A 137,269-nucleotide genomic window follows, 5' to 3' on the forward strand; every position below is an offset into this window, starting at 1 on the left:
GATTTTTTATGATATCCTTAAAAAATGTATGGTATTTACAGGCTCCATGCCTACTGTAAATTTAACAAGTCAGCAGGTGTCACTGTTAACTGAATGACCCCCATTCACGTGGATCCACCAAAATGGCCAAAAATGCTCTATTATGCATGCTAGGCCAGTAGTTAGCAATGGCATATTGTAAAGAAACACTATGCACCTGTGCACATAGACTGAACACATGATTTAAACTGTGTTGATCCTCACCATGTTTGAGAATCGTGTGCTGAGGTACTGTATATTTGCATCTCATTGCAATCTGTTTAATACATGTGTTTATTAGCATGAATAGGTGTCTTTAGTTTTAAAAGGCAAATACTATCCATGTTGTGTGGAAAACTTTGAAAATAAGCAAGAATCTAAAAGAAAGAGAATAATTAAAGAAATATCTTATTGAGTATTAACTAAGGTTTAGATGTTGATTTAGTTTCTTTTGTAGTAACCATGCTAGAAATTAGTGTCTGCTTTAGTTGGGCTCTTGACATTTGTGTTACTTTGTTTTTTCTCTCTCTGGCTGTTGTAACCATGTGTTCCTCAAACATATTTGCTGCAACTCAAAAGCCCAGAGAAAATGATCAGTGGTTGGTTGGTTGTTTTATTTATATTTATATACATATATATGTATAAAATGGCAGTTTTCTATTACTCAACTGATCTCGTTGAGAGTGTGAGATCTGCAATGCACCCAGATTGCATTGCAGCATGAATAATGCCATCGTTGTTGAGATTCATACACTGATTCTGTGTCTGTTTATGGGTGGAATAAACATATGGCAAGACTTTTACTTTCTGACCTCTGGACTTTACACTTCTGTCTGTAATCAGAGTTGGAAAGTCCAGGGACCAAAGAGTAAAAGTCCTGGCATATGCTTGTTGTTAGTCACATTTAATGTTGACTTTTTACTTCATGGGACAATTGCAAAAGTTTACACATGCAAAAATCCATTCAGCACGCCTATGTTAACTTCAAATGAGTGCATTACTGTGGTTAACGTTAGTCATATTAAGCATAATGCTTATAAATGAGAGAAAGACCACGTGATCTCTTCATATCTTTTCACCACAGAAACACAAAAATATCATTCAACATGCCAAAATTAGCTAAAATTCATTATAGTAACACAGCTTTTGACATTTAGTGTTTTATTGATTAAAGGGATACTCCACCCCAAAATGAAAATGTTGTCAATATTCACTTTACCCCCATGTCGTTCCAAACCCGTAAAATCTCCGCTCGTCCTCGGAACACAATTTAAGATATTTTGGATGAAAACCGGGAGGAAAACTATATGCTTATTTTACAATAAATATGAAAACAATATATATATGATTAAAAAAAATTAAATGAATTATATTAGAGTAGTAATGTAAACAACAGCAGAATTTAAACGATATACAGAAAATTGAGCTACTTTTCTGAAACATTAAAAAGTGCTGTAGTTTGTTTGCTCTTTGACTTTGAATAGAAACTTCTGTACTTGTACTTATGTATTTCGCTAGTCAGCTTACAACGCAATGTCGATGTCAATGTCTGCACAAATTCAGTGTGTCTGATGGTCTCCATGCATGAACTGGGCTGCGTTCAGCCCCGAAAAAACAGTGCAAAACGTTTATTAAACCGAAACGGTGATGCGTTGATGACGCAAGTGTTGCAACTAGCAGCTGAGAAGATAACTCTTTGTGTTCTTTTTGAAGAATTTTCAGAGCCTGATAAAATTGGTATAAATACATTTTTAATACTGCAAAATACACTCGATGTTACAGTCACTGCCTTTGCCGTCCAGAATAAAAGAGAGCATCCCAATCGAGTGAAGCAGTTTATTGTGATCCAACATTTGCCTCGCATTTCAGGATGAAAAGACATTTCAGGTGAAGGGTAAATCCACTTCTTACCTCCGAAACTGTGTTATGATCGATATGACCTTATTATTTTTATTGTGAGTATTATGCTTATCATTATTGCTGATCACTGCTGTTGTGCTATGATATTGTAATATTTACCATTATAGAATCAGAGGAGCATAGAAAAGTTTATGAAAGTGTCACTCCACAATACAATAGCAAAATATATAAATATGTATAGTATTTTTATGTTACATTAATCACAGTCTAGCACACCTTCTTAAGGAAAGGATATGGACCAGAAGACATTGCAATTACTACATGAAATTTAGACAGACTTAAAGCAGTTCCAGATCTATACTTGTGCTCTTATTATTTCATTTCAAACATGTCATGTCTGCCTTCACAGCAGAGAATAAATATAAATTTGCATCAATCAGTTGTGTGCTTTAATGGTAGCACTTTTGTTAAGAGGTTCAGGGTTCTAATCCACCCTCGTATATATATATTTTTTTTTATAAAAAATTAAAACCAAAGTGGTGCTCATCAGTGATTATATATAAAGAGCAAGGACATGTTTGTGTACATTCTGTTTTGTGCTTTTACCAGAACGAAGTGTTCGATTGTCTGTGTGAAGATGCACACAAACGCCAAGAGAGAACTGTTAACAGCTCCAACGAGCGCTCGCCATAACACATTTCAGCGACAGACCGCCTGTTATTTAACACAGACCAACACATTTCTTATCGAATGGAGATATTTATTTATTTTAGGTACATTCGACCGTGTGTGCTACGAGATGCTCTCATGCCTCTCGGAGAGTAATGGGGTTGCCCTGATTCCTGCGTGTGTACGTGTGTTGGAGATAGACGCACGCAAAGAGAACTGTGTAGTTTAATATAAGAAACAGATAAGATACAGATTTTTGTTGGTCTAAATTAAGTAGGTTAGGCACAAATTCTCTTCTAGCCAGAGCGATGTGTTTTTATACTTCATAACCATGCATCTCAGGGGGCCCATCGTTATAGCCTGCACTGGGGCCCATCATTAGTTACACCACTGTGTGTTACCTTTGATTTGTTTTGTAATGTAAAACAAGGATCATAACTATTAAGCAGTGATAAGATAAGATCTTTAGGCAGTAGCAACACAGAATAAGGCATACAGGCATACCCAGCAGTGCAGGGTATGTATTATTTATTGTTGTCTTTACAGCCTGTTCAATTGCAGGCCAAAGTCGAGCATAAAGGTCCTCAGATTTAATTATTGAGGAAGGAATCATGTTCATGCAAAATAAAACCTAACAGGAAGGTCACATCCCGGACACAAACTTTGATCGCCCTAAAGGGTTTTTTTTCAAGCCAAAGTCCATTTTATTGTCAATTCTGCCACATGTACAGCACACCCATGGTGCATACAGATAACACTAAGCACTAACAGTAGAACGTAAAAATACACATAAATACAGATTATATAAAAATTAAATAAATAAAATACAGCTATACAAATATACAAACAAGGACATGTAAAAAAGTGCAGATGTAGTGCTAAAAGAGCTTATCAGTGAAAAATAAGCTCAGGGAGCAGTCATTATTTAAACTGTCATGTGAGGTAGTTTGGAGTCCAATGCTGCACAAAGTGACTGGTCAAGTCAAGTCACCTTTATTTATATAGCGCTTTTTAACAATACAGATGTGTCAAAGCACTTAACAGTATCAAATTGGAGGATAGAGTGTCAGTAATGTATAATAATTAGATTAAACACTCAATTTTCAGTTAAAGGCATTTCATTATTGAATTCAGAGATGTCATTGTCTAGCTCAGTTTAGTTTAAATAGTATCTGTGCAATCAAATTCACTTATTACCCTGCCAGTTTACCAAATGCATACATAAATTGATGTGAAATACTGAACTGACTTGAAATTATTCAGTTATGTGACAAGAAAGAGAGCGCAGAGTAATACGAAAGACATAAATCACCGCATATGAGAACGGTTGCTGGACAGTACACAGCAAAATCCCAGTCAATCAAATAATGGTCAATCATCACTCACTGAATCTCTTAATTACCTCATTAACTTTAACACTCTGTAGTGTGGACATATATAGACACCCAGCAGTGTTAATTTGACACCGGGGGTTTTGCTGTGTAGCCAAATATAAACCTCATTGATTATTTGACATTAGAATGTTGCGACTGTCCAATAAGAATGAATATTACAGAGTAATAATGAACAGGAATAGACCTAAATGATTGAAACCGTTGCATGAGTAACAGAACAAGATTAAGTAAAGTTCAGTTACAAAGGTTTAAAATGTCAAATGTCCTCAAATAAACTTGTGACTCCTTCCCATCAAACTTGAATTATTAGCCTCAATGGTGCACCTTTGATACCTGCTTACAGCAGAGGCCGTAACAGTTTATGACAGTGATACTCAAATCTAGCTCGCGAGATCCACTTTCCTGCAGAGTTTAGCTCCAACCCTAATCAAACTCACCTACCTGTGATTTTATAATGACCCTGTAGACACTGATTAGCATGCTCGGGTCACGTGTGTTTGATTAGGGTTAGAGCTAAACTCTGCAGGAAAGTGGATCTCGCGAGCTAGATTTGAGTATCACTGGTTTATGGCATACAGTAAATATCTGCTCAGATAGAGAGACGTATATAAAAGTATAGTCATTCTCTTCCCTGCCAGACTTCACAATACAAGCAGTACTGACAGGGAATTATGGAAAAGATGGCTTTATTCGCTGTTTTAGTTATTTTAGCTTGTCTGTATGTTGACTGTGTAAGGAGTGCTATTGGTAAGTTCAGTTTATTTCAATTCATATCTATCTATCTATCTATCTATCTATCTATCTATCTATCTATCTATAGAAAAATCCCGGTGTCAAATTAAACTGCTGGGTGTCTATATGTGTCCACACTACAGAGTCCTTGCTGCAGCCTGTAGCACGATGACATGCTGTATTATATCCACTACGTAGTGGATGTTTTACGTACAGGTCTAGAATAAACTCATATTTTTATTTACATTTAATCATTTTGCAGACGCTTTTATCCAAAGCGACTTAGTATAATGACTTCCATTGAAGAAAAGTGAAGCCGCCATTGTCCCAATGGGGAGCGGCCATATTGCGCTGATTTGGGACCAGAGTCTGCGCTGTAGCGAGCGAAGTGGAGCCCACACTCCCGCCGAGTCGATCGCAAGCACACACCCCTGACCCTCTTTAAATTAGCCAATAAATTCAATTACTGCTCCAATTTTTGTCTGCTGATTGCCGTGTGAGAGGCTTGTGTTAAAATAAGGTAAATACAACTGCAATCTCTTCCTGAAAATCCCGAAAAAGTCCGTTGTCGCCGCAGTTCACTCAGAGAAGCTGTCAGTCTCAGCTCCAGTCACACTCCCGTTTTATAGCATCGCTTAACTAACTAAAACCAAACTTATTTAAAAAACGAACACTTGAACTTACATCGGCGTGATGGAATCTACATAAAATGACAAAAACCATCTTTGAAAACAAAATATTTGAAGTGAAATTTAATTATTTAGTTTGTCTCGCGTCCAATTAGATTACATGAAGAGGGCGGGGTTTATGCCCTATACTGTATATATATATATATATTAGTGCTGTCAAATGATTAATCGCATTCAAAATACAAGTTTTTGTTTACATGATATGCGTGTATACTGTGTGTATTAATTATGTATTTATAAATACAAACACATGCATGTATATATTTAAGAAAAATGTTGTGCATATTAAATATACTCTTATATGAATATTTAATAATAATAATAATATGAATATTTTAATTAAAAACGTGTCTCCACATACTATTCAAGAAATTTCTAGTGCATTTAATCTATTAAATAACAGCAGAGTGAGTGAGTTTTTGGATATGTTAAGATCACACTTAGTTTAGTGAACAAAATCCCACATTTCAGCTCTCATTTTGTTAGGGTGGGTACACAAAATGTTATTTTATCCTTGCTTCCACAATCTATATGCTTTCAATCAGCTTCATGTGGCCGTAAACATTTAATTTTAATGTGGCTTTAAGTACTATGCATCATCAAAGTTTCACTTTCACCACGTAAAGCCGGCAAATGTGGTGTTTACATGTAATAATCGTAATATTAGTTTACCTTACGGTGTGAACGAGAGTCTCTGCATCAGTGAGCACTAAAACGAGCATCTTCCCTCCAACTAATTTTCAGGAGAAGTTACTAAATGAAGTTCAATTTGTTGCTAAAAGTTGGTAAATAACGTTATGATGTCATTGCGCGATGACATCATTATGGAATTATGACGCAAAAATGTGTCACTACATCAAATCTCAGCAAAACAATATATTTTATATATGTTACTTTAGATTTGTTTGTAAAATAATATAAATGCCTAATATTAAAATATAAATAACTGTATTTATAAACACAACACTGAATTATTGAACACTTACACAGTTTTGAACCATTATTTTTTTATTATTTACCATTATTTACCATTATTTAAGCAGTGTATTAGTAGTAAGTTAGTGTGCTACAATATAAGAACAGTCTGTAAAAATAGTGCACAATCTACAATGTTAATATTAAGGATTTTCTTTTTTTTTCCTGCATTTTTAATTATGCATTGTATTTTGTGTTTTCGGGTTACAGGGTTACAACGGATAATGGATAACACATCATGTCCTGAAAAATTACTAGTACCTTTTCCATTTTTCTAGATATCTTACAGTCTTCTAATTGATCAACAGTCGCAGGTACAAGCTAAAGTGTATCATAAATGAACAATTATTCAATTATTATTATCAGATTGAACAATTGCAAATAGCAGCTAATTCATGTGATGTGTGTACTGCTATGCTTTACTTATTTTGTGTAATTTAGATGGAAATTGTGTTTCCTTTTTATTGTTTGAGTCATTTATTAAAAGTTGCAAAAAATTGCCAAATAAATGTTAAAAATAGCAAAATTGTTGCTAGGTGCTTTTGGAAGAAAAAGTTGCTAGGGTAGTGTGAAAAGTTGCTAAATTTAGCAACAAAATTGCTAAGTTGGCAACAATGGATGTGTCGCATTTCGGGAAAAAAAAACAAAAACATTGTCGAACAACAATATAAAATGCGGGAAACTATTTGTTGGTTATTCTACAATTAATTGTATTACAAATTATACTATAACTGGAAAATATTGTAAATTGATAAACTGTTCAGCGTGATGATGTTGAATGTCTCCGACAGCGCCTGTAGTCCCATTTAGCAACTTGTTAGCAACCGTAATTTTTAAGAAACATAGCGGTTTTAAAAAATCACGAGTTGGGTGTAACTGGTGTGTTTTATGTCGTAGAATAAAACGTGAAAGTATCTTGAGCCTGTGTGAACCTTGGACTTTATTTAAGGGATTTAACCAAAATCCCATTCAAAAAACCCATTGATGTTAACTCAATTCCGGGTTCTCGCCTCCACTCTATAATGCGCGCTTTTGTGCAATCAGAACAGCATTTTTTTACGGTGTCCTGTGACAAGCCAAATTACGTTAAAAGCGGTGCTTTTTACAAACACTAAAACGTCATTAAATACAGCGGGTTTTTTTGCGGTTTAAGCACATATTTAAGCACATATATATATATATATATATGTGTGATGAAACACCACACATTCCAGTAACAGCGACACATTCCTGTAGCTCAAATAGTAGAGCATGGCGCTATCAACGCCAAGATCATGGTTCAATTCCCAGGGAAAAATAAAATGTAGAAACTGTAACTTGAATGCAATGTATGTCACTTTGGATAAAGCGTCGGCTAAATGCAAAAATGTAAACATGAAATTGTCAGAAATTTAGCTAAATTTAAGAAAATGAATGAGAAAGAATGTACTCCCCATGCACCCCTCAGATCAGCCAGCACCTGCAGTGACCTTTACACCCAGGAAGTAGTCCAAATAGATTTACCCCTTTTCTTATAGGGGCAAAATCCTTTGTGGTAACACCACGGACATGAATTTGGGGGACACAACTTTTTTCTTAAATATAACAAAATATGTATTTTTAAAAAACAATTTAATAAAATTGTACATGTTAAATAAAAACTATATTCACATTATAACCACTTTATTAGTGTTAAAAATGTTATATTGTTGCAATTACATTCCATGATACCTCTCTAAGGGTTGGTGGGAACATGCATATTTTGTTACAAATGCAATCTCTCAAACTCAATTAAACATGTATTTTAAAACAAAAATGTATTAATAGTGCACAAATTGTGTTTACCCTACAGAATACAAACATGCAAACATTTATAAATGATTGATATATTATGCAAACATTATAATTTATTGGTATTTAAAGTTTATTTCAACTTTTGCAAAGTAGAGAAACACCACTTGCCACCGCAATTGAAGAATAACCCATATATATTTATTTTCCTTCAGAGCACATAAACAATATAAACTATGGAAGTGCCAGATATGTGATGTTCATTTATAAATAGACACCCAGCAGTGTTAATTTAACACCAGGGATGTTGCTGTGTGGAGTGTGTGCTACTGAATTGAGTCTTGAAACCAATGACTTGTTGTTTAAGGTTCTACGGAGGTAGACTGTGTAAGTGGAAGCTATGTCACCCTAAGGACGGTCGATGAGGGATATGAAGGTGAGATATGCCCACATAAAATAAAATGAACCATAATATAATATATGTTTTATTATAATATTTAATGTGAAATAAACTTTTTATTAATTTCGATTTGTTATTAATATTTAGATAAATATTCTGGTTATTAAAGAGTGTCACAAGAGTAATATTGCTGGCATTATCTAGTGTGTATGATTTAGATTGTGTGTTAGAATATGTATTTAAATTTGTATTTGATCTGGCTTACAGGAGATATAGAGATTATCACTAATATCAGCCCGAATGCTGGTCTGGTTCTGCAGCCACATCTCGGTACTATTGTTATGCAATATGTGGAGCTGGTTTACTCTGCTGGAGACTCAACCGCTACTGTACGGACCATCAAACCGCTGGATCTTGAAGAAATAAAGAATGTTTGTTCCACCTTCACTGACCCAGTGCCAGCAGACACACAGACAAACAGATAGATGATTGTATTGCATTATATTTTTAATAAGGAACACGTATTCACTATTAACTACGACTCTTCCCTCAATAAATTCCTTACTTGCTGCTTATTAATAGTTAGTAAGGTAGTTGTTAAGTTTAGGTATTGGGTAGGATTAGGGATGTAGAATAAGGTCATGTAAAATAATGCATTAATATGTGCTTAAATGCTACTAATAAATAGCTAATATTCTAGTAATATGCATGCTAGTTAAGAGACCCTAAAATAAAGTGTTACCATATATATATATATATTTATATGGCATGTCTCCTTGTATGTTTTATTTCTTTTAGTATGCAGATGCTTTGTATTATTCGCTCACCTGCTCAAGAGGGGTATGTTTATTTAAAAAATAACATCATAAAATCATTAAATAAGACAATGTATTATATTAATAAAAATTCAGTAAATAAAGCTTGACTATAAAGTCTTCATTTTCCATTTCAGCCGAAAAACATCCGGCAACTGTATCTTTATGATTTAAATGACAACCCTCCGATCTTCCAGAGCAAATCATACGGCGCCACAGTATCAGAGGTGTGTGTACTCTCACATCTTTATAATGTGTTTGGTCACTTAGGACCCTCGCACCTCTTAAGCCGGGTGCACACTGTGCGATTTCTAATAGTCCTTTATGATTGTTACTTGTCAGACTGTACGAACATGATGATCATATCACACTGTGGAATCGCAGTTGTCATTAATATCAGTCAAGTGTACGATAGTCAAGATGCGTTAAAAATGGGTGCGTACAAGAAAACTTGTCCAGAGTTTTACATTATCAACCCACACATGATCAGTGACTGGGAGCTGCATTACACACGATGCTGAAATGTTGGCTATCATAAAAAGTATATGAATAGTGGCAATAGTAGCGTATTTAAGAAGAATAGTGTAAGCAGCTCTACACACCCACATGAAAACTGTGGCACAACCGGCGTTTATCATAGCAAAGGCAACATATCAGATGAATTCCGTGAGCGGAGGTTTATGGCAGTTAAAAAAAATCTCTAGCATTAATTCTGATCATAGCTTGTCTTGAAAAATGAAGACAGTTTGACGTTCGTCGTAGGAGAAGTCACACTGCAGGACAGTGCGCCAAATCTTCTGAATTTCGTCGGAGGTAAAATCTGATCGGAACAGCCATTAATCGGCTGTGATCATGTCAAACCAGTGATCAAAGTCTAAGGATTTTAGCATATAATCTTTTAGGATTTTCTAAATTTGTCTCGCAAAAAATCGCACAGTGTGAGCTGGGCTTTAGTAAGCCTTGTCTTTCGTTATTTCACTCTTTCATTCTTTCATTCTTCCCAGGCGACGGCTGTGGGTTCAAATGTGCTCAGTGTGACAGCTACTGATAAAGATGCAACTATGGAAAACAAAAGAATTACATATTCTATACTGGTGAGTCATGAATGATTCTTACATATTTGATATACACAATAGGCTTCCACAAAACTGCATTAATGGTGAATGCGTTTGATCTGAGTGTCCAAAGCTCAACTGTTGTGTTGTACTTTACAGAAAATATGGGGCTCTTGACTTGGGAACGCTGCAGTTTGATAAAAAAAAAAAAACCTAAAGTTTATTTAACAAAAAGCACTTTTATGTTACAATCCTTGACCTGTTACAAGGATCTCATATCCTGATCCCTCTCTGATTTTTAATCCATTAGACCAGATTTAATACCAATAAGGCTGTCAATCTAATAAAACACTGAATATGTCTAATCTCATGTTTTCTAGTTATATAACTGATGCATGCAAATCATTTAAGAAATAAAAGGAAATGCAATAATATTGTGTACACTCATGAATTTATGTATGTTCCCATTTTAATGAATCACTTTAACTCTGTTAACAGATTCCAGTACCAGACGCATTTGAACTGAGCTATTACCCAGAGATGAATTCATGTAACATCAGGTTGACTAAACCTCTGAACTACAACAATGTTCAACAGTACACTTTCACCGTGGCAGCTAAAGTAAAGACAAACTCCTACATACATTTCACTTTGATTACTAAATGTCAAAATACTGCTCTAGTCTTTAAAGCAAAGCTCATCCAAAACTGAAAAATCTGTCATCATGTGCGTATCCTTGGGACACAAAAAGAGATGTTTAACAGAATGCCCAAGCTGATTTTTACCATACAAGTGTTTAAGGTCCAGGGACAGATGTCTTGGTGAAAGGATTTTGCGTTTTGGACTGAAAAATCATTTTAAGGGTGGTAATGAATGAATGAATGAATGAATGAATGAATGATGGATTTATATAGTGCTTTTATTGTGTATTGCTGCACACCCAAAGCACTTTACAATCATGTGGAGATTCTATCCTCAACCACAAAAAAAAGGTCCTTTTATTTTACAAAATAAACTTTAATGTCATGAAGAGATTATAATAATAGTAAACTTAGTGGCTGGGTAAAGCTTAATCCAACTATTGGGTTAAATCAAATCATAGTTGGGAAGGTGCTCTACTAATCCAATAGTTAGGTTATTGGGGTTATTTTTAACCCAACATTTTTAAGTGAGTTTGTTTTCTTGCAGGATATAGGAGGACTCAATGACACAGCAACAGTTAAAATAACGGTTAAGGATTTTGACAATCTAAACCCTTATTTTGACCACTGTCTCTACAAGGCATCCATTGAGGAAAATCAGGTGAATTATCTCAGAGGATGAGATGGATGTTTAAACACGTGTGAACACACAAATAAAACCCTCTTTTCTGTCCATGCACAGGTCGGACTCTTCTCAGACGTCACTCCTAAGGCCATAAAAGCTGAAGATGGCGACACAGGCATCAACGAGCCTGTAGTTTACAGCATAACGACAGGTATACACTTAATAGATGATTTGCGACACACTTCCATGACATGTCCTAATCTAAACAATAAATATTCTGAATTAAGGTTCTGATAATAACAAAGCATATATTGACGTTTTTGTTCCAGTCATTCCAAATAAATACCAGAACAACTTTGAAATTGATCGAAACAGTGGAGTCATCTCTGTGACAACGGCACTAGATAGAGAGGAAACAGAGGAGATTGCTGTTTTGATACAGGTATTCACAAGATTCACATGAATCTAAGGCAAATCTGAGTGCATTTTTTGTATATATTTTCTAAACGGTGTTTCCTTGTAAAAACAGGCAGCTCAGCAGGATGATGCCAGAAAGACGGCTGATGCTGTGGTTCTCGTCACTATTGTGGATGTGAATGTCAACACACTGAAATTTGACCAGGGGGCCAATTCTTTGCTCCTCGCTTAATAGATCTGAAATGATTTGACAGATGTTTAATGGCTAATTTGGTTCTTCAAACAAAATGATTTGATTAAAATAGCTGTTGTCTGAGATTACTGCGTGTTGACATGTTCGTAAGAAGAGGGCAGATATATCGACACTCAAAACCATGATTAGCAATGCAGTGAAGACAACGTAATGACATCAGATAAGAGCAAAATGACATAGAAAGTATAATAGATAAATAAAATGTGTAACCATTTTTAATGATTTTTCACCATTTCTAGTATTCGTATAGGTTTTGCATTTTTCAGTGTGGGGACAGCTCCAGTCGGAGACAGAACACCAAAAAGTGAAATTGTCCTCAGATGTCTAGTCACCCTAGCACAAACACTTGTGACAGAGAAGACAATGGACACCCATATTGATGAGGCTTGGGTAGGCGATAAATAAGTACAGCTCAAGTTTTAAAAAGTACAAAGACAATGTATGGACCATAACTTCTGGAAGTAAAAAGAATCATCTGTGCCAAGCTATTCTAGTCTGTATCAACCACCTTTGTTTGCATAGTCAAATGGAGCAGTATACTTTCCAAGGAAAAAACAAACATCTGTATAAATACGTTAGAGAATGTGTAAAACCCAGAGCATTGTTTGAGCTTAACAGGCCATTATCATAGAATGCGTTCATGCATTTAAAATATCAGACGTCTTTGTAAAAGTAAATAAAATTCTTAAAAATCAGTGTCCAAAGACATTTGTTTAAAACAATTGCATTTATTTATTGTGTGTTGCATTTATCCATCATGATTGACAGGATTACATTTACCTGCTCAACCCATAGAGGTTTGCTGGATTCATTCTGGACCAGGGCCGGAATAACATAACATAGTTAGACAGGGCTGAAACCCCAGGACCCACAGTTGGAGGGCACCCCTGAATGGTTGTTTAGGGAAGGAAATGTAGACCTAGATTGATTGGCCATCCAAAGCACCCAAATTTTTACCAGTGGGCCAGTAACCGAAACCCCACAATGACCCCCACATATTAAGTGCTTGGATTTCAAAGTTGTGTTGTGAAGATGAACAAAGGTCTTTCAGGTTTGGAACAACATGAGAGTGAGTAATAAATGACAGAATTTCATTTTTGGGTGACAAGAACACATTTAAGTGCACAGAGCGAGTGTTTTCAGAAAAGAAAGAAGTAAATATATCATAAACTCAGACTTTTTCATGACCCAGAAAATGATAAAAATGTTTGTTCTCATCTTGTGCAGCAGAAGTAGAGGTGGTTCAGTCAAAACATTGCATCTTTAACTGCATAAGAGGATAATTACATGTTGACATGTTGCAGGCTTTATTTAGCCTCATAACTGACAACATACTGAATATTCTGAGTCAAATATACGCAAATGTTTATGTTTTAACGTCACTGCAGGGAAATAACCTGATTTATTGATAAAGTCATTGTGCATTGTCAAGTTACTGATGTGCATGCAAATGGGGAAAACTGGTTATTTAATAAGCTGATATTTGTGAGCTCTGAGCATGCAACTGAAGTGTAAAGGTAAACCGTAATGGTAAATACACTGATATATAAGCAACCATTGAATCAATGTTAAAAATTGTTGATTTGTCAATGTTAGTTGCACCGAATCAACATAGCTTTTGCACCCGCAATTAATGCTGAAAACATTTCAACAAATGACCATTATTTTGATCAGTGTTTGCTTTAGTTGGGTTCTTGACTCTTTGTACTTTAATGTTAGGTTTTCACTGTCTCTTGTAACAATGTTGCTAAAATACATTTGTTGAGGCATTGAAAACTAAGATCCATTAGAGTCATGTGATGGTGACTAATCATTATGAGGTTATTTAAATAATTGTTCTCAAATATGTAGTTTTTTTATGTGTGTATAATGTGTGATACTACAGTGTGAGATTGAAGCAGTGGTTCGGCTATCAGTTTTGTGTGTAACGGAGACAGCTAGTAGGAGCTACACAGATAAATTTCACCCCCGTGATCTAAAGTGACACACATGCGACTGATGTTAGAAGCAGCGATTAGAGCCCTGCGCGGGACTGTTTTCTTCATCCCGCTCCCGCCCGCGCCCGCCGAATTTCTGACCGTTACCGCCCGTTCCCGCAACGTGTGTGTTACACTCCCACCCGCTCCCGCAATATGTATGTCCACTCCCGCCCGCACCCGCAAAACTCTGAGAATTTATTCCCGCACGATAATAGAGATGCATTGATTTTGTGTCTTCTCCCGTCCCGCAGGAAAAAAAACGTATTGTATTGCTATTATTAAAGAGATTCATGTTTGTTCCTTTCCCTGACCTGCATGTATTCTGACGCACTGGTAGGGAAGATGAATATAGCCTGGGCTATCGGGGACATCTAAAATGCTTAGGCTACCGCGCGTTTCTTTAGACTTCAAGTACTTTGATTTTGTTGACAATGACATCATGTCTCTAGGCTACCTCCCAATCCCGCAGTGTTTTTTTTTAGCCGCCCATTCCCGCCCGCAGCAAAATTCAAACTGCCCGCTCCCGCGAGATTTGCGTTGGGTCCCGCGGGACCCGGCGGGTCCCAATCCCAATGCAGCCCTCTAGCTGCGATCTTCAGCCTCTTTGTCAGCGCGCACACCTCCCACGCCGGAAAACTGGGTTCGAGACCTACTCAGAGCAGGCAAGTGGCACCTGCTGCATATGAATAAACAGAAAAACTAACTCATTAAATTGCTGGGTTTTAGGCACTCTGCTTCATGCCGTGCCTAAAAACGACCCTTAGCTGTGATAAATTCACTGTAAACTACGGCTTCTTGGGGCTTATTGCTTTATTAATTCAATGCATTTAACACTGACTAATCAACTATTTTTAACATTTATCAGGTTTTCACCTGCTCTCTTGCTAACTCTAACAGTCACTAACTGAAATATGGAATTATGGAATTTATAATTAATTCACTGTTATTATTGGCTAGTTACAGAGGTGGATAATCCAGGGGTCAGAAAATAAAAGTCCTGCCATATGTTTATTCCACCCATGAACTCAGCAGCTGATTTCACCAGAAGAGGAACCAAGACATTCCTTTCAAGTCACAAGAAAGTCTCAAGTCAAAACCCTCAAAGAGTTACAGTTAATGCGATAATTAAGTGACTAATTAAATGATGATTGAGCATTAGTGATGAACACCTGCTGTTATTGAGAATTACAGAGGATCAGATGTTGATGTTTTATTGGTTGAAATAACTCCACCATCATGGAGATCAGTGTTTGCTTTAGTTGGGCTCTTGACCCTTGACTTCTTTGTTAGATCTCTCTCGTAATGCACGTGGTGCTGTGAAGCAAAGAGGCTAGAGCTCTACAGTGATCGGATAATCACCATGAGCTGGTTTGATTATATCAAAATTAACTCTTGTTTCGTTGTTTCATTTATATGATTACATTTTGCATAATCAGCCCTATGAAACTACAGAATGCAAGCAAAGTGTGTCTCTACTAATTTTTTCAATTAATTTTGAATCTATGTAATGCATATAAAAATCTGACCTCCAGTGATTTTTAGACACACACATACACCAAGAACCAGCATATGAATCTCAACAATGGTGCCGATCAACAAAATGCTTCATGCTGCGAAGCATGAAAAACTCCCATCATGCAATGCAGTATGTAAAATTATGGTCACCACTGTTGAAGATCATATGATAAATATTCATGTCTAAAATCTTTGAGGACTTGGGATTTGATTTGAAGACTTGCTTGTGACTTGAAAGGAATGTCTTGATTCCTCCTCTGGTGAAATCAGCTGCAGAGTTCATGGGTGGAATAAATATATGGCAGGACTTTTACTTTCTGACCCCTGGACTATCCACCTCTGGCTAGTTATATATACAGTATCTCACAGAAGTGAGTATATTCCTCACATATTTGTAAACATTTTATTATATCTTTTCATGTTACAACACTGAAGAAATTACACTTTGCTACAATGTAAAGTAGCGAGTGTACAGCTTGTATAACAGTGTAAATTTGATGTCGCCTCAAAATAACTCAACACACAGCCATTAATGTGTAAACCGCTGGCCACAAAAGTGAGTACACCCCTAAATGAAAATGTTGAAAATGAAAACACTGACTCGGTACTTCCGCCTACATCAAGCGTGACCTTTTCAACGTAATTGCGTATTACGTGATGTCATGAACGTGCATCACAGAACAGAGCAAGGCGAGCATTTGTGCTTATAAAACTTAAACTTTTTTATTTATTTTTGAAATGACCGATCGTTTCGCTAGATAACACCCTTATTCATCGTCTGGTATCGTTTAAAGCCCTTTGAAGCTGCACTGAAACTGTCATTTGGACCTTGAACCGTTTGGGTCCCAATGAAGTCCATTATATGGAGAAATGTTTTCATCAAAAACCTTAATTTCTTTTCGACTGAAGAAAGAAAGACATGGACATCTTGGATGACATGGGGGTGAGTAAATTATCAGCAAAAGTTTTTTTAAAAGTGAACTAATCCTTTAATTTTGTCCAATTACCCCAACCCCAATAAAACATTAATGGAGTATTGTGTTGCTGGATGGGCTGAGTTTTAGCTCTAGTCCAGACCTCACCCAGAGAGCAACATAATGTCAGCCCAGATCCGGCCCACATCTGGAACATGTGGAATGATGATCTGGCCCACATGTGGCGTGGAATGATGGCACTGGGGCGGACCGCTCCTCTTTGCCAGATCTGGGCCAAAAGTCAAGAAATAAAAGTCAAGAGCAAATAAATCAATCATACTGGATCTTATCTGAGCCACACAATCTTCATATATTATTTATAGAGTTCTCTCAGCTTGACTAAGCTTGTTAACAAGATAAATCACTGAAAGAAATAAGAGAACAGAAAAAAAGAGATTAGCAGAAACTCAAGAACTGACTTCAGCCACAGCCTTAGATGAATTCAACTGAAGATAAAATCTCTGAAGATCTTAGCAGAGGAGGATTAAACAACTCCACAAACAGCATCACCAGCTTCACTTATTACTAACCAGACTGACTTTATATCTGTTAGAGGTCTACAGAAGTTCTTGTTGAGAATTAAATTAAATGTTTAATCTAATGTTTGTTTCATTTGACGTCACCATAATGGTGACTGGTGTTTCCATTAGTTGAGCTCTTATTACCAACTCTTATCGCCATTAGTTTGTTGTCACTTGCTACTGTGCTTATGAAACACATTTGCATTAGCAAATAAAAACAATTTGCGGTGTCGTAATGATAGTCAGCTGTTAATGGTTTGTCATCATTATGACACCTGCTTCACTGGTGTCATTAGATACAAACGTTTGTGTTGTTACAGTAATGTATTTGCCGTATAAAACCGCATTGCAAGACCAACAGTATTGTAGAACCATTTGAAGCTTTAAAAAAAAAGCATTAAAAGTTGACCACCACTAATACTCAAAGTAAACATAAATTAACACATGAACCTCAACAATGGTGACAATAAAGTCTAATGCTGCAATGCATGTTGGGTACCATAGTACATAACTCCTAGCATGCATCACAGCATGAATAAATGATGCACCTCACAGCGACCCTCAGCAACTGCCTCCACTTCCGCGACAAGAAGAGCTGCCTGCCCCAGACGAGTCTCCGTGGACAAGACAAGACTAGGTAAATTAAAATGTTCCTGTGGGGATGACAAGATTTAAAAAAATCCATGACTCTGGGGACATGGCACGGCACTCCTGGCCGTGATGTGGACTGGATCCACAGGCTTGGTAGAGCCGCGGACGGCGGGTTGGCTTTCCCCGCGGACGGCAGCGTGATCTGCTGCGAACTTCTTCTTATCTTCTGTCGGATCTGGGCCAACAATATGTTGCTATCTGGGGATGATTCTTCTCTTCTAGGGCCCGAAATAATACCTTCTAATAATAAAACTATTTAAAGTAAATTAAAGAGGCATATGCTCAAATTTTTTTTTTGCTGTTCCTGGATACCCATTTGCTTTGACCTCATATCTGGCGTTAATGCATTTATGCTTTTAATGTGTTGTATCCTGGAATATTTAGTATACATACTCGTATCTCTGTGTTGAAAAAAAAAAAAAAAACATGCATCCATACACACTTACTTACTTATGTACTTATTTACATACTCACTTAAAGCATAACTACATGTTAACTATATGTGGTGGAAAACGTGGCACCAAGATAGGCATTTGTTTTGTTTTTTTATAGCCCCAGGGCTCTACAGGTCTGTTCATAGGAACCGGATAGGTATTGTTAGGTATACATTTGCATTTGAATTTGAGAAGGAAACAGTGGACTGAATGATGACCACATAACATATCAATAAACATCTCAGCACACACAAACGTTTTCTTCAGTCGTTTGTGTCGGTGAGGAACTCTATACATCAGGTAAGATTTTCTTTGTGCTCATTATCCTTATTTTTCTCTGTAAATCAAATACTGCAGCATGTGCTGACTGTGGACTGTGGGTAATTTGGGTTTTGACCAGCTTACACATGTAAAAAAATAAATATACTTAAGTTTTACTAATGCCAATACACTTATTATATTTTATTACACCATACAGAGTGCATAATTACGATGGCGTTTTAGTGGCACATAAAAAAATAAAATAAAAACAATTCTAAGACTTCGAGAATAAAGTCAAAAGGTTTTAACAATAAAGTCAAAATTATGAGATTAATGTTCTAATGTTTTGAGAGTGTATTCTAGCCTATTGTGCATGCAAATAGCCCATATTGGGAGCAACGGGAGATGTTCCAAAGTCTCAGTTTTCACAATCTGTCAGTTTTATAGCGAAATACACTGTAAAACGTGAATCATCATCATCTGACTAGATTTTCTCTAGCAATTTCAGCTGCAACGAACGTGCTTTAGAAATTCACAGATACAACAACCAGAGAAAAACTAATGCTAAAAAGTCAAGGATCAGGATACCAACTGGCTTCTGGGTTTCTGTTGTCTGAGTTTTGGGGTTTACCACTGTGCTGAAGAGTAGAGTCTGTGCTTCAGTCCAGGAAAAAATATTATGTTGCATGTGGTTTGAATTACCACTGTGTATGAAATGTGCTATATAAATAAACTTGCCTTGCCTTTATATAAAGTGCCCTTACTATGGGTTATGAAAGGTTCATAACTTAGTTTTGGGAGTCCCCAACAACAGGTTGACATGCATACAAGGTAAAAAACACTTTCATTGTCTTATAATATGCATTTTTATTTTTACCTTATCTTATGCAAAAATTCATTTTTCCAAACCCTTCCTTTATTCTGCGGTGATTGTTCCAATTGGTCGATTTCATTTCCATTTAATCTTGCCTGTAATGCCTGATAAAGCATTGTTTGTGAGCTCAGTGCTGCTTTGTGTACAGAGTTACCAGGGAAACATCTATTTTACTGCTCCAAAAGCAGCACCTAGTGGCAAAGAATGAATTTCCATTTTCATTTAGACCAACACAATAATCGACTGATGGTCAAGTTTTAATTTCAACAAAACCAGTTATTGTAGATGTTACCACATTATGTACATTTTAAGTTGAACAGACTAATTTTTTTTTTTTTTTTTCAGTGTACTAACAATATGTCTATAACAATAACTTATTTTTGATTATGTTTTTGCGGAGTAGGTGGAATTTTCACAAATAAAACAATATCATTTATTCAAATATATTTCAAAATGGCCAAAAAATATATTTGTTAAAATATATTAGTTAAAATATATTTCGAAATATATTTACGCACATATATTTTCTACTAATATATTTTTGGCCATTTTTTGTATACACACAAAAAAAAATGGTAAAAAAGTTAAATATCATAAATTAAATAATATGCAAAAACTCTTACAGAAAATTTTCATTAAATATTTTACAAAGCAGATATTGCTTGAGTTTGCACTAAGTGCAAATAGCAATGAATGTTATTTACACTAAGTGAAAATAGCAGTATTTTTTAAGTATATGCTATTTAGACTAAGTGCAAATAGCTATAGATTTTATTTACACTATGTTAAAATAGCACAATTTTCTGCTATTTATACTACTTAGTTCTACTCTGGAATTACAATTGTGATTATACAAAATTATATTTATGGATAGTCAAAAAAAAGTTTTAAATGTTAAAATGGCTTGCCATAGTCATTAGGTATTTAGAGATATCTCTAATCTGATTTCCTACAGTTGCAGATATCTCTAATTGTCATTGTGACTAGTCAAATTATAATTATGTCTCTCCGAATTACATTTGTGACTATCCAAAATTACATTTATGGATAGTCATAACAAAGTTTTAAATGTTAAATCGGCTTGCCATATACTTTCAGATATATAATGATGCATTTTGGATATCTTTAAAAATGATGAATTAAAGATATCTTAAATTTATTTCTGATTATAGTCAAACACCAGTTAGAGATATTTTTAATTATATTTTTTACTAGTGGTAATTCAGTTAGAGATATATCTCCCACATGTGACAGTGACGTGGCGTCAGTGCCATCTCAAGTTGGACAAACTTTGTCTTGTATAATACATTATAAGTTATAGCTATAATTGATTTATGTGTAAGTCAATTAATGCACAGTAATTCAATTCAAATGTTAAAAATATTTTTTCCAAGATATCTCCCTTTTGAAAAGCAGACAGAAGAACTTGTTTATTACAAAAATATTTAAAATATATTGCAGTAGATCTACATATGGTTTATAAATAAGAGACACTTTAAACCCATTAAAAGCTGTATAATTTTACTATGTTCTTTACACAAAGTAAGCATAAAATATACTTTAAGTAAGAGTAAAATAAATATGATTTCCATAAATACACTAAAATTTCACAAACATATGCTTTGTGTTTTAGCATATTTCTTAAAAGTGTATCTAAGCATATTTGTTACCAAAGTACTTCAAGTATACTTAAAAAAAAAAAATTAAATGCAATAAATTTATATTTATTTTTAATGCACTTAATGTAAGCATGTTAGAAGTACAATTATACTATAAATATCTGAATTTAAAGTACATTTTTAATTAATTTAGGAGTATTTCTTTAAACCAGGACTCTTACTGTAAGTGCTATAACATATTTAAGGATGTATACATCTTTATTAATTATCATAATCATTTGTAAGTTGCTTTGGATAAAAGTGTCTGCTAAATGACTAAATGTAAAAGTAATTATGGAGCGTTTGTTGATCTACACCAATTTTTATCTGTGATGTTTTTGGGAAACCATGATGATTCATATACGATTGCTTCTGTCACCTATGATTTCTAAGAGAATCCTTTCATCCTTTAATTATGCTTTGACAATAAATGATTCATACTCTCCACATCTGTTATTCTCATATTAACATTTAAATTCAGAAATGCAGTGAAAATATGGAATGCTTGACAAAAAGAGGAAAACAAATACACTGTATCATCACAATTGACTATGGCTTCCTTTCATATACATGAGTATTTATTTATTTGTTTGTTTGGTTGGTTGGTTGGTTGGTTGGTTTAAAGGTGTATTCTCTGACCCAAACACTTTATGGAGAAAAGCTGGTCAGATGATAAATAGTTCTCATATCAATTCAAAATATTTTTATTTTCTTTTACAGATTTTTCTTCATATATCATGACAAGTTTCATAAGAGCACCGATCTCTGTTATGCTGTGTAAGTATGAAAATAAATATACTGTATAAATATAATGTGCCTTGATCAATTAAATAGCAATTAATTCATTCAGTGACAGCTGCATAGATCCAGATCTATATGTTGATTTGTTTAGCATATGTCATTCCTTTGCATTCTTCACTGATAATAGTGACATATCACAAATGTTCAGGAAACATATTCTTTTCAAAGCACAAGGCTTAGTTTTTTAGGGATTATTCCTATTTATGTTGTTTTTTTTTAACACATAATATGGAATTAATTTAAATCCATTACTCCTCAAGATGGGTCGATGGTTAATTGATTTACAGGGCTAATTAACATCATTTTTATCTTTGACCCTCAATCATCCTTCGTGACAAATTTGGGCAAAATCATTTTTTTTTTTTTTTTTCTTTTTTTTTTAATAGTTTCTTTAATCTGAGCGGTTCAAGATTTGGGTACTTTTCCTAAGTTTGTCACTTGAACGCACACACACAAAAAAAGAGTGGTTGGAAAAAAATAATAATAATTTGACCTTCGTGCCCAAAAATGGGCACCCATAGGAAATGAATGCGAAATACCAAAATTCAAAGCAAAATGTTTTATTTTTTTTTGTCCAATAAAAATCAATAAATCCAACACAATGCAGATCAAACATACATGTAAATGAAGGCTTGAGCCTATACAACATTCTCAATGTGTCACACACACACACACACACACACAAAAGGCATAGAGTACTACAGCCAAATAGTGGCATTGAAATGTTAGATATTTTGATATTTTTTTTACTATCATATGTGACCAGATGGCACCAAATTGTTAGGTTTTGTCCGTCTGTACTTACTGCAATGATATATATATATATATATATATATATATACACAACTTTTTATTTTTTATTTTTTTTTACTGAATTAAAATAAATATTAAATATAACATAGAAAATAAGCATATTGGGATTTTTTTTTTTTTTTTAGGTTTCAAAATTAGGGTGGTTCAAGGCTTGACTACTTTTTGTAAGTTTCTCACCTGAATGCACACACACACACAAAAAAAATATATATATATATATATTTTTTTTGTTTTTTTTTTTTTTTTTTATTATTATTCGTCCAATTAATCCAACACAATTCAGATCAAACACACATAAATGAAGGGGTGAGCATATACAACATTCTCACTTTCACACGTACACACACACACACACACACACACACACCGACAAAAAAAAAAGCTTTGAAAACTACTGCCTAAGGGGCTATTGATATTTTGGTAGTTTGATGTTTTTATACCATCATCAGCCACCAGATGCCACCAGAGTCACCAAATATTTTAGGTTTTGGCTGTCTGAACTTACTGGAATTATTATTATTATTAAAATTATTATTTATACTGAAGTAAAATAAATATTAAATATAACATAAAATACGCATATTTTACATAAAAATATGGTACTTTTAGAGGTAAATAAATAAAAAAAAAACCCACCAAAAATCACAAAGATTTGGATAAATTGATAGATTTTATTTTATCAAAGATGGTAATATGACATTTATTAAAGGGGTCATCGCATGCTAAATTCACTTTTACATGTTGTTTGAATATAAATGTGTTTTGGCAGTGTGTACACTTCCACCCCATAATGATAAAAATCCACCCAGTGTGTTTTTATTTAATCCCTAAAAATAAAATCCCCTTTTCAAATCAGGTAGTTCTCAGCTTCTTGTCTGTGTGATGTCACATGGACGAAGGCCGTCTTACCTTATACCCGCCCTGTAATAATGAACATAGCAGTTGTCATTTACTCCTGACATCTGAGCCATATCATTGACCTAACCTAACTCTAACAACTGAGAAATTTGAACCAAAGTATGTTACAGACTTTTCATTAAGACCCTAAAGAATCATATTAACTTGTGGAAAATGGGCATCTGATGACCCCTTAAAAAAATAAAATAAAAATTGGATCACACCTGAGAGCTTCATGCTCAAATTGGTCTGGACTCAAAACATGAAATTCATAGAGTTCAGTGGGTATGAAGCCATGTTTAACTAACTTTACCGTGATCATGTAGCTGCTGCTCTTAGCTCAGGGTACTGTTGGAGTAGCTGGAGCGCTGATACTAATTCATTTGTTTGGAGTATGCTAAACGAATTAGATCCAACAAATGTACTTTTATGAGTGTTTAGAGCTTTCAATATTTTTGTCTAAGTTCATGAAACTGACACATTTTAAGTAATCTGAATTGTTTCATTGTTTTGAGTTTAATGTCCTTGTTTCTTTTAATTCAGAGCAACTTAAATTAAATTGAAAATAGGGATTCCTATTTCCCAGCATGCTTTACCATGGTACTCAAAATGGAGAGAAAATGCTGAAAATAGAGTTTCTTTCTTTCTTTCTTTTTGCAGGATTAATGTTAAATGGGAGTTTTAGTACAGTGTAATTTAGGACAGGTATGTTAAATGCTATGTATTGTCTTCCTCGGGTTTCAGACGGTTCAGTCAGATTCTGTGAATTGGTTCTTCGAGCATCACTAGTCATCACTAAGTTAATTAACCCTTTGTTATGTTGTTAATTAATTTGTCTTAATTATCATTTATTTCAGATGTCTTGGCCTGTGTAACTGCCACACAAGAGACAACCACAGATGGTAATGTATTGTTCTGTGGTGTTTTAACTGTATATGAGCAGATCTATAGATCGGTGTGTTCAGCTTCTGTGTGTTTGGACTAGGGCTGTCAAGATATCAGATTTTTCTCTAAAAGATTATCACGGCCATAAGAAGATTATAAAATGGATAGTTCCGGTCCTTGTTTCTGATTGGTTAAGCCAAGTTTGAAGCTGTTGTAAATTACTCTACAAACATACACCTTTGTTTACGTCTGTGTGTTGCTCGGCAACCACTTTGTTGCAACCACAACTGTTTCTGAGGAACTACATTGTTTGGCGGAAGAATAATGTGTTTATTAATATAATTACATTTTATTTGCTCTGTTTTATTTTGTGAAACCTTACTACACTGAATATCCGTTTTATAAAAGCACTGTAAACCATAGCTTATGGGGGCTTATGGCTTTAGTAGAATATTTCACAACATCTATAGGAAAAAAATAGTGCCATCAAATTAATATTTATTTATTTGTTTGTTTGTTTGCTAATTAATCACACCACTGCATATAAAAGGAACAATTATACTTAACTTATTTTAGTAAATAACTTATTTTAGCTAAACTGATTTGAGCTTATTGATGGGTGCTTTTGAAGCAGTGCTTTGTGAAGCTTTGAAATCATTTGTTTCAAACCAGTGGTTCAGAGCACATATCAAACGACTCAAACCTGAGACTCGATAGACGAACTAATCAATTCTCTTTCCGGCTCAGGCTGCATTGGTTAAGCGTATGGGGCTGTCACGTGATGAACGAACGACTCAAACCCGAGAATGTTGTGCAATGCGCATGCGCGACTGAACGAATCACTCCCCGAGACGACTCGTTCTTCCCGAGTCTTATTAAAGATTCGTTCAAAACGAACGAATCGTTCAAGAACAACCCATCACTACTGTCTAGCTCCGCCTTGCCCGCATTCTCCACCACTGTGGCGGGAGGAGCAAGTGACAGACACAGTGGGTGTGGCGTCAGGCCTCGGAGAGGTTTTTATTAAACAAAATAATCAAATATAGTGTCCAAAGGGGGGTAAAAGTGTCCAAAATAAACAGGGGGCCTGGTGTCCTCGTCGTGCTGCGGGGTTTGTGAAGGAGGGCAGCGTTCGGAAAGGAAGGGTCCAGGGAAGGGGTGGAGTCCGGTGGCCGCACGCGCTCCCCTCTCGGATCCGGGAGCAAGTGGCGGCGGCTTCTTTCCAGCGGCTTCGTCCTACTCCTTGGCCCCCGTCGGGAGCCTGGTGAAGGGTGGCGAATACGGGACGGGGTGGTGATGATGATAAGGGGGGAGGCAGCCGACTCGTCACAATATTTTGGTGAAGTAACTCAAAAGTAATACAGGAGTCATGTAACGCATTACAATTCTGAGACAGTAATATTGTAAGGTAAGGAATTACTTTTAAATAACAGTAATCTGTAACAGTAATCTGTAATGTATTACAGTTTGGAAGTAACTTGCACAACACTGCTAATAATTATGCTATTTTGAGATCATGCACTCCAGACAAATTTATTTTATCCATTATTTATCAAAATTTATTCTGCATCTTAATTAAAAATACATTGCTTATGAACTCATAATCAGACCATCACATTTAACAACATATTTAACACCATAAAAAAAAACAATTAGGGGGGATGGTGAGGTCAATTTCTTTTCTTTTCTTTTTTTGGTGGTGTAGGGGTGGGGTGGGTGGTGTATCCTGTAGCTAATTTTACATAATGATTACAAAATGTGTCTACATTTAAAAAAGCCTTATTAAATAAATTATTATTTGTATGCATTTTTTCCCTTCTGTCTGTATATACTATTATTATTATTATTATTATTTATTTATTTTTCTTCCCATAACAGCTAATCTTTCTGACCCCTGCTATAACTACACTGTGCTGGACAATCCATGGAGAACCGACAGCAGTAGCATATCAAACCCCTCCTCCATGTGTGACCGGTCTGTCATCTGGAGCGGCTGGTATCGTCTCTTCATTAATGGCCTGAGCACTCACATCTCAGACACATGTGTTGCTCAGTCCAGCTGTGGTACTGATGTTGCACTGTGGATTCATGGTGGACACCCAACAGTACAGGATGGAGTCGTCACTCGAGATATCTGCGGTTACTGTATCAATTACTGCTGCTATTACGGGTCTTACCCCATTAAAGTCAAAGCCTGTCCAGGAAACTATTATATCTATGAGCTGGTTAGACCAACTTTCTGCATTTCAGTATACTTTGCAGGTGAATATATTCACATGAGCTCTTTCTACACATTCATGCTATTTGTGCCTCTGTTCAATAATCACTATTCATCCAAACTTTCAGATCTTGGCAGCATTAACACCAGCTCTACAGCAGCCATCTCAACTGGTAATGTAACACACTGTGTCTCTACTGGCTTATTTACTGGACTGATTTATCTGCAGATCTGTACTGTAGAAAAGATCTGTAAGGAAGAGTGCTTTTCTAGTGAAGTCAACCGTATACAATAGAGATGCATCTTAAACAAAAATGTCTGTTTTTGTATTATTATTTTTTATTAATATATATATATATATATATATATTTGTTTTCTTCATTTGATAATTCAATCAGCAGGTAAAGATGTTAGAAATGCATTTAAGGGACTACTTCTATTGTTTCTACTTCTATCCACTAGCTAGCTGTTTGATTGACAACAGAAAATAACACATCTGCCACCAAACAGTGAAAATGAACTATTTTCCTCTGTCCTCATTATAAGTCAAACATGTTCCATTCCCTATCATATGCAGAGTGAGTCGAAGTCGCTTTCACACTCGTCTCAATCACCCTTGGAGGAAAACCCAGAACACTTAAGTTTAACCTCTCACGGGACAGGCCCAAAGAGCCCCTTTTCTGCTTATGAGAGGAGATCCTTATTAAAATGCTGTATGTTGCTATATTTAGAAGTCAGTAACTGTGTAGCTGCTGATGCTGTGATGAACTCAGAAAGGTCTGAGTTAAATTTGAGTTTTTAGGTTTATTTCACTTAATTTTCAGTTGAATTTCAGATACACAAAGTAGAGCGCTGTTTAGTTTCATTTCATGTCAGCAAAATAGTCTTTGTTTAGTTGACTCAAATGAAGTAAGTTCACAGTTATAATGTAATCACCTTATTAACACAGCATAAATATAAGTTGTTGTTTTCAATTAAAGTTTTATTTTAAGGCAATTTACTTTACATTTAATTCAATTGTACTTTTAATGGCAGAAAAGTACTTTTTTATGTGATTTATTTATTTATTTTTATTAATTAATTAATCTTTACTCCCCCCCCAGTGTATCCTTCTGTTGACCCCTGCTACAACTACACTGTGCTGGACAATCCATGGAGAGCCAACAGCAGTCGCCCATCAAACCCCTCCTTCATGTGTGACCAGTCTGTCACCTGGAGGGGCTGGTATCGTCTCTTCATTAATGGTCTGAGCGCTCACATCCCAGACACATGTGTTGCTCAGTCCAGCTGTGGTACTGATACTGCACTGTGGATTCGTGGTGGACACCCAACAGTACAGGATGGAGTCGTCACTCGAGATATCTGCGGTTACGCTATCAGTTACTGCTGTTATTACATGTCTTACCCCATTAAAGTCAAAGCCTGTCCAGGAAACTATTATGTCTATGAGCTGGTTAGACCAGCTTTATGTAATTCAGCATACTGTGCAGGTGATTATATCCACAAGAGCCTTTTGTGTTATTTGTGTTTATTGATGTATTGATATTAATGAGGCATTATTTTTTCAGTTGTTAACATCAGCAGCACTGTTACAGCAGTCGCACCAGAGATGAGCTCAGCTGGTAATGTAGCCTGATGTTTCTTTGTTTATTGTTATTTTGGCTGAATGTTTGTGGATCTGTAGAATTGAACAGGCGTGTGTGTGTGTGTGTGTGTGTGTGAGTGTGTGAGTGTGAGTGAGTGAGTGAGTGAGTGAGTGAGTGAGTGAGTGAGGGAATGAATGTGTGTGAAATGTGCAGGTGCAGATCATTGTAGACATTTTATGTGTCCTTTGTAATATTTGCATCTTTGTTAATTGTTATTATCAGTCATTTTTCTTTTTTTTTCAGCTGTTACTATCAGCAGCACTTTCACAGCATTCACTCCAGAGACGACCACAGCTGGTAATGTAGTTTTTGCTCATCTGCAGCCCTGAACCACAATGTGAAAAAAACAAAACAACATTTCTGAGCCTCTAAGTTTTAAATTGTTCTCTCTTCAAAACCATAATTTTTCTTCTCCACAAGAGGTAACACAAAATAAAAAAAATAAACTAGCATTAGCATGCTGTATCAACCTCAGCCAACTGGTGCCACCACTATCAATAAGAATAACATATAGTGTTTACACTGCTTTCTCTGTTTATTTATCCTTGAATTATACATGGCATCATAAGACAAAATCAGTTTTGTTTTGTTTGTTTGTTTGTTTTTGTCATGTGTAATAACTAGAGTACTTTTTTTACACTACATGCTCTAGACAAGGAACCTTTTTGACCAAAGAGACTTTTAAACAAGATTATGGTTAATATTTCCAAAAAAGCCAGTGCTAAATCATACAGTCAATCAATCAATAAATAGTATCTTGTAATAGTCTGATTAGTTCCATCAACTACAGACAAAGAAATGTGTGACAAACAATATGGTGAATTCAGGTAAAGTGGGCCACTTTGTGTGAAACGTGTAGGCTAATCTAGATACCTAGAGGTGTTTTTTGTTTGTTTGTTCTTTTTATTTTCTTTATTATTTTGTTAACTTTAAGGCCCAGCTATAATATTTAAATTTGAATAAAGACAATATAAAGTGTTATTTACAAAGTATGTACTAATAATTAGGCTATTTTGAGATCATGCACTCCAGACAAATTTATTTTCACGTAAAGTGAGCCATCCTTTATCAATTTCTTTTTTTTTGTGTGAAAAAATATGAATTATATAGAATCCAATACGGGTATATTTGACCCAGACGATACAGGAAGTCACCTGTTATTGAACAGTACATGAGGGTTAAATGTGATTTTATACAACAGTTTAGTAAATAAGAAGTTGATATTGTGTTATATTTTAAACACAATATTATGTGTTTTTGCTCAGTTTTTCAGAGATCAATTTTGCGTCTCCGAGCAACACAGCGGTGTTTAGTTTCTGAATGAATCTGCGTTTCTGAAATTCTTCTATTATGCTCTAAAGTTTGTAGCCTAAATGTTTGCGTAATTAATTTTATGTTGAATCAAATAAAATACTAATTTGTAAAGATACAATTTGTAATATCTACCTGATATTTTCTAATTTAACTTGATATTTTCTAATATCCTGTAATTATATATATATATATATATATATATATATATATACAAAAAATCCAGAGTGAGATTAACTCTCCTGGGAGTACATGTGAGACCACACTCAAGAGTGTGAAAGTGTTAAAATAAGAGTGTTAAATTAACACTGAAGCAGAGTTAAAGTTAATGAGATAATTAAGTGATTAATTGGAGTGAGGACTGGCCATTATTGAAGACACCTGATGTTAACGAGTAGAATTGCCAAAGATGAAAATCACAATTTTTATGTCACCATTATAGTGATCAGTGTTTGCTTTAGTTGTGCTCTTGACTCTTACATTTTTAAATGTAGGTTTTGTTTGGCTGTTGTAACTGAGCTATAAAAGACAAGCAAGCAAAAAAAAAAGAAAAAAGAAATTGGGTCCCGATGTTTTCAACTGAGGACATAACGTAACTCATGAATTAAATATATTGGGTCTTAAAGGGCACCTATTATGGAATTTTGAAAATTACCTTTCATGTAGTGTGTAACATAGATCTAAGTGAACAAAAACATCCTGCAAAATTTTATATATGAAAGGTCACCGTAAAAAAGTTATTGTCTCTCAAAACTAGGAGTCAACTCTGAGTCAGTTTAATGAATCGTTTTTCAAATGAGTCATTTTCCTTTTCGTTGTGACGTCAAGACGAAAAATTATCAAATTGGCCGCGCCCACTTATTGCGCGCGCAAACACCAGGGAATTAGGGAAAACATCATGTCGACAACAAGACGCTGTGTTCTAAAGTGCGAAGCAAAAGCAACCTTTTTTTCACTGCCCAGGGACGAGAATGTGAACGGGAACGGGCGCTCCGTTTCCGACCATCTCTGCACAGAGTATACCAATCACAACTGACTGGGTCATCTGACCAATCACCGCAGATTAGTGTCACGCAAAGGAGGGGTTTGGAAAAATTAGTCGTTGAACGAATCATTTTTCCAAATGATTCGACTAATGAATCACCTTCTATGACATTTTAAATGTCATAATAGGTGCCCTTTAAGAGGTTAAAGTACTATTTCCATGGTAACGTAATGTTTGATTTAAAAATGGTTTTCACAGGATAAATTATGAGGTTTTCAAATCATATATCATTTATGATAATTACTGAAACATGTGATAAGGAAAAAAGGCAACAAAAAAGAGCGCCATTTGGCCCACCTGTGGGCTGGTGACACTTAAGGGGTTTTAACTGATGGCTCACTTTATCTGAATTCAGCACTAAATAAGTAAACAACTAACTCCAGGAGAGAGAAAACAATCAGGACAGGATAAAACGCTTTATAGCTAAAAATCAACGAGTACTCATGGTCAAATTCATCACTTTTTTTTTTTTTTTTTTTTTTTTAAAGTCGTGACATATTGTCAAGTATGGTGACCCATACTCGAAATTGGTGCTCTGCGTTTAACCCATCCAAGTACACACACACACACACACACACACACACACACACACACACACACACACACGTTGGGTTTCCATGTTTTATGGGGACATCCCATAGGCGTAATGGTTTTTATACTGTACAATCTGTATGTGCTATTGCCCTACACCAACCCTACACCTAAACTTAGCCCTCACAGGAAACATGCTGCATTTTTAGATTTTCAAAAAACTTTATGCTGTATGATTTATAAGCTTGTTTCCTCATGGGGACCAAAAAATGTCCCCACAAGATTAAGATTTACTGGTATTACTATCCTTGTGGGGACATTTGGTCCCCAGGACGTGATAAATACCAGGTGCGCACACACACACACACACACACACACACACACACACACACACACACACACACACACACACACACACACACACACACACACACACACACACACACAGACACACACACACACACACACACACACACACCGACAAAAAAAAAAGCATTGAAAACTACTGCCTAAGGGGCTATTGATATTTTGGTAGTTTGATGTTTTTATACCATCATCAGCCACCAGATGCCACCAGAGTCACCAAATATTTTAGGTTTTGGCTGTCTGAACTTACTGGAATTATTATTATTATTAAAATTATTATTTATACTGAAGTAAAATAAATATTAAATATAACATAAAATACGCATATTTTACATAAAAATATGGTACTTTTAGAGGTAAATAAATAAAAAAAACCCACCAAAAATCACAAAGATTTGGATAAATTGATAGATTTTATTTTATCAAAGATGGTAATATGACATTTATTAAAGGGGTCATCAGATGCTAAATTCACTTTTACATGTTGTTTGAATATAAATGTGTTTTGGCAGTGTGTACACTTCCACCCCATAATGATAAAAATCCACCCAGTGGTTTTTATTTAATCCCTAAAAATAAAATCCCCTTTTCAAATCAGGTAGTTCTCAGCTTCTTGTCTGTGTGATGTCACATGGACGAAGGCCGTCTTACCTTAGACCCATCCTGTAATAATGAACATAGCAGTTGTCATTTACTCCTGACATCTGAGCCATATCATTGACCTAACCTAACTCTAACAACTGAGAAATTTGAACCAAAGTATGTTACAGACTTTTCATTAAGACCCTAAAGAATCATATTAACTTGTGGAAAATGGGCATCTGATGACCCCTTAAAAAAATAAAATAAAAATTGGATCACACCTGAGAGCTTCATGCCCAAATTTGTCCACGATGAGTGAAATAGAGTTTCTTTCTTTCTTTCTTTTTGCAGGATTAATGTTAAATGGGAGTTTTAGTACAGTGTAATTTAGGACAGGTATGTTAAATGCTATGTATTGTCTTCCTCGGGTTTCAGACGGTTCAGTCAGATTCTGTGAATTGGTTCTTCGAGCATCACTAGTCATCACTAAGTTAATTAACCCTTTGTTATGTTGTTAATTAATTTGTCTTAATTATCATTTATTTCAGATGTCTTGGCCTGTGTAACTGCCACACAAGAGACAACCACAGATGGTAATGTATTGTTCTGTGGTGTTTTAACTGTATATGAGCAGATCTATAGATCGGTGTGTTCAGCTTCTGTGTGTTTGGACTAGGGCTGTCAAGATATCAGATTTTTCTCTAAAAGATTATCACGGCCATAAGAAGATTATAAAATGGATAGTTCCGGTCCTTGTTTCTGATTGGTTAAGCCAAGTTCGAAGCTGTTGTAAATTACTCTACAAACATACACCTTTGTTTACGTCTGTGTGTTGCTCGGCAACCACTTTGTTGCAACCACAACTGTTTCTGAGGAACTACATTGTTTGGCGGAAGAATAATGTGTTTATTAATATAATTACATTTTATTTGCTCTGTTTTATTTTGTGAAACCTTACTACACTGAATATCCGTTTTATAAAAGCACTGTAAACCACGGCTTATTGCTTTATTAGAATATTTCACAACATCTATAGGAAAAAAATAGTGCCATCAAATTAATATTTATTTATTTGTTTGTTTGTTTGCTAATTAATCACACCACTGCATATAAAAGGAACAATTACACTTAACTTATTTTAGTAAATAACTTATTTTAGCTAAACTGATTTGAGCTTATTGATGGGTGCTTTTGAAGCAGTGCTTTGTGAAGCTTTGAAATCATTTGTTTCAAACCAGTGGTTCAGAGCACATATCAAACGACTCAAACCTGAGACTCGATAGACGAACTAATCAATTCTCTTTCCAGCTCAGGCTGCATTGGTTAAGCGTATGGGGCTGTCACGTGATGAACGAACGACTCAAACCCGAGAATGTTGTGCAATGCGCATGCGCGACTGAACGAATCACTCCCCGAGACGACTCGTTCTTCCCGAGTCACATTAAAGATTCGTTCAAAACGAACGAATCGTTCAAGAACAACCCATCACTACTGTCTAGCTCCGCCTTGCCCGCATTCTCCACCACTGTGGCGGGAGGAGCAAGTGACAGACACAGTGGGTGTGGCGTCAGGCCTCGGAGAGGTTTTTATTAAACAAAATAATCAAATATAGTGTCCAAAGGGGGGTAAAAGTGTCCAAAATAAACAGGGGGCCTGGTGTCCTCGTCGTGCTGCGGGGTTTGTGAAGGAGGGCAGCGTTCGGAAAGGAAGGGTCCAGGGAAGGGGTGGAGTCCGGTGGCCGCACGCGCTCCCCTCTCGGATCCGGGAGCAAGTGGCGGCGGCTTCTTTCCAGCGGCTTCGTCCTACTCCTTGGCCCCCGTCGGGAGCCTGGTGAAGGGTGGCGAATACGGGACGGGGTGGTGATGATGATAAGGGGGGAGGCAGCCGACTCGTCACAATATTTTGGTGAAGTAACTCAAAAGTAATACAGGAGTCATGTAACGCATTACAATTCTGAGACAGTAATATTGTATGGTAAGGAATTACTTTTAAATAACAGTAATCTGTAACAGTAATCTGTAATGTATTACAGTTTGGAAGTAACTTGCACAACACTGCTAATAATTAGGCTATTTTGAGATCATGCACTCCAGACAAATTTATTTTATCCATTATTTATCAAAATTTATTCTCCATCTTAATTAAAAATACATTGCTTATGAACTCATAATCAGACCATCACATTTAACAACATATTTAACACCATAAAAAAAAACAATTAGGGGGGATGGTGAGGTCAATTTCTTTTCTTTTCTTTTTTTGGTGGTGTAGGGGTGGGGTGGGTGGTGTATCCTGTAGCTAATTTTACATAATGATTACAAAATTTGTCTACATTTAAAAAAGCCTTATTAAATAAATTATTATTTGTATGAATTTTTTCCCTTCTGTCTGTATATACTATTATTATTATTATTATTATTTATTTATTTTTCTTCCCATAACAGCTAATCTTTCTGACCCCTGCTATAACTACACTGTGCTGGACAATCCATGGAGAACCGACAGCAGTAGCATATCAAACCCCTCCTCCATGTGTGACCGGTCTGTCACCTGGAGCGGCTGGTATCGTCTCTTCATTAATGGCCTGAGCGCTCACATCCCAGACACATGTGTTGCTCAGTCCAGCTGTGGTACTGATGTTGCACTGTGGATTCATGGTGGACACCCAACAGTACAGGATGGAGTCGTCACTCGAGATATCTGCGGTTACTGTATCAATTACTGCTGCTATTACGGGTCTTACCCCATTAAAGTCAGAGCCTGTCCAGGAAACTATTATATCTATGAGCTGGTTAGACCAACTTTCTGCATTTCAGTATACTTTGCAGGTGAATATATTCACATGAGCTCTTTCTACACATTCATGCTATTTGTGCCTCTGTTCAATAATCACTATTCATCCAAACTTTCAGATCTTGGCAGCATTAACACCAGCTCTACAGCAGCCATCTCAACTGGTAATGTAACACACTGTGTCTCTACTGGCTTATTTACTGGACTGATTTATCTGCAGATCTGTACTGTAGAAAAGATCTGTAAGGAAGAGTGCTTTTCTAGTGAAGTCAACCGTATACAATAGAGATGCATCTTAAACAAAAATGTCTGTTTTTGTATTATTATTTTTTATTAATATATATATATATATATATATATTTGTTTTCTTCATTTGATAATTCAATCAGCAGGTAAAGATGTTAGAAATGCATTTAAGGGACTACTTCTATTGTTTCTACTTCTATCCACTAGCTAGCTGTTTGATTGACAACAGAAAATAACACATCTGCCACCAAACAGTGAAAATGAACTATTTTCCTCTGTCCTCATTATAAGTCAAACCTGTTCCATTCCCTATCATATACAGAGTGAGTCGAAGTCGCTTTCACACTCGTCTCAATCACCCTTGGAGGAAAACCCAGAACACTTAAGTTTAACCTCTCGGGACAGGCCCAAAGAGCCCCTTTTCTGCTTATGAGAGGAGATCCTTATTAAAATGCTGTATGTTGCTATATTTAGAAGTCAGTAACTGTGTAGCTGCTGATGCTGTGATGAACTCAGAAAGGTCTGAGTTAAATTTGAGTTTTTAGGTTTATTTCACTTAATTTTCAGTTGAATTTCAGATACACAAAGTAGAGCGCTGTTTAGTTTCATTTCATGTCAGCAAAATAGTTTTTGTTTAGTTGACTCAAATGAAGTAAGTTCACAGTTATAATGTAATCACCTTATTAACACAGCATAAATATAAGTTGTTGTTTTCAATTAAAGTTTTATTTTAAGGCAATTTACTTTACATTTAATTCAATTGTACTTTTAATGGCAGAAAAGTACTTTTTTATGTGATTTATTTATTTATTTTTATTAATTAATTAATCTTTACTCCCCCCCCAGTGTATCCTTCTGTTGACCCCTGCTACAACTACACTGTGCTGGACAATCCATGGAGAGCCAACAGCAGTCGCCCATCAAACCCCTCCTTCATGTGTGACCAGTCTGTCACCTGGAGGGGTTGGTATCGTCTCTTCATTAATGGTCTGAGCGCTCACATCCCAGACACATGTGTTGCTCAGTCCAGCTGTGGCACTAATATTGCACTGTGGATTCGTGGTGGACACCCAACAGTACAGGATGGAGTCGTCACTCGAGATATCTGCGGTTACGCTATCAGTTACTGCTGTTATTACATGTCTTACCCCATTAAAGTCAAAGCCTGTCCAGGAAACTATTATGTCTATGAGCTGGTTAGACCAGCTTTATGTAATTCAGCATACTGTGCAGGTGATTATATCCACAAGAGCCTTTTGTGTTATTTGTGTTTATTGATGTATTGATATTAATGAGGCATTATTTTTTCAGTTGTTAACATCAGCAGCACTGTTACAGCAGTCGCACCAGAGATGAGCTCAGCTGGTAATGTAGCCTGATGTTTCTTTGTTTATTGTTATTTTGGCTGAATGTTTGTGGATCTGTAGAATTGAACAGGCGTGTGTGAGTGTGTGAGTGTGTGTGTGTGTGTGTGTGTGAGTGTGTGAGTGAGTGAGTGAGTGAGTGAGTGAGTGAGTGAGTGAGTGAGTGAGGGAATGAATGTGTGTGAAATGTGCAGGTGCAGATCATTGTAGACATTTTATGTGTCCTTTGTAATATTTGCATCTTTGTTAATTGTTATTATCAGTCATTTTTCTTTTTTTTCAGCTGTTACTATCAGCAGCACTTTTACAGCATTCACTCCAGAGACGACCACAGCTGGTAATGTAGTTTTTGCTCATCTGCAGCCCTGAACCACAAAGTAAAAAAAACAAAACAACATTTCTGAGCCTCTAAGTTTTAAATTGTTCTCTCTTCAAAACCATAATTTTTCTTCTCCACAAGAGGTAACACAAAATAAAAAAAATAAACTAGCATTAGCATGCTGTATCAACCTCAGCCAACTGGTGCCACCACTATCAATAAGAATAACATCTAGTGTTTACACTGCTTTCTCTGTTTATTTATCCTTGAATTATACATGGCATCATAAGACAAAATCAGTTTTGTTTTGTTTGTTTGTTTTTGTCATGTGTAATAACTAGAGTACTTTTTTACACTACATGCTCTAGACAAGGAACCTTTTTGACCAAAGAGACTTTTAAACAAGATTATGGTTAATATTTCCAAAAAAGCCAGTGCTAAATCATACAGTCAATCAATCAATAAATAGTATCTTGTAATAGTTTGATTAGTTCCATCAACTACAGACAAAGAAATGTGTGACAAACAATATGGTGAATTCAGGTAAAGTGGGCCACTTTGTGTGAAACGTGTAGGCTAATCTAGATACCTAGAGGTGTTTTTGTTTGTTTGTTCTTTTTATTTTCTTTATTATTTTGTTAACTTTAAGGCCCAGCTATAATATTTAAATTTGAATAAAGATAATATAAAGTGTTATTTACAAAGTATGTACTAATAATTAGGCTATTTTGAGATCATGCACTCCAGACAAATTTATTTTCACGTAAAGTGAGCCATCCTTTATCAATTTCTTTTTTTTTTTTTTGTGTGAAAAAATATGAATTATATAGAATCCAATACGGGTATATTTGACCCAGACGATACAGGAAGTCACCTGTTATTGAACAGTACATGAGGGTTAAATGTGATTTTATACAACAGTTTAGTAAATAAGAAGTTGATATTGTGTTATATTTTAAACACAATATTATGTGTTTTTGCTCAGTTTTTCAGAGATCAATTTTGCGTCTCCGAGCAACACAGCGGTGTTTAGTTTCTGAATGAATCTGCGTTTCTGAAATTCTTCTTTTATGCTCTAAAGTTTGTAGCCTAAATGTTTGCGTAATTAATTTTATGTTGAATCAAATAAAATACTAATTTGTAAAGATACAATTTGTAATATCTACCTGATATTTTCTAATTTAACTTGATATTTTCTAATATCCTGTAATTATATATATATATATACAAAAAATCCAGAGTGAGATTAACTCTCCTGGGAGTACATGTGAGACCACACTCAAGAGTGTGAAAGTGTTAAAATAAGAGTGTTAAATTAACACTGAAGCAGAGTTAAAGTTAATGAGATAATTAAGTGATTAATTGGAGTGAGGACTGGCCATTATTGAAGACACCTGATGTTAACGAGCAGAATTGCCAAAGATGAAAATCACAATTTTTATGTCACCATTATAGTGATCAGTGTTTGCTTTAGCTGTGCTCTTGACTCTTACATTTTTAAATGTAGGTTTTGTTTGGCTGTTGTAACTGAGCTATAAAAGACAAGCAAGCAAAAAAAAAAAGAAAAAAGAAATTGGGTCCCGATGTTTTCAACTGAGGACATAACATAACTCATGAATTAAATATATTGGGTCTTAAAGGGCACCTATTATGGAATTTTGAAAATTACCTTTCATGTAGTGTGTAACATAGATCTAAGTGAACAAAAACATCCTGCAAAATGTTATATATGAAAGGTCACCGTAAAAAAGTTATTGTCTCTCAAAACTAGGAGTCGACTCTGAGTCAGTTTAATGAATCGTTTTTCAAATGAGTCATTTTCCTTTTCGTTGTGACGTCAAGACGAAAAATTATCAAATTGGCCGCGCCCACTTATTGCGCGCGGAGACACCAGGGAATTAGGGAAAACATCATGTCGACAACAAGACGCTGTGTTCTAAAGTGCGAAGCAAAAGCAACCTTTTTTTCACTGCCCAGGGACGAGAATGTGAACGGGAACGGGCGCTCCGTTTCCGACCATCTCTGCGCAGAGTATACCAATCACAACTGACTGGGTCATCTGACCAATCACCGCAGATTAGTGTCACGCAAAGGAGGGGTTTGGAAAAATGAGTCGTTGAACGAATCATTTTTCCAAATGATTCGACTAATGAATCACCTTCTATGACATTTTAAATGTCATAATAGGTGCCCTTTAAGAGGTTAAAGTACTATTTCCATGGTAACGTAATGTCTGATTTAAAAATGGTTTTCACAGGATAAATTATGAGGTTTTCAAATCATATATCATTTATGATAATTACTGAAACATGTGATAAGGAAAAAAGGCAACAAAAAAGAGCGCCATTTGGCCCACCTGTGACACTTAAGGGGTTTTAACTGATGGCTCACTTTATCTGAATTCAGCACTAAATAAGTAAACAACTAACTCCAGGAGAGAGAAAACAATCAGGACAGGATAAAACGCTTTATAGCTAAAAATCAACGAGTACTCATGGTCAAATTCATCACTTTTTTTTTTTTTTTTAAAAGTCGTGACATATTGTCAAGTATGGTGACCCATACTCAAAATTGGTGCTCTGCGTTTAACCCATCCAAGTACACACACACACACACACACACACACACATGTTGGTTTTTGTGGTTTATGGGGACTCTCCATAGGCGTAATGGTTTTTATACTGAACAAACTGTGTGTGCTATTGCCCTACACCAACCCTACACCTAAACTTAGCCCTCACAGGAGACTTTGTGCATTTTTAGATTTTCAAAAAAACACCATTTAGTATGTTTTTTAAGCCTTTTGAATTACGGGGACATAGGCAGTGTCCTCATAAACCACCTTCATATTGTAATACCTCTGTCATACCCATGTCATTATACACATTTGTGTCCTCATAAACCACATAAACATGCACACACACACACACACACACACACACACACACACACACACACACACACACACACACACACACACACACACACACACACACACACACACACACACACACACACACACACACACACACACAGAGCAGTGGGCAGCCATGCTGCGGCGCCCGGGGAGCAATTGGGGGTTCGGTGCCTTGCTCAAGGGCACCTCAGTCGTGGTATTGAGGGTGGAGAGAGCGCTGGACATTCACTCCCCCCACCTACAATCCCTGCCGGCCGGGGACTCAAACCCGCAACCTTTCAATTACGAGTCCGACTCTCTAACCATTAGGCCACGACTTCCCACATCACTTATTTTAGATCTATGCTTTTATAATATTGCACAAATGACATCTAATTTTCTGTTTTGTTTTAATATTGTCTTCATGCTGATTTCTTTCATTGCAGTTATAAATATATCTTCGCTAGAAGCATGCACCGTAAGTCTTGTTTCTGAAATTGAAGTTTTAAGAGTTGGACTCACAGCTTCTATCAAATATAGTCAGGAGAACAGTGCAATAAGATGTGAATTGCCATATATTTGAAATTTGAATGTGCTTTTCTATTTATTGATGATGGTTACATGCAGCAGACTTTTGTTTGCTATTAATATTGCAAAACATGATTAAACATGATTTTATTTACTATATAAAGCTCAATTGTGATTTCAGAGTCAGAACTCTGGAGGATGTTTTCAAAAACTTCTTGATCAGATAGAGAACATTACAGCTCAAGTGCTTCCTTTGAATGTAAGTGTCTGATCAAGGATTTTCAAGAAAAAATCATCAAATCGTTAAATCTAACTTAGATAATATATGACTGACATAGCAGTGCTCGCTGGCTTTCTTAACAGTTACATGTACAGTAACTCTTTTGAACTGCATTTTTCTGATCATTAAATTAGACTGTGACAAACATTTTGACTGCGGCCTTCAACGCTTCAGAGAAGATTTTAGAGTCATCCTCATCAGCAAGCCCAACTGAACTAGTCTCCAGTGGAAACCGTATGTTAAAAACCAGTGAGAAACTCATCTCTACATTAGTGAAGCCGACAGACACGAGTGACAATGTCAGTTTTACTCTTGCTGCTGTAGGTAAGTAAAGACACAGTTATCATTGATGATGAAATACAGACTGTAAGTGATATCAGAGACTGTATTTAGTCTAGACAGCAGCGGTGGGCTCCAGTACAGCTACAGTAACTGTTTAATTGTGCAGTGTTATAAACTTTTATAAGAGAGAAGGAAACTACGCCTGTATCTTTGGTTACTGACGTCAAAGGTCAGTGTTTATGCTAATTCATCATTCATTTGGCATAAGCAAATGGGAACAACCAGCAGAGTGTTACAAGAAACCCTAAAGCAGTGTTGAAGTTAATGGGGTAATTAAGTGATCAATGAAGTGTTGATTGGGCAATAGTGATGAATAGAGGTCGTCTCTAGGAGCTGATCCACCATCTGGACTGGTTCAGCGGTGGCGATTATAAGTTGACCTTTAATTGAGTAGCATACTTACAGCAATACCTCGCCTGGAAAAACTGTGCAGCACTTTGTCTGGAGGTAAAAAAGTCCTTTAAATTGGACCTGTGTCACGCCTACCAGCAGGTGGTGGTTGACGAGGAGTCTCAAAAGTATTTGACAATAAATACTCAACAAGGTCTGTTTAAATTTCATAGGTTACTTTTTGGAGTGGTGTCAGCTCCTGCCATTTTCCAAAAGATTGGTGCAGGGAATTCTCAAAGTAGCCATTTATCTGGACGATATCTTGATAAAAGGCATGGATAGTGCAGACCAATTAGAGAACCTGGGGGCAGTGCTGCAAAGGCTGGAAGGATTAAAAGAGAAATGTGTGTTCTTGCAAGATGATATTGAGTATCTAGGACACAGAGTGAACTCGCACAGTGTTCAACCTGTGGGAAGGAAAGTGAAGGCTATAGTAGAGGCCCCATCTCCATCTAATGTGTCAAAACTAAAGGCCAACTTAGCGTTATTAAACTATGATGGAAAATTTCTTCAGAATTTAGCAACCTGTCAGGCCACATCAGTCGCTAGTGCGTCTCTTGAGATCAGGGGAGTGAGGTTTTACCTGCACAGCACCTACTAGCTGGTCTCTGTTACACACAGATAGTTATTAGTAAAAACGACCATACTTCAGTCCTTCCTTCAGTGGGACTTTTCATGCCAAGTTACCAAGAAAGAAAAGTTAAAAGCAAACATGATCAGGTGATGCGGATTATATATTGATGAAGACATAATCATCTGATTCACTGATCTTGTTCAGACTCTCATCTCTGATTATATGGGGGACACTATTAACTTTTTGGTCATCTGCAGGTCAAAGGTCAGATCTTACAGTGCACAGTGCTCCAGTTCCTAACTTGAGGTCCAAATGTCCCTAAAATCAAAACATCTAAGCACTTTTTTTACAAATACATTTATTCAGATAGCAGATTAAAGACCTGAAGAGTTCAAACTTAATTAGAGATTAAAAACCCAACAATAGTAAATTACAATTTTATTTATTTATTACTATTATATTATTATTATTATTATTATTCAAAGTAAATTCTTGAATTCAATATTACATAACTGTTTGTTTGTGTTTAAACAGAGGGTCAAGTCTTCATGGTTGGACCAAATGTCACCTTAAATAAAATCCCTCAGCTTGACACGACAAATTCTTCTGTGGACATCGATCTCATTGGGATCGCCAAGAACAACAGTGAAAGTATGCCAAATGTTTCAATTTAAAGAAAGATACACCATACATTTGCCTCTAAACCAAATTTACTTACTTTTTTATTACTGTTGTTGTTATTGTAACATAAACCATTTAATGTAAGTTTCTTTTTCTGTTTCTGTCTCACAGGATCAGCTGCTGTGGCTTTCATGAGCTACAACACGATGGAGAATCTACTGAAGCCAGACTTCTTCAACACATCAAACAACACGATTAAAACCATGATGTCCACTGTGATCTCAGCTACTCTTCCCAAAACCAACAACACTAAACTCACCAAACCAGTCAACTTCACCTTCAGACACATCAGAGTGAGAGACTGAAATCTGTTTTTGTCCAACCTGAGCACTGATTAACATCTGAAAACATCTTATATTCAGTGTTCTGATATTTTCTTCATTTTTCAGGAGTTTGTTCCCAGTGGTTCTCTGTCCTGTGTGTACTGGAATATCAGCGAGTGGATTGTAGATGGTTGTTCTGTTTTAAAGACCAACAGCAGCTACACTGTGTGTTCCTGTGTTCATCTGTCAACATTCGCTCTCATCATGCAAACCAGCCGCCCACCAGAGGTACAGAACATTTCTAGTGAACACTGAAGAACAGCACAGATTTGACACTCATGTACTCTGACATGTTTTCTCAGAGCGACTCACTGATGGAGCTGGTGAATTTGGTGTGTGTGATCGTGGGGCTGGTGTTCTTCAGTTTGGCCCTGTTGACCTTTGCCCTTTGTCAGTGGAGTCCTGGAGTGAATAATGTAGCTCGAATCAACATCTGCATCAGTCTTCTGCTGGCTCACCTTCTGTTCCTGCTCACACAGCAGTTCCTGAGCCTCATACGGCCTCAGAAGGTGAGAATGATGAAGGAGCCCTACAGCTCAGCACAGCCTCACTGAGAATCATCATAACCGTCTCTCATGGTCTCCAGGTGTTGTGTGCCGTGATCTCAGGCCTTCTGCACTTCCTCTTTCTCTCCGGCTTTGTGTGGATGTTCATTGAAGCTGTGCTGCTCTTCATCTGTGTGAAGAACCTATCACAGATCAGCTCCAAACAGAGAGATGTGCTTAGCAGTGGATTCCTGTGTGTGATTGGATATGTGGTTGCTCTGGTTGTGGTGTGTGTGTCTGTAGGTCTGGTTCCTGAAGGCTACGGCAGCGAACAGTGAGTCGTTGTTGTTTTTAAGAGAATTTGATTAGAAGGAAATAAAGCAACTCTAGACTTTTGTGACTTTTCTGTTCTCTGATAAAATATGCACACAGGCATCACACACAAGATTAAAATATACAAGATTAAAATGTAATATTTCACCAGTCAACACCTGGAATGTCTTTCTGACAAATTCATTCAGTTTTTATATTGATTTTTCTCTAAACAGCTGCTGGATTAAAATGGATAACGGCTTCATCTGGAGTTTTCTGGGTCCTGTTTGCATCATACTAGCAGTAAACACATTTATCATGACATTTATTCATATTAAAAGGAAAACAAGTTGATTAATTACTCTTTTACTTTGCAGTCAAACACACTTCTCTTCATCAAGATCTTCATCAGTCTGAACTCAGCTCTCAAAAGTCTCAATGCTGAAGTTTCACAGATGAAACAAACCAAGTAACATTATTATTTTTATCACTCTATAGAAAAACGCATAGTCAATAAATACACATTCACTTTTTCTTTGTCTGCAGGATAATGGTGTTTAAAACACTGGCTCAGTTTGTGGTTCTTGGTTGCCCCTGGATTCTGGGTTTCTTCACTAAAGACAGTAAGGTGCTGGAGATCCTCTTCCTGATCTTGAACTCCCAGCAGGGCACCTTCATCTTCCTCATCTACTGTGTCCTCAATCATGAGGTCAGACATTACATGTGTAATCTGGATGTTTTCACTGAGGTCCTGGTCTTAGTTTGGTAATTCATGACTTTTAGAAAAGAATGTCAGATCAGTTTGTTTAAACAAACTCTTCCATTTCCTTCTTATGATGGAATGTTCAAACAACTATTCAAACTCCAACTGTTAAAAATTCAAATTCAAACCAACAGAGAATGCCTTTGATCTCCAAGCTTTTAAAACTATTTCAAGATTTTAGGCTCTGTTTTCTCAAGATAACATCAGATTTTCTTTTTCTTTCGTTCTTTATTTTGTCCTAATAAGGCATTCTAACATTCCAGCTTTTATGGAAGCAAAGGAAAGCATGAATATTTATTTGTAAAAATGCAGATCTAGTATCTAAAAGACACTTTTTCTTACCTGTTTATTGTGAACAAATTTTGTGGTTCTTGAGTTTCAGAGATTAAACTAATCTCATGAAGTCACTCAGCTTCTCTCGTCTCATTCTTGCTCAGGTCAGGCAGCAGTACAGGAAGTTCTTCAGATGTTTTGCTGTGTCAAACAACACTGAGGACTACAGCGTCATGTCAAGGAAGTAATAAATACTGCTCAAGTGCCATTAATATACAACTGATTTTATATAACAGAATCTATGTTTTTGTATGATAAATGTTGTGGTATGTCTCAGATCCTTTCAAATGAAAGAAAAATATGTTATCCGAGTGTCTTATTTTATAGCTGTTAATATTATTGATGCAAAGCTGTTTCACTGCTGAACTGTATTATTTAGTCTTCTTTAAACTTTATTATTGTTATTATTATTATTATTAGTAGTAGTAGTAGTAGTAGTATTGGTGGAGGGTGAAAAGCACATTTGTACAATTCTCAAAATAATCAAATTTGAAAACTCCAGAAAACTATTTCATGTGTGCAATATGGGAAAGGGAAATAAATGGCTTGTATGGAAACATACAGTTGTGTGGGAGTAACAATTTATTACTTTACAATTACGTCTTTGTTTGTTGAGCTCAGAAAGCTCCAAATGAATGACTGTTTCTTCTGTAAAGGCCCATTTTACAGTATATTATTTTAATATTACAGTTTTATATATAAATAGCAAACATGAATTTTCAGGAATGAGGGACACATGTTTATTAATATTGTGAATTTACATATAAAACTAAACTATAAAAACAATAAAATGAACAGCTAATGTCTTCAGTGTAAATTGAATCTGTTACGTAGCTTGATTGATTTTGTATTGAAATGTGAATTGGCATTTTGCTTTTGTTCGGGTAACATTTAGGTTTTTTCTGTATTATTTGAATGCATTTCTGTTAGTAAATGTGTTAATAAACAAAATAATAAACAATGCTGAAGACCGGGCTGGACTGGGATGCAATTGACTCTATGCACGATCACTTCCGCGTTTGGTCTCAGTCCGCTCAGTTACATCCGGTGCAGCACCGGAAGCCGTTTTCCCTATTGGCGATAACTGTGTGAAGATGGCGCAGGAGAGGATGACACACTACACTCGCTGTTTACAGGAGCTTCCCCGGATAACGGTTAATGATGTTAATCGTATTGTGAGGCAATCAGCTGTTACACCCAACAGTAAGAAAGAGAAGGGCTTCAAATTATATATTTCGAGTTATATCGACAATTTTGAGGGTGAGTATTCTCATGCTATAATGTTATCCGAATATCGATTCTAGCTGTCTCCGTTTCTCACAGTTCATATATGTCTTTGCATTATTTGTGTTTATTTGTTTATATATCTATCTAGTTACATTTTATGTACATTGTTTGCATCTTATGTGATATTTTTGAATTAATATACATTTTGGATTTTACTTTATTAACGTTACTAACTGTAAGTAATATCTCAGTTTCTAGTAAGGATAAGGTGACAGGAGAGATCTGCGTGAGGGCGACATGTTTCAGGTCGATGAGGAAGTCAGAGAAGCCGCATAGTTTGAGAGTAGGAGGACACGATCAAGACTTTAGCTAAGCAAAGTTAACGTTTTAAATAGAGATGCACCAATCGACCTGTGTTGTGCCAGATATTGCTTGTGCAGCCTGCCTTGCCACAGCAGAACTGTTTTGTGTCTCCGAGCAACACAGGGGTTTTTTTAGTTACTGAATGAATCCACGATTTTTAACAAATCAAGTGAGTCAATGATTCAGTAATCCATTCATAAACACAGTTGCTTGCCTCGTTTCTGAATGAATCAGCTGTTTGAACAAATCTGTTGAACTCACTTATTCAAACAGCCATTTGCTGCCACCTACTGGTTTGGTTTCACTTTATTTTATTTTCATTTAAAATTATCATTGCATTTTTTTCAATATTTCCTATTTGTATGTTTAAAAATATTTTATCTATAAAATATTTGTAAAATAAAATGTATCTTATAACATTATTTATGCATTTTAAATTTTGCAGTGTAAATTAATTTATGCCACCTCAGCTTCATCAAGCAGTTTGAGCAAATACATTTAATGCCACTTAAGATGCAGCTTTGCAGCTGCAGTGGAAAGATGGAGTTTGTTGATACTGATTTCATTTGAATGGTAACAGCTCCATAGCTCAATTTCAGAAAAAAAAACAGAATCCGAAGAAAATTGTAATCGGTGCATCTCTAATTAAAATAATAATAATAATAATAATTGTTGGTTCTACATCTGTCAAAAGATAGGCATAGGTAAAATGTAATGGAATGTATGGATGATAGTAATTACAGTATATGGCTATATTTAAAGTCTATTTATAAATAATATTAATTGCTAATTCTTGCCATCTTGTTTAATTCAATTATCTTCACAGATTGTATTAAAGGACTCTCGTCCTGTAATACTCTCTCAAAGCAGTTGTTCCTGTGTTGCTGGCACAGCAGTGTGCAACCACATTGTTGCACTACTCTACCAGGCAGCACACTACTCACAGCTTGGCCTTAGTGCAGTTCCTCCAGTTCGCAGCTGCACTGAAGCTGAGCAAAGCTGGCACAAACCAAGGACAATGGTGAGTTTAAATCGATTGCTTATAAAAATGATATATTTAAAGGTAAGTTATGGATAATGCAGTAAATTAATTATTAAATACAATAAACATGTTTTGAATTTAAAATTGTATTTACTAAGTTGTAAAGAGTATTATTAAAAGATAATACAAACACTGCTCTTAGGGTACATAATTTTTCTTGATAATTTCTTGGTAATTTCTGTGAACAGTGGCCATTATTCAGAAATATTTGACTGCTGAATTGACCTACTATAGTAAGAATATAAGAATATTAGTATTGTAAAATATTTTTTGTAATAATCATATTATTATTATTATTTTTATTATTAACATGTCTCTTGTGTATCCCTAGGGAATCAAGCCTGGTCCTGTCAATAAAATGGTGCTTCTGTCTGCAAGACCCAAAGAAAGGAAACTTGCTGAGGGATTAAGGTGAGACACTTCAATTCTTCATTGTAGTTTTTTCAAATTCATACAACAACAACAAAAAAAGATGAATATGTATGAAATAAAAAATATGAACGATTAGACAACAGATTATGAACTAAGGAATTTACCTTTTGATGAACATTTTTATTCCATTTTAGGAGTACCCTTTACAAGGGTGTCACCAGTGAGCTGCCTGACCTGTCAGTCCTGCAGTCCTGCAAGTGGCAGAGGTTTACAAGGACTTCGCCAGTGCTACAGCCCCTTTGATCACCACAATTGGGATTTCCAGTGAGGATTCTTTGGTGGATTCTGCCTTTGGCAAAGTTCAAGCTGGAAGCGTGCTATCATACCAACAGCCACCAGCAACAACTCGCAACATTAGTACACATCCTGATGCCCCAGCACCACCACCTTTGCCACTTCATGGTTACAGCCTTGACACATCTGTCTGCTTGTTTGTCCACAGCAAACATGAACAATTACACATGAGGTCATTGGAGGTGACTTTGGAAATGGCTCACAATATCGAGACAGCCACCAAAGACCAAAGTGCATCCCTTGATTGGCATTCTGTCAGAAAACCAAGGGTAACATCATCTCGTTTTAGGGAGGTTTGTCATGTGCGTGGCCAGAGCTCAGCTGAACACCTGGCTGAAAGAGTGTACAAAGGAACTCGCCAGACAGCACACATGAAAAGAGGACTGCAAATGGAATCTGCTGCAGTTGAGGAATACTGTCTCCTGCAAGAAGTAAACTATTATCCTTGTGGATTTATGATTCATCCCGATGCACCTTGGCTGGGGGCTTCTCCTGACGGGATTATTTTTGACCCTAAAGAGCATCATGTTTTTGGCCTTTTGGAGATCAAATGTCCAAATGTACAAAGTTACGTAGACTGTCCTTACCTTAAATTTCACAATGGCACACCAGAACTGAAAGAACAGCATGCCTACTATTGGCAGGTTCAGGGACAAATGCTGATCTCAGGATTGGACTGGTGTGATTTTGTCATTTATGCACAGGATGACATGATGGTCCAGCGCATCTACAAAGACATCAAAGTATTTCAGACCATTCGAGAGAAAGCTGACCATTTCTTTTTTTACTTTTACCTGCCAAGATGCCTACAGGTATAGAAAACACACAAACAAACAAACAAAAAAAACACAGAATACAAATAATCATTTAATATTGTATTTACACAACATCACTGTACAGGAAATGTTTAACACTGTATCAAAGTTATTTATATTTACATATTTACATTACTGCAGTGCAAATGTATAAAGTTATATATATTTACATGTTTACATTACTGCAGTGCAAATGTATAAAGTTATATATATTTACATGTTTACAGTACTGCAGTGCAGCCAACATTGTATAAAATAATTTATATACATGTTTATATTATTTATTACAAAAATAAATCTAAAATCAGTCTCCAACAAATGTTTTCTTGTCTTTAATCCTTTGCCCAAGCTTTCACTAATGGGCCATTCTGGTAATTTACAAGGAGGCAAGCAACAGTGTATAGCTGGTTGATGCTCCCTGTAATAGAAAGAGGGATGACTGTGTCAAACAGCTTGTGTTGCTTCACCCTGCGGATGAGACGCTCAACGTGGACCCTCAGCCGAGCAATGGACTGTGTCTCCCTCACCTCATCAGCCGATATCTGTTCCCTCTTCGACAGGTAAGCAGGTCTGTAGACTTTGCATGGCACACAGTCATCAACAAGAAACCCTTTGTCAACCATTATTGCCATACCAGGTTTCAACAGAGACACAATCCCAGACTGCTTAAAAAGTTCCTTATCACTGACAGAACCTGCATACAGGGATGAGACAAAGGTGACTGCGCCATGTGGTGCCATGCCGATTAATCCCTTGAAGGTGCAGTGGGACTTGTAAGTGGAAAAGACTTCACTTTGAAGCAGAAGTGAGGATGGAGTTTGGCAACGCAATTCTGTGCAGTCAATCACCACTTGTGTGTCTGGGTAGTCCTGGAACTCATTGGGTAGATGAGCCTTGATTGCCTCCTCAGACATCCAGATGCGGACAGACCCAAGAACAGTGTACAAAAAATTGGCCCAGGTTGTAATAATTCGGCTAACTGTGGACTGATGGATGTTGAATCTGTGGGCAAGATCCCTCTGTGTTAGGCCAACTGAGAGTTGGACCATGAAGAGGAAGAACTCATCAATGGGCTGCAGGGACTGACCCTGTAAAAACAACAAGGTTTCCAATTATGTGCATATAATGTGCGGGCTAGGCTTCCACTGAAAATATAGAATTAAGTTTTGTTCTTCTATTTCTTTATTTACCCATCCACTGCTTGTTGTTCCAACGTCACGCCTCATTGTAGTTGCTCTTACTCTGGACACACGAATCATGTTGTGGGATGCAGGTTCAATGAGTTTCCAGAAAGCCATTAAATGGCTGTAAGTTCCGAACCTAAAGTAGATGTAGGACATGTTATAAATGTACATAAATTACAAACTGAAATGAATTACCTACAACAATTCTAAATATTAAATTTAAAAATATAATCAAATAATATATATATATATATATATATATATATATATATATATATATATATATATATATATGTATATGTGTGTGTGTGTTATATATATATATATATATATATATATATATATATATATATTATCAGTACTCAAAAACAATGCCAGCAAGAATGCAAGCTGCTATCGAGGAGAAAGGAGACCATACAAAATAAAAATAAAATCTATGTTTTTTTTTTTGGCTACTATGTGTGAATCAAGACTAGTTGTTTCAGTTTGCCTAATAAATGAAAATAGACAATAACATTTTTAGTTTAAAACACGTTTTTGACAGATTCCTAAAATATTTGTGTTTACTCTTCATTATGACAAGTGGTCTATAATAAATTCGTTAAGCATACACACACACACACACAGTATCTTATATTGTGCAGTACGTAAGGGTTTTAAATCGTACCTTGTGTAGAACCTTATATCATCGTCAGAAGCCGCAAATCGTCCCAAACAAAATCTTTGACTGACCGACAACTCCTCCACCTGTCTCCTTAGTCGCTCCACCTCCTTACGGAGATCTTCAGTCTGATCCAGTGCCTTATCAACTGCCGCGGGTTCTGGAACTGAACAATAATCATGTTCCAGATGCTGGGCACCAATCGGCACGGGATCCTCATCCACTTGAGAGTCAACCTCCCTTTTTTGCCATACCCCGGTGCGCCTTGGTTCAGCAACGGAGTAGCCGTTCCACTGGAATAAGGTGGGTACTGCCCCTTTCCTCAGCAAGCGACGCGCTTTAGGGGTCAATGGCTCGATCAAATCATCACTAATAAAGTGGCGACTGCAGACCCTTGTATGAGATGTGATGTTAAATCTCTCACGTCGAATGTTGTGAATCCACTTTCTACGTGTTTCTTCGTCCACGGGAAAAGTGTGGAAACTCAGTACAGAGTTGAACTTTGAGGAGGCTTCACATAACGGGACACAACAATGTTCAGCCGAACTACTGTCTTCCCGCCGTTGATATTTAAACTTTCTGCAAGCCATTACTATAATATATAACTATATAATACTATATTTAATACTTAAATTATAAATCGCTGTCAAATGAATGTTATGAAATAGTTTTGCCGGTATCCTTCGCTATAGAATGCGCTATGCGGAAGTAAATAGGCTGACTGAGATTCTACCGGAAATACGTCAGCAGCGTTCGTGCATAGAGTCTATTGCAGGCTGGGAATTCTCACACTCATCCAGGCCACACAGAAGAAAATAGAGGCCAAAATGGTATATTTTGGGGCACAACAGCTTGTCTCTGGAGCAGTATTTGTCCATATTTTAAAGCTTTATATTCTGCATCTGCATTTTGCTTCTCTCATCCTTTCTTCACTCCACAGATTGAATTGCATGCCTCATCTTTCTTTCTATTCTCTCTTTCCTTTCTTCCAACTCAGACTTGTATTTCCAGACTGCAGTCTCATTTCTGTTTTCTAAAAAAGTTATAAATTTATATTTAATTTAAAAAGTTTAAATTATATGTCAACTACAAAATAACCCGTGAATGTTAATTTATTTAATGAATTTGAGTATAATTACTGAACGTTAAAGGTTGGCCCACTTTACCTGAATTCCACTGGCCCACTTTATCTAACACATTCAGCCAAAGTGGGCCAGTGATATTTAAACACCTTACAATATTTTTTTGTTCTTTGCATTCCCTTAACTGTGTTAACTATGGAAACAAAAGCAGCAGGAACTGTCCCAATAATATTTGTTTCCATTTAGTGAGCAACCTTATAATTTAGAAATGAAAATCTTATGTCGAAAAATCTACTTTTCACCATGACGCAGTCCTCCTCTGAGGTGTGGCCACACCCCCCAGTGTCACATTGCATCAACCAAAACTATTTTATCATTTATAGAAACAGTGTCCCTCTAAGTAAGAACCATTATGCTCCGAAAGTGCAAACCCATTGAGCACAGTACAATCAAACTTAAACGTTTACCTGATGGCACACTTTACCTGAATTCAACTATTAATATACATTTTCTTACTTTTTTAAATTAAAAATAAATTAACCTAAATTTACTATATTCTATCATCAAAGATCTTGTATATTAAATATCACAAAACAGCACCCATTGGCTGTTTATTATATACAGTACCAGCGAGTAAAACACATGCAGCAGTTTCTGGCTGTGGCACCCAGAGGAATGTAATGAGGCATTTCTCTGTAAACAGAAGCAGAGCGTAATCAGTAAAGATAAAATGACCTCCGTAAAAATGTGCTCAAACAAATAAACAAATGTCAAGAAAACAGATGTGGAGTTTCATTTAACCTTTTTATTTATTTATTTATTTATTATATATATAATTATTTGTCTAGGGTTGGATATGTGATCGACACATATCGTTGGATATGTGATTGATAGGCGTTTGAATGGATGGTTAATTGTTTTGTGAAAGTTGACCTTAGTTTGAAGAAATTGTTAATAAGGCATCCAAAATATTTAAGCTTAATTCTGCATTTGAAGCACTGTAATTACATAGTTAATTAAAAGAGAGCGGTGAAAAGCAATGTTACTGTGTCAGGGTTTGAGAAAACCCACCTTCAAGATTGTCATCTAGTGCAGTGTAGCGCCATAAAGTGTTCATACTTAAAAATACACTGACTCTAAATGGTGTTCTTTACATAAGTCACTGTTGTAGTCGTTGTTTCTCTTTTCTTTTTGCGTCTTCTTTTCTTTCTCCCCACTATTCACCTCAGTGTCTTCCTCATCCATTCCTCTATTTGTCCCTCCTGTATTTCTGTTTCTTTGCCCAAACAACAGTGACATTCCCATCTGAAACAGAAGACCACTGGCTGCTGTACGGATCATGAGGGTGATGAAGTCGTCGACAGCTGTGTCCATGCTGTTAATGCGGCTAGAATCGCTGACTGTAAAAAAAATCCAAATCGTTAGGTGATGAGCATGGCGGACGCTGCGAAACGAGGGTTGGCTGCATTTGCGTCTGTGCTTAAATGATCTCATCTGAAACCTGAGATATTTAACACTGTTGACGGCAGTTATTGTTGAGGACGAATTTCTTAATTTTCTTGCTGCTAAAACTAAAACTCTAAGCCAGGATGAAATTGTCCTGTTGGCCGCAAAGACGTTTGATTCTCATTGGATTGAGGCCTCAAACTGTTTGAATTATATGCTACAACTCAACTGAATGTTTCTCATAAAGGGTCACAGAAAGACGTTAATAACATAAAAAGCTCTCTTAAAGTGATGAACGAATGCGGTATCCCCAGATTTGTTTCACATTATTTGGATGAGCTGCCGCCAGTGTCATTTGATCGTATCGATGTTTCATGTTTGCTTAGAAGAATGGAGCAGCTGAGTGCTGAGCTTTATTCTATGAAACATGCACTGCAACTACATGTTAATGTGGGTGAAGATCTACGATCTACGGTGGATATTAATCGAAGAGTGTGTGCTCTGGAGCAATCGACGGATTCGACACAAGGCGGTGGTTCGGAGGTGTCGGCAGCAATGGTCAGAGCTACACGGATCGAGGGTACGGCATTCAGGGCCGCATCGGCGGAAACTTTGGGGACGGGCATTGGCGAAGGAGCTGCGGTGGCGAGGTCCTTATCTTTGAATGCTCAGAGAGTGGAAAGTGCTGTGACAATGGAGGGAGCTACAGGATTAACATCTTCCTCAGATTGTCCGAAGTGGAGTCGCGTGGTGAAAAAGGGTAGTCGACAAGGTTTTGAGAATGCTGGTGTCACTAAATCAAGGACGCTTCCTGTTATTCTCAGGCAGAAAAAGAAGTCAGGTAATGTCATGTCTGTTGTTGGTACTGGAGCTGTGGGCAACATCAGAATGGTTAAGACAAAAACTGAGTGTTTTTGTCTCCAAGTTTACACCTGACTTAGATGCCTTGATTTTGTCTGAGAATCTGAAAGAAAAAATTGGTCGCAATGTTGCTTGTCAGAAGATTGAAACTTTGCAAAGCAGATACAGGTCATTTAAAGTATCTGCTGAATGCAATGAAGTCAATGAAATGTATGACCCGCAGCTCTGGCCTGAAGGGGCTTTTGTTAGACTCTAGTATGAGCCGCGTAGAGTGAGAGTCATTGGGTGCTAATTCTGCACCAGTCGCTGGGGAAAGTGTTCGCCTTCGGGTAGAATAAACAAGTTTTGGTGCCACCATGGACATTCGGGTTATGTCATACACAGGGCTTATGGAACAAGCCGGATCCGGATCCACAAGCTGATTCTTGATGGCTGTGTGATAACTGCTACCATAGATTAAAACTTTTTTTTTTTTCGTGGACATACTGTTTGGAAAATCCTTTATATTAACTGACTGTCACAGAGCCACTGGCTCTTAGAATCACTTTCACTATAATCAATATAACATCCATTTAATCAGAGATTAGACACACAAGGAGTCTATGTTGACTCTCAATGACATCAGTTCACTAATAGATGATTGTCATTATAAATATATAACAACCAACTACTAATCATTTTCTCTGGGCTTTTGAGTCGTAACAAATATGTTCGAAGAACACATGGCTACAACAGCCAGAGGAGAAAAAAAAACACACATGTCAATGGTGATGCTGTTTGTGGGGTTGTATAGATCTTTAATGTATCTGTAATGTATCTTTAATGTATTTTACTTCAGTTCATTTCAGTTAGTTGTTCTTGTGTTTCTGTTTTCTGTCAGTGATTCTGGTTGTTAACAGCAGGTGTTCATCATTAATGCTCAATCAGCACTTAATTAATCACTTAATTACTTAGTGAACTCAGCTGAAATAAGTTCAGAGCACTCATAATTGTTAGTTTTAAAAAACTTAAATGGTTTAAGACAATAACCCCCGGTTTCACAGACAAGGCTTAAGCTAGTCCCAGACTAAAATGAGCATTCTCAACTGAAAATATCTTGCTCTGACATATCTTAAATAGGTCAGAGTCATTGTTCTGTGTCAAAATGCACACCTTAATGTTTTCAACTAAGGCATTTTTGTAAAAGTTGCTTAAATATCTTAATTTAACTAAGGCCTAGTCCTGGATTAAACTAAACCCCATTTGTGAAACCGGGCCTAAGTTTCCTCAAACAGTTTGAGTTAGCTTAACTTGTCAGGTTTTTAAGGCAATTAGTTTACTCAAACGGTTGGAGTTACTTTAACTTGTTGGGTTTTACAGTGCAGTGAAGTTTTGAGAACGTTCTGGGAACATCAGATTTCCAAATAAAATCTGGTCCCTTAAACGTTCTGAGAAAGTCCTGAATGTTCTGTGAAGATCCTCCAAATAACGTCCCCCAACCCTTTAAAGAACTCAACATCGTGACCATCTCAGAATGTTGACATTAGACAATGTCCTTGACCCCAGTGAGGATGTTCTGAGGACGTTCTGGGAACGTAACATTTTTAGCGGGGTTAGACGTCATTTTGTGTGTATTTGGTCGCTTAAGCTCAACAAATAACCGCATTACGTCAAGAAATCAGTTTTATCCAACAGCTACAGTAATGGCGGTCTTCATTTTGTTGACTTTGCAACGTTAAATAATACCTTTAAGATTAACTGGTTGAATTACTTGACAAAAATGTCCAGTATTTGGAATATTATACCAGAATATGTCTTTTCACAGTTGTGAGGTTTGAATTTTCTATTGTTATGTGACTACAGTATTGAGAAGATCGCTGTTGCTCTTTCTAATTTCCACAAACAAGCACTTTTAGCATGGTCTGTGATTTTCAAACACAATTTTTCTCCAACTAGTTAATTCATTTGGAATAATAAGAATATATGTTATAAACACAAGTCCCTATTTTTTGAGAAGTGGTTTAAGAATGGTATCAATCGGGTTAGTCAGTTATTTCATCAGAATGGTTACTTGTTTACTTATAAAGAATTTCTTACCATAATTTTCCTGCTACTCCAAAACAGTTTGCTACTGTGTTTGGTGCTATTTTCCGAATAGTGTAATTATGTTATTTAAGGGCTATAACTGTGCTTTGACAAGTTCTGAAATGCCTCTTCCAGACCCAGTTGACACATACGTGTGACCATAGAATAACCAATACGGCACGTTCCCCTTAAGTCAAATCGGGAACGTTGAACAGCAGCACTTTTAAAACCAAAAGAGGACGTTTTAGGAACGTCTCTAATGTTCTGTAAAGGTTTGGGACTTTCGTCACCTTTACAGGACTATAAGGGAATGTTGCGCAAGATTGCGAGAACGTCCCCTCCTACCGGGGATAGGCTATTGCATGTTTTATTTGTGCGCAGAAATGAAAAAAGGGCATATCATATCATGTATATCAAGTCTTTATTTTATTTATTTATTTAGGTTTTGTAAATACATAATGAAAAAGTTTGTTTTATTCCCATTTAATAAGCCTAATTGAACGAATAGGCAACTTCGCTGAGGTACTGGAAAATAGTCATCTATTCAAAAATACAGGAAATTTGTGGTGGTGGAGGATAAGATTCAAACATTGTATCAGAATTATGTAGCAGTATATACGGATCCAAAGATCCTACAGGAAGAACAGCATATACATTTACCATTCCATCTTTACAAGTATCTATCAATAGGAGAACATCAGATCACCTGGCAGTTTATACAGTTGAGTTAATAGCAATTGCAACAGCTCTGCACTGGGTAGATTAACAAGTTCAACTAAACAAAGTTATTCTGTGCTCAGATTCAAGTTCAGCATTAATATCCTTACAGTCATTTTCATCTCGGAGTAGGCAAGACAGTTAATGAAATATATGAAACTCTTTTCAGACTTCACAATTTGAATATAGTGGTTACATTTATGGGTGCCAGCTCACAGGGGAGTTAAAGGCAATGAAATAGCAGATTCATTAACAAAGGAAGCAATTAGCAATTACAATCAACATTTTATTTAGCAAAACAGAAATAAAGACAATAATTAAATGTAAAATCATCATCAAATGGCAAGATAAATGGAACAAGGAAAACACAGGCAGGCACCTTTATACAATCCAGAAGGAAGTGGGAAGGATGAGGAAGACAGGGCGAAGTACCAAGGAGGAAAACATATCAAGATTAAGACTGGGTCACACAAGTCTAAATAAGACTTTATATCTCATTGGAAAACATCCAATAGGTCTGTATGAGCGTTGTCAGGAGGAAGAATCAGTAGAACATGTACTATGTCACTGCCAAAAATATATTACAAAAAGAGAAATATTCAGAAGGACACCACAGGAGATACTAGATGCAAAACAAATACTGGGTCAAACAGGAAATTGTAATTCTTTAATTGTTTTCTTGAGTGAAACTGGGTTCATAAATAGAATATAAAGTATAAAGAGAGAAATAATTGATTATGTTAAGTTTTTTTTTATGTAGCCTATTTAAAAGCTTTCCTGTAGCTGAAATAGTAGAGCATGGCGCTAACAACGCCAAGGTCATGGGTTCGATTCCCATGGAAAGCAAGAGCTGATAAAATGAAAAAACTGTAACATGAATGCAATGTAAGTCGCTTTGGATAAAAGTGTCTGCTAAATGCATAAATGTAAATTTAAAACAACCTTGGTAGAACACAAGGTGTCCTTTACCAAGTTTGGTTGTTATAAAATTGCACCTTGCAACTTTGTGTGTTGTTCATTTATTTTTCAACATTAGATCAACACATCAGGACCAAATCAAGGATTTTCAAGACATTCATAAAGTCATTCTAATCCAACAAATACAAACAAAAATAATATTATCATCATTGCAAAATATTTATCTATTCACATTTTGTTGCAGAAACCAATTACAGATTTGACAATAATGCAAAAATTACATTACCTACATTACATTACACATTTTTACTAATTTCCCTTTCTTTCATGTAGCCTATGATGAGTGGATCGCGGTTATAGCCTATCCGCTGGCGCTGCGGGTAACCTACAAAAAAATACGTTACAATTGTATTAATTGTGGGTGAGCGGATGAGAAATCATGCATGATCATTAGCTTTTGTTTTATAAATAAAAGTTTATTTAAAGGGGTGGTTGATTGCGATTTCACTTTTTTCATTTTAAATAGTGTGTAATGTTTCTGTTGGTGCATGAACAGTATCTGCAAAGTTGCTGCGCTGAAAGTTCAATGTAAGCGGAGATATCGTGTTTTAAAAATCAGGAAGATTAATGCCTACAAAAATTACTCAAATGGAACTACAACGAGATACTTCCCGGGTTTTATACGTAACAAACCCATAAATTTGCATCAACCCTCCCTCCGGAACATGCAAAAAAGGGGGCAAGGCCATGTTCTGCGGCTTTGTCGAAGACGAAGTGTTATAGTGGAGAGCTGTAGCCATGCCGTCGAAAGTGTGTTATTTTCACCCAGCTGTCAGGTCTTCTGTGTTCGGGCTTCCTACGGATGCTGTAGTTCGTCAACAATGGTTAAAATTTATGTTTGATTATGTTCCTGACAATTACAATCGTAACTTAGCTCTCTGTGCTGTGCATTTTACGAAAGACAGCTTCCAGAATCTACACGAGTTCAATGCCAGATTCAACCAGAAACTATCACTAAAACATGGAGCAGTTCCAACTTTAAAACCAGAGGCAGCAGTTGTTGGGCCACAACCTGTAAGTATAGATTTAATCATTTTAAATGTATTTGCATGTTTAATTTCAGACGTAATGTTTTAGTTTTATCAAGGACGTAAACAAATGCCAACGCTGGCTTTAGTAGCCAGTTAGTTATGCTATTTCGTGTGTCTATGACAAACGCGTACAAACATTTTGGACCCGAATTTGTAATTATGTACTAATTTTGTAAATGTATTTTCCATGTATACTTTATGACGTAATTTTTCATGTAATTTCATGTATTTGTCATGTATTCAGTTATATTAAATGTTTAATCAGAAGAAAACCATATCTCAAAAGCTAACAAACAGCAGTAGCATTTTCAAGTAACAGCGTATCGAAATTCTTTGAGAGAATAATAATAATAAAAATTACCATTCAGAAACGTTTTGTAAGAGCCATGTTTGCAGAGGTTCTGCTTGACTCTCTTCATTACCGCTTTCTGGGTCTGATTCTGGCTCAAACTGATATGGCAATATTGACACCATTATTTACATTTGACCGGAGCTCATGCAACTGTCGCCCTTAAAGGTAATGGGCGTGAAGTTTCCAGACAATGTGCAGTACGCAGTTTAGCCAATCACAACACACCAGCCCAACTAACCAATCAGAGCCCATTGCCTGTTTCTGAGGGCGTGGTTTCATAGAATCAGGACGTCAACCGGTATTTCAAATGACAGAGGAGAAAGCGGCTTACAATAAAGGTGAAATTTATGAAAAATAAGGAGTTTTTTAACAAACGAAACACAAAGACATGCTATATTGCACCCCATAAACACAATCAAGCAAAAGAAAAAGGCATGACAAGTTTTGCATGAACTTTAACTTTGACATTTTTTAACTGTTGCCCTGCCTCTTAATTCTCAAACCTCGTACTTTAAATTCCTTTCTATGGTCTAGTGCTAGGAAAACACGAATGAACATTGTGCTTTGCGAGTTACCCATCGCGTGTTGGTAGGTGGCGTGTGCCACAGTTTGGTTTGCCGATTGCGAAACGTGATTGTAAACAGTTTGCCAGAATATACCCTGACCCTATTACCTCCTACTTGCAAGTAGAGGGAGAGAGAACAACATGCATCCTGGGACGTAACAGTATTAATTTGTCAGTTTGTAAAGTGGCTTGTTTTAATAAACAATTACTAAAAGTTTTAATCAAAGTAATTAAAAGTAATTAATTAAAGTTAATTAATAAAAAATAATTATTGTTTCCTTTAATTTAAATGGCACTCCATAGGAAAAAAAAATGGTTTTCTGTCTCTGTTTATCATATACAGTACTAATACATTTATTAAAAATAAAAAGATAAAATACTTTCATTTTATGAATTAAAACATGACATAATATAATAAAATATAATATCATATAAATATGCACAGTCACCAAGTAGATACACAGATACGGATATTGGCTGCGTTATTCAGATGTTTCTGAACTTTATTGTCCTTACACTGTCATTTCAGTGGACCTCATTTACACAAAAGCACATGAGTTGAGCTGAAACATTTGGGACATAGTTACTGTTTGTTCATTCTTTTTACCCTTAAAAGATCAACAGAGCAGCTGCCAATTTACCAAAGGTTGAATTTACACAACCAGTTTTTGCAGGTCATTTACGGGAAATCTGAATTGGACTGCCATGAGCTCTTCAAATCCGCTGTTTGATTCACAAAACTACACTCATTTTTACTGACAGCAGCCTTATTTAGACACAACAAATCTGAACCTTGAGCCTTTGATTCTTTGTTACATGAATTCAAAAGATTTGATTTATATTTGATTTATTAAATGTATAAAAATAGTAAACAGTTACTTCAAACATAAATACTTGCTATACTGTTAGGTTGTAGTGAACTCAAGTGTCAGTTTATTATAAAACAAATGCAAACAGACCGAGAGAGAGAGCAATTTGGACTCTGAGGGTGGTGGAGGGGGGTATAAATCTGAGCTGCTGCAGGTCCACTGATGCTCACAGAAAGAGACACACAGACAGACAGGATGGACGTGAAGCTGCTGTTTCTGATTGTTGTTCTTCTCTCCTCACCGCTCCTCACACTATGTGACCCACTGTGAGTATCAAACACACTGTTTGTTCATAGAGTCACAAATAGATCTGTTCTCAAACACTCTGATTTGATCTCCTCAGATATGTTCTGTCAGCTCCTAATTTGCTGAGGGTGGGTTCCTCAGAGAATGTGTTTGTGGAGGCTCAGGATTACTCTGGAGCAGACCTGAATGTGAAGATATTGGTAAAGAGTTTCCCATTGAAAGTCATTGAGATACTGTCTAAGTCAGTGACACTGACTGCAGACAACAATTTCCAGATCCTTACAGATATAAAGGTGAGAGTGCAATAATTACAGTGCAGTGATGTCTCAATCTCATTATTTTATTATCATTTATATATATAATTCAGACTGACTGATTATCTGTTCTGCAGATTCCTGATGATCAGTACTTATTCTCTGATGATCCTCTGGAGAAGCATTATGTGTATCTACAAGCTCATTTCCCATCCTTCACTCTGGAGAAAGTTGTCATGCTCTCATTCCAGTCTGGATATATATTTGTACAAACAGACAAGTCCATCTACACACCTGGTAGCACAGGTACAGTTAAGTGCTAAAAACATGACAAATATAAAGTGTATTGATGAACTTTAAAATATCAACATGACATTATTATGTGCATTATTAAACTGACTGCTGCTTTTTAGGGTTTATATCTGCAGAAAATAAAACCATCAGAACTCATATTTCAGTTTTTGCTTTGACCTCTTTTGCAGTTCAGTACAGGATTTTCTCTTTGACGCCCAACCTGGAACCACTCAGTCAGTCTGGAATCACAGTGGAAATCATGGTAAACACTGTCATCTCTCTCTTTCTCTCAATTCCATTCAATTCAAATAAGTTTTATCGGCATGACTTGCACAGTATTGCAAAAGCATTGTCCATTACATCAATAAGGAACAAACGATTATATAATACATAAAACAAGAATAGATCTGTAAAATAATAAGTAAATATGTATATGTATACTTTCCTTCCCCCCCCTCCACAAAAAAAAAATAAAAATAAAAAAAATTAAGAACTGATCTTGCTTCATTTTTGTCCACTGGCTGACAGTCTTAGTTTGTGAACGGCTGACACATATCTTGCTGCTGTGGTGATCATTTTGGAATTTTCCCCTTCAATGCGACTTACTTTTTCTGCATTTGGTATAAAATTTGGTTTAATTTGTTGGAATTTGGAGAAATATGCAGATCTAATGTTGTGATAGTAATCACAGTGCAGTAAGAAATGTTCCTCTGTTTCCACCTCTTTCTGCGAGCACAGTGAACACAAGCTTTGTCCAAATACCCACACTTGCGGTATTGGCCACTTGAGAGCACGGATGTAAGGATGTAAGTGCGCAAAACTGTGCCATTTCTTAAAAACGGCAAAGCGCAGTGCCCTTAACGCACACTAAACCCTAAACCCATACTATCTCAAATACCGCTCTGGAACGCTATTTAAGGCTAAATGTATCCCATCATGCATCATGTTCTGGAAATAAATCGTGAGACTTTTTGACGAGATCTCGCGAGAGGTCACGGAAACCTTTCCAATGTAAGTTAAATATTAATAATAATTAGATATTACAATATAATATTATAATTTGGTAGAAAAACAGTGTTTTTACTTTTTATTGGTGCAAAGATGAGTAGTGGTGATATTTATTTTGTACAACATTTGCAGCTGCTTTTTATCATTTAATTAGAAGCACCACAAATTAAAATTATGTCATGTTATAGGGACTACTGAAGAGACATTTAGAAGTTGATTTTAAAATGCAACTGTCTGCAAATGCAATTTAGAAGTTGATTTCTAAAATAAATCTGTGTAAACACTTAAAGTACCATAAGTGTACCATAAGTGTGTCCCATCAGGTAATGAAAAGTTCGACACACACTTGTGGTCTTCATCCTCACTTGAACACTTGGGCCAAACACAGGAAATACGTCATTTAAGTAGTCAAGTGCAAAGACTGCAAGTGTGGGTATTTGGACAAAGCCACAGTCTCTGTTCTCGTGGCTGCCATCTTTGTCTGTGCCGTCCTCTCTCTGTAGCCAGTGATCACTCAGTAGGTGCTTTGTTAGTGTCTTTCTTAATTTGTGATCTTTTACACAGCTCAGGTATTCTGCTAGCTTGTAATCTCTTTTCAGGTGTAAATACAGCACCATCTTCTTTTCTATTTTAGTGGCATCTTTCCAGTAGGCAATGTAATTTTGTTTTTGTAACTGCGTGATTTGGTTGGGCCGGATTGTGCTGTGCTGATTTGGGTGTAGTTTGAATACCATCTGTAAAAGGGCTCTCTCCCTCCCTCTCGCTCTCCCTCTCTTTTCTCTTTGTGAAGTAGTGGAAGAAGAGCTGTGTTTTTAATTTTCTGTTGAGGCAATTTAGGCTTGTGTAAGATGGATGGTTGATTTTTCTGGGGGGTTTTGTATGTACATTGTATTATAACAAAATGAAGTTTGAAATCTCAAATCTCTCTCTCTGTGCATTCTGGGAGTTTGCCCGTGCGAAAGCAGTGGTGGGGGGAGGGGGATGTGAATACTGAATGATGGAAATTCACCTATCCTTTTTTTCTCTTGGTGCTTTTTCCATTTCATCTTGATTCAGCATGGTTTGGTAAGTGTTTATGTTTGCTAATTGTTGTTGTTAAAGCGCGTTTTTACGTGGAGGGATGCCGTCTCAGGTTGAGGCGCTGTCCTTACGCAATGGTTTCAGGTGTGTACCTGCTGATGGGCAAATGGTGGAGGATGTGCTTGTTGCAACAGGAGAGGCTGTAGGCCAAGAAAATATATCCTCTGCCTCTCGCATGAACAAGGCTGTTGTGGTCTTTTTGAAAGAACAGCATCTTGTTAATCAAATAATTGAAAGGGGCCTTATTGTAAACAACAATTTAGTGCAAGTTACTCCTCTCTACACGGCTTCTTCTAAAATTATGATTTCAAATGTGTCGTCATTCATAACCAATGAAGCGTTGGAGCGCGAGATAGTTTGTTTCAGAAAAATTGTTAGTCTGTTTAAAACAATCTCTCTGGGGTGCAAACACCCAGCTCTAAAACATGTGATGTCTTTTAGGAGACAAGTAAACATGATTTTGGATTCTCCGGAGCCAATGCTGGATATATCCTTTCGTGTTAATCATGAAGGGAAAACATATATGGTTTACGCAACAACCGGTAGTATGAAGTGTTTTGAATGTGGTGATGTTGGGCATAAACGGCACGCTTGCCCGCATAAAGAACGTGAAATCGAAGGCAGTGTTTCGAGAGCAGAGATTGATATTCCTGTTTTCGTGCCTACCCAAGGAATTCGGATGAGATTGAGGGTCCACCTGAGGTAAGAGTTTCGGAAGTTAGTGTATCTGTTCTCGAAAATACTCAAACAAGTAACGAAGTGAAAACAATAACAGTGATAGTTTCTGATTTCAGAAATATTGCACTTAATGATATGAACAGAGAAACTGCTGATTCACTGAATGTTGAAAACATTGCTGTCCATGGATTGTACTCTGTACCGGGGACTAGCTGGCCACAAGATATTAATTCATGGGAACATCATATTATCTCATGCACGTGATATGTTGTGGCCACAAGCTCATTTTGTCGAGGCAACGACATCCTTATGCCGTGGCCGCTAGATGTGAAGTCGTGGCCTCGAGATGCTATGTTGAGGGAACGACATAGGGAAAATGACGATCAGTTAATGAACTTACAAGACTGTGGGATGGATAAAAATGTTTTCTTGTAGGCCTATTTTATTTTATGCTCTTTATGTAACATTTATTCATGATAAACTTCATTTGAATAATGACTATCACACGTAATACAGTCTGGTAGCCAAGGCCTATGGTTAATATAATAATTTAATAATTTCTATAATAATTAATATAATAATTTCTTAATTCTAAATAAAATATTAATGAATCCCTCTCTAATAATCCCGGGTTGCTATGGTCAAGCAGGTTTACGCATTAAACTCGTGGCCACGAGAAAAACGTGTCGTTCCCTCAACATAAAAAGTCTTGGTCACGAGAAATCGTCGTTGTTCCCTAAACATAGCATCTCACGGCCACGATATAAGGATGTCATTACCTCGACAAAATGATCTTGTGGCCACGACACAATATCACGTTCCCACGAGTTTATTAAGTGACGTTTGGAATTAGTAACGGAGGCTTGGGCTCAGCTGTTAAACTGTCAACTTTAGATTTGAATCTGTGGCGGAAGGAAGTAGTTTTGCACAAAAGAGGGCTTTTAAAGATGCCCCGTTGTTGTTTTTAATTTATTTACATACTCGTGCCGTCGAACTGTTGTATAAATGCAATATCACACTTGTAGATGTGGGATATGGCTGTATATTGGCACGCTGTGATTACCTATGGCACCCGGCCTGCCAACATACAGCCATATCTCACATCTACTCGTGTGATAATGCTCATATACAGTGGGTACGGAAAGTATTCAGACCCCCTTAAATTTTTCACTCTTCGTTATATTGCAGCCATTTGCTAAAATCATTTAAGTTCATTTTTTTCCTCATTAATGTACACACAGTACCCCATATTGACAGAAAAACACAGAATTGTTGACATTTTTGCAGATTTATTAAAAAAGAAAAACTGAAATATCACTGTCACGGTGAACACAGCAGGGAGGAACAAGGAACACGCATACGAGGAGGTAAACTCAAAGAACATACTTTTACTGGACATCAGGACAAGGCAAGGCAAACACAGACATCAAACACCGGGGATAACGAGTAGACCAGACGAAATAACATTGCACAGACAGGACTATAAATACACAGGTAAATTAACGAACATGGCTGGACAAGGATAAACTACTAATGACATGAAACGAGAACAGGAAACAAACCAAATAAGGGCACAAGAGGCAGGAACACATGACACACACGACAGAGGTCTGACAATCACATGGTCCTAAGTATTCAGACCCTTTGCTGTGACACTCATATATTTAACTCAGTTGCTGTCCATTTCTTCTGATCATCCTTGAGATGGTTCTACACCTTCATTTGAGTCCAGCTGTGTTTGATTATACTGATTGGACTTGATTAGGAAAGACCTTACAGCTCACAGTGCATGTCAGAGCAAATGAGAATCATGAGGTCAAAGGAACTGCCTGAAGAGCTCAGAGACAGAATTGTGGCAAGGCACAGATCTGGCCAAGGTTACAAAAACAATCTGCTGCACTTAAGGTTCCTAAGAGCACAGTGGCCTCCTTAATCCTTAAATGGAAGACGTTTGGGACGACCAGAACCCTTCTTAGAGCTGGCCGTCCGGCCAAACTGAGCTATCGGGGGAGAAGAGCCTTGATGAGAGAAGTAAAGAAGAACCCAAAGATCACTGTGGCTGAGCTCCAGAGATACAGTCGGGAGATGGGAGAAAGTTGTAGAAAGTCAACCATCACTGCAGCCCTCCACCAGTTGGGGCTTTATGGCAGAGTGGCCCTACGGAAGTCTCTCCTCAGTGCAAGACACATGAAAGCCCGCATGGAGTTTGCTAAAAAACACCTGAAGGACTCCAAGATGGTGACAAATAAGATTCTCTGGTCTGATGAGACCAAGATAGAACTTTCTGGCCTTAATTCTAAGCGGTATGTGTGGAGAAAACCAGGCACTGCTCATCACCTGTCCAATACAGTCCCAACAGTGAAGCATGGTGGTGGCAGCATCATGCTGTGGGGGTGTTTTTCAGCTGCAGGGACAGGACGACTGGTTGCAATCGAGGGAAAAATGAATGCGGCCAAGTACAGGGATATCCTGGACGAAAACCTTCTCCAGAGTGCTCAGGACCTCAGACTGGGCCGAAGGTTTACCTTCCAACAAGACAATGACCCCAAGCACACAGCTAAAATAAATACTTCTACTAAATACTGAGCAAAGGGTCTGAATACTTAGGACCATGTGATATTTCAGTTTTTCTTTTTTAATAAATCTGCAAAAATGTCAACAATTCTGTGTTTTTCTGTCAATATGGGGTGCTGTGTGTACATTAATGAGGGGAAGAAAATTAACTTAAATGATTTTAGCAAATGGCTGCAATATAACAAAGAGTGAAAAATTTAAGGGGGTCTGAATACTTTCCGTACCCACTGTATATATATATATATATATATACACTACTGTTGTCACAACTACTGTTGTCGTTAACTATTGCAGGTCCTTAATACTGTGTTGGTGTGGTTTGTGCTTTCAGGGCTGCAGCATAACTCAGCTGCTCATGCTGCTCGGGCTGGTGCACAGCAAAAAATCCAGAGTGAAATTAACTCTCCTGGGAGTACATGTGAGACCACACTCAAGAGTGTGAAAGTGTTAAAATAAGAGTGTTAAATTAACACTGAAGCAGAGTTAAAGTTAATGAGTTAATTAAGAGATTTATTGAGTGGTGATTGACCATTATTGAAGACACCTGATGTTAACGAGCAGAATCACCAAAGAAGAAAATCACAATTTCTGTGTCACCATTATAGTGATCAGTGTTTGCTTTAGTTGTGCTCTTGACCCTTATATTTTTAAAGTTAGATTTTGCTTTGCTGTTATAACAGAATTATAACAGACAGACAGATAAGCAAAGAGAAAAAGGAAAAAAATATATGCATATATATGTGTGTGTGTGTGTGTATTGTTTTTCCTAAATCTCTGAACTCCTTCAGAGCCAAATCTCTGATTTAGATAATTGTTGATTATAGCAGTCTTGTGATTCATTAGCATAGGATTACCAGCATTTTCAATACAATCTGAGGGATTTCTTAAAGTTGTTTGTTCAAAAATCTTTGGAAAGTGTCTAATATTTAGACACCCAAACATCAAGAATCAACCTGTGAATCTCAACAACGGTGACAATCAAAAAAAGCATGTTGCAGTGCTTTCTGGGTGTTTTCTAATGTTTAGAGTTGATCTGTTTATGCTGTTTGTCACCGTTGTTGAGATTCATACACTGAATCTTGATATCTGTGTGTGTCTAAAATAAGACTTTTTAATTTTTTTTAATTACCAGAACAACTTTCAAGGAGCCCTTTTAATTATTGAATACTGCAGAATCACAGGATTTGTATAATCAACAAGGTAAATCTGACTGTTATAGATTCTGAATGAGTTTGGCAATATAGATCAAATGATCGTTATGTAATAACATTACCAACATCACATGACTTCTTTTTTCCTTTTGTTTGTCTCTCTACTGTAACTCAGTTACAGTATCCAAACAAAATCTAACTTAAAAAATGTATGGGTCAAGAGCACAACTAAAGCAAACACTCACCACTATAATGGTGACACAGAAATTGTGATTTTCATCTTTGGTGATTCTGCTCGTTAACATCAGGTGTCTTCAATAATGGTCAATCACCACTCAATGAATCTCTTAATTACCTCATTAACTTTAACTCTGCTTCAGTGTTAATTTAACACTCTTATTTTAACACTTTCACACTCTTGAGTGTGGTCTCACATGTACTCCCAGGAGAGTTAATTTCACTCTGGATTTTTTGCTGTGTGGGGTTGTGGTTGTGGACCAAGTTGCTGCTCTTTTTTCTATACTTTACTATATTTCAGCTTTACCAAGAAATAACACTTTAGCTCTCTCGCACTAATTTGTAATAGTCTTTTAAAATGCAGTGTAGAAGGAGATTCAACGATTCAATATTGCCTGTTATTTTGATGTGAATTGATTTCCAGTATCTTCTGTTTTGTCCAGTTTGCCTCCTTATTGCTCTGTTGCAGTGCTCTTTAGTTCTTTCGTTGAAGAAGCAAAGAAATTCAAAGTTATCATGGTCACCTTAATATTGATCTAATTTTTTCTTCGGTTTGATGTATGTTTTTTTTTTTAGGCCTGCTTTAGAGGTAAAAGATTGCAACAGAATTTTAGCAGCTCAAGTGGATCATGATTTTCCAGTTCATAGAATTATATTTTACTATTCTATTTTCTTCTATTCAGTTCCATTTTGTTTTTCTCTCTCTCTCTCTCTCTCTCTCACACACACACACACACACATATTTGTTTTTGTGAATTGTGAGGACATCACATAGGTGTAATAGTTTTTTATACGGTACAAACTGTATGTGCTATTGCCCTACACCTACCCTATACCTAACCCTACCCCTTACAGGAAACTTTCTGCTATTTCAGATTTTCAGTACACTCCATTCTGTATGATTTATAAGCGTTTTGAAAAGTGGGGACATGGGGTAATGTCCTGAAAAGTCAGCTTCACCATGTAATACCTATGTCATACCCTTGTCATTATACACATTTGTGTCCTCATTCGTCACACACACTCACTAACACTCACTCACACTTTCATGACATTTCAGCTGTAATGAGCATCATTGCACTGATGATCTCATCAATCTCAGTGTTAATGCTCATTTCTGTTTCTTAAGAATCCTCAAGGCATCACAGTTTCATCAAATAAGATATTTCCAGTGAAAGGAATGAAGTCTGGAAGATACGCCATTCCTGAGATTGCCAGGTGTGTTTGTGTGTGAAAAGCACTGTGAAGACTGATCCTGAGTTAACTGACTGGATTTCATTTTCAATGATCCATGATGTCTCTTGAATTTATTTACAAACAACATTTGTAAACGTAATCTGTGTTATAAGCTTGATTTAGTCTTTTGTATAATGCTTGTTTATGAATGGTGACCAGTCCTGGGATCTGGAAGGTGGTCACACTGTTCTCAAAGACTCAGAAGACGTTTACTGCAGACTTTGAGGTCAAAGAATATGGTAAGATATGTGTCAGCAAACTCTTGTTGTGTAAGAATATGAGAAGTCAAATGATATGTTTGTTTATTTATGTGTGTGTCTCGTTTGGTTTCAGTGCTTCCAACGTTTGAAGTGAAATTAAAGCCCAGTATGTCATTCTTCTATGTGCGTGATGAGAGTCTGACAGTCGACATTGAAGCCAAGTAAGACTAAATATTTCCACTGTATTTGAAATCAATCTTTAATGTATGAGCAGCACAGCGATTTTGTATGTAAACTAAAAAATAATGTATTGTGTGCAATGAAAACTTGTCGTGATAGTTTAACATTTAAATTAACAAATAATTATCTTAGCAACAGACAATTATCTTAGCATCAGTTGTTGTTGTTATTCTCAGTTTTTTACTGGTCGTATGATCATTGTTTTAATTGTGTTAGTTACTTCCCAGTAGATCTGCACAAACACTCAAAGCACAACCATTCTCAAACAGTGTAAGAGTACACAAATAAAAATGGCGTATACCCAGATATTGTTTAAAACCTGTATGACTTTCTAAACACCATAGAAGAAATTAAATAAAAATTGCTGACTTCAAAGTAATGAAGTGGACGTGGATCAGTGACAGTCTTTCTCACCATTCAGTTTTACAGCAGAAATTGTATGTACTTTTTTAGGTACCTGTTTGGACAGAAGGTGGATGGAAATGCGTTTGTGGTGTTTGGTGTGATGGACGGTGAGAAGAAAACAAGTATTCCTTCATCTCTGCAAAAAGTTCAGGTGAGAGACATTAAACATCTTGCCAAATGGGATCAATATCATTTCTCCTCACCTAGAGGACAATTTAACCAGAAGTTAAACAGCTTTTTACTGTGTCTTGTAGACTGATGTTGCTGTCTTTCTCATATATGAATAGATCATGACAGGAGAGGGTACTGCAGAACTGACCAATCAGATGATCACTAAAACCTTTCCCGACATTAACCAGCTGGTTGGTCGATCAATCTATGTTTCTGTCAGTATTTTAACAGAAAGTGGTAAGAAAAAAATATTTATAAATAAGATAAAGATTAAAAAAATATTATAAATAAGATAAAAAAAACAGTTACTGTACATCTGTATGCACATGTTTACATGCATGTGTGTGATTGTATGTGAGAAGCTCATTGTTTGTGTGTTTCAGGCAGTGAAATGGTGGAAGCAGAAAGAAGAGGCATTCAGATTGTGATGTCACCGTACACCATCCACTTCAAAAAAACACCACACTTCTTCAAACCTGGAATGCCCTTCGACATCTCGGTATAAAACATTGACTAGATAGTTGAGAACCTGAAGGTTTATAGGAACTGAGGAACAATTATGTATATATATATATATATAATATATGTGTGTGTGTTTTGTTGGTCTGGGTTTTGTAAAAGGTCTATGTAACAAATCCTGACCAAACACCTGCTGAAAATGTGGAAATGGAGGTCAATCCTGGAGGGGTCAGAGGTCGAACAAGAGACAATGGCATTGCAAAGGTTACCATCAACCCTCCAGTAGGATCTTCTACACTGGAGATCACTGTAAGACCTGCCATCTCAACAGCACTAATGTTCAGTCAGTTTCACTGGTGATTGAATATAAAATCATACCTGTCAACACTCCCGTTTTACCCGCGAGCAGTGTTGGGGGTAACGCATTACAAGTAACGTGAGTTACGTAATAATATTACTTTTTTCAAGTAACTAGTAAAGTAACGCATTACTTTTTAATTTACAAGAAAATATCTGAGTTACTTTTTCAAAAAAGTAACGCCAGTTACTTTTTGGCAGCGGCTATTTGCACTATAGCAAATAGCATATTTTTTTAGTGACAGATGCTATTTACACTAAGTGCAAATAGCAATAGATGCTATTTACACCAAGTGAAAATAGCAGTATTTTTTAACGATATGCTATTTACACAGTGCAAATAGCTATAGATTCTATTTACACTATGTTAAAATATCAAGATTTTCTGTTATTTATACTACTTATTGCAAATAGTGGAAATTATCTGCACCTCAGTATTGTAGTACATTATAAAACAGTACGCAATAATAATGTACTGAGTGTAAATTATAATTTTAATTCAAATTTATTAAATGGATGCCACCTCATTGGGACAATAATCCCTCCCTACACCTAACCCTACCTGATTTTTTATTTTAAACTTTTTTATTATTTCCTTCATTTTTATTGAAAATAAATGCCTTTCTGATGCGATATGAGATTTGAAAAGGGAGAAAAAATTTGTTTGGCAAAAGGTGGCCTCGAACTCGGGTTGATTGCGTCAAAAAGCATACACCTTACCATCTACACCACTAAAATTGATGTTGAACTAATTTCTTTTTTTATTGTTGACTAACCCAATCACACGTTAGTGGGCGGAGTTAGTGTAAATAGCCTTTGCCAACCAGATGGGCTATTTGCACTTAGTGTAAATAGACACTCCGTTACTTTTTCCCCATTTATTGACTGACAGTGCGCTGTGTGAGCATGCTGTTACTGTAGATCTAAATGTGAATGTGCATAAAAACATATGAACAAAAAACAGTGAAATGCAAACTCAGAATATGATGCAAACTGCAATAATTAAATATGTTAAACAACACAAATGTATCTAATCCCATTTTATTAACCAATGTCTTTGCTGTTGACCTTTAATGATCCAGTTCAACCATACTAATAAGCAAAAATGACTTTAGATAAACTAACAATTGTGCTTCATTGTTTTTTTATTGCCGAAGAGTGTTACACCTTCTTATCCTGAGTTTTACTTTACAGACGTGAATTTACTTTTCCTTCACAAGATACAGGGCTTTTACATTTGTATTAATGTAATTTCTTGTATTAAAAACAATCAAGCCCTGCTCATATTTAAAAAGTAACGCAAAAGTAACGCAAAAGTAACGTAACGCATTACTTTCCATAAAAAGTAGCTAAGTAACGTAATTAGTTACTTTTTTAGGGAGTAACGCAATATTGTAATGCATTACTTTTAAAAGTAACTTTCCCCAACACTGCCCGCGAGTATCCCATATTTCACACCCATCTCCCGCCCCACTCCTGTTTTGTTATTTCTCCCGGGAAACTCCCATAATTTGTATGGGAGTTTGAACTCTACAATATGTTAAAAATGTGACTATAGCACAGGCAATAACAAATAGTCTAAAAAAATAAGAACATTTAAAATGGTAACCATATGTAAAAAAAATGTCTATGTATATGTCTATGTTCTGTAAACACTGTAAATGAACTTTAATTGTGTCCATATTTTAAAGCTTTATATTCTGCATTTACATTTTGCTCCTCTCATCCTTTCTTCACTTTCATGCCTCGACATCCTTTCCTTTCTTCCATCTCTGACTTGAATTTCCTGACTGCAGACTCATTTCTGTTTTCTAAAATAGTAAAGTATACACATACAATACAACTATAAAATAACCAGTTAATGCCAATTTATTTAATTAATTTGTATATAATAACTGAAGTTTAAAGGTCAGCCCACTTTACCTGAATCCCACCGGCCCATTTTATCTAACACATTCTGCCAAAGTGTGCCAGCAATATTTAAAGACCACACAGCAAAAAATCCAGAGTGAAATTAACTCTCCTGGGAGTACATGTGAGACCACACTCAAGAGTGTGAAAGTGTTAAAATAAGATTGTTAAATTAACACTGAAGCAGAGTTAAAGTTAATGAGGTAATTAAGAGATTCATTGAGCGATGATTGACCATAATTTAAGACACCTGATGTTAACGAGCAGAATCACCAAAGAAGAAAATCACAATTTCTGTGTCACCATTATAGTGATCAGTGTTTGCTTAAGTTGTGCTCTTGACCCTTATATTTTTAAAGTTAGATTTTGTTTGGATACTGTAACTGAGTTACAGCAGAGAGACAAACAAAAGGAAAAAAGAGGTCATGTGATGTTGGTAATGTTATTACATAACGATCATTTGATCTCTATTGCTAAACTCATTCAGAATCTATAACAGTCAGATTTACCTTGTTGATTATACAAATCCTGTGATTCTGCAGTATTCAATAATTAAAAGAGCTCCTTGAAAGTTGTTCTGGTAATTAAAAAAAAAAAATCTTATTTTAGACACACACAGATATCAAGATTCAGTGTATGAATCTCAACAACGGTGACAAACAGCATAAACAGATCAACTCTAAACATTAGAAAACACCCAGAATGCACTGCAACATGCTTTTTTGATTGTCACCGTTGTTGAGATTCACAGGTTGATTCTTGATGTTTGGGTGTCTAAATATTAGACACTTTCCAAAGATTTTTGAACAAACAACTTTAAGAAATCCCTCAGATTGTATTGAAAATGCTGGTAATCCTATGCTAATGAATCACAAGACTGCTATAACAATTATCTAAATCAGAGATTTGGCTCTGAAGGAGTTCAGAGATTAAGGAAAAACCATACACACACACACATATATATACATACACATATTTTTTTTTTCCTTTTTCTCTTTGCTTATCTGTCTGTCTGCTATAATTCTGTTATAACAGCAAAGCAAAATCTAACTTTGAAAATATAAGGGTCAAGAGCACAACTAAAGCAAACACTGATCACTATAATGGTGACACAGAAATTGTGATTTTCTTCTTTGGTGATTCTGCTCGTTAACATCAGGTGTCTTCAATAATGTTCAATCACCACTCAATGAATCTCTTAATTAACTTTAACTCTGCTTCAGTGTTAATTTAACACTCTTATTTTAACACTTTCACACTCTTGAGTGTGGTCTCACATGTACTCCCAGGAGAGTTAATTTCACCCTGGATTTTTTGCTGTGCACAAGAAACAAAATTTTAAACAATTTTTTCTTTGCATTTTATTCCGTTAACTGTGGAAACACAAACAGCAGGAACTATACCAATAAGATTTGTTTCCATTTAGTGAGCAACCTTATAATTTAGAAAATAAAATCTTGTCTCAAAGGGTTTTCTACCTTTCACCATGACACAGTCCTCCTCTGAGGTGTGGCCACACCCCCCAGTGTCACATTGCATCAACCAAAACTATTTTATCATTTAGAGAAACAGTATCCCTTTAATTAAGAACCATTGTAATGCTCTAAAATTGCAAATCCACAGTACAATCAAACTTAAACTGCCCACTTTACCTGCAATCACCCTACTTATATCCCCAACCTCCCACCACCATTTTGGTACCCAAACGTTGATAGGTATGTACAAAATAGATCAGTTAACATTTGTTGAACAAGCGGTGGATATTGTACACAATACATTAGAAAACACTGTATTTATTTTACAGGCAAAGACCAAAGTTCCACAATTAACAGATGAACAGCAGGCAGTAAAGAAAATGATGGCTCAGGCCTACGTGACCAAAGGCGGCTCCAACAACTATTTGCAAGTCTTCATTAAATCTTTAGAGCTTCAAATTGGTGATCAAATGATAGTCTATTTAAACACTGGACAGAGTCCAGGAGTCAGAGATCAAGACTACACATACATGGTGAGAAGCAATCATACAGTCATTCATACAGATATGTTATCGATTTGAGTAAAACTTGTGAACAGCTTTTGTATTATTTTATTTTATGAATAAAGGAATAACTCTATTTTCTCATCTGCGTCATTTTCAGATCTTGAGTAAAGGTCAGATTGTAAAAGTAGACAGGTTTAAGCGAAGAGGACAATCTCTAGTGTCTCTATCTCTGCCTGTAACCAAAGACATGGTGCCATCCTTCCGCTTTGTGGCTTATTATCATGTGGGCTCGTCTGAGGTGGTGTCTGATTCAGTCTGGGTTGATGTGAAGGACACATGCTTGGGAACGGTGGGTCAACCATCACAAAAAAAAGTTGAAGTGCCAAGAAAATAGGTCTGTTTTTCTGACACAGCATGTCTTGTTTTAATAACAGCTCCAGGTTAAGGTGAAGGGCAAGATGAATACTTATGGCACAGAAGATGAGGTCAAGCTGCAGATAACTGGAGATCCTGGAGCTAGAGTTGGTCTGGTGGTGGTTGACAAGGCTGTGAACGCCCTTAACAAGAACAGACTCACTCAGACAAAGGTGAAGGATGTTCATCAGCTCCTCAACAGTCACTGAACGCTTGAGATTGGTTTGTTAATGGTCTCTTTGTTGCTTTAGATCTGGGACTTAATAGAGCAGCAGGACATTGGCTGCACAGCAGGAGGAGGAAGAGACAGTATGGGGGTTTTCACTGATGCAGGTCTGATGTTTGAGTCCAACACTGCAGGAGGAACCAACACCAGAACAAGTATATATGTGTATTTATAATATCTTAATTTTGAATAAACACTCCAGTGTATTTTATTCACTAAAGATAAGATTTTAAAGATACAGATTTTTCTATAGCACTGGAGTGTCCCTTCCTTTCAAAGAGAAGACGGCGATCACTGGGTGAGAAACAGTTCTTTTGATTCAACCCTTTGAAATATTAAACATGTTTTTAGAGTTCACCTCTGCTGTTAGATATGCTGTTCTTCTATCATTGTGTTTTATTGGCATAAAGTTAACATCATATTGATGATTATCAGAATTTGCTAGAAATGATCCAGCTATGGTGTCTCTGCTATTTGTGTCTGACATGACATATTCACTCTGGAAAAAAAATACAAAACTGGAATGATTATGTTGTGCAGTGAATACTGAAATAATGCACTTTTTCTTGTTGTATCCAAACCATAACTATATTCTGTCAGGTTCGATTAAATTTGGGTAGACCAGCCTTTATGTGGCTTCACCCTGGCATTACATACATATATAAGTTAAGAAGCAATGCTAGAAAAAGACATATGAAGAGAAGACACAAAACAAATAAAAAAAAAATGATAATGTTGAGACTAAAAATAAATGGGGAATTCAATAATGGTAATACATTCAGATCCCAGAGAGATTAATGATTTGTTTTTGTTAAAATTAAAAACAGATGATGAAGACGATTATTATACAGACTCTGAAGAGATTGTGTCACGTACATACTTTCCTGAGAGCTGGATTTGGGAGGAGATTGATCTATGTGACAAATGGTGAGTAGGAAACTTTCAAAAATACAAAGCTGTGAGTTGAGCTCCATTTAACTCCTAACCACTTGCAGTAAATTATCGATGTGATCTCCTTTGACATGAGCAGTCTGACGGTAAACAACCATTGAATACTTCGACAGTTCTAATTTTTTCTTGTATTTTCCTCATATTCCAGTCCAACACTAATCAGAGATAAAACAATCATCCTGAGACAGTCTATCACTACCTGGCAGATCTTGGCTGTCAGTCTGTCAACACTTGGTAAAGTGTAGCGGCAAATGCAGAATAATGGTCTGAAAAATACCATCATCCAGGGTCTACTGCTTTAAATCCTTCTGTGTGTCTGTGTTCCTCCTCCAAGGCATCTGTGTTGCAGAAACTGAGGAGATGGTTGTTTTTAAACACCTTTTCATTGACCTCAAGATGCCTTACTCAGCTGTGCGTGGTGAGCAACTGGAAATCAAAGCCATTATTCACAACAACATCAAAAGGAAGCAGAAGGTAGATCTGGTTTGATATTAAAAATTAGTTCATTTTTATTTACATTGAAGGGCAGTCGTGGCCTAATGGATAGAGAGTCTGACTTGTAACCCAAAGGTTGTGGGTTCGAGTCTCAGATCCAGCAGGGATTGTAGGTGGGGGAGTGAATAACCAACACTCTCTCCAACTTCAATCCCACGACTGAGGTGAGACCCTTGAGCGAGGCACCGAACCCCCCACTGCTCCGGGTGTATGTTCACTACTGTGTGTGCACTTGGACAAATTCCAAGTATGGGTCACCATACTTGGCCACATACCACTTCCCCTTTCCCCCCTTAAAGTCATGTGCGTCATAATAACCATTTATTAATGACAACATACATGGATCCTGCGGAAAATCGTTTGAGGTTTTTGAGCTGCACATGATTAAAGAAAAGTGTAGGATTAGGTGTGATAAACCACATAACTGTGGTTTATCACACCTGAGTTCAGTTTCTCTAGCCACACCCAGGCCTGATTACTGCCACACCTGTTCACAATCAAGAAATCACTTAAATAGGACCTGCCTGACAAAGTGAAGTAGACCAAAAGATCCTCAAAAGCTACGCATCATGTTGAGATCCAAAGAAATTCAGGAACAAATGAGAAAGAAAGTAATTGAGATCTATCAGTCTGGAAAAGGTTATAAAGCCATTGCTAAAGCTTTGGGACTCCAGAGAACCACAGTGAGAGCCATTATCCACAAATGGCGAAAACATGGAACAGTGGTGAACCTTCCCATGAGTGGCCGGCCGACCAAACTTACCCCAAGAGTGGAGTGACGACTCATCCAAGAGGTCACAAAAGACCCCACAACAACATCTAAAGAACTGCAGGCCTCACTTGCCTCAGTTAAGAAAAAGACCATAAAAAAAGAGACTGGGCAAAAATGGCCTGCATGGCAGAGTTCCAAGACGAAAACCACTGCTGAGCAAAAAGAACAAAGGCTCGTCTCAGTTTTGCCAGAAAACATCTTGATGATCCCCAAGACTTCTGGGAAAATACTCTGTGGACTGACGAGACAAAAGTTACACATTTTGGAAGGTGTGTGTCCCATTATATCTGGTGTAAAAGTAACACAGCATTTCAGAAAAAGAACATCATACCAACAGTAAAATATGGTGGTGGTAGTGTGATGGCCTGGGGCTGTTTTGTTGCTTCATGACCTGGAAGACTTGCTGTGATAAATAGAACCATGAATTCAGCTGTCTACCAAAACTTTTAGACTGATAATGGACTATATATCTTGACATTATTTAAGATCTGCACAGTATCTTACTACAGTACATCTTGTAAGTGGTCAGGTGTGAAGTGTTATTTGTTCCCTGTGAGGCTAATATACATTTTTATGTGAGCTAGTTAATAATTTCAACAGAAAAAAAAAAGTAATGTTTATATGTTAGGTTACATTTTATTTTGATGTCCCCTTTGTCTATTGACTCTATGCAACTTTGCAACTCTCATGTCAAGTAGTATTAGTAGGTTTCGGTTAAAGTTAGGGTTGGTAGAATGCTGACGTACTCATAAAGTTACTTATATAGTCAGTTTGTCTGTTGGGGAACCATCAAAATAAAGTGTTAGCATATATTTAGCAGACAACATACTACTATACTCCAATGACTGCTAGTTGACATGTAGTTGCAGAGTTACTTATCAACAGCTTTCTAAAAGGTACCATCAAAATAATCAAACTGATATTAAAATAGAAATAGTTAAAAGCAATCTGATCTGATATCTGATCTTATGGCTTTTTGAGAGAAAAAAATAGTATTATTATTACTATACCTATAAGTGGTCATTGATAGCTTTAGGTAAAATAGCATAAGAAAGATGGCAAGATATGAGACTTATAATACATTATAACTATGAGAAATATGATCCATTGTAACTTAAGATGATGCAACGTGTTCACTGTGTGTTATAAATCATCATACTCTTAAAAGCTATAACCACTAATAAGTAAATATTATAATACTAATACTAATATAATACTAAACTAATCATTTAAAACTGTTCTTATATTCACAAGATGATATAACATATTATAAGGTTGTTGTTTTTTTAAATAATGTATTATGCATTCATTATATGCCTATAATGGGGGAATGTCCAGCGCTCTCTCCACCCTCAATACCACGACTGAGGTGCCCTTGAGCAAGGCACCGAACCCCCAATTGCTCCCCGGGCGCCGCAGCATGGCTGCTCCGGGTGTGTGTGTGTGTGTGTGTGTGTGTGTGTGTGTGTGTGTGTGTGTGTGTGTGTGTGTGTGTGTGTGTGTGTGTGTGCGTGTGCATTTGTTCACTACTCACTGCTGTGTGTGTGCACTTGGATGGGTTAAACGCAGAGCACCAATTTCGAGTATGGGTCACCATACTTGACAATACGTCACGACGACGACTTCTTAAAAATACCCTTATAATGTATTATAAATATGGGCTTTATAGAAAGTGTTACCAAAATGACAATGCCATGTAATTACATTACCTGCTTATGGTCTTCGGTATCCATAACTTGGGAGAGCCATTTTGTTGTATGTAAAAATAAACAAAGATATTGTCAGTCAGGCACATTACAGAGTGTAAGCTGTGTGTGGTATTAAGAAAACGTTGTGCAAAAGCCACCAAGAAAATGCACTTTTCACAGCTTGTAATACTTTTTACAAAACAAAACAAAAAAACTTGTACATCAAGCTTACCTCTTCCACTCATCCACCGTGCCACCACTGAAAGTCATCTTCTTCGTTTATTTGACGGATCGCAAAAAGATTTGCACACTACCGCCACCAGGAGTGTGAACCGATACTACAACCTACACATTAAGCAAACCAATCAAAATCTTCTGTTGGTTTGTACAGCCCACTTGCAGCTTAAGTCCCACCCACCTGCGGCTGGCCCCGCTGGCTCCGACCTCCGTTTATACCCATCTCAAGCAAACACTGATCTGAAGGAATGACTTGGTTCCTCCTCTGGTGAAATCAGCTGCTGAGTTCATGGGTGGAATAAACATATGGCAGGACTTTTACTTTCTGACCCCTGGACTATCCACCTCTGTCTGTAATATATCTGCTTGTTTTACACTCTTTGGTCACCAGGCAGTGTTGTGAGCAAATGAAGCCTCCAGAAATTAACCCTTTTGTGAAGCACTTGGCTGAAAAGCTTAAATCTTCATAAAGCTTAATTTCACCATCACTACCTGAAGGACTTGATTAGCTGGATCAGATGTTTAATTAGGGTTTCATCTAAACTATGCAGGGCTCCGGCCCTCCAGGAACTGAGTTTGACACCTCTGCTCTAGATATTTAAGTGATTTGAGTCTCATTCTCCTGTTTTCACCAGGTGCGTGTGGAGTTCATGGAGACAGAAGATGTTTGCAGCTCTGCCAGTAAGAAAGGCAAATACAGAACGATAGTAACCGTTGACAAAGACTCCAGCATAAGTGTTCCATATGTTATTATTCCATTGACACTGGGAAATCACATGATTGAGGTGAAAGTTTCAGCATATGATTCTGTCCACACTGATGGAGTGAGAAAGCAGCTGAAGGTGGTGGTACGTCTGATGGGAAATTCTGTCACTTTTCATTTTATTTGCTCATTCATATCACATAATGATCAATAGATGTGTGTTATATTTTCAACAGATAAACCAAAGCCCCACAGGTAGTTAACAATGTCTTTCTCTTTCAGTCTGAGGGTGTGCTGACTGCATTACATAGACTAAATGTGACGCTCAATCCTGCTAAAAATGGTGAGATTTACTGTGTTATTTCAAGTATATACTGTAAGATTACGCATATACTTCTAGCAAATTATGAAAAAAAACAAACAAAAAAAAACACTTCTATAAATATCATTATAGTTCCAACTAATCCAGAAATCAGTCAACCAGGTGTTTTTTGAACAAAACCGTACACAATGTAATTAGCATGTGACTCATGACTCTTCCTCCATCTTGCTGTTCTTCTCTGTTTCTCATCTCACAAGAATCAGGAGAAAATCTTTTAGTTTTTAAAGCTGACATACCAGCTGATTGGGTTCCAGACACACCTGCTAACATGTACATCTCAGTTACTGGTAAGAAAAACAATCTTTTTATCAATGTGTCATGATTATTCTTTTAAAGGTCATACAGGGTATGCACGTTTTGTTTCAAAAGAGATGAAGTCTATATCTACATTCTACAATAATTTGATTACATTTGTATGTCTGAAGACTCTATCGCAGTAGTTGATGTTGGGGCTGGTTTGTAAAATTGCCGTTCAAAATGCACCGAAGAAAAAAAAAATGAAGAAAAAAAAAGCTTTTTTTTTTACAAACCAGATGCAAATAGACCCAAATTGCGATTAATGAAACCAGTTTCCGGGCTGATATTTTGCATTTCCTTCTGTGTTTCAAAGAATTTCCAGATATGAAACCTGTGAGTAATATAGTATTGCATTGTAAAAAAAAAAAGCAACAACAACAAATCAATTAATTCACTCAACTTAACTTTGACTTATATTTTGCACTGAGTTGTATTTACTTTATATATTTAATTTATATTACATATGTTCAACTTGACAAATTTAATGTTATTTTAACTTATAAAGTTCAGCGGACAGTCGTGGCCTAATGGTTTGAGAGTCTGACTTGTAATCCAAATGTTGCAGGTTTGAGTCCCACACGTCAGTTCCTTTCCTTTCTTAAATAACAATCTAATTTCAGCCAGTGAAAAATATCAACTGTAAATCAAATCATTTAAACCTCTCAAAATATCAGCAGAGGATGATTAAACAACTCCACAAACAGCATCACCAGCTCCACTCATTACTAACCAGACTGACTTTATTTCTGTCCTAAGTTATTTCTGAGAACTGAGATGTTTAGCTGTAGTTAATGCAGAGGGAGCATTCCCTTCAAAGATGAAAGTAACGTTAATCTTCTGCATCTTTAGTGGCTCAGATGTTGGGAGTAAATGACGACTGCTATGTTCATTATTACATCCAACAAAAAAAACACCTCATTAGCTCAATCGGAGACATTGTTGTTTTCCCCTGACAATGGCAGACAGTTCATAGCTCATTCAGGGTGGGTCTAAGGTAAGACGTCCGTGTCAATCAACTATATAGTGGGAGCGGCCTTGGTCTGTGTGATGTCACAGCCAAGAAGCTGAGAACGGCTTGATTTGAAAAAGGGGAAATTACTTGTAAAGATTTAAAAAAAAAATACCACTGGGTGGGTTTTTATCATTATAGGGTGGTTGTGTACACACACTGCCAACACACATTTACGTTCAAACAACATATAAAAGTGAGTTTTGCATCCAATGACCCCTTTAACCATCGCCAACTGATCCCGTTTTCTCTGAGCTTTTGTGTTATAACAAATATGTTACAAACAGCCAGAGAAAAAAGATGAAAAAAACTAACACACAAATGTCAAGGGTCAAGAGCCCTTAAACAAACACTGATCTCTAACATGGCTACTTCAAATCAAACTAAATCAGCAACATCTAAACCTCAGTTAATTCACAGTAAGATCTTCTGTAGACGTCTGACAGAAATAAAGTCAGCCTGGTTATTAACAAGTGGAGCTGGTTAAGTTGTTTAATCAGATCTTGAGAGATTTAATGTCTTTTATTTTAGTTGATATCATGTATGGCATATGATGTTGCTAAAGAGAACATTATTTTGTGTATTTGGTGTAATGCAATGTGTTTATGCGGTTTAAGGTAAAAAAAAAAAAAAACTTATTTTCACATACATTATACAAAAACAATAAAACCCAATATAAACAAGGCATTTGTTGCATCCGGTGGGGACATAATTACTGATTATAATATCTTTTACACGTCGCGTTGCAACGAGAAACACAGCGTCTCCAGGACATGTCTCCGGTGGCCAATTACTCCAGAGTGTAATCTGGACGATTGGGGCGGGGCGACACATATTGCTCCGCCCACCCCCAATTCCATCAGTTTATACTCTTTGGCCACCAAGTGGTGTTGTGAAGCCGTCAGAAATTAACCCTTTTGTGAACCACTTGGCTGAAAAGCTAAAAAGCTTCATCTGGCCATCACTACCTTAATCATGCTTTTAAAATCCTTGTAAACTATTACACTGCTTGATTTGTATTATAAAAATGCTGTAATAATTATAAAGTTTAGATTAATAAGATTTCACAGAGACTGAATACTGCATCTAGGTTTTGATTTTGTTGTTATCATCACCTGGTTGCAATCTCTTTTTGATTTCCCTTGCTTTAACAAATGTGTTTTACAAACACAGTTACAGCAAATCCCCAAAATATAACATTATAAAGTCAAGGGTCAAGAGCCCAACTAAAGGAGTTTTGAGTTTTGAGATTTTTCCACTCTTAATAATTAGTTTAAAGTTAAATGAATAAAGTCGTTTCGAAACAACCCCACATCCTGTTGGAATTTTATTCCAAATCATATATTTAATTCAGCTGGAGGTTTACATTTTTTTGTTGCGCTGCAACTTTGACATTTCTAAAATACCTTTATCTTTATCTAGTTTTCATAAACAGGCTTTAATAAGTTGGTCACTTATACATGATTATAATTTTTCTCCACATAGCTATTTTATTTGGAACAATAAAAATATTAGATATAAAAATAAATCTTTTTTCCGCAATTGGTTTGATAAACATATACTTTTAGTCAGTCAACTTTTAGATGATCGGGGTGTCCTTTTTACTTATGAACAATTTATGCAAGCATTCTCTTTTCCAGTCCCCCGAGAGAATATGCCATTGTTTTTGGTGCAATTCCTGATTGTATTATACCTTTAGTCAAATCTGGCCCTAAAGGTTGTTTAGACTCTCTTCTTTTTGACAACACTAACTTATTTTTTGAAGTCTTCTCAATACCATGTCAAACAAAGACATTCGTTCAATTATTAATAGATCTCAGATTTCTTTACCTGCTTGTGTGAGTTTTTGGAATAACATATTTAGTGATATAGAATGGGAAGAGTTTTGGCTTCTTCGACAAAAAAAATCTTCTTATCTAATAAAGTTGTTGAAGTCTCTATCAAAATTATCCATAATTGCTATCCGGTAAACAACAAACTTGCTAAATTTAACAGTAATATTTCCCACAACTGTTCCTTTTGCCTTCAGTCTGAAGAAACAATCAATCATTTGTTTTGGGACTGTGTTTATTGTAAAGTATTTTGGGTTGACTTTTCCACTTTTGTAAAAAAATATTTATATCCAAATTTCTGTATAACCCCCAAAATAGTGTTTTTTGGTTACTGTTTGAATTTCAACCCTTCTCACTGCAAATTCATTATTAATCTATTGCTATTTCTTGCTAAATTTTACATTCGTAAATGTAAATTTTCAAAGAAAACTTTTTTTTTTCAGGAAAGATTTCAATGTGTACGTAAACTCGTTGAGAAACTTTAATAATTCTATTGGGGGTGGGGTGATGGCGCAGTGGATAAGACACATGCCTTTGGTGTGAGAGACCCGGGTTCGAATCCACTGTGAGACACCAATGTGTCCCTGAACAAGACACTTAACCCCTAGTTGCTCCAGAGGCGTGCGACCTCTGACATATATAGCAATTGTAAGTCGCTTTGGATAAAAGCGTCAGCTAAATGAATAAATGTAAATGTGTTGCATGTGAGACTCTTGCATGGTGTAAGTCTTATAAACTAACTTAGTATGCTTTGGATTATTGTTTGTAACCCTCATTGTTTTTTGTTCTTTCTTTGTCTTTGTATTTGTTGTTCTGTTATTGCATAATAATAATAAAAAAAAGTAGAATGCCCCCAGTGACCAATATTTGAAGTGCCTCCTCTCAACCTGCTCAACATTTTGAATCACAATGAGCTCGAAGTTCAGCTCCAACTAATCAAACACTCCTGCATTAATTTTCAAGCGATCCTGAAGACCTTAATTAGTTGCTTCAGGTATGTTTGATTAGAGCTGGAGCTGAACGAGGAAAGTCGATCGCCAAGAGCAGGATTGGGTACCCGTGCACTAATGAAAAAGGAAAACAAGAGATCGCATCATATGACCACTTTAATGAAACAAAACAGTTTTTTACAGTGTGTAAATATCTGAATTCTCCGCCTGCATTCCCTCTTTCATTCCTCCAGGTGAGGAGATCAGTCAGACAGTCGAGCAGGCCATCAGTGGAGCCTTCATGGGTCGCCTTATTGTCCAACCCCGTGGTAATGGAGAGCAGAACATGATCTATATGACTCTACCTCTCATTGCCACTCATTATCTGGACAGCACCAATCAATGGGACGCTGTCGGCATGGAGCGCCGTAATGAAGCCATTAACCATATTAGCACAGGTCAGCAGGACACAACAAATATAAAGAATCTGACTATGATTTGAAATAAAATAAATAAGGTACTTTCAAATATGCTCTTGTGAAAGTTTAGATCAAAAGCAGAAAAATAAATAGATTAAACAATATATATATATATATATATATATATATAAAATCAAATAAATATTCTTTCTTTATCCTTTTTTGTATTAAGGATATCAGCAGCAGCTGGGTTACCGTAAATCAGATGGATCCTACGCTGCATGGCCGAGCATACAGAGCAGCACATGGTAAAGTCATTTTATGTAATAAACTTGTTTTTTTTTCTCTTTCATGCCTTGTTTTTCCTAAATTACATTTTATTAATAAGTAGTACACTGTAAAAAGTTGTTGCTTTAAAGAGGTATTTATATCTGATACTACATACAATTCTAATTTTGTTGTTGTAACGTATTACAATCAAGATCATGTAACATAAAACAAGAGGATGTTATTGCAACTTAAATCCATTGTTGACTCAACATACAACTTCCAATAAAACTCAGAAACAACACATTCAAAATATATGTACCTGCTCCACACTGATTAATGAATTAATTGTTCAATGAGAAATTACGATTTTAAGTTTTTTAAGTTGCAGCAAAGTGAAAATCAGAATTGACAGCACTACTCTTCAGCACAATGGTAACCACTGTAATATAAACAAATGACACTAAAAGATCTATCTCTCTCACTTATTACAATCCAGTCTGACTTTAAGCCATACTAAACTTCTTCTTGAGAATTAACTCAGGTTTAGATGTTAATTTTTTATTGAAAATAATCAAGTTTGAAGGCACCATTATGGAGTTAAGCATTGACCTTGATTGTTTATTGATGATGGCGAAGTAATCATGTAGAAATCAGATTCACAGATCATGTCTGAGGATGTTAGCTATTAGCCTCGTGATGTTATTATAGTCAAATACACATGTTCTTTTTAGTCATATGGGAAGTGTTTTGAATGTTTGTTTTTTGCAACAACCCAACCGCTGGGTTTGTCCCTTTTTAACCCAGCGCTGGGTTATATTTAACCCAGCATTTTTTAGTGTGTGTGTGTGTGTGTATATATATATATATATATATTTTATTTATTTATTTATTTATTTATTTTTCTAAGGCAGCCATATGAGTTAAATAAAACTAGTGTAGTAATAATAATTATAATGTGTTTTAAATTTGATTTATTTCTGCTCTTCTGTTTGTCTGTTAAAGGCTTACAGCATATGTGGCCAAAGTCTTCACCATGGCCAGTAACATTGTTTATATAGAAGATAATGTGATCTGCAGCGCTCTCAATTGGCTGGTTATCCACACACAACTGCCACATGGCTCATTTAAAGAAAATAATGCTGTAATTACAAGACAGATGGTGGTAAGTTGAATGTTGTTGAATCTGTGCTCACAAAAGAAAGATGCACCAAACCAGAACCAGAGATTTATTTTTACTGTGGTTCCCAGTACTAATGCATTAAATAATCTACAGTACAAACTACAGTATAAACAAAATACAACAATGTGGTGCAGTGACTGTGGCGGCAATTGTAGTTTCTGGGGCTACATATAAATTTAGCTATTTAGTTTTAAATGCAAAGGTATTGAACAACTTTAGACAGCAGAATTGAAATATTAGAAATATTAGACATGCAAAAATAATTAATTCACAAGCTGTTATTGAATGTGTAAAACACACACATAATCTGACAGTTTTTGTTAGTCTAGTTTATTTGTGCTTTATTCAAGGGTGACGTTCAGGGCAAAGATGCCGATGCCTCTCTGACAGCTTTTGTCGTGATCGCCATGCAAGAGTGCAGAGAGATCTGTGCTGGATCAGTTGGTGTAAGTGAATTATTTTTTTTCACAACATGTAAGTTTGGTGCTCCACACTCTTCTTTTTTTTTTTTTTTTTTACCAAAATATTGTGACCTTCAATGGCTTATTTGAACATTCATGACTCATAAATGTATTAAAGTGTCCATAAAGTCACTCCATATATGAGTTGAATCCAAATAACCATTTAAGGGATTCACTCTCACATTTACATGTGGTTGCCACGTCTATAAATCACTCATACCTTTGCAGTCAGTATGTGGCCATAGAGATGAGGCAAACAACTGATCTCTAAACTCATAACTATCTACAAAATTAAAAGAAGAATTAATGATGTTAAGCAGGGTTGAGCCTGGTCAGTACCTGGATGGGAGACCTCTTGGGAAAACTAGGTTGCTGTTGGAAGAGGTGTTAGTGAGGCCAGCAGGGGGTGCTCACCCTGTGGTCTGTGTGGGTCCTAACACCCCGGTATAGTGATGGGGACACTATACTGTAAAAAGCACCGTCTTTCGGATGAGACGTTAAACCGAGGTCCTGACTCTCTGTGGTCACTAAAAATCCCATGGCACTTCTCGTAAAGAGTAGCGGTGTAACCCCGGTGTCCTGGCCAAATTCCCTCCACTGGCCCTTATCAATCATGGCCTCCTAGTAATCCCCATCCACTTGATTGGCTCTATCACTCTCTCCTCTCCACCTGTAGCTGGTGTGTGGTGAGTGCACTGGCGCCGTTGTCCTGTGGCTGCCGTCGCATCATCCAAGTGGATGCTGCACACTGGTGGTGGTTGAGGAGAGACCCCCCCCCCCCACATGATTGTAAAGCGCTTTGGGTGTACGGCAATACACAATAAATGCGATATATAAATGCATCATTCATTCATTCATTCATTCATTCATTCATGTTCTTGTTCATTTTAATATACATTTTACAAATTTTGAAGACAGAAAAAGTTACATAGTGCTGCTTTAAAGGCATAGTTCATTCCAAACTGAAAATTATGTCACCACTTACTCACTCTCATGTTGTTCCAAACCTGCATCAATTTATTACTTCTGCTGAACATAAAATAAGATATTTTGAAGAATGTGGGTAACCAAACACTTTCTGCTCTCCAGTGACTTCCACAGTATTTATTATTTATATATTTTTTTCCATAATATGGATGTTAATGTGGTCCATCAACAGTTTGGTTACCAGTATTCTTCAAAATATCTGATTTTATGTGCAACAGAAGAAAGAAACGCATACAGCTTTGGAACATCATGAGGGTGAGTAAATAATAGTGATGTTACGTTCGTGAACGAATCGTTCTTTTTGAACGAATGTTTTAGGTGAACGAATCGTTCTTGTTCATGTAATCCATTGACTCATATATCTTGTTCACTGAAATTCCTCCTTCCAGAGCAGCACGGCGCTGTTAGCTCTGCGGACTGTTTCATCCTGTCAAAGAATGACTAAACCTCAAGCCAATAGCATTGGAGTATGAGATGTGACTGAGCATGTGATTAGTTGAATGTAGTGAATGAATATGTCCTTCACTGACCGAGTTGCTTTCGAGTCTGAACGAGAGACAGAGATCTCATTCGTGAACGAGTTGAATGAATTGGTACATGTCATTCGTGAATGAAATGACCGAACTGGTACATCTCGTTCATGTTGTGGAACGATAATGGCGCATAGGTAGAGTTTGGCTCGCGTGTAGTTTGGCACATTTGCAGCAAAAAATAAATTTAAATTTTACCATTGTAATGAAAACTGGCCCACTACTGTGTTTTAGACTTAGTTTTGTGGTATATTTTGCAATTTGAACAATTTACTTGTTTTTAGTTACAATTTACTTACAATTTACAGAGCACTGAACGAGTAAAGCTGCATTCACACTAGCAGCGACTTGTGTTCATGTTGCCAGGGGCTGGCGATTAGGTTGCTAGTGGGCGTTTTCACTACTGGTTGCTTTGACAGCGAATCAGGTTTCTTGACGCTAAATACAAACATTTTGGAGGCAAAAGACTAAATATAATATAAATATTAATTAAATCCGTACATTCACTAAACAAAATTATAAACGCAACACTTTTGTTTTTGCCCCCATTTTTTATGAGCTGAACTCAAAGATCTAAGACTTTTTCTATGTACACAAAAGCCCTATTTCTCTCAAATATTGTTCACAAATCTGTCTAAATCTGTGTTAGTGAGAATTTCTTCTTTTTCCCGAGATAATCCATCCACCTCACAGGTGTGGCATATCAAGATGCTGATTAGACAGCATGATTATTGCACAGACATTTAGGCTGGCCACAATAAAAGACCACTCTAAAATGTGCAGTTTTACTGTATTGGGGGGGTCCGAAAACCAGTCAGTATCTGGTGTGACCTCCATTTGCCATCTCCTTCACATAGTGTTGATCAGGTTTTTGATTGTGGCCTGTGGAATGTTGGTCCGTACATGTTGGTTCGTGAACGTGTCGTGGAGTCATGTCCTGTATACAGGACATGACTCCACGACACGTTTAACATAATCCCAGATTTATGAATGTGTAAATGTCTGAACAAATAATTAAAAATTTTAATTATGCAAGAAAACCTTGTGTTTTGGTTATCTGAACCACTTATTTAGATCTATTTATTTAATGAGTAGATTAGACACACATTTTAATAAGACGAAATTAGTTTTTGTAACAAGTAAATACAGTACGTTTGTTGACTTAAAACATAATAACACATAAGACACCACCTGCTGGCTTATGTAATATGAAGAAATGGTCACCAAACGAATCAGTGAACAGTGTTGGGGAAAGTTACTTTTAAGAGTAATGCATTAGAATATTGTGTTACTCCCTAAAAAAGTATGATTAAGTATGTTACTTAGTTACGTTTTATGGGAAGTAATGCATTACATTACATTTTGTTTGTTTTTAATATAAAAAAGTTATATTTTTAACAAATGTAAAAGCCCTTTCACACCAAAAAGTGAATTATAAATAAAATAAAATGAAGCACAAATGTTAACTTACCTAAAGTAATTGTTGCTTATTAGTATGGTTGAATTGGATCATCGACGGTCAGCAGCAAAAACATTGGTTAATAAAATGGGACTACATAAAGGATTTGTGTTATTTAACATTTTTAATTATTGCAGGTTTGCGTCATATTCTGAGTTTGTATTTCATTGTTTTTATTCATTTTGAGGAATACGTAAAGCTTTCTTTTTTTTGTGAGTGAGATGAGTAAATGCATGTTTACATTTAGTCTAGAACTACAGTAACATCATGTTTACAGAGTGCCTCTGCACTTTCTCCCGATATCTCTCAACATGGGGACAGGAGATTTGTCAGTCAATAAACAAAGTCAGAAAACTGGCATTACTTCCTTGAAAAAGTAACTTGGATATTTTCTTGTAAATTAAAAAGTAATGCGTTACTTTACTAGTTACTTGAAAAAAGTTATCTGATTACATAACTTGCATTACATGTAATGCATTACCCTCAACATTGTCAGACTCAGTGAACGAATCAATGACAGCATTTTAATTTTCAATGAACTATTGCTTCAACAGTCGATTATGCTGTATGGTGTAAATTTAAGAACTTTTACATTTCACACTCACTTTTACAGAGTCTGCATCAAAGCATGAGGAAGGCTGTTTCCTTCTTGGAAGGTCAACTTCCACAACTGACCAATCCTTACGCTGTTGCGATGACATCCTATGCCATGGCCAATGAGAAAAAACTCAATAAAGACATCTTGATGAAACACTCCACCCAAGGAGAAGGTCACTCACAACAACTCGTGAACAAAACGTTTTTCACTTTATAGAACATAAAAGTGAACATAGAACAATAAAACAAACCCAACTAGAAGTTATGAAATAATAGCTGCTTGTTTGTACCAATAACAATATTGCAATGAGGAAACAGCAACATAATCCTGTTTCTATTCCTGTGTTGTGTTTGAAACAGCCGGTCGGTCCTGGACTGTCCCTGGTCAGCATTATCACTCACTAGAGGCGACGGCGTATGCTGTGCTGGCGCTTGTGAAGGCAAAAGACTTTGATACAGCAGGAGAAGCAGTGCACTGGCTGAAAAGACAACAGTCTCAATATGGTGGTTCTGTCACCACACAGGTACACTATTAATACTATTAATATTTGAACTGAAATAATGGAATGATGGACTATTTAAAGCAGAGGTTCTCAAAGTGGCGTTCACAAAATAAATTTAGCTTCAATTTTTGTGATGTGAAAAATGCAGAGGGAATCACGTAATCCAGTCATAAAAATGTCACATAATTTGGCAAATCTTGGTTGAATAAATCAAAATTAGTACTGTGCACTTAATGAAAATGCTATATAGACCAGTGAATGTGAATATTCAAGTACAAAAGACCGCTATTTAAATATGAAGTCTGCACTGTTCTATGCATCTCTGAGGCCATCTGTCTTTTTGCTTGTGTCCTTTTACACATTTTTAACTAATAATCTACAACTTCGAGTTATTGTCTGTGTGTGGAAATCGAAATCAACTTTTCACGTCAGAGCTTTAAGTGTCAACTTACAAATATGAATATGACAAGTTCTCAAATTCAAATCTTGTTCATATTCAATTCATATTCATATTCAATACTCTTTTACGTTTATAGCCGTGCGTGTCATCTTTTGAATTGTATCCGGGTGAGCTGAATTACAGTCTTGCACCACAGCGCCACACTGGCCAAATGCCTATGTTTTTAAATTGTTGACATTGTCCATAATGTCAACTAATCGTTTCAGCCCTACTTGCATTGCCTTGGCCTTTGAACGAGTGTCCGGATGCAGTCTCGGATAAAAGTCTTGATGGTTTGTTTGCTTGATGTCTTTGAAGTTGCGATTTTCTCCGGTTCTTCCGGGTCCTCTGTCACAACATATCTTTAAAGCTGCTCTGAGAGTCACTTCACCAGCATCGTCAAATAGCATACACAGACAGAAACTCAGAAATCTTATGAAAACCCGTCAAAATAAAAGTCTAATTTAACTTGAAATTTTGACAAAAATAATTACTATTCTACAGTAGAATGTACTTCTCAAATTAATAATACTAATAACAATACCATATCTTCCATGTTTTAATTTCAACAGTAGACCTCTGTTGTACAGCATTTTGTTTGGCAAAAAATTAAGGTAATTGTTAATTTTTTTTTTATAATAAATTTGCATTAAAACTTAAATCCAGAAAAAACAAACAACAACAACAAAAAAAGCCAGACAACGTAGAATTTCTAAAAAAAAATAATAATAATAAGAAAGAAAGCATCTCATAGGTATGGTAATTTATCTTTAAATTCTATATGTTTTATCATCAATTTCATTTCCTTTCCTTCTTGATTACTTCAGTTTAATTTAACCATTAAAACAGCCCAGACAAATTAAAATGGTTCCAATGGCATCTATGAGTAACAAATTGTAGTAGATATATGCATAATTACTGTTGTAGTTATGAAGGGTTCACTTACTGTTGTAAGGGATCCCTGGCCCCAAAAAGTTTGGGAACCCCTGATTTAGGAAATACAATCTGGTCTATAATTGTGAATTCAAGCGGTGCAGTAAATGAAGACAGAATGTTTGTGTTTTGCTGCTGGAAACCTCCCGTTGGAAGTTCACTTTCAACACCGGTCTTTTCTAGGCGACCATCATGGTGTTCCAGGCCGTGGCAGAGTATCGCACACAGGTGAGGGATCAACAAAACTTCAATCTGGACGTGGAGCTGTCCGTGCAAGGAAGACGCAGACCTGTCAGATGGACTATCAAAAGAGATAATGCACATTTTACACGGTCAAACAAGGTGAGGAGTAACTCATCTACTAGATTCAAATTGTTTGCTGCTCATATCAATTTAAATGTTGTTTGTTATCATGGTAAATTAAGAATTATGGGAGATTTGTTGTTCATCATTCATGATTTTTATTGTCTACAGTAGTGTTTGACCAATAAAATCTTCTGTATCTGTATCTTTGGTATCTCTGTTACTTCATGGAGTTGATTATTCTGATGACTCGAGTATGTCTGTGTTCACTCAACAGGTGGAGATAAACAAGGACTTCAATGTAACTGCTAGAGGATCTGGAACAGCCTCTCTCTCAGTGAGTGTTTATTTGGTCAACAGCAAAATTAAAGTGTGTGAACATCTAATCTGAGACGTGCTGCTGTTTTCAGGTTCTGACGCTGTACTACGCCAGACCTGTTGAGAAGAAGTCTGACTGTAGATTCTTTGAGCTGACTGTTAAAATGGAGAAAGACCCTGAAAGTTAGTAACACCTAATGTACCACTTTATGCTCTTAATATTCTTTCTCTATTTTAACAGTTTTTTTCCCCCTTTAGCAAAACAAGGAGCCATTGAAACTTACCAGCTCACTATGAATTTATTGTATGTGAACCAATATCTTAACACCATTTTTATACATATATATATATTTTGTGTCAAGAACCTATTTATATTTGTAGTTTATTGGCATGTGCTTATAGGCTGTTTTCACACTTGTTTTTATTGGTCTGAGCTCAAGTTCGACCCCACTTTACTTTTCCCACACCGGTGGTATGTTTGTGTCATGCAGTGAGTACTTGTGACAGCTGGTTACTATTGTAACTAGATAATGACTCCGGTGGAGACTCCAGTTTCACTGCGTTCTGACTCGGATGCAACTCACTTCACAAAGACAGTTTATTCAGAGACCAGCTGCTCTTCGTTACTAAAATAGAATAATTCTGAGGTCAAACAGACTTGTATTCACACCAAACGCTCTAGTGTGAAAACAGCTTTAAACACAGAACATGGAGCAAAACTATAAAACCTACAAGATCTGTTAATAAAATTTACTCTTGATCTCCATCTTCACAGATACAAAAGTGATCAAATCGATGCCACCATGACTATTCTGGATATTGGCATACCAACCGGATTTGCTGTGGATAGCAAAGATCTGGAAGCGGTATTGATATAATAAACTAATGCAGTGATGCCTCACATCTGTATGCAATGAGTAAATTATGCCATTCTAGAAGCTTTATGAGCCCCTGTGCATGTGTCTCAGATCTAGCTTTATATATATATATATATATATATATATAAGAGGAATCTAACACATCTGCTGAAATGTCAAAAAACAAATGAATCATGTCATGTCATTAGAGCTTTTTTTCCTTCATGTTCTTGTGTTCAGTTGTCCACAGGGAAGGAGAGATACAGTCAGAAATTTGATACTGACAAAGTGATCCTACACTTAGATAAGGTATGTTAGCAGATTGATGATGTCATACTCTCTCTCTTTATCTCTCTTTTTTTTGTTACGTCATTTTAAAGAAATATGTAGTTTGGTTAAGCAAATAATTATTGAGTTAAGGACTGTAGTGCCAGTTTTAAGCTTCATTATTTTCCAAACCATTTTAAAGTGCCCCTATTATGCTATTATACATGCAAAGGTCAAAAAGGTAATTTTCTTATAATGTGCATTTAAATATTCCTTATTTCTCAATGACACTACAAAATTCATCTTTCCAGACCCCTCCTTTGCCTGAAACTAATCTGCTCTGATTGGTTTGATGATTCAGTCTGTTGATTGGTCTACTGCGTACAGCACATGTCAGAAACAGAAAGTAGTAAAGCCCCAAACAATAATGGTAAATGCGTTAGCCGAACACAGACATAGAGTGCTGATAAAGCGCTGCAGTTTTTAAACCAATGTATTGCTCCATCCTTTATCATGACTCCAATTCACTTTCACAGTGCAGAGCACAGCGTCTTGTCAACATGTTTTCCACATAAACGCGCTACAGTGTTTCAAGTTTTCGCAGGATGGCCACGCAGAACGTAGGTGGGCATAAGCAAATGTGGTAACTTGTGAGGTGTGAACTTCACGGAAATGGGATTCGAATTTTAAAAGACTCGTTTGAGCGATTCAGAGTCTACTGCTTCTTTTGAGAGACACTCATTTTATTTATGACGCAGTTTCAGCTTTACAACTTTACAGATTGTTTATTTTCACATACAGCTACGCTTCACATGGCATAAAAGGTCATTTTCAAAAGTGCATAATGGGGCACATTAAAATATTTTTCCATGGATCATAAGAAGATGTTCTGCAAAAAGTTCACACTGTTCCGAAATAGTGTCGTATGGACTGCTTTGATGAGGCGTCCTTTGTATGGAAAACAGCAGCATGAACATACTTCAAAATATTCTTTGTGTTCCACAAAAGAAGGAAAGTGATACTGGTTTGGAACAGTATGAGGATGACTTAATGCTCATTTTTAGATGAACTATCACTTTAATGTAAAATCGAATAGTATGCCATGGATATTTGTGTTAGTAATTAGTACTAAGTTTCTCTGTTATTAGGTTTCTCGAAATCAGAAAGAAGTAATCTCATTCAGAATGCACAAGCTGTATAATGTGGGTCTGCTCCAACCTGCTGCAGTCACAATATATGAATATTACTCACCAGGTGAGCCACACACACACTTATAATGAATCGTTTAGTGAAAGTGCTTTACAAATGAGAATAATATTATAGGCTTAAGTAAGTAATGCAAGGAATAAATCAATACAAGTTGCTCTGTCATAAAAGATTTTTACAAATAGTAGTACACTGATAGAGCAGATTGATTTTAAATTCAAAACTGTGAAAAAGGCTAGTTGTTTAATCAAATGCTGTGGTTTAAGCTGGTCATCTGGAAAGGTTTCATAGTGCTACAAAGATTATGTACTTCAACTTACACATTTAATTCAGTGTATCACTTAATCATTTCTTTGTAACAGTGAAAACAGTTTCCACGTAAATCATTCATTTTTTTGTTTAGTTTTTTCAGTGTAGTTAGAAGGGCATTGCAATCATCTTTAATTAAACCCATGTGTGTTTTTTAGATGCACGCTGTACAAAGTTCTACCACCCTGAAAGGACAGGTGGTGCTCTATACAGACTGTGTAATGGAGATTTGTGCTACTGTGCAGAAGGTAATTCAGCCTTTTTCCAAAGCGAATTACAAATGAGAATGTGTGTATAAATATCAGAAAATCTACATCTCAAAACACAGAAAACTGCACTTACCAGAAGAAGAATCGGGTCAGTGATCAGGAGCGTTTCGATAGAGCCTGTGAAGCTGGCATAGATTATGGTAAACATGTTCTCCTTCCTCAGCCATTGAGATCCAGTGTCACAGCACTGATATAACACGAATATAACACGACTGTTTGTCAGTTTATAAAGTCACAGTGGTGGGGATGGATTTGCATCAGACAGTTGACATATACAACATGAAGGTGGAACAGGTGCTGAAAGAAGGTACGGTTTATTATTCCCTCATGTCTGTCCAAGTATATTGAAATGTTTTTAGAGCCTGAAACTCGTTTGAACTGCAGCTGATATTTGGGACGTCCCAGTAGAAGTGTTTCCTGTTCTGTCCTATAGGCATTGATAAAAAGCTTGAGGGGAAAGTGAGACCATTTTTGGCTCGTCCAGTTTGCAGAGAACATTTAGGACTGGTAAAAGGCAAGTCGTACCTCGTCATTGGCAAATCTGTTGACCTGCAAAACCGAGGTGGAAGGTAGGTGTTAAAACTTCCTACATAGTGTTTCTCAGTTTCACAATGAAATGTAAGGTCTGTCTGATCTCCTCATGAAGCCAAACTTGAGGAACTCTCACAAAACAGATACCATGCATCAAAACAAAACACTTCGGATCTCAAAGAAAACCATTTGCTCAACTGTCCCTACACCCATCCTAAAAAAACCCTCTCTCCCCCTGGGTATATGGCCAGGTCACTGAAAAGGGGATTTCGCACCATATAGTTCTTGGAACTTAGTTATAGGAACTAGGCACCCCTGACATAAGCAGTGTCATAAGTGACAGCCAACAGTGATCATTTAAAGCATGAGGAAAAAACTCCTGTACACTGGAGAACAACATATGGATTACCATATGTTTACTTCAGATTTCTTTAGAGAGAAATATCACTTTCATTTTACCCAAAATAGGCTGATGTGAGCAATATGGGGCATTACAAACACATGTAATGTCTGTTTCATTCATACTCGTAGCCGTAGTGTGCCCTCGTGCAGAAACTCCAAATATGCCGTACAGAAGTGAAAGAACTATGGTTTCATAGTAGTACTCTATTTAAGGGTGTAGGGGGCAGATTCACCCACGCTTGTTGGATTCTGTTGTTGGGCCAATGGGTGGTCTTTACAGACCCAAAAATATTTTTACAGTTCTCATAATCCGCAACAATCTCTGCAACAGACAGATTTCCATAATTTCCAACATTTTTGCAGACAGGTCACAGCATTTCACTAGATTTTACATTTGTAAACTTGTTTTCAAAACAACTTTTTTGAGTTTTTTTGCCCCCTATGCACTGCATTCAGCATTCCTTACATATAGTCCACTATATTAGTCCACTAATATAATGCAGTTGAAGGACTGAATGCAAACGAGTGAGTGAATTCTGATACTGAGTGTGCCGGAAAGGCTGCTGCTTTTGCATAGTTTGTGCTTGCTGTTTAACAATCATTTGAAACTTTACAAACTGACAGCTCCAAGCTATTTATATCGATCTCTGTCATGTATTATATTGAATGAGTGCACTTGATAAGGTCTACTATAGTTTTGGTTTTGAAAAAAATTGTCTGTCCACTCAAATAGTGCCCTATTTAAGGGTATAGGCGCAGATCTCAGTGTCTTTTATGTATGTAATGTTGTTTAAAGGTTATTTATACCCAGATGGATTCATAAGTTTTGTGTGTTTTCTTTTGTTTTTAGTCTGCAGTACATTTTAGGAGAGCAGACCTGGATTGAATACTGGCCCACACGAGAGGAAAGCCAAACTCCAGAACACAGGGAGCGATACATGGGCATCTCTGAGCTCCAGGATGCAAAACGTAATTTATATGCAGTATATACATACACTATATTGCCAAAAGTATTGGGTCACCCCCTTCTAATGAACGTGTTTGACTACTTTAGTAATTTCTATGAGTACAAATCTTAATGTTAAAGCATATAATGATATTCTAGGGAATTGTGTGCTTCTAATTTTATAGCAACAGTTTGGACAGAACCCTTTTCTATTCTAACATGACAGTGTCTCTGTGTATAAGACACGGTTCAAAAAGACATGATTGATTGAGTCAGTGTGGAAGAACCTGACTGGTCTGCAGAAAGACAAGTCCTGATCCCAGCTGAACACCTCTGGTGTGACTTTATATGCAGACCTTGAGCCAAAAACTCATCACCAAACAAAAGGATCAGTGTGCAGAGTGTGCTTTTGAAATAATGTGTAATAGCCAAATTCCCAGTGAAGGCCCATGCGTTTAACTCATTTGCAGTTGACTTGATTTGCCTTTTGGGGGCTTTTTAAAATCACTTTTATGCTAAATAAATAAATAAATATTTTCTGAGCACATTTTATACAAATCACAGTTTTTTTTTTTCTGACTAAAATTGAAATTTTAACGTGCATGCAAACACACTGACTGAAATAACACATTCAAAGTATTAATATATAGATCGTTCAAAAATAGTGATGGTTCACCCAAAAATTGCTTGCTTACCCTTATGTTGTTCCAAACCTGTTTGACTTTCTTTCGTCTGTGGAGCACTAAACAAGATATTTTGAAGAATGTCTTGCAAACACTGGCTCCGATAAATAATTTATCTTATTGTATTGAACTGTATTGTAAAGTGTTGCCTTATTAATAATGTAATATTAATACAATATAATACAATATTTAAGTATTGGGCTATAATTAAATTGATGAAGGAACTTTGAGTGTGTGTATAAACATCACAAAATGTCTCAAAACAGGATGCTGCAGTAAACAGGAGAAACATGAGGTCAGCAATTACAAACGTTTGGATAAAGCCTGTGAACATGACAAGGGTTACGGTAAAAATGTCTCTGTTAAATTCTCAGCACTTTTACAAATGAAAGAAATGTACCATTTAAATACAGCCTTACATGTTATACGTTCCTGTATGTTTGACAGCTTACAAAGTCACAGTGGTGGGGACGGTTCTGGACAAAACCAAAGACATCTATAACTTACAGGTGGAGCAGGTCCTGAGAAATGGTACAGTAATTATTCTCCTGTACTCATCAAAGTACTTGGAAATACATTTTTAGAGCAAGGTTTTTCCAAATGGCAGTTTGTGGGGGAACTGCAGGGGTTCTTGAGTTTATTAAAAATTAGACCATAACATCAGAGGTGTCATGCCCATTCAAAGTGAGGGGGCACGTGCCACCTCAGATTTTTGAGCCAAGTGGATTTTGAATGCAGCTTCCAAAAGACAAAAAATAGCCAAATAACATTTTCTATATTTGATGCAATCACACCAGCATGATTAAATCGTTCAGTGCGTCGTATCATCAGCTGCTAAATTTGAATCTGCATTCGCTGGCTGGCGCTGAGCCAGATACAGATGCGTTTGTACATCACTGCACATTATAACCAATCACACATAATTAGCTTGTCACTCGCTGTTCCATTCACGTTTCTATTCGCACCTATTATTGTTTCCTTTTTTATCGCTCAGTTTCATTTCTCTCTTGCTCCGTTTTTGTTACGGGGCTGACGAGACGTGAGACGTGCGGATCCATGTGCAAAGCTTTATTAAAAAACATGGTCAGAAAACAGGCAGGGTCAGAGATCGGCAAACAGGTATGGCAGAGGCAAGACAGAGCAATCCGTGGAGCAAGCGTGGGTCAACGATCAGCGAACAGTATCCAAAGGGGCAAGGCAGAGAGATAATCCAGAGTCGAAAGCAATAATCCAAACGGGGAGCAAACAGAGTCCAAACGGCAAGGCGAAGGGTTAATCCAGGAAACACGGGCAGGGTCAGACACGGCAGGAAAACAAGGCAAGACTAGGACTTGGATAATGGCTCTGTAGAGTTGCTAAGGCAAAGGGGTAAATCCAGGAGACAAAGGCAGGGTCAGACACGGCAGGAAAACAAGACAAGACTAGGATAATGGCTCTGTAGAGTTGCTATCGCTATCCGAGTGATATACGCTAACAATACTCGGCCCTGATGCTGAGGAAGTCCATGGTTTAAATAGTGTGTGAGATTGTGAAATGAGCATCAGGTGCGTGTGATGAGTGAATGGTGACAGCTGTGATCTGTGCAATGCATAGTGGGAAATGGAGTCCAGTGTGCTGTGTAGTGTGAGAGTCAATGTGGTGAACGGGTGACCTCTGGTGGTGGTAAAACAGGAGAGCATGGACCAGATTCGTGACAGTTTTTCACAAGAACACATTATAAAAATCAGATTTAGTCAGATGTTTTCAGTGTCTCTGAGCGGTTCCACATGAACTCAATTTCTGCTTGTTACCCACATAATTTGCAATTTGGTAATGCTTTGGAAATTGCAGTATTTTCACTTTCACATAATTGTTCTTTTTCTGATTGGTCTGAATGTTTCAACAGCACAACCTAAGGGTTTGACTGACAAAAACGTTTGGGTACCACTGTTGTAAAGCATTACTATCCTGTACTATCCTGTAGGTACTGATAATGATGTGGAGGGGCTGTTGAAGATTTTTCAGGCTCATCCTAGATGTAGAGAATCTATGGCATTACAAGAATTCAAGTCGTACCTCATCATGGGTCCATCCACTGACCTGGAGTTTCATGGTGGACGGTAGGTGCCAGTGTTTTTGAAGGAAAGGATCAATGACAAACTCAGTCATAGCTTGTCTGGTCTGAAAACTAACAAGAAAAAAAGTCAAAGTCAAGCATGATTTGAGATTATCAGATTGTTTAAAATATTTGTTGCTGTTGGTAAAAAAGCTGTTCTGCTGCCTGGCAGTTCTTGTTTTGGTCAGTTTATGTGATTTATTTTATTTTTAATACCAATAGATTTCATCTGCTTCATACACGAACAGTGTTTTCACTTTTTTGTTGTTTTTAGTCTGCAGTATTTTTTTGGAGAGCAGACCTGGGTTGAATACTGGCCCACAAAAGAGGAAAGCCAAACTCCAGAACACAGAGAGCGATACGTCGGAATCAGCAAACTCGCTAATACACTTGCTAAACAAGGATGCGTTAATTATGCACTTATGTACTTGTCTTTTCTTTAACAGAAACCACCTGCTGTTTAAGACTCTAAATAATTTTTAAACAATGTTATTTTGGCCAAAACTTGTAATTTCATAATAAAGTTGAACTGAATATAATTGGAAAAAAGACTGACTAAATAAAGCTATGGTGTGATAGACGGTGTCTTTAAAACTGATTTATTTTCTTAATTACAAAACCATTGTTAATGTAACGACAATTCTGATTAGAAAGATATTCATGTTGTGAATCTAAAAGACATCTGTGTAAAAGAAGGCTTTTTGTTACAAAGAAATCAGAGATAAAATAAAAAAATGTTGACATTGAGGTCCTGAAGTCAGAAAACAACATGTGATTCAGAATTTGACTTTAACCTCAGCTAACCTCAGGTCATGTTTCTTAGGTCTGTAAAGAGGACTCGTACTGGAACTTTTTTTAATTTGTATTGTTCATGTTTTCACTGAACTGTGTCACTGAACACACACATCACTGAACTGTGTGAAAACATTCTTGAAAAGTGTGTGAAAAATTGTGTTTTATGTTTGGTCAAAATTGTTACCGGTGGGATAATGTGTGTACTGAAATAACATATTTCTGCAGTCATAAAATTGTTAAATATCTTAGCCCAGCTATGTTAAACTGTTTGATCGTATTCTAGGGTTACTATTAGGCATAAAAAAACCTTATGCAACATTGATAGGAACACTGAGATAAAAAAAAATAATAATAATCAACTATCACCACATTTCAAAATTGTAATTTTTTAAAAAATATAACATCACATTTTTATATGAATGCTACAAGTATTACAACATCATTATTGTATTTGCATTTTTGTAACATTTTATTTTTTTAATTTAGTGCAATATTTTGGCATTGCAACATTTTGTCATTTTCACTAGCAACTGTAATTGGATTTATATTGTATACCTAAGTTCACTGTTATCCCACTATTGTGACCATCAACATGTTTACTCATTTTATGACCACACTCAACAAAACTGAATATATGTGAATTCATATATTAATGCTAGACACCTTAAAGATAATGTGTACCAAAAATCTTTGTCATATCTTTGTTAACATACTTTACTTGCCTTTTGTTTTGGAGCTTTGATGCATCCATCATCTGCTCAAGGTGCAAACAGGAAATAAACTGCTCTGGTCATGTGACAATTTGCACTAATCATGTGAAACTGCACATATTTAATTGTGACCCTTTATTTTTTCCATATTTGCAGGAAGTGCACTAAAACATCAGTCATTAAGGTTTTTAGAGCTTTATTGTATTTATTGTGACCGGTGGGAGTAAATGGGTTAACTGATCTCGTATCATCTCATTTGATAACTCTCCAAAACAGCACGGTTTTGTCAGTGCTCTCAAGTCAGCAAAATATTGAGCAATCGACTCACCAGAGCACTTGCCGGAACTACAGCCATTTTAGCGAGAAGCATCTCGCTGCAGCCTACAAGATCCAGGGGGCTTGGTTGTATCCAACTCCTCCCACCTTACATATACCTAAACCTACCATCTCCACCCCCTGATCCCTAAACCCACTCCATCTCCACCCCTAAACCTACCAATCTCCACCCCCTAGATGTGGAATCCACCACGCCCCCTGGATGTTGTGGACTGCAGCGAGCCCTACTTGGTTTTAGCAGGAGACTATTTTTATTCAAAGTGTCGATCTAACAGTGTAATTGAAAGGGTAGGCACCTATATAGCATTCAAAAACAAGTTGGTAAAGGGAGAGTATGCCACAACAACAGAAGAGAAGATATCATTATTACACGACTGCGGATAGGACATTCTGGTTTAAATCATTCATTATACATAATAGGGAAACATCAAACTGGATTGTGTATATTCTGTAGTGTAGCAGAGACAATTGAACATGTACTTCTACACTGTACAGCAGAGAAAGAGGCGAGTTGACTGAGAAATTGAAGGATCTAAGTATAACTAATTTCAGTTTAACAAATCTATTAAGTTGTGCTTCAGAACAATCAAGAGTGCAAAAAGAAATATTATATTATTTCAAAGTTACAGGATTGGAAGGAAGAATTTAGTGTTTTTTTTTTTTTTTTTTTATAAACCCTGTCGAAGCTTCACACTCCAGTCCAGTTGGTGGCGGTAATACACCATAAGTTGGCTTGTCAACCGCCAATAAACGACACAAGAAGAAGAAGAAGAAGAACAGTGTAATTGCAGCGGCGTAATCGTCTGCATCTCCGTGTGTGTGAAAAACACGCTGTCCTTCGGCACCAAGACAGTGGAGGAGTATGGCCATTTTCCGCTTCGTCGGGATGCCGTCGAGGCCCATTGCTAACAGGTAAATTTTAAATGACGTTTTCCACTTCTCCCATGGGACCGTAGGCTCGCCAGGATGTGGCAAAAAAGGGCTCGGGGGAGATAACGACAACGTGGGGAATTCTTTAGCCATCCTTGTCGCCAATTGTTAGGTCTGTAAAGAGGACTCGTACTGGAATTTAATTTACTTTTTATTGTTCACATCAACTTCACTGAACACTCACATCACCGAACTGCGTGAAAACATTCTAGAGTCAACGTCATTGCTCGTTCCAAACTCTTAAAGTGACCAGCGATCTTTATCTCTTATTGATGTAACACATTACTAATTAAACACCAGATAAGTAAACTAACTAAACAAGCAACAATGTTTTGTCATGAAGTGTTCAAATATTCATTAAAAATCAGTTTTTCACTGGAGAAATTGGGAATGGGATTTTTACTTCTGGAACACATCTGTTGTACTCTACACAGCGCCGTTCTTAGCTGACGCGGGGCCCGGTGCAAGGTAGGGAATGGGGGCCCCCTTGGTCCATTCGCAAACGCGTTCCGGGGGGCACCCCTCGTGTCCATTTGCCACGGGGCCAAAGGATGGCCCTCACACAACATAGTAACAAAACAAAATACAAAATTAACATTACATCCATAAACAACTCCAAACAACAAAACACAAACATTAATTGAAAAAAGCACCACAACAAAAAATAACTAATAACAAATATGAAACAAAACATAATACAAAATATAGCGTTCAGTGTATCTGATCACAACATAAGCCAATATATATATATATATATATATATATATATATATATATATATATAAATCAATACCATCTTCAAAAATAACGCACAATCCAAAGTAAAATATGACAACAGAGTTTGCTTAAACATCTTAAATGATGTAATAGATCGAATATCAACAGGTAAATTATTCCACTCTATTGGACCTTTATACATGAAAGCTCTTTTACCAATGTTTTTTTTTGACACGAGGAACAAAAATATAGGTCAGACCAGAATGCCTAACTGGATCATTTAAAGAAAAAGGTACAAAGTATTGTTGTAAATAACTAGGATATTTAAAATGAACACATTTAAAAATAAATTGAAGCCAGATAATGTCGTCTGGTGTGCAAAGATGGCCACTGAAGTGCATCATACATTATACAATGATGAGTATAAAAAGAACACCCCAAAACAAATCTGCAAAGTCTATTATATGCTGTGTTAAGAAGAGCAAGATCTAATTTTGCTGCAGTCTGATAAACAACATCACAATAATCAAGAATTGGAAGTATAAGTTGAGAGGTAAGTTTCTTACAAACACTGTATGAAAAACAATTTCTAGATCGATGTACAGTACTAATACCAAAATTGATTTTATGTAAGATATGATTAAGATGTGATTTAAATGAAAGTTACAATCTTTAATGTTTTTTTTTTTTTTTTTTTTTCGCAATCCCTCTAAAATATGTTAATGAATACTATTTTGAATTTATCAATAGTGTGCTGCCCTGGTTCTTAACTGCACATACTGGCAAAAGTAATAGGTTGTCAAGATATTGCATGCATAAAAAGAAAGTGTTGTATCGCATATCTTGTCAGTGTCTGTGCTTGCTTGGCCATTTGTTGTGATAAACAGGAAAGTGTGAATTCAGCTGAATTCAAATAGTGATATGTTAGACGGGTATAAAAAGGTTATTATACCGCGGCAGCGGTCATGGCAGCCGTCGTATGAAGACCGAAGAGTGTAAAGACCATCGACTCTACCGTGCGACTCCACTGCGCAGGAACACTGGCAAGGGATATAAGTATCGCTTTTTATTTATCCTCTTTCCTACAACTTGTTTCACTTCTGTTTTTGTTTTTATAACCAATTCTTACTATGTGTTTTCAGATCAATACTATCACTACCACTCACAAACCACACATCACACACTGTAGACAGCACAATCCTAACAATCTGCACTTTGCCTGTGTCTCCTAATACATTACTTTTTTTTTATTGGTCTCTGGAATTGTCAGTCTGCTGTCAACAAAGCTGATTTCATTACTTCCATTACTAGTCATTCAAGGCTAAACCTCATGGCCCTGACAGAGACCTGGATCAAACCAGAGGACAATGCTACACCTGCAGCACTCTCCAATAATTTCTCCTTTTCCCACACCCCCCATTTGACTGGAAGAGGTGGAGGTACTAGTCTGCTCCTCTCTAATAATTGGTTTAATAAGTGTTAACTACGGCTACTCACAAATCAGGCAACCAACTAGACCTTATTTACACACGACACTGTGTGCTGGTTACTCCACTAGACCTCGGACACTCTTAACCTCAACATGAAAGTGACGTGACATACGGCCAAGTATGGTGACCCATACTCAGAATTCGTCCTCTGCATTTAACCCATCCAAAGTGCACACGCACGCGCATGCACGCACGTACATACACGCCGTGGGAGCAGTTGGGGGTATGGTGCCTTGCTCAAGGGCACCTCAGTCGTGGTATTGAGGGTGGAGAGAGCGCTGTACATTCACTCCCCCCACCTACAATCCCTGCCGGCCCGAGACTCAAACCCGCAACCTTTGGATTACGAGTCCAACTCTCTAACCATTAGGCCACGACTTCGCACATGATTCCTGTCACATCACATATCCCCCCTTACGCTCACTCTCACAGCTATCTACTATGGTTTCATATTCACTTTCTCCCTCTAAACAGTTATCTCTTGATGCTAACAGTGCTACTGATACTTTCTGTTCCACTCTGACATCTTGTTTAGATACTTTCTGCCCCTTATCTTCCAGGCCAGCCCGTACCACCCCTTCTGCCCCATGTCTATCTGACATTCTCTGCGAACATCGTTCTAAACTCAGGGCTGCAAAAAGGGTATGGCGCAAATCACAAAATCCTACTGACCTTAATTTATATCGATCACTCCTCTCTGACTTTTCTGCTAATGTCTCCACTGCTAAAAGGACATACTATCATGACCAAATAAAAAATGTGCCTAACTCTCGCATGCTCTTTAAAACATTTTCCTCCCTCATTTGTCATCCTCCTCCATCAACTCTAACAGTTGACGACTTTGCCACATTATTCATTAATATAATTACAAACCTCATTGCACAATTTTCCTCACCACAATCTGTCAAACACATTTTACCAGCAAGCATACACTCGTTCACATCCTTCTCTCCACTCTCTGAGGCAGAAGTCTCTAAACTCATCCTTTCCAGTCATCCTACTACTTGTCCGCTTGATCCTATTCCATCTCATCTCCTTCATGCCATTTCTCCTGCAGTTGTACACATCCCTTCACACTGGAATTTTTCCCTCAGCATTTAAACAGGCTCGTATAACCCCACTTCTTAAAAAACCCACTCTTAGCCCAACTCTTTTAGGGAACTATAGACCGGTTTCCCTTCTACCTTTCATTGCAAAAACACTTGAACGAGTTGTGTTCAACCAAGTCTCTGCCTTTCTCACACAGAACAACCTCCTGGACAGTAACCAATCTGGCTTCAGAAGTGGACATTCGACCGAGATTGCCTTGCTCTCTGTTGTTGAATCCCTAAGACTTGCAAGAGCGGATTCCAAATCTTCAATACTTATCTTGCTGGATCTGTCTGCTGCTTTTGATGCGGTAAACCACCAGATCCTCCTGTCAACCCTATTGAGAAAGGACATCTCAGGAACAGCACTCCAGTGGTTTGAGTCTTACCTCACAGATAGGTCCTTCAAGGTATCTTGGAGAGGTGAGGTATCCAAGTCGCAACATCTAGCTTCTGGGGTGCCTCAGGGCTCAGTTCTTGGACCACTTCTCTTTTCTGTATACATGGCATCACTACGTTCTGTCATTCGGCTTTTCATATCACTGCTATGCTGATGACACTCAAATCTACCTGTCATTCCATCCTGATGATCTGACGATAGCTGCTCGCATCTCAGCATGTCTAACAGACATTTCTTGCTGGACGAAGGACCATCACCTTCAACTCAACCTAGCTAAGACAGAAATGCTTGTATTGTAGTTTCAGCAATCCCATCACTTCATCACAATTTCACCATCCAGTTAGGCTCATCAACCATAACTCCTTCAAAAACAGCCATAAACCTTGGAGATGTTATTGATGATAAGCTGAATTTCTCAGAACACACTGTTAAAACTGCCCGGTCCTGCAGATTTGCATTATACAATATTAAGAAGATCAGGCCCTTTCTCTCGGAACATGCAACACAACTCCTTGTTCAGGCTCTTGTTCTGTCCAGACTTGACTATTGCAATGGTCTCTTGGCAGGTCTTCCAGCCAATTCCATCAAACTTCTACAATTAATCCAAAATGCCGCTGCAAGCTTAATCTTTGAGTCGAAAAGAACTCACGCCACACCTCTGTTCATCAATTTGCACTGGCTACCAATAGATGCTCGCGTTAAATTCAAGGCATTAATGTTTGCCTACAGAACCACCACTGGCTCTTCACCACTTTACCTAAATTCATTAATTCAGACTTATATGCCCTCTAGAAACTTGCATTCTGCAAGTGAATGACGCATTATTGTGCCATCCCAAAGAGGCACAAAATCACTTTCACAGACTTTTTCATCCCGAAACACAACAATTGTAAAGCCTCTTTGGCACTGGCATTGTAAATAACTCCAGTAATGGCGGACCGCAGCTTCTCACTCAGGGCTGTGTTTATGCTAATAGGACAGAGAGCGTCACAAATGGGCAGAACTTTTCCCCCTCTGTGACGTGAACAGAGGGAGAATCTGAAACAGCTCGTTTGGAGAGACTGTTTATGACTTATTGGTTTTATAAAAAAAGAGTTGGTGGATTTTTAACATTATAGGCTGGTTGTTTTCACATACTGCGGCCACACAACTGTGTTCAAACAGCTTATAAAAGTGATTTTTGCATAATAGGTCCCCTTTAAAGGCTGAGCTGAAGTCAACAAACAGGATCCTCACATAAGCGCCGGGACATTGCAGAACATAATGCAGTCCCATGTTGACTGCATCGTCCACAGACCTGTTTGCTCTGTAGGCAAACTGAAGAGGATCCAGCGAGGGTCCAGTGATGTCCTTCAGGTGGGCCAGCACCAGTTTTTCAAATGACTTCATGACCAAAGATGTTAGAGCCACAGGCCTGTAGTCATTTAGTCCTATAATTTTGGATTTCTTGGGATGGGGATGATGGTGGAGCGTTTAAAGCATGAAGGGACTTCGCACAGTTCCAGTGTTGAAGATCTTTGTGAAGATGGGGGCCAGCTGGTCAGCACAGCATTTCAGACAGGCTGGTATGACACCGTCTGGGCCTGGTGCTTTTTTCCTTTTCTGCTTCCGGAAGATCTGGCGCACCTCGTCTTCGCTGATCTGAATTGCAGGTGTGGGGGAGAGGGGGGTTGCTGGAGGTGCTAATGGTTGTTTGGAGAGGAGTCCAGAGCGGGTGTGGGGTGTTTTTTTTTTTTAAAATCTGCAGTGGAACTCATTCAGATTGTCTGCCTGTTGTTGACTCCCCACAGTGCTGGGGGATGGTGTCTTGTAGTTAGTTATCTCTTTCAGACCTTTCCACACTGATGCTGAGTCACTGGAAGAGAATTGGATCCTTAGTTTATCTGAATAATTCCTCTTTGCTACTCTGATCTCCTTTTCCAGTGTGTATTTAGCCTGTTTATACAAGACTTTATCCCCCTTCCTGTAAGCATCTTCTTTGGCCTGACAGAGCTGTCTGAATTTTGCAGTGAACCATGGTTTGTCATTGTTGTAGGTTAAATGAGTCCTGGTAGGAATGCACATATCCTCACGGAAACTGATATATGAAGTGAAAGTCTCTGTGAGCTCGTCCAGATCGTTTGCACTCCAATCAGTAAGGTCAAAACAGGCTTGTAAAACCCGCTCTGTCTCGTTGGTCCATCTCCTTACAGTCTTTACCACAGGTTTAGCAGAATTCAGTTTCTGCCTGTATGTTGGTATAAGATGAATCAGGAAGTGATCAGAGAGCCCCAAAGCTGCCCGTGGGACAGAGTGATATGCATTCTTTATTGTTGTGTAACAGTGATCCAATATATTACTGTCTCTAGTGGGACATGTAACACAATGTCTTTATTTTTGGCAGTTTACTGGAGATATTTGCTTAATTAAAGTCCCCAAGAATGATTAAAACAGTCTTGCTGTTCTGTGTCTGTGATCAGATCAGCGAGTTTCTGTAAAGATGAGCTCACGTGCACTTGCGGAGGAATGTAGAGAATGAGAATGAACAAACAAATCTCTATTTATATTTATATATTTATGTTTATTTTTTAATGCTAATGAAAGTGACACTGGGAGTTATAAACAGGAATATCATTGAATCAAACAGGAATTGCCTTGGGGGGCAGATGTGCCTCCCCACCCTAGTGCCACCACTGAACATAAACCAAATTAACAATCCAAACTAATCTTCTTTTATATTTATGTATTATCTTCATGTCTTGGGTCACCTTGGTTGAAACAGAAACACAGGGCTGGGAAGAGCTCTGATTTACAGGAAAATAAAATTTCAGGGGTGTGTATGGATTTATGTTTTCCTTTATAGGATAATTATTTGTCTTGTCTTTGTATATGATAATTATGGGGTTGAGTCCCTTAACCAACCAAGTAACCAACAGAAACTGTATAGCTCTCCTGCTTAACCAGTTTGCAGAACAATACTAATGTGCTTCTACATAATTGATATTTGCGCACAGTTTTTAATTAGAAATACAGCCTAAATTTAAGTATCACTTGAAACTGGAGTCAGATTAAACACAGAGCTGGACTAAAATTTAAACTAAATCCTGATAAATTAAGTGAACTTTGCAAAAGCACAAGTAAAAGACCTACACACATTATAGATTCACCCACACCATTGGCTTCCGTCGTTGGGCTAATTGGGTGGTCTTTAGAATAAAATAAGCAGAGTTTGATTAATCTTAGTTGTGTCAATGTTCAGATAAACTTTGTCTGACAACAATGTAAAATCCAATAGTTTACATTAATTAATAACCTTTACTTAGTTGTTTTACCTACTAGGTTTTATTAAATTACTACAATTTGCTTTGAGTGATGCTAAGTGCACTAATATGTTGCCAAATGTGCAACAAAACAACAGAAGAAGAAGGGAAGAAAATTATTTTTGAGGTGAGGCAATTCTTAATAGACATTTGACTCATTTTCTCCACGTCTGCAGTTCTCTTTCTCTAGTTGAATTCACTTGTTTCCCAAAGTCATCTTGAATGTTGAATTGTGGCACTTCATTTGTATTGTTATAATTATCTCTATTGATGCGGCAATCACAGTTGTTTGCATTCAAAGCAAGGGATGTAATATATCGGTTGCTGTTAATAGATGACTTAACTTCTAATTAAATCATTAGCTATTGTATTTGTCATGTTGATTAATAATCTTTAGCAATTACATTGTTCATAAATATTTTGTGAATATTTAGTTTTTAATATTTGTGGCAATATCTTGGAATCGACCATGCTTGAGTCAAACACAGATTTCAACATTCCCCATGAAAAACACAATTGTAACAGTTCAATTTTATTTATTTGTATTAATTGTAACAATAACCATTTTATTTGCTCTTTTTGTTGTGGTACTACACACAAGACAGCAACTAAAACTGACAAAAATAAAAAAATAAAATAAAACAGTAAAACAAAACAACTACATGATTTATTCATGCCGCAGTGCACTCTGGGAGTCAGTAATTCTGAGTAGCTACAAGTCAAGAGTAAATCTAAAGTAAATTATCAAGTACTCTCTATAGTTCTTTTTTAGTTATGAGAACTCATGTCTACTATATTAATTATACTAACTGCATTATGCTTTTTTTAAGTAAGCCTGACTAATTAGATGTTGCAGTGCAGCATAAATCCAACAGATGTTATTATCCCACAGACAAAGTAAAATTACTGCTTCACAACATCATCCTGTATGTTAAAGCTTTAAAATGGAGAAAGACTCTTACAAGTGAAGTGAAATATTCATTGAAACCACACAATGATAAGATTAAACATCTATGGACAAACAATTTAAAGCGACTGCTCAGTGAATGAATCAATTAAATGAGTATATAAATGGTTTTTGAAGGTAGAAAAAGAGAAACTCAGATGTTACAGAAACTGTGAAAAAATATCCCCTGGTGTGTTTAAGGGATGTTCACAGACCTGGATGACTTGACAGATATGTTGAACATCTTCCTCAACAGGCTTTTGACTTCATTTCACCCCCAGAGAATAATTTATAGAAATGTCTGATCATATGTTGCACAGCCCTAGGCAAGTATAAAAAAATGTAACTCTGATAGATCTGTTGGTTCTGTTGGCTTTGTGTTGGATGATGCTCTCATCCTGATGACTGCATCATCTCCAGAAACCCATTTACTCAGGACTACATGAAAGAGAGAGAAAAAAAAGATTCAATAACATATCAACATTTGTTATGCTTCCAAATACTCTGAAAAAAAAACAATTCTTCCAAATATACTTTTAAAAATATTTTTAAATAAATATGGATTCAATTCACAGTGAAGGGAAATTAAGAAATGGGAGCAAAAGAGTCATTGATTATAAAGCTAATGATACTCACCTGCCAAAAATCGCTTCCACACAGCTGCATATTCCACATAAATACCCACAATCAGGATCAGGGTCAGGGTCTTCATTATCAGGGGACATAGCCAATCGAGTCACACATCGAGTCACCCCTCGAGTTATCTCTAGAATGACATCTCGAATCATCTCTGGACATACATTTTTCTGGATATTTATATGGCACTTGCATGTGCATTTATCATTGCAGTTGGCCTTGCAACTACTACATTCGCCTTTGCTGTCACTAGAATCCATAGCTTATAGCTGGTTTAAGTGATCCTTTTGAAACAGCAAGCTAATCTGGAAACTTTCTCAAATCTTATGAAGTATTTATCTGTGAGATCAGCAGGCGTGTCCAGCCAATCAACTCTTGCATGGCTAAAATTTGCTTAAAAATCCTTACATTCTGCTTTGACCAGATTCCACTCATAGATAAGTTAATTCCCAAATTGCCCAATTATAGAGACCGTTTGCCCTGATGTAACTGTTACATTGTCTCACAAGAAAGATGAGGAAGGTGAGTATAATCCAAAAATAATGTCTTTAATAATAATCCACATGAGTACAAGGAAGTAAATCAGGAGATGTCGCAAACATGTAACATCAAACAATAACCTAGAATCAACTGAACTGAATGGAGACTGTAGGCAGCAGATTTGGCAAAAAAACTGCTGAAGGGGTTTAACTAATAATGACTTAATGAACAGATGAACTAATGAGCTAAATCAAACAGGAACAAAACCATATAATGCAAAACAGGAACAGGCAGACAAAACAGACAAAGACAATACTAAAGTCCATAATCCTGACAGTAACAGATACAGAAATCATTAAACATGATTCATGTTTCACACTATTCACTTGCAATTGAGCACTTGCCATTGCATTTCAATGTATGTCTATTAAATAGATTTTAATCATTTCTACAGTTACATTCTGAAAGCTGCCTATAAATATGTCATATTTATAAAATTCTAAATAAATTTGACATTGTGTGCTAAGACAACTAATTTAGCAAACATTTCCCAAAATGTTTAGCAAATATATTACTCTTAATAACACATTTGCTGCTGTATAATCATTCTGCTCATGCTAAACTATGTTACACAAAAATCCAAAAGCTTCCACAACACCTTTAACCCATTATATTAACTGAACACCTTACCTTTGGGGATTTAAGACTAAACTGTAATCTAACTTTAAGAGGTTATTTACGGTCATTTTTAAGAATATTCTTTCCAAGTCTAATTATTCTCATGAAATGTTTTTGCAAATACAAAATATTATTCTTTTTTTTTCTTAGGTTACAGGGAAAAGAAGAAAATAGCAGTTATGAGGAAGTTTGTTTTTGAAAAGTGTAGTGAATTTAGCCTTGCTATTTTTCACAGTTTCTCTTTTATCTGACTTGCTCACCGACACTAATAACTGCTTAACTATTAAAATATCTGTGTGTGTTGAGATGTTTTTAGAGATGTTTTCTGTCCAGAAATATGAGCCCAAGTCCACTGTTTCCTTCTCAAATTCAAATTCAAATATAAATGAATGATGAAAATCTCACATATCCAGTTCCTTGTCAGTGCAATTTTCATGTAAACATGACTTTTGCTTTCTAGCAGGAATATCACACTATAATATCTAATAATATTATCACCTTCATTGTATAATCAGTAATAGGGTTGGGCTGATAGACGATGTCATCGTCCATCGCCGATTGCAGATAGACATTAGCCGTTTTGAGATTCACGATCGCACGTTTATTTAAATTGACTCTGTTTATGGAGCGGCACTACTTGTCACATTCTCCACGTAAAAATCAGTCAAATCATGAAACGTGAATGGCGTACAGTCTCTTGCTGGAGAGTAAAAAACAAGTTGAAAGCATACTGAGCCGCGGAAGAGATACTGTTTCTCGAGCGCTTACCGCAAGCGCGATTCGAGACTGAGTGAAACACGGACAAATGGGTTAGTCCCCGCGCCCCACCCTAGCGACAAAGTTTTGCATAGGGCCCCTAGAATCGGCACTGAACACATATTTTACAAGATCAGATGTTTGTCAGTTGTGCTCGGGATCTGCAAATCATTGGCCATCGTCTCAAGCTGGTCGCACACTAGTCTCAGCCTCAGACGTCACGCCCACCGACTAAACGTCTGATGCATATGGCACACTTTTCTGGAAACACTTCAGGAATGGCGAAGTCATCATCTGACTGGTTGAATTAAACCGGATTTCCAGGAGACGCGAGTGTAGCATTTATTTTCAGTCCGCCGGGAAACAAAGATGTCGTAGTTTACGTGTTTATGAATGTGACGACGAACGCTTATCAGGGTCAACTAAACGCTGGATTTTCAAAAGTATGTGAAATATTTAAAGTTTGCGGCACAGAATCTTTAAAATACATCCGAGAGTTTCACACATCGGTTTGTTATTGTGGAGACATTTCCACGCCCCGAAACGTGACGCTATGAACAAAATGAACTGTGATTGGTTGTTTGACATGTCGGTCAAACGGCCTCATAGGTGGGCCTTGGCCAATGAAACCTGCCATAGATTCCGGTGACGCTGTGTGAATATTCATGAGTTTCCTGTTTCGCGTTAAAGCGCCACTGAAATTATCAGCGCACTCTAGGGTCATCACGTTACAGAAAGTTTTACGTAATGTAATTATGTTTCGGTGACAGTGGCGATCTAGCTCATTTAGCATTTGTTATTTTTTTTAGCTTTTGAAGTTTGGCAACATATTAGTGCATATTAGTGCACTAAAAGCAAAATTGTTATTTGTCTTGAAATTAGCTATAATTTAATAAAACCTAGCAGGTAAACAACTAAGTAAAGATTATTAATTAATGTAAAAGATTGTGCTTTACCGTGTTGTCAGACAAGTTTATCTGAACATTGACACAACTAAGATTAATCAATAAACTCTGCTTATTTTATTCTAAAGACCACCCAATTAGCCCAATGACGGAAGCCAATGGTGTGGGTGAAGCTATCATTAAATCATTAATTAATCATTCAATTTATTTTATGATTTAATTTGATCATTAAATTTAGGCTGTATTTCTAATTAAAAACTGTGCGCAAATATCGATTATGTAGAAGCACGTTAGTATTGTTCTGCAAACTGGTTAAGCAGGAGAGCTATACAGTTTCTGTTGGTTACTTGGTTGGTTAAGGGACTCAGCCCCATAATTATCATATACAAAGAAAAGACAAATAATTATCCTATAAAGGAAAACATAAATCCATACACACCCCTGAAATTTTATTTTCCTGTAAATCATAGCTCTTCCCAGCCCTGCGTTTCTGTTTCACCCAAGGTGACCCAAGACATGAAGATAATACATAAATATAAAAGAAGATTAGTTTGGATTGTTAATTTGGTTTATGTTCAGTGGTGGCACTAGGGTGGGGAGGCACATCCGCCCCCCAAGGATTTCTTAATGATATTCCTGTTTATAACTCCCAGTGTCACTTTCATTAGCATTAAAAAATAAACTAATACGTGGCCCATAAACGATAATCAATTTACATTATGGGGGCGGGGTCAGTTAGGTGCGCTTCGGTACAGTGCACATTAGTGTTCATTTTAAGTTGTGTCAACAGCTATCACGATGGAGCGCTATTAAATATCAAGTAAAAGAAAAGCAAATTTCAGACACTTTGCAGAATAGCTCAGAATAACACAAGTCGACAGTCTCAAGCCCTATTTACACTAATGCGTTTTCATTTTAAAACGATCTTCATCTGCACTTGCGTTTTCACTGTTTCAGAAACGTTCTCCATCCACACTACACAACTGAAAACGCATGTCACATGACCATTCATGCAGGTACAACCATAGATACAGTATCTCACAGAAGTGAGTACACCCCTAACATTTTTGTAAATATTTTATTATATATTTTCATGTGACATCACTGAAAAAATGACACTTTGCTACAATGTAAAGTAGTGAGTGTACAGCTTGTATAACAGTGTAAATTTGCTGTCCTCTCAAAATAACTCAACACACAGCCATTAATGTCTAAACCGCTGGCCATAAAAGTGAGTATACAAGTGAATATATATATTTATGTTTATTGTTTAATGCTAATGAAAATGACACTGTGAGTTATAAACAGGAATATCATTAAGAAATCCTTGGGTTCACCACTGAACATAAACCAAATTAACAATCCAAACTAATCTACTTTTAAATTTATGTATTATCTTCATGTCTTGGGTCACCTTGGGTGAAACAGAAACACAGGGCTGGGAAGAGCTCTGATTTACAGGAAAAGAAAATTTCAGGGGTGTGTATGGATTTATGTTTTCCTTTATAGGATAATTATTATAAGTCTTTTCTTTGTATATGATAATTATGGGGCTGAGTCCCTTAACCAACCAAGTAACCAACAGAAACTGTATAGCTCTCCTGCTTAACCAGTTTGCAGAACAATACTAACGTGCTTCTACATAATCAATATTTGTGCTCAGTTTTTAATTAGAAATACTATGAAGGTAAATTGACGTCAAAAAGATTTGCATGCGCAGGGTAAGATTTGTGAAAGTGTACATAAGACTGTAAGCGTAAATTAAATTTGCATGCGCAACAGGCGCTTTGTAAAGGTGTAAATTGCGTTTAAAGCGCAAGAAAATTTTTTTTGCAGCATTTTACTGTTACATGTAAGTGTAATTCATGTATTGTGAAACTGCAGCTTCATGCTAGCGCAAAATAAATATGATCTGCATTCTTATGACTTCCATTTTTCCGCGCTTACACTTTTGGCACGTTTTTTTCACCAAAATACGGTCAAAAGCACTGCAAGCCTGTGAACAGTGATTTGCAAGCGAAAACAACAGTTTAAAGAACTTCAAAACGGATTGACTATGTAAAACCAATCTGTATGTGTAAATAAAAACTGACTTTCAAATTCCCAAAATAATCCGATATGTACAGCTCCGTCTTTCTTTTCTCTGCGCTCACAGTTTTGGCAGATTCTCTCACTAACTGAGATTTGCAAGCGTGAGGGGGAGGGCGGGGCCACCTTGTAGCCAATCAAATGAGGCTCTCGCTGAGTCTCCATTTACTCTAATCTGATTGGTTCAAGGAAACACATCATTCGCCAAGACATTTATTTTCATTTAGTTCGGGAACGTTCTCCATACTTTTAATTTACACATACAGTCAAAATAAATAAATTAATAAATACCAACTTAATTAAAACATGATCTTTTGTACCAATCATGATCTTTGTGTACCATTAGGATATGTGTTCATACTGAATTTCGAGCTGTGTAGTATCTTTCTCCTCCTAAACAGACTATATTTAGTTTATTGTAATATTATATTGTAATTTTGATGATAAACGATAGTTCTCGTTTGGCTCTCAGCGAAGGCGGTCGCATTCTCTTCCCTCCCTACCCTTACCTCCCCTGCTTGCTCTCTCGTCTTGTCCTTGTCTAACACTGAAGAGACTCTCTCTGCACTATTCTACAAAACCGAAATTATGGATCTGATCAACTGGTCTCTTAACGCAATTGACACCATCTTCTCGACTGGAAGTTTGGGATCGGGAGAGCCCGGGTGTCCTGCTGGGACTTTCGCAGCTGGCTACACGATGGACGCATGGGAGAGGTGGCGGGTCGTGTGTCTGGCTGCTCTTTCCGTGGAGGACATTGAAGACATCTACCTATTCGGAACCATGATAACTGGGTTTCTGCTGATTGGATTAGGCGTTGCTCTGAATTATCGGAGAATTAAGGAGACGGGAAAAGCTGTCCAAAACCTCACAAGGCTGCCCGTCATGATTGAAGCAGTTGGCAGAGCGGTCACCTCTGAGACAGAGACTATTAACCGCAATATGGATTCGATCACGGATAAGCTATCGGCTTTGGAAAGGAAAATTGATGGACAAGGAGATCAGAATGGATAATGAGAATAGCTGTGAAATTAGGCAGCTGTTCGCCCAAAGACACAACAATCTTATCTCTTTTCGGCTTCCCAAAACAACAGACAGCTTGGCAAGGTTGCTCTGGAATCCCCAGATGAATGCTGCAGGGAGACGCTCCCCCCCCCCCCCCCCTCAACAAACACCTTGTAATTGTCGAGCGTTTGGGTTCCGGCCAAGGTCGTTTCCATGGCAATTGCTGTGTCGCACCACAATCTGCGGACTGAGACAACTTGTTTGGAGTGCCAGCGCGGCGGATCTCTAGGCACACGAACTTACACATACACACACTCATACGCTCATACATACAGATATTCATTCACCTCCCATTACCCCCATCCAACGCCTTTGCCGCTTCTTCCCGTCAGTCTGATAACGGGTCTGTGTTAGCGCTGTAATGGCTGCAGTCCGGATGGCTGTTCGTCTGAACTGGATTACTCTCTGCAAGTTGTGTGTTTCTTTATTGACTGTGCTCTATGCTGAGGTTTTTTTGTCTGTTCTCACACTGTACTCCCGTTCAGGAGCATAGTGTGAGGATTATATATTTTTTTCTCCTTCCTTTCCTCATGTTGTGCTGTACTTTTCTTCTCTATTGCATTTCGTTGCCTTGTACCTACATGTGCAATGACAATAAATTGAATACAATCCAATAATTAAAGAAGGCCTAGTATCTGCACTAGCCTAATACATGCATAATTTCACTTGTCTTAGCATACTGAGCCGTGGAAGAGATACTGTTTCTCGAGCGCTTACCGCAAGTGCGATTCGAGACTGAGTGAAACACGGACAAATGGGTTAGTCCCCCGCGCCCCACCCCGGCGACAAAGTTTTGCATAGGGCCCCTAGAATCGGCACTGAACACACATTTTACAAGATCAGATGTTTTTCAGTTGTGCTCGGGATCTGCAAATAATTCGCCATCTTCTCAAGCTGGTCGCACACTAGTCTCAGCCTCAGACGTCACGCCCACCGAACATTGGCTAAACGTCTGATGCATATGGCACACTGTTCTGGAAACATTTCAGGAATGTCGAAGTCGTCATCTGACTGAATTAATTAAACCGGATTTCCAGGAGACGCAAGTGTAGCGTTTATTTTCAGTCCGCCGGGAAACAAAGATTTAGAGAAATAAAAAGAGCCGTAGCACCAAACCCCCTCACGAAAGAAGAACGCCGTCGTGTTTACGAATGTGACGACGAATGCTTATCACGGTCAACTAAACGCTGGATTTTCAAAAGTATGTGAAATATTTCAAGTTTGCGGCACAGAATCTTTCAAATACATCCGAGAGTCTCACACACCGGTTTGTTATTGTGGCGACATTTCCACGCCCCGAAACGTGACGCTATGAACAAAACGAACTGTGATTGGTTGTTTGACATGTCGGTCAAACATGTCAAACGAGACTAGTAGGCCAGAAGCTCAGCGTCGCGCCACATCTTTACATTGTTTTGAATTATTGCTAGGTGCCGCAAACAGACGCTGAATGGTGCCGCTGGTGTGCGAACGCTCATACAAAATGTGTTTGAATTTTAAAGATGTGGTGCCACGTGGCTCTTCTCATCCAGTGTGCGACCAGATTCAGTCATCTCTCCTTACTCAGTCTGTTTATGTGGTAAGTGAAATTTTATGTAATCTAACAGGCAACCGTTGGCAATCGTAATCTGTTTTCCTTGCCATTCTGAACACAGATTTAGGCTTTGGACACACCCCCTAGCTTCACCCCCCGCCCCCCGATGTCATCGTCCATCGCAATGTTTCACTGCAGACATTGTCCGATACCAATTTTGTAGACATCGCCCAATTCAGTAATTAAATATCAGTTTTAACTCAAGGACTCCAGCTGCTAAATATTGATCATTAGGTTTTTTTGTTTGTTTGTTTATTTCAACTCTACATGACCTGTTATTACTAATCCTAGCATTGACTTCTTGGAACTTACATAGTTATGTAACCGTTTAAAATGTAGTTATTGAATTGTGTTGTTTATGTTTTTTGTTAACTTAATATCAAAAGAGCATTAAATAATACAGAAAATCTGAACCAAATACAAGCCACTGGACAATACAGACTTATTTTGAATTTGAGAAATGAACTCTTCATTAAGTAACATCAAGTGATGTTTATAGTTATAAAGATACATTTACTACACTTTGCCATATATATTGTATAAGGCCTACAAATATTTAAAATAATAAATGGTAAAAATGTGTTCCTATACAGAGAAATGTCAAATAGGATCTGACAAAATATAACAGAATATAATTGTGTCAGTTTAACCATTTTATTAATTAAGCTAATGCAATTCATCATTTACTTCAGCTATGATCCTATACAAATATCAAAATCATTTAATATTTCCATTTAATACTTTGACATGAATCACTTTAGTTTTTCTTGTTATTTGCAAGCATTTATTCGCTCCACATTTGTATTAAGTAAACAAAAACTAGAGTTTGTTTTTTAGAAGAGTTGAAACATATTTTCATCCTCCACCAAGAAAATATTTTTTAAAGAGTTAATAAACTTTAAATCAAGTATCAACAGCTGCAATATTAAGAAACTCATATGACGTGTTTGTCTATCATTTGCAGAAAGGATCTGAGACTATGGCATTTAATATCCAAACATATTGATTCTGTTACATAAAATCAGCTGTATATTAATGGCACTTCAGCAGTACTTTTTATTCTCAATGTCCTCAGGTATTGGTAGCATTAGAGAATGAACATGAGTTTCTGACAGAATAAGTGAAAACACCTGTAAGAGTCTCTCATGTCCAGATGTCTGATTTGAATACTGAGGACACAATAGATCAGGAAGTAGATCAGGTCTATTGCTTCAAATGGGAATGCCATTGATATCGGGGCCTGGGCAAAGAAAGAAATAGAGAAGGAACAAATGGAAAAATGGATGAGAATGAGGAGGAAGAATACACTGAGGTGAATAGTGGGGATGAATATGAGAGGGAAAGAAAGAAAATAAGGAGATAAAAGAAACAGTAACTTATTTAAAGAACACAATTTAGAGACGTCATGTTTTATGACTTTCCATGTTCAGGATATGTATTTTTAATTGTGAACACTAGATGGCGCTATACTACACTATAGATAACAATCTTTAAGGCTGGTATCATATGAGAGGCCTTTCAGGACATATTTCAACACTTTACTCTCTCAGACACCATCAAGCTCTCTCTCATACACTAACACTACTATACTGTCTCGCACACTCTATCAGTTCGGTAAAGTTGGCTAGATATTCACAGATTCGACTTTCTGGATCAATAACTCATGAGCAAGATGTTTTTACTACACAAATGACTCCTCTTTTCATTCATAGTGATGTAGTAAACAAGCTACAAGGGTGTTTTCCTCAAAACAAGTTTTCTTCCGCTCTGTCCAAAATATATTGATCTCAACGCGCTGGCGTCTGAGACAAGTCCTAATGAAGCGTCTGCAAAGTGCGAAAGGCGAAAAATGTTACTAATAAAATACTCAATGACTTCACAGTAACATACTGTAGTGTCACCAAATTCAGTTTACATATCACTGCTCTCCTGCTGGTTATACTACAACACTTATTTTGAAAATGATTGGTTTCAGACATTTGTAATGATTTTTTTATTATGAAAAATAGTTAATAACTTCACTGTAACACACTGTACTTTCAGCAAATTCAATTCATACACATCACTGTATCTTTACCGAGCTCAATTATACATGCAATCCCAGAGAACTATAGATGTCCCGATTCGCTGTGGGGAAACGTTGAACAGTCTTTAAAACTTTAAAGGTCCCATATTGTCAAAACTGAAATTTCCTGGCTTTTTAATAATAGAGTTCTAAGGGCTATGTAACTACCATACAAGTTTCAAATCAGTCAGTCCACAGTAAAGCGCACACAGCCTGCATAAAGTAGCTGTGCTTTTTCATGATTCCTTGTGACTTCCGTAAAAATGTCTACTCAGTCACCATCCCGAGCACCGCCCACCGTCCTTTTGCCAAACCCCCAGACAGCATCGCGTCCATGCCATTGCTGAACATCAACACGGAAACATGTCGAAAAGAGCATTAAATCAGAAGAGAGGCTCATGAATATTAATTAGACAGACCAAATCGACCTGTTTTTACCAGAGCTCATAAGAGAAGAGCTGTAAAAATATATTGAGATGGTTTTTGGTACTTATACCGCAAATATATATTCTTAAGGACATCAAAACCTGAAATAAAACTCCAGTACAATGTGGGACCTTTAATGTAGTAGCATTTATATAGTAAATACTAGTGTTTTTGAACCATACTATATATACTGCAATTTATTACTGGTAAATGCATTTTTTTTGTGTCTTAATTACAATTGTTATTGACTCTTACTTGTTATCTCCTAAGTCTTTCTTGGGATGTACAGCTTAACTGGAGTGTCTTTTGATGACTGAACCCCAGGCACTGAATGTGTTCAGGCCCATGTGTCTATTGATGCAGACATGCAACAGGAGTTGACTTGGCTGGAGTAGGGCCTAGCACAGGCTGTCCTGACTGCAGAAGACTCTCCAGGCTCTGCACAATTCCTGGCAGCTCTATCTGAAAAATACAAATACACAAGTCCAGTCCAGTCTGAACTCGGGTGACTTGACACAGATACAAACAGATGTGGACAAATGTGTTGGTAGTGGTCGTCCGGACTGCTGAGTGAATCATTGGTACAACCCTCCCCACTCTCCAAGAACTGTACTCATCCAGAGTGAGCAAAAGGGCTGGTAAAATCACTCTGTACCCCTCACATCCAGCACACTCCCTCTTTGAACTGTTACCAGCCATCTGGTCGACGCTACAGAGCTCTGTGCACCAGAACGACCAGACACAGAAACAGTTTCTTCCCTCAGGCCATGTCTACCTCACAAACAGTTAAATGTTCTCCCCACTGTGCAATAAAACATGTGCAATACCAAACTATCCATACTTATATTTATTATACATATGTTTTTGATTTAATATATCATACATATATCCACATTCCCTTGCATAATTTGTATATTGCACATCTGTACAATACAATATTCTGATTGTTTGAGTATCTGGAGGAGCTGGACACCTTCATATCAAACTGTGTCGCTGAACAAGGCTTGAAAGTCCATGCCATGTTTCTGTGAATCTATGTGTACTGCATTTCAAGAACTGTTTATCTGATCATTCAGCTGTTCATTTATGATAGTTGGAACTTATCACTTATAGAACTTTAAATTTTAAATGTAACAATTTTTCTAAAATAATAAATATAAAAATACCTAATGAAGCAAGAGATGTCTGTTTATTCATCTTTAAATATGTGGAGGACCTGGACACACTTCATATGAAGTTTTGTTGATGAACAAGGCCTGAATGTCAATGCCATGTTACTTGTTATAATCTATCAAAGCAAGCAATCTCTGTTCAGCAAATGTATGTGTCTCCTACTGCATACTGTATGGAGAACTGTCAATCCTTTCATTCAAATGTTAATAATTGACGATAAGTGGAATAACACATCTTTAGAAAATTAAATGATAATTATAAATTATAACAATGTGTTGTGACTTTTACAATAACAAAATCTAATTATCCCTTTTAAATTTGATACATCTAAAAGGTGTCTTAGGTAGTTTAAAATTGATATTGTAATGAGATAAATTCTCATTTATTACTAAGGTTGAATAAGGTAAGGTGTAGAGGATTTTTATTACAATTAGCCTAATTTAATCAACCAATGCAAGTGTTTTACAGGCTGTTGTGATGCGAAATCAGCTCTGTACATTAGACATATTAAATATATTAGATTTAAGTTGTGCCATTTTAGCTTAGACATCCTTTAAAGAAATAAGAAAACGTGTATTAGTAAAACGAGAGGCAACATTATTTTATTTAGATCCCCAAAAGGCTGTAAATTGCTTCGACAAAACGTTACTTCCGGGTTACCCGGGGAATCACAAGAGGTGACGTATATGATAGGGGCGTGGTTTCTGATGTAACGTTTTGACGTGGGCGTGGCTTAAGATGTCACACTTGGATGTGGGCGTGGCTGGATGTCCACCTCAGGATGCAGCGAGCCCTACTTGGCCGCGGACGTTATTGAAGGCATCCTAAAGGTGTCTGAACTTGAGGGATCTTCAGATCGTCAGGTGAAAGGTCAACATGTGGATAATTTAATTTACGGCTAAACTATTATTAATTAATTTTACTAATAGTTAGATTGGACAGGCCTTCACAAAAGGGCGTTTAATTTAAAAAAGAAAAAAGAAAAAAAAAGGACGTCTGACAGAAATCAAGTTAATCTAGTTAGTAATGTGTGAAGCTGTTCAGTTTGTGTTTGTTCGTCAGGTATGATGTGTGCTGAAGGGTGGAGCACAGAAACAGCTCCAACTTAAGTCACATGATAAATGCAGTCAAAACTTATCCAGCTGTTGTCTTTATTTACAGGAAACATACAGGTGAAAGTAGGACAGAGCCATAAACATATGCACAGCCCACAGCGTCATAGTCTTTTACTTTCGTTTCCTTTTCAGACCTAAAAGGAGAAACGCGGAGAGACAGCAGAAGAAAAAGCATGGAAGACTCATCAAATATGAAATTTGCAGGTGATCAGTCAGGTCAGTAAAAAATCTATTAATTTAATTAAAATTAAAAGCCAGAACAAAGCTTGCTTGTTTTACGACGGGCCATGTAATGTATCCAATAATTCAAAAAATTCTCCTGAAATTCTCCTGCTTATAGGTTACTCCAGTCATCTCACCTGAAGGCATATTTCAGGTGTTTCATTTGAAGGTGTTTACTGGTTTTGTCCTTTAAATGACCTTGATCGAATTCTAACGTGTTGTTATTAATATTTTAATTTACCCTTACGAAAATTAGCAATTGTTATAGGCTACAAAAAAAAAAAAAAAAATCATGTAACCACAAATGCTTTTGTTACACTAGCCAAAATTTAACTATGGTATTTGTAGTAATACAAATGGTAATCTATATGAAAAAAGAAAATAAATCAAAAGTAATTTTTTGTAAGAGTAATTACGTTCAAGTTCAAGTTAATTTATCATATGTACAAGTGTCAGTGACAGTATACACATTGAAATACTTTTTGTAAGGCATAGGCTGGCCACAATAGTACAATGAAAAATTATAGAAATAAATAAAAGATAAATATAATACTAACAACAATGATAATAAAAAGGCAAGCAAGATAAAAAAAAAATATATAGAGTAATATTTACAGCAAATTCACAATGTATACAATTCAATCAACAGCAAACAAAATAAAAAATAAAGGTGCACAGGTGCAAAATTGAGGTAAAAACTTTGCATTGAGGTATATGTATGTAATGTACTGTAGTTGTTTGTGAGCTTGTGCAAAATACCTCATACCTGTATAGTCTTTGATATGATATGTGGGGCAATAGTATTACAATTTCTGAAATTGCATTACAGTTTATTAAGAGTTCTGATAACCTAAGCTGTTTTTCAGCCTGCTGGTTCTGGACTGAATACTCCGATATCGCCTGCCTGATGGTAGCTTGGTAAACAGACTGTGTGCTGGGTGACTAGGGTCAGAAGTAATTTTGCAAGCCTTCCTCAGACATCGCAGTTGAAAGATTTGTTGCTGATGATGACTTCAGCTGTTTTCACAACTCTCTGAAGGGCCTTGCGGTCGAGGAGTGAGCAGCTACCATACAGTAAAGCACCCCATCAGGATGCTCTCAATGGTGCATCTGTAGAAGTTGGTAAAGATATTGGGAGGGAGACCCAAGTCATGCATGAACAGAGAATATAGGAGGGGGCTTAGAACGCATCCCTGCGTACTCATGGTCAATGTGGATGAGAAATGATTACCAATTCTTACCTTTTGGGGTCTGCATATCAGAAAATCCATGATCCAGTTGCACGGTTGAGAGTTCAGTCCTAGTTCTCTACACTTTGTGATGAGTTTTGATGGAATGATGGTGTTAAACAGAGCTGCAATCAATAAACAGCATCCACATGCAAGTGTTTTTCTTATCCAAGTGTGTGAGGGCATTGTGAATCGTTAGAGCGATGGTGTCGTCAGTCAGTCTATTTTTCCCATATGCAAACTGGAGAGGGTCCATGGTGTCTGGCAAGAAAGAACAGATGTGATGTTTTATGAGCCGCTCATGATAATAGAGGACAGTGCCACAGGCCGGTAGTCATTCAGGAAGGTGACAACAGACTTCTTAGGAACAGGGGCAATGGTGGTTTTCTTAAAGCAGGTGGGAATCACAGACAGTCTCAGAGAGAGAATGAAGATCTGCAAACACTTCTGATAGCTGGTTGGCACACTATCTGAGGACATGGCCATGAACACCATCAGGATCAGGTGTTTTGTGTGGGTTGACCGCTCTAAGCGATCTGGACACGTTAGCCAAGGAGAACGTAAAGGAACAGCTGTTATTATCTGCTGGCAGTTTCACTGCAGGGAAGGTTTTGCTATCAACTCATCCACCAAAGAGGCGTGTTGTAGGTTGATCCATCCTTTTTTCCTCTGTAGTCTGTGATTGAGTGTAAGCCGTTCCACAGGTGATTGTTTCTCAGTGCGCTTCTGGCATCTAGGAGAACTGGTTTTAGTTTAAACTCTTTATTCAACAGATGACAACATTCCTGAGAACTGGTTTACAATAACTATTTTGTTGTTCTTGCATGATACTGAATTTCATCCTGTTATAAAACATAGCCTGCATTAACTTGTGATCCAAGTTGTCTGCCTGTTGATTTTAATCGAAAAAGGGAAAAGAAAAAAAAAAAGAGATTCTTATGATAAACCAAACCCAATTCAACATATCTGCACCAGGTCTGCACCAGTGCTGTTTATAGCTGGACAAATCAAAGAAAACATTACAAACTGGTACATTTTACTTCTAACAGATCACTGTCACTGATTTGATGAGGCTCAGTGTTTATAATTTTGGGGGAGATTGGTCAATGAATGGCATGGTAATAGTAGTGAATGAACAATAAACTGGGTTAAGAGAATGTTGTTGTTATTTTTTGTTCATTTTAATTGCAGTGTCAGATGTGAATATTATGCTGTTGGGCTCGACTGGAGCAGGAAAGAGTGCGTCAGGAAACACCATCCTAAGCAGAGCCAGAAACCCATTTGAAGATGATCTTTCTCCTGAGGCTGTGACCAAAGTCTGTCAGTCAGCACAAACAGAAGTGGATGGTCAAACACTAAATGTGATCGACACAATAGGACTCTCTGATACATCAGTGAAGATCACAGATGCTCAAACTGAAATAGAGAAGATGTTTAAACTTTATGGTGTTGATGTGTTTCTACTGGTGATCAGATTGGGTGAGACATTCTCAAAGAATGACAGCAAAGTTTTTAAATGGATCTTGGAGAATTTGGGGACAAAGGCCCTAAAACACTCAATAGTGCTCTTTACTTATGCAGATCAGTTACATGGGCCAGTAGAGAAATATCTGAATAAATGCAAATCTTTGCGGTCACTAGTTGATCGGTGTTCAAGAGGATTTCATGTTTTTAACAACAAAAAAGAAGACCGGTTTCAAGTCACTGAGCTTCTGAAAGAGATTAATAAATTGAGGATTCAGAACAGATACAGGAGATACACCGAGCAGGACTATAAGGAGACTCAGGAAGTACTACTACACAGTAAATGTGTTATTGGAGCAGCTTTAGGAGGAGTAGCAGGAGCAGCATTAGGAGGGTTAGTAGCAGCAGTAGGAGCAGCTGGAGCAGCAGCTGCATCTACGATGGGAGCAGTTGCACCATCTGTAGGGCTAGCAGCATTACTAGGAGCAACAGTAGGTGCAGCTCTGCTAGCAGTAGCAGGTGCTGGAGTGCATTTATTTGCAAGAAAACAAACCCAGCGATTTTACATTTGACCGTTGTTTTTAATTTTGTGCCAATCATGTATTTGAATCTAATTACAGCATCTAAATACAAAAAAATAATTGAAAATAAAATAAATAGTATCACTGCAAGCACCAGTAGCCCATGTGGATGATTAGCAATCCAGCTAAACAGTATCTTAACAGTATCAGAGTCCATCTTGAATCTTTACTGTAAGTTTGGGTTTGATCATAATGTGTATGGACTCGTATTCAACATTTACATTTAGATGAATCGTGTCTCATAGGATGTCACAGGACAATGTCAAATCAATGTGAGGATATAGTTTGCAGCTCAAAACTTTACTTATGTGAAGTATTTATCTTATTCTATAATATGTGTTGCCATATAACCTCTTGAATTGCATATTTGGATGAAGTCATGTGCTTAAACTCTAATGTGAAAATGTTTTGTAGAATTGAAATTAAAATCATGTGAACAGTTAATATGTTTGTAGAAATTATCATATAGTATAATACTGGAATGCAGAAATAAATGAAATGAAAATAAATGGAATCATTCTTGTGGTGCAGGTGCTTCTGGGGGTTGTATAAGAAATTGTTCTCTGTATGATTACATATAATTGAAGTTTACATAAGTTTTTGTTTTATTATTCATACCACAACAGTACATAAATGTGTCTTGCATCATTTAAAATTGTGTATATTATCTTGTAAAGACAAATAAAATTGTCTCTTCATATTAAATTGACAGCATTATTTATTTATATCTGGCGGCTTTTTGGTCTATGAAAGTAAAAAAAAATAATGATCTAAAAGCATTTATTTTTTTGCGTTTCCCAATCATTAGATAGGTTGTTAGTTCCATTGAACTCTATTGGCAACGACGGAACTTGCAACCATAGTTGCTTTTGGGAAACGCACCCCTGGTTATTAATGTGTGAAACTGAATATGCTGTTTGTGGAGTTGTTTAATCCTCCTCTGCTGAGATCTTGAGAGATTTATTGTCTTCTTATATTTCAGTTGATTTTATAAGGTTGTGATTTGAAATCAGTTGTAGATGTTGTGTTTCTGCTTGTCTCTTTTTTCACTCAGTCAGCACTTGAATTAATCACTTAAAGGGATACTCCACCCCAAAATGCAAATTGTGTCATTAATCACATACCCCCATGTCATTCCAAACCCGTAAAAGCTTTGTTCATCCTCGGAACACAATTTAAGATATTTTGGATGAAAACCGGGAGGCTTGTGACTGCCCCATTGACTGCCAAGTAAATTACACTGTCACACAAAATTATAAAAAAAAAAACACTGTCAAAATAGTCCTTCTGCCATCAGTGGTTTAATCTGAATTTTTTTAAATGACGAGAATACTTTTTGTACGCAAAGAAAATAAAAATAATGACATTTATTCAACAATTCGTCTCCTCCAGCGTAGCGCCTTTTTGGAGAGCATGCGATGGACGCAAAGTGCATACGCTGTTCTCTGTCATCAGGTACACATTGTTGAATAAATGTCATTATTTTTATTTATTTTGGATTTGAGTGATTCCAATTCTTGTAAATTCCTAATTTTGATTCCAATAAGGTAATTAATAAATAAATAAATATTTTTTTTCCCATCATACAGGCACATGGATTCTCCTACCATTGCTACGCTGATGACACACAGCTCTATCTCTCTTTTCAACCAGATGACCCAACGGTAGCTGCACGGATATCAGGCTTTCTGGCGGACATCTCAGCATGGATGAAAGAACATCACCTACAGCTCAACCTGGCAAAGACGGAACTTCTGGTCTTCCCTGCCACTCCGACTCTACAGCATGACTTCACGATTCAGTTCGGCTCATCAATGATTACCCCATCAACTTCGGTCAGAAATCTTGGTGTAATCTTTGATGACCAGCTGACCTTCAAAGAGCACATTGCAAAGACTGCTCGATCCTGCAGGTTTGCACTACACAACATCAGAAAGATCAGGCCCTTTCTGACAGAGCATGCTGCGCAACTTCTTGTCTAGGCCCTTGTCATTTCTAGGCTGGACTACTGCAGTGCTCTTCTGGCTGGTCTGCCATCCAACACAATAAAACCTCTACAAATGATTCAGAATGCAGACTGGTCTTCACCGAGCCCAAAAGAGCGCATGTTACACCTCTCTTTATCTCCTTGCACTGGCTACCAGTGGCAGCTCGCATCAAGTTCAAGACACTGATGCTTGCGTACAGAACTACCACAGGCTCTGCACCCTCCTACTTCCACTCACTATTACGAACCTACATCCCCTCCAGAAGTCTGAGATCTGCTAGTGAGCGACGCCTTGTGGTACCATCACAGAGAGGCTCAAAATCACTCTCCAGAACATTCTCGTTCACCATTCCTGGCTGGTGGAATAATCTTCCCACCCCTATCCGGAACGCCGGATCCCTGGCAAGCAACAACTGAAAACTCATCTCTTTCGACAGTACTTGACTTCATCTTAAACTTAAAAAAAAAAAAAAAACACTTTATCTTGTTATCTTACACTATTTATTCAATTTTGTTAATGCTAGTTAATGAAAATAAAGTTGTTCATTGTTTACTCACAGTGCATTAACTAATGTTAACAAACACAGCTTGTGATTTTAATAATGCATTAGTAAATGCTGAAATTAACGAAGATTAATAAATGCTGTAGAAGTATTGTTCATTCTTAGTTCATGTTTACTAATGTTAACTAATGAACCTTATTGTAAAGTGTTACCAAAAATACATATGCAGTGATATTGTACTTTGTTGTTGTTTTTGTCATTAAAATGGTCTGAACGTGGTCGTCAGTCATGAATTCAGTCAACTATTTTCTGTTTACATTTTTTGTTTTACATTTTTTCATTTTTTAAAAGAAACAGAGCATGGCAAAGAAACAGAAGCCATTCACCTTATAAGAAGTCAGTGTAGCGTTACAATGATTATTGTATGACAATGATATTTCAAGGTAAAACACGTACTGTACATACAGTTGCTTTAACTGAAACTTGATTTCTTGCTCCTCATTAAAGCTGCAGGCAGTGACACTCCAGTAACAGATTTCAGTGCTGAATTTCCAGCCGCTACTGCTCCATCCATTAAAGCTTCAGATAGTGTCGCTCCTTGAGAAGCAGAGGCCAGAGCTGCAGATCCAGCAACTGCTGCTCCTGAGATAAGAGCTGAACTAAGTGTCCCTCCACTAACTACAACTGCTGCTCCTGCACCCATTACTACACCTGTTCCCAGTAAGACTGCATCTTTAGCTTTATTCAGCAGCCTACATCTTTCCTCCTCCCTTATCTTTTCCTTCTCTTCAAAGTGTGTTCTCTCCTCTTCTTCTCTCCTCATCTTCTCTTCTTCCTCTATTTTTCTCTGAGCTTCCTGGTAAATCTGATGTATGTAATGCTCTCCTCCGTTCTCCATCACCATTCTGTCGATCTTCTTCAGCAGTTCAGTGACCTGTGATCGATTTTCTTCATCTGTGTTAATAAAGACATGATAACTGCCTTTACATTGTCCAACTAGCTCTCTAATCTGCTTGTTCTTGGTCAGAAACTCCTCTATGGATGTTTTTAACTGATCTCCTCTAGTGAACAGGATGATGGTGTAACGTGTAGCTTCTTTTCCAAAGTTCTCCTGAATCCATTTCACTGTGTTTTTCTCCTCATCTGTGAATCTCACATCTAGTCTGATGACCAGCAGAAACGCATGAGGACCAGGAACAGACATCTCTACACATCTCACTAATTCATTCTTCAGTTGTTCTTCACTGATTGACGTATCAAACAGTCCTGGAGTGTCGATCACTGAGATGTTTCTACCTTCTACTGTCTGCTGATGTTGTTGGCATTTCTCAGTCACAGATTCAGAGCATAATTCTTCTTTAAATGCTTTTTGTCCCAGGATGGTGTTTCCTGTTGCGCTCTTTCCAGCTCCAGTTTTCCCCACCATCACGATCCTGAGATCTGTGCACTCGTCAGGTTTTGTGTGTCTGCTCTCTATGGACTCTAAGACTAAGGCCCAGACAGTTTTAGAGCAGAAACACATAAACAATCATTCAATTTTTCTTAGAAGTGTGTCATAATATTTGGGAAAAGTGCAATAAAACTGTTCTCACCTGCTTGGGTTTGATGTTGTTCCGTCTCTATCTGTTGTTTGTTCTGGACCCATTTTCTCGTTCCACTTGCTTTCCAGCATTTGTTTGGTTTTTGAACTGTATTTGTTTCTTCCTTCTGTTCAAAGAAGTTTCTCTGTGATTGTGCTAATTGTTTGACCACTTCTTCTTCATTGTTCTTATTTTCTTGTGGAAATCTAGAGCATCTACCTACATCAAATTCAGTTCTCTCAATTTGTGTCACCTGAGAACTAAAATCTGTCTTTTCAGTCAAAACATTTGTTGTGCTCTTTTCCTTTACACTGTGCACGTCAATCATCTCCGGCACTATTTGTATTTTCTCTTGTTTTGTCTCTTGCACTTTTGTTTCTTTCTCTTGTTTTATCTTTTCTGTTCTGCTCTTTATTGGCACTCTTAAGTAAATGTCAATATCGTAATGCTGGCCATGACGCTGTTTGATGATTTCATCGATCGTCTTTAGAAGCTTTGTGATGTGAGATGGAATAATGTCACTTTTACTGTTGATCACATGATATTGTCCACTGCAGTGTCTGACTAGATCCTGAAATTTTCTACTTTCCATAAGGAGCTTCCATTTTCTATTTGGAATTTTTTCTCTTCCAACAAACAGCACCATGGTGAACTTTAAAGCTTGAGCTCCAAAGTTCCCCTGAATTTGCTCCACAATGTTCCTCTGCTCCTCTCTGAAGGTCTCCATGTTGATGATGAGCAGGAATGTGTGAGGACCAGGATAACAGAGGTACATACTCTTCATCATTTCATTCATCATCTCTTCATCAGTCAGTTGAATGTTGAAGAATCCTGGCGTGTCGATGATGGAGATGTTTCTGTCTTCTACTCTTCCTGTCTGTTTCTCACTCTCTCTGGGTCTGCTCTCTTTAAACGCCTCTCGACCCAGTATTGCATTTCCTATTGAACTCTTTCCAGCTCCAGAGACTCCCAGCAGCACAATCCTCAGATCCTTTGAATCACCTGCAGTCAAATAGATTGTGCCATTAGCTGGAGCTCTTGTTGCTTTTTATCACAGGAATTTATTTGCTATTTCACCAGATACATTTATTCACTCATGTGCTGACTTTTGTGATGTGCAAAATCACAGTACAGTTTGAGCACCAATGCAAATTGTTCATCCATCCAGTGCTTTATAGAATTTACCTGCATAAGTGTTCACACAAAAGGGATGGCTAAATTAAAAGTAATTAACTACCTAAATAAACTAGCCTTGATAACTACTTAAAACTAATAAGTTATGCAACCAAGGAACTAGTTCAACTATCCAACCAATTAACTATCCGCCCAAGTGCCATCATTCCACGCCACATGTGGGCCAGATCATCATTCCTCATGTGCCAGATGTGGGCCGGATCTGGGCCAACAATATGTTGCTATCTGGGATTTCATCACACCAGTAATGCCTGATAAGCTCAAGAGTATCATATCTTGATGTGAGCGCAATGCTGCTTTGTGTTCAGCAGGAAACAGCTATTTTTACCGCCCCAAAAGCGACACCTAGTGGCAAAGAATGAATTAGCAATTTTAATTCAGACCAATGCGAAAATCGACTGATGGTCAAGTTTTCTCAGGTCTGAGCGAGCAACAAGTGGGCGGGCAATATGCTAATATTTCATGTTGACAACATGAAATGTCTTGGGAATCATTTTAAAAACATCTCGTTTCAATGATTCAGATTCACTCAAAGTTGAAACAACTGCCCTATCGGCAAGCCCCTCCCCCCAAATTCACATGAGCTAATGGCAGTCCTTGGACATCTTTAGAATTCAGCGCCATAGATAAATATTGGAAGATATGAGGCTCTTATCAGTTTTATGATGTTTATGCTACAAAAATGGAAAAAAAAAGTACTGTGCGTGGGGTACTTGTAACACTTATCCTGAGAGGATAGGCAATATAATTAATTGTATTCCATTTCCTAAATTCAAACAAAATGGAGCAAAGTGTCCATAAGCATTCACCCCATGAAGATGAAAACGTAAATTTTCTGTTTGTCATACTCTCATTAAGTTACTATTTTCATCTGCTCAAGCAGAAAGTTATGTAATGTAATCGTGTGCTTTAGCAAAGTTACTTATCTCTGGCTAAAACAGCTAATGTTAAAGTTAGTGAGTCAATGCTAACTTACAAACCTAAATAGCAGACTGTTCTCACATCATGTACAGTGTAGGTCAAAAACACATAAACGAAGGTCTACCTTTCAGTGCCTCTCCATATAAAACTGGTTAAATGTACATTCATTTAATCTTGCCCTGCTGAATCCTGGATGATGTCATGTGCGATCGTGACGACCGTAACATGAGGCTTCTCCCGTTTATATATATTTTAATCTTTAATCTTTTATATATCCTTCCATGGCCTATTTAAGTCCCACTTGAATGGTGGTCCTGCTGTGTCCAAAGTTTACCAAAAACTTCTTTGGACAAGATTTTCACACTGAACAGATGTCATTTAAGATAGTTAGCAACTCCATTTGTTTGTCCGAGTTAGCGACTAAGAGGAGTGGGGCTTACCGATAGGTCAGTTATGGTAAGTAGGTCAGTTAACTAACCAAGTAACTTGTTAACTAACTAAGACTAAATAACTAGCTAGCTACATAAATATCCAAACAACTAACTAGCCAAATGCTGGCGGGCATTTGGACAGAGCATGTTTGCCATCTCCAAGCTGCTGTAAATAGATCAGCAGCCACATTTACATCCCTGTAAACACCAATGCAATACACTGATATCAATAGTGCCAGTTCTAATGGATTATTATTTTTAGTTTTTCAGGTTAGTTAACATTGTGAGAACTGACGCGTCAAGACTGACGACATTTGACCAGCTGTGCCACATTCCTTTTGTTTAAGCATGGCCGTTCAACTCGACACAGAATACAGGTGACATAACCCCACTATTATTTTAATAACATCATGCTGTATGTTAAACATAATTCTCTGGACTTGTATACTATATTTTATAAAATTCTCATTGTACTCAGTAAAACTTTAAGGTTGTACCATGGCCACCAAGTACTACTGAAAATGATCTTCACTGTTTACATTCTGATTTCTACTCAGTGCTGTCAACTACCAGAAACAGAAAGCACAGTATAGAATTCATTTTTAAGTATTGTATAACTGTGTTCTGTGAGTATTACATTTGGTTATTTAATTGAGACTGACCTTGATATGCTGATGCCATTATGTGTCTTGACGCTCTGTATTTGTCTGTGTGAACCTGACACAAGAAATGTGTCTACACTTCCTCATACTCTAAAACAACGCCTGTGTTACCTATTGGCTGTATTCGTGGCCTGCCAATGTTTACTTAGTTTTATAATCTACCTGCGTGTCAGTGCTTTGTCAAATTAGTCCTTTTCAAAGGTCATGCATCAGACCAAAGGTGGAATAATTATGTATCTCCTGACAACAGGTAGAAATACCAGCCCGATCTCACGGCAATTCGTACATATTTTACGAGGTGGCTAATTCGTACGACCTCACTCGTACAAATTCATACGATTTTTGCTTAATCGTACGTATTTTACGAATTGCCAATTCGTATGAATTTGTACGAATGACCTACACCTAACCCCGCCCCTAAACCTAACCGTCACTGGGGTTTAGACAAATCGTACGGAATCGTACGAGTGAGGTCGTATGAATTCGTACGAATTAGCCACCTCGTAAAATACGTACGAATTGCCGTGAGATAGCGTTGGAAATACATACAAATGTGGGGAAAAAAAGAAGTCAAATCTAAAAAAAACAAAAAAAAACATTTGCTTTACAAATGCATTACAATTTGCATTACACAACCTTGCTAATGTGAGTGTTCAACTCTGGGAAACAATACAATACTTTAGAATAAGATGTATTTTTTTATAATATAGTTACATTTGTATTTATTTCCTTGAGAACTATATGTTTTCTTCCTCCAGCCATTTGTGAAGTTTGTCATTTGGAGTTCAACATCATCTGCACTCTTCTTTCTCTGTCTGAATGAAAAAAAAGAAAGAACGTACATGCTCTTACAGGTGGACAATCCAAGGGTCAGAAAGTGAAAGTGCTGCCATGTTTTTGTTCCACCCATGAACTCAGCAGCTGATTTCACCAGAGGAGGAACCAACTCATTCCTTTCAAGTCACAAGCAAGTCTCAAGTCAAATCCCAAGCCCTCAAAGAGTAATTAAGAGACTAATTAACACTTTAACCTTCAACCCCATTTAGGGCCTCGCAGGTGAAAATAACCTACCTGAATTAAAATGGTAACAGTTTGTGACAAAGTGTGCTTACACAAACAAATTAGGTATCTTTGGAAAGAAGAGACTCTGGGCTTTACTATCTATCATCCAGAGTTGATAATGCTCAAAAAGATAAAAAGTTATAGACACTGACGTGCCTTGAAAAATATTTTTCCACACTGAATGTTTTTTTATTTCATATACAAATACATGAAATAAGTCCTGGAGCAATCCAGAAAAGTAATGGATCGAAAGCCATGTGTCTCATCAGTTCATATTTCAAATTTGAAGAAGATACCATGAAAAATGAGATTCCTGCAATATTTTTTCTGAAACTATTTATAGTCCCCCCACCCCCCTGTTTGAGGAAAAATAACCACCAAATGGATTGCAGAATTATACAAGCTATTTTAGTCATTATACATGTTCCTGCATAGTTTTTCAATTATAAAATAATAGACAGATTTATTTGAGC

General features: G+C 37.0%; 3 protein-coding genes across 3 annotated transcripts; 2 read left to right on the plus strand and 1 right to left on the minus strand.

Moving 5' to 3' along the window:
• The first annotated feature begins 18,606 nt into the window (after window positions 1-18,606).
• Window positions 18,607-45,878, plus strand: LOC306872971 (adhesion G protein-coupled receptor E1-like). The gene is made up of 20 exons (XM_079421945.1): window positions 18,607-18,687; window positions 21,901-21,957; window positions 24,549-24,593; window positions 26,455-26,838; window positions 26,923-26,967; window positions 27,898-28,284; window positions 28,363-28,416; window positions 36,962-37,015; window positions 40,340-40,371; window positions 40,603-40,680; window positions 40,836-41,025; window positions 42,542-42,658; window positions 42,800-42,981; window positions 43,078-43,239; window positions 43,314-43,520; window positions 43,598-43,830; window positions 44,045-44,111; window positions 44,186-44,277; window positions 44,355-44,517; window positions 45,009-45,878. The coding sequence occupies exons 2-20, from the start codon at window positions 21,918-21,920 to the stop codon at window positions 45,090-45,092; spliced, it is 2,616 nt and encodes an 871-aa protein (XP_079278071.1). The 5' UTR covers window positions 18,607-18,687; window positions 21,901-21,917; the 3' UTR covers window positions 45,093-45,878.
• Window positions 45,879-60,929: 15,051 nt separating this feature from the next.
• LOC306872962 (complement C3-like) lies at window positions 60,930-101,848 on the plus strand. The gene is made up of 44 exons (XM_079421934.1): window positions 60,930-61,153; window positions 61,231-61,426; window positions 61,525-61,693; window positions 61,870-61,943; window positions 69,539-69,627; window positions 69,805-69,884; window positions 69,979-70,066; window positions 70,539-70,641; window positions 70,778-70,898; window positions 71,045-71,160; window positions 71,283-71,429; window positions 75,193-75,396; window positions 75,527-75,718; window positions 75,804-75,956; window positions 76,035-76,164; window positions 76,263-76,307; window positions 76,837-76,936; window positions 77,109-77,194; window positions 77,295-77,434; window positions 80,788-81,000; window positions 81,138-81,198; window positions 81,435-81,524; window positions 85,559-85,762; window positions 85,956-86,031; window positions 86,996-87,155; window positions 87,524-87,619; window positions 91,224-91,380; window positions 91,568-91,731; window positions 93,266-93,424; window positions 93,663-93,722; window positions 93,796-93,886; window positions 93,962-94,007; window positions 94,479-94,569; window positions 94,801-94,869; window positions 95,976-96,081; window positions 96,501-96,590; window positions 96,671-96,751; window positions 96,835-96,918; window positions 97,045-97,180; window positions 98,395-98,513; window positions 99,440-99,520; window positions 99,621-99,704; window positions 101,137-101,272; window positions 101,543-101,848. The coding sequence occupies exons 1-44, from the start codon at window positions 61,050-61,052 to the stop codon at window positions 101,709-101,711; spliced, it is 5,160 nt and encodes a 1,719-aa protein (XP_079278060.1). The 5' UTR covers window positions 60,930-61,049; the 3' UTR covers window positions 101,712-101,848.
• Window positions 101,849-130,932: 29,084 nt separating this feature from the next.
• LOC306872974 (GTPase IMAP family member 8) lies at window positions 130,933-135,785 on the minus strand. The gene is made up of 3 exons (XM_079421949.1): window positions 135,735-135,785; window positions 132,539-133,528; window positions 130,933-132,434 (listed from the first exon to the last, which is right to left on the minus strand). Exons 1-3 carry the CDS (start codon window positions 135,751-135,753, stop codon window positions 131,419-131,421), a joined length of 2,025 nt encoding a protein of 674 aa, XP_079278075.1. The 5' UTR covers window positions 135,754-135,785; the 3' UTR covers window positions 130,933-131,418.
• Between the last annotated feature and the right edge of the window lie 1,484 nt (window positions 135,786-137,269).

This window comes from Barbus barbus (genome assembly GCF_936440315.1).
Source record: "Barbus barbus genome assembly, chromosome: 7".
NCBI lineage: Eukaryota > Metazoa > Chordata > Actinopteri > Cypriniformes > Cyprinidae > Barbus > Barbus barbus.

Bases quoted from the DNA above. Each gene is read 5' to 3' on its own strand.
- LOC306872962 (XM_079421934.1), top strand. From the start codon at position 61,050: ATGCTCACAGAAAGAGACACACAGACAGACAGGATGGACGTGAAGCTG. The intron at 93,887-93,961 runs GTTAGTAACACC...TTCCCCCTTTAG, and splicing joins AATGGAGAAAGACCCTGAAA to CAAAACAAGGAGCCATTGAA. The intron at 101,273-101,542 runs GTAGGTGCCAGT...TGTTGTTTTTAG, and splicing joins CTGGAGTTTCATGGTGGACG to TCTGCAGTATTTTTTTGGAG.
- LOC306872974 (XM_079421949.1), bottom strand. The intron at 132,435-132,538 runs GTGAGAACAGTT...TCTGGGCCTTAG, and splicing joins ACAACATCAAACCCAAGCAG to TCTTAGAGTCCATAGAGAGC.
- LOC306872971 (XM_079421945.1), top strand. From the start codon at position 21,918: ATGACAAGTTTCATAAGAGCACCGATCTCTGTTATGCTGT. The intron at 44,112-44,185 runs GTAAACACATTT...TTTACTTTGCAG, and splicing joins CTGTTTGCATCATACTAGCA to TCAAACACACTTCTCTTCAT. The intron at 44,518-45,008 runs GTCAGACATTAC...ATTCTTGCTCAG, and splicing joins ACTGTGTCCTCAATCATGAG to GTCAGGCAGCAGTACAGGAA.